This window comes from Diabrotica undecimpunctata, chromosome 3 (genome assembly GCF_040954645.1).
Source record: "Diabrotica undecimpunctata isolate CICGRU chromosome 3, icDiaUnde3, whole genome shotgun sequence".
NCBI lineage: Eukaryota > Metazoa > Arthropoda > Insecta > Coleoptera > Chrysomelidae > Diabrotica > Diabrotica undecimpunctata.
Window position 1 is genome coordinate 92499020 of NC_092805.1, and position 103106 is coordinate 92602125.

Consider the following 103106-nt stretch of genomic DNA (forward strand, 5'->3'; position numbering starts at 1 on the left):
GTATATTGTTGGAAGCTATTTTCTTGTGGCATTTTAATATTACTAACTACCTTTAATGGGAATTAATCACAATTTCAGTTGAAAATACGTTTATTCTGATGTTTCGATTTCTACTTCGGAAGATGTTCTCAAAATAAGAAGTGAAAATCTAAACGTCAAAATAAAAGTATTTTTAAATGAAATTGTGGTTGTTTTCTATTCCGGAACCGTGCTATAAAAACTTACGTTGCAGGCCGTGCGGGGTAACTATGGTACCCCACTAAAATACTTTAATAATTCATTTAAATTATACATTGTTTGGAAAGTTATATAATAAAGCGCTAGTCACTGAAATAATTTGTTTTTATTATTAAAAAGATGTAAGTACATTTTTTTTATTTTACCTGTAATTACAATAATATGATCTTATTTATCATTTTTACAGTCAGGGCAAAAAAATGTTTTAGTTTCTTCTCGATGTATGTTCCATATGGGTTTTCTGCATGTACTACATGATATTTTAGTCTTTCTGTCCCGTGTTCTGGCACAAAAGCTGCATCTTCGATTTGTATATTGTTGAATGTCTCTGGCAGGGGTTTCTGACACAGTGGCATTGCTATTAGAGAGAAATAAATCTATTGCACTTTTTACAGTTTTGTGAAAATTTTTATTATTCTGTTTCCGGTGTAGAACGTTTGGGAGTGAAAGTTCTTCCGCCAAGTTTTGTAAAAAAATTCTTCGCCTACTTCGGTCATTACTCTTCCAATCGGGAAACTTTTTAGTAAATATAATATAGGCATTGAGTGCAGCCATATCAATAATTTCCATAAAAATACTAAATGGCCATCTCCTAGTTGAACGAACACATGTATATTCTCTAGTCATTTTATCTCCGGTGTCAACTGACCCTTTGGTTTTATTGTAGTGTAAAATAATTTCAGGCTTACGTTTTTCTTTTTCATCAGAGGATATTTCGTCGCTGTGAAACTGTGTCGATAACAAAATGACAGCTTTCTTTTTTGTAGGTACATAGGATACTAATGTGAGATCATTAGAAAATCCAAAAATAGAGGAACGTTCTTCGCGCGCAGAATTTGGAGCAAATTCAGCAGGAATCTCTTTTTTGTTGGCCCTTAGAGTTCCCGTAATTGTAAGTTGACGTCTTAGCAGTTCTTCGGCTAGGGGAACAGAGGTAAAAAAATTGTCTGTGGTAACTCCACGCCCTGATCCAAAATAGGGTTTAACCATGTCTAGAACTACCCTAAAACCCTGATTTATTTCTCGTTGATTTTCTAGCTAATCTCTCATCGACTGTGATATTTTCACCAGGTGAATAATTATCAACGCAATTTTTTACAAATTGATCGTATGTATTGCGAATTGCTTGTAGTTTATCTTTTGTTTCTATTATTCTATTTGCTCTTGTTGAGGGGTCATCAAATCGCAAGTGTCTATATATCATTTTGAATCTATTTCTAGACATTACAGCAGTAAAGAATGGTTGTTTGAATAGTTCATTTTCGGCCCACATTTCCGACAAGTGGAGTTTCCTTCCGTGATTCCTCCCACTTGCTATAAGCACTGCAATGAAAGCGTATAATTCAGTAATTGTAACATTCTTCCAACGCATTTGATCATCAGGATGAGTTTCATTAAATTTTTCAGAATATACTTCTCCATGTCGATTTGTGTGAGTGCATATGTCAGCTAGCATATTGTCATTTAGATAGCATTGGAATGCTTCTTTTATTGAAGTTAGAGCCATGCTAAAACGAATTGCGAATTAATCAAAACATTTGTTTATTTTCAAAATGTATACTCACCTATTATTTTGTAAACCTTCTCGACAATTTAATATATTATGAGCCTTGCGCCTTGTAGGTACAGGGGGTTGCGTTTTCCATTCATATCCTGATTTCGATTTTAGTATTTCCGCAATTGGCTCAAAAGTAGACTTTTCACTTTCGTTTTCAGAGACTGTAATTTCATCTAGAACTGTTTGTTGTTCTTCGACATTGTCGGTACTTTCTGATTCACTATTACTGATCTCGTATTCATCATTGTCACTCTCTTCTAAAATTCTACGTAATTCCTCTTCAGTATAATATTTACGTCGCGCCATTTTCTCCGAAATACACAAATACATACCGCAAAGCAAAGAAATTACTACTAAGATCGACTAAAGTAATCTAAACCTAATTATTTTAGTCTAACAGTAATCTAAAAATAGAATATTGTTTACATTTCATTTCATTTCGTTTACATCATATTTGGCTGGCCGACGACAGGGATATACGCGTATGATTTCAATACGCAGCAGGCCGTGCGGGGTAACGGAGGTACCCCAAGGAATTAATTTCAATTTTACTATAAAATTGAAATTATATTTAATAATTTTTACAAAAAAATGATTTGGTAATATATTTTCTAAGATTACCTGGAGGGATAAAGAAAAATAAAAATATTTTGAAAAGTTATAAAAACAAAACCGCATCTGGGGTACCTAAAATACCCCGCACGGCCACGGAAAGGTTAAGATAGTATATAATTATTATCTAGACGTCGGGAGTGGCACAGCTTTCTGCATGTTCATTTAGACCCAGCTTTTTATGTTTTCTAGGAGGTTCTTCGGAATGAATCCAGTAGTAGAAAGAATAATAATAGGTATCGTCTGGAAACTTTCCATTCTCCATTGTCTCCTTATTTGCAGTTCCAGATCTTTGTAATTGGCGATCATTTCGATGTATTTAACACGCAAATTATTGTTCTTAGGTATCGCCACATTGATTAGTGTTGTCTCGTTAGTTTATTAACTTGTACGAGATCTGGTCTATTATGTGCTACAGTTTGGTCTGTGAGCACTGTGCGATCCCAGTATAGCTTTTAGTTGTCATTCTCACGCATACTCTCAGCAACGTATTTATAATATAGGAGATGACTTGTTTGAAAGCTATCTTTTGATGAAGGATCTTCCCTACTGAATCATGCCTACTATATTCAGTTGCAGCAAATGCCTTGCAGCTCCTGGTAAGATATTGGATGGTTTCTACAGTGAGTCCTTGGAATAGACTGCGGTTAATTGCGATATTGTCCGTTTCAATATTGTTTACACCAGGTATTTGGAGGTTAATTTTAGTCTTCCAATCTGTACAAATTCGAATGTAATTATAATTTCGAATTGGTTCTAATTCTCTGTGTCCGATTCTTCTCGATCGACGATGATAAAATAAAATGTTAAAGTCGTGGAGTAAAATATTGACAGCTACTGAATTATTACACTAAAGTTGTTGTTGAGGTAAAAATTTATAATAAATTTATAGATGAACTAAGATAATCTAAGACTTCTTCTCTAGTGAAGGATTCGTACAGAGTAGTATGGTAGTGTTGACAGTTGTGCGTCGTATCTTCTATATATCCAGCATTGGTGTTAAGACCAGCTGGTGCGGAAAGTTGAATTACCCAAAACTCCTGAATTTCTTCTTGGCTTGGATATGATTGATTGGCACTTTCTACAGTGGAATTAAGTTTCCGATAAAACGCCTTCTTGGCATGCTCAAAAATGGGTATTCCCTGCAAAATTTGGCATAGAGATTTGGTTGATACCCGATCGTTTCGTGACCGAGGTTTGTCACCTGGTAATAGAAGCGCAAAATATTTTCATTATGAACATAGTCCATTTTATGCGTCTCCCCGGTCGTCCCGCTTGAGTGAGCGCCGGCTGATGTTCTAGCGCAACACGTTCAGTGAGTGAAGCTTTTGGTATTGTTTGGCTCGCTTGTGGTGGTTCTTGTTGTTGGGCTATAGCTGACTATATGAGAGGGCGCCTCCTCAACACCCTGCCACCGACGTTCCGCATGCTGTCACGTCCAGAGTCAGCTCCAGACGTGCCCTGGCGAGTCCCAGACAGCTAATCTAAACACAAATTATATAACTCCATTTTCATTGGTGTGTAATTAATAGCTACTGCCAGGTTTAGCTTTTGTTCCACGGAACAAAGCGGCAGCTATCGTTACTACCCTCTGGGTATCGGTTCTAACCAAAGGAGGAGGAGGATAAAAACTCCCAAATATTATATAATATTATTATTAAGAATCCGCAGCGTCACTTACAATACTTGCGTGCAGTTCCTTATGGTTTAAAATTGTCAATATTTGAAATTTTATTCGGTAACTTCGCTATTCTTTACTAGAACTATAGTCCCCCCATGTCCAATAAGACATGCCAAAATGTGAATTCGTTTTATGGTTTAACATTTTCTAGCACACCAAGGAATACTTCTAGCCTATAGAACATCTACTAAAAAAATACACATGAATTTTAATAAAAAAAAGTTTATTGTACAACTGATTACGTATTCTAAATACATTCACTTTTAAGTCGATCAGTCAAAAAGTATTAACAAATGTACAAAAAGAGTCCTTACCTCTAAACACAGAACAATTTGTAAAAAAACAAAATATGCATCATTATGTTACGAATTGTTTAATGTGTTTTAATGTCATTTAATCATCTAGCAACGCAATATTAAGTTTTTGGATTTTGGAGAACACCTCGAATCATTATAAATTGATCGTCATCTAATTGGGAAGTAGATCAACTTGTATTTATGTACATTATCATTTTGGAAGAAAACACAAAAAAGTTTGACCCTGTACAACAATTTCGTGTTGTTTTTTCCATTTGCAGTAAATGGCTTTTCTCAATTTTATCAGAATATCATCTATATTACGATACTTTGCCAGTTACTATCATTAATCAACATATTCATTCATACATTATTGGTTCATTCATAAATTTGTATAAGTATTCATTGATCGATTTAATTATAGGGAAATAAATGACTTTTAATAAACATTTAAGAATTTTCGATTTAAAGAGACATAAATATTTCTTCTTTTTCTTTATGCTCCCCTTCCTCAATGGAGATTACATGATATTGAGTGTCATTAAAATATTGAACAAAATATATGACATAACAGTGTTTTTCAATTATAATTTAAAAACTTTCCGTTTTTTGACTACGCATATAAAAATGACTTTTCTGCTTCTATTTAGAAATCATCATCAAATAACCTCCAACGCTAAGTGCTGAATATGGGCTCGATCAATTTATTTTAATGTATACGTTAGTCATTATTAATTTCTACCATTTTCCTTGCGCTTCGGTCGTCAGTAACTTTATAATATGTCCTTTTATTATATGTTATGTAAAAGACTATGGGAGTTATTATTGGATATACGATCTCGTAAGGAGATTAAACTTACATTTCATTCGTTGATCTTTATATCTGTTGATTTTTATATCGTTTCATAACCGTTTATTAAACGTTTAAGTCATTTGCTTAAAATCTCGTCGAATTACGCAAATGCTGTACATGGTAAACTGTGCTATTTTTGGTTATGTTAAATTGAAAATGTCTGTAATTTTCAGATAAAAGGGACGATATTTGTTAATACACCAATATGTATATAAAAATATGAATACAAGGTTTGTCCCAAAAGTATTGGACCTTACAACTTCTCGCCAAAACATTTCAGCGTCCTCTGTAGTATGAGCGTAATCAGTAGTTGAAATTGCCGTATACGGAAGTTACCAAAAGTGTCTACTTCGTAGCAGCATTATTTTGTTTACAATGTTTTTTGCACACGTTACATTATGTTATAGCTGAAAATAAGGGAGATATACGAGCAACGAGTTTTGCTTCAGACCCGAGAAAAATTGTTCGGAAATTATTAAAATAGTGCAAAAGTCTTTTGGAAATGAATATATGAGCAAAACACAGATAAAATACTGGTTAAATCGACTTAAAAATGACCGCACGTTTGTTGATACTGATCCGCGTTTTCTTCGAGCTTTCAGCACAACATCGGAAAATATCGAAAGTATGAGACTTGATTGAAGAAAATCGTGTAATCGAAAATCTGGTTAATATAAAAAAAACTTTTATTTCAAGACTTCTAATCGTTTGGAATTTGGAATCGTCTTCATAATGGAAAGTTCTATCCGAACGTCTATGCTGATCGTTTTTTTTTTTTCATTATATAGATGTGCACCATGAATACGCTCTAAGAGGTCAGACAATCAGCAAAGAATAATAGTTCTTCTAGTTCTAAAAAATGGTGAAGAAGCCGACCACATTTTTGGGTTAAAGGTTTCTTCATGCCGATAATGCGCCAGCACATTCATCGAATCTTGTGCAAGACTTTTTGGCAAAACGCAAGGTTACAACTCCGCCGGTTTCCATACACTCCAGATAACAGCCCGTATGGTTTCGACTACATAGAGACGATTCAAACGCATGTGACGATGGTCTTGAAGACCATTACAAAAACTAAATTTCAGAATTGCTTCAGTGACTTGAGTACCGATGAAAGCGTGTTGTTAAGTCGAATGATAACACAAAATGGATGGCGATCAATGAAATTATGAACGAAGGTCGGATTATTTTGGAACAAACTTTGTATGTCCCCTTTAAAAATAAACTTTATCGATGTTTAAATATCAAAATATAAAATGAAATCAATATAAGTAAATATTTTGTACCATACCATTTGGATTCATTATTCCATACAAGGTGTTCACAAGAATTCAATAAATAATTGACGTTTATATAACTGGCTAGTTTAGTAGTTACGTAGAAAAGCGTAAAATATTTACTTTTATAATTTTTACACACCACTGAGAAGGCCTATATTGCATTAATTAGAACTTTAAAGTTAGAGTTCCTTTCTACAAAGTATTTCAATCTTGTATTTGAAAATAGTATATAAGATTTTTTGAGTTTCTGCATTAGATGATTAAAATATCACATAAAATGTAACAAAATAATAACTAATAAGTAAAAAACGATTAATAAAGCTATTTACAGAGTCAACATTAAATTAGAAGAAAAATAAATAATAATTTAGTAATTTATCCTTTACTAATTTCCTTCTATAGAGAGCGGATCTGTCTTGATTATATCAGGCATAACTCCCTGCAACAAAATATAATAATATATAAATGGTATTCAATATCTATGAGATTTTATGCATTAATATTAAATTCTTATATTCAATGATAAATAAGGAACTAGAATATAATATACAGGTTTTTATTATTTTTAATCTTACAAATCGCACAATCTTTTTCAAGACCAAAGATATAAAAGGTCGGAAAAGATTGAAAGGTATATATAAATTAACATTAATAAGAAATATCAGGTACAAGAAACTTATTATGCAATCTGGACACTTTTATATTAGCAATAGTGGAAAATTGAAAGTAAAAAGAAGGAAGTGGATCACAAAAAATAGTAATGAAATATAGGAACAAGCCTGAAAATCTCGATTTGTGAAGGCATAACAGCAATTCGGAGCTGTATTAGTCAAACTTGACTTTCACATAGTAAATACAGTGTTAGGTTAGGTTAGGTGTACAGTGTCTGCGTAGACAGAAAGTATATAGCGAGACTTGAATTTAAATGAAAATTCATTGGCAAAGTGTTGTGTAGTCAAATAAGGAAAGTAATAGTTATTGTGATTTTCTTCATGCATCCGGAAGCTAGAGAAGATAAACCTTTAAAGAACTTTAATTCGGTGCATACAGTACGTTTTAAAGTTTTAAATTAGATATACACACTAATAATTTGTCATTATACATTAGTTGTTTAAAGCAATAAGAGCGTAGATTTTTAATTTATTTTTGTAAACAACATGCATGTTTTACGCCAGCAGAAAAGGTTCAAATAATAGAATGGTTTTATGGTGGTAATTCTGGACAACAGTGTGTAGATTTATTTTCTGTTTTTTGATGGGAGACCAATTCCTTGCGTACAGTCATTTCATAATATTGTTAAAAATTGTGAGAGTTGTTATTGCCTCAAAAATCACAAGAAGTGCCAACAGAAAAAGTTGAGGAAAGAGGAGACCGGAATACACAAATTTATGCAACAATCGAGGTTGATTCAACGCGTTCAAGTAGAAGCGTTGCTAGAGAGTTAGATGTTAGCAATATTACTGTAACGAAAGTATGGAAAAAGCATGGTTACAAGAATATCAAATATTCGAAAACGCAGCAGCTTTATCCAGACGACTACTTTAGAAGAATGGAGTTTTGTGAGACGAAAGCTAATGATGAACCAAATTGTATTAAAAACATTTTATTCACTGATGAATCTTCTGTTTCGTTAGTAGGGAGACAGAATTCCTCCATTACGAGGTATTGGGCGCGGAAAAACCAGCACAGAAGTGTTGTTTACCGAACTCAACGTCCTCAAAAGTTAACGTCTTGACTGGCATTTTAGGAGACCTCACAATACGTTCATTTTATATTGAGAGCAACTTGAATAATAGACTATATCTCGATTTGTTACAGAATCATGCTCTTCCCGCTATTTTCAATCTTCCTGATGTAAATCTGGAGAATGTTTGGTTTCATCAAGACAGCTGTTCAGTTCACAACGCTCGAATAATTAGGGAATACTTAAATAATACTGCAATCTCCAGATCTCACACCCATGGACTCTTTTGGGGACATTTAAAAAGCATCATCTAGAGAAGTCTCCAATTCTGTTACAACAAAACCTCTTACATCTGTTGGCAGACGTTTTTATGATAGATTGGGATACTGTTCAGCCGTAGAAAGTGAAATATTTGAATCATTTCTGTAGGGCATAAAGAATAATTTCTTATTTTACTAGGAATTATTTTTTATTTTCAATAAGAGCATATTTTTTGTTTTATCTTTTTAAAGAAATGCGCTTTCATTGTTAATTCAGCCACAAAAAATTGTTCATATTATTAAAAAGTAATACAAATGCACCGCCTTATAAAGGTCAGTGTATTTTTATCAAATGAGAAATGAATAGGTATGTGTAATGAAAACAAAAATCGACGGACGGAGATGCATATTCTATACGTTGTTATGCGTTATTAAATGGTTTTCTCGTTTTCTGTTTAGGTGTTGGACGGGATCGAAGAATTATAATTACCTCGTACGACGCAATGCTGTCGTTTTTAGTGCTTTATGTAGTGTGCAATATCTAATCTAAAACTTAACGTGCTGTATATCGAAACATTGTGTATATATATGTATATGTATATGTATATATATATATATATGTATATGTATATGTATATGTATATATATATATATATATATATATATATATATATATATATATTATATGTTTGAATGGATTGGAGTGAATAAAAAGGGACTCTTAGAAAACTACTTTTTATTACTCCAGCTTTCAATTGTGGTTATAATTATTTTCAAGAGTTAAAATAAAAATACAAATAATCTGATAAAGTGGAACGAATAATTGTAGTAAAAAGTAGTATCACCAAATAAAATTAGGTTTATTAACGAATTTGCTGCAAAACGTATTTAAAAAGCATTATAATAAAAACCTTTTGATCTAATGAATGTTTCTCCTTCTTTTTGAACTTTTTTAAAAAATAATTTGAAAAAATGATTCGATCAAAAAAATGAATTTTGATAAATTATAAATAAATTAGAATAGCAACCAATAGAAAAGTACAAGTAACCCTTAATGTTAATTTATTTGGTGGGTTTCTACTTTTTAACAATTATTCGTTCTACTTTATCAGATGATTTGTATTTTTTATTTTAGCTCTTGAAAATAATTATAACCACAATTGGAAACTCGAGTAAAAAAAAATAGTTCTCTAAGAGCCCCTTTTTATTGACTCCAACCCAACCAAATGACCTCTACATACTGATGTGAACTAAATATGAAATGAGAGAAGGGCTAAAACGGAGAAATATACATTTTACGGACAGTAAGTTAAAAATGGATTATACAGTCCGATTAAAGTTCATAATCCCGATATAAGAGGTACGAGATTGTTGGAAAACCGAGAACTCTCGGGCATACCGTTTTGTCTTCCTCTCTACAATCATGATTTAAACTCTGAAGAGTTAATACACTGTTAATTTTAACTTGAAATTGATGGGAAGATATGTGATGAATCTTGAACTACGTTTCCCAAATTGGATGATAGACGTGAACATGCTAAATGCTTCGAACAACTTTTATATAAAGTATAGAAAAAGAACCACCATTAGAATTAGTGGTAGACTAACTAATAATAAATCTAGAAAGAATAATAATAAATAAGAATATAGGGAAAGTAATTCGTGATTCAGAACCGTTCAGAATCCAAAAGTGAAAGTTACTTATCAGACATTGATCTACTTCAACTAAGTTATAAAATATTTTAGTACCTTTTAAATTTTGTTAGTAACATATTACATCAGCTATTGTTATGTAAAATAAAAATATTATTATTATAAAACCATCAAGAAGAAACCCTAATTAGACTGGTCTTCGTAATAAAACTGACGTTGGGATTTTAGCCACTTCCACAAAATAATCTAAACACAATCTAAGTTGTTTAAAATGTTCTTAAGCTTTTGAACATTTTGTTAATTACCTTTTATATCGATGACATATCACAAATGTAATGTGCGAACATTTATGATTTGTGAAATGACTGAGCTTAAATGTAAATTACACGACCTACCCTAATTACGATTATTCTAGACGGCCTATTTTTCGAAATAAATGTTTAAGATTTATCGGGTACTGCAATTAAGAGTTTTGGTAAACAACTTTTTAATATTTATAGATGCAACTTTATTTTTTATCGAACTAAGTCAACATCTAATAAAACATATTTTTTATCTTTATAAATTTTTTGGATCAGAATTTACACTTAAACCGAAAATTGAGTAGCTCTGTCGTGCATATAGTGCACTTTATTCTTCCGAATGTTGTCTCATTCTATCTTTTGCGCAGATGTAATTCCTTTTCCAAAACCAAAAATCATTGCAAAAGCCCGGTTTAAATCCAAAGATTGCCAAATCAAAGATAAAAGTCAACATTTTATCAATATCGTTTTTGAATTTGCAGAGAATTCAAACGAAGTTGGAACTAGAATGTTAGTAGACGTTAGTTGAAGTAATAACCCTCAACCCTTTTATGTAGGATAAATGATGAATAATATAAAATATAACTGTATAAGAGATAAACATTAATCTAATAATAGGAACTTTGGAACTTGGACAAAATTGAGAGAACTGAGATAAAGCTCAAAAGAAAAGATTAAATTAGGAGATATTCCTGATAAAGAATAGGATACCTATTAGAAGAAACTTATATTCATTATAATATTCCTTATCACAAAATATACACATACGGATCCAACGGATGTTTAAGTAAACAATAATAGCAAGTAAATGCGAAAACAAAGAATACCCACAAGGAAAAGTTAATTTTCTGTAGTCGGCTGTATACCATATACAAAAAATTTTAATAAAAAATCCTTTATACAAGATATATTTATTTAAAAAAAACCTTTCGGGCTAAATCACAGAACGTTTTCGGAATAAATATTCCATCCGCAGTGCTGCTACATAAAAAAGTATAACGTGTAATACTTACTAAGTATACATGTTTAAAACCACTAAATACATGGGTGAAAATCCTTTAAATGTTAATAAATTGGTAATAGGTTACATTATTGTTGATAATTTTATAGGAAGTTAAAATTTTATCTAGATTCATTTCATGGCAACGTAAATTCCGAACAAGAGTAACTGGTTCGGAGACGTAATCTGTAAACGGACCTTAGGTAGCAACTAATCAAAATGATATTATCGAACTGATATATGAACAAACAGTCCATGTAACTGGAAGTATGTGCCTTAATGTCCTTTAATGTTTCTTAATTTCTAGCCAAGGTCGGGGTAAAAGTATTCTATCCTGTAGGATTTTAAATTAAAAGTAGGCAAACATCAAAACATATATCTTTCAAGTTGAGGATAAACTTAGATAATGGACTCTATGTAAAAATCAACATTATTTGATTCCTGAGACATTTAATATGTGTAAGGTCTTGAGTTACTAATTATTGAAGACTGAGGTGACTAAACTAATTTATGTATGGATTCATAAAATATAGAAAACAAACAAAATAGATGAACAAAGGGACTTTTTTTACTAAAGAACGAGATGTAATTTTATGTTGATATTAGGGAGGGAGAGTAATAACTGAGAACAGACTGGGATCTCCAGAGATCTAACACCAAATCATCAGAAAAATATGTGAAAAGGAGGAAAATTGAAGTGTGTTGTAATGGTATTGAAGGGGGAGGGGTTAATTAAAGCAATTATGGTAGGGGTGGCTAGGATGTTAGTGTAATATTGTATCAACTGAATATAAGTTCTATTGTACGATTAGACTTTGAATGAATTCTGAAATAATCTGAGTATGTGGTTAAAAAAGTTTAAATGAGAAATCAGAGTATGATTGTTTGTAGTTGTAGAAGAGCATATGGGGGATTAGAATTATAAGAAGTGAATTTATTTTTTGGAAAATTTTTTAAGGACACTGTACAGGATGATCAAAGGTGGAATTGAGAGCAGTGATAAAGAGAAAGTTAGTGCTAACAATAATTTAACATATACCTAAAGAGTAACAAGAAACTATTAATCTGGTTAACTCTCTTCTAAGAGCCAATTCAATCACCTTGTCTACTACTAACTCCTTTTTCTAATTATTTAAAACTTTTTTTAGATTAAGAGTTCTTCGTATTCAATAATAAATACTACAGACAACCTGATGGCTTAGCCATCGGCTGTCTCTCTCCTTTTATTTTTCTTCTTCTTCGTCTTTTTATGTAGATATGACTGCCTGTTTTTCAATGTGCCTCCAGTAAGTTGTCGTTCCATTGTTTTCGTGGTCTTCCTACTGATCGTCTTGGGGAACCGTCTCTTGCCGTCTTTACTACTCTATTTGTTGTCATTCAACTTATATGATCGTTCCATTCTACTCTTCTATTTCTTACTATTCTTTCTCTCCTTTTCTAGCTCATATATTTATAGATAATTTAGAATCCACTCATCATAATCAATCCTGAAATACTCCATTGGTTTCGATACGTTGATGACTGTTTAGTCTTCATATCAGGTAACTCAAACTCAGCTGATCAATTACTTTCTAAAATTAATCAAATCCATCCCAATATCAAGTTCACCATGGAACTAGAATCACCTTAATCAATTAACTTTCTTGACCTTCCCATCACCAGATTAAATGATTATTTCGACGTCAGTATCTATAGAAAACCTACAAAACCTACAAACTGATCACGTTATATCTTTTTCTTCCAATCATCCTGTTACATAAATATGCAACGTTTCACAGTTACATTAATCGTCTAGAGACCACTCCTTTATCTCTGACTAATTACAATAAAGAATTTAATACTCTACGATAGACTGCAGTCAATAATGGATACTATCCCAACATTATCTACTAACTTATTCACAAAAGACAACTTAGTATCTTATTAGAGACTGCGTTCCCCAAAGATCAGACCATCAAACCCATTTATGCTTCATTAGCATATTATCATGAGAGTCTTTCTGTATATATTAGAAATCTCATTAAAATATCAGTTGACAACATTCATATTTCTGTCAAAGTACCCAATAATTTGGGGTAGTGCCTCACCAACTCTAAAGATCCCATTCATTATATGAATCGTAGTGGTGTTTACAAGCTAAAATGTTATAACGGTTATGCTACGTATATAGGGAGAACATGCAGGTCATTGTCTTCACGCTCTCTTGAGCACACCAACAGAGAAAACACTTCCACTTTCTCTAAAAATCTGAAACAAATAACCACACTCGTAATATCCCAGATGATGTCTCTCAGATACACAATATTCCATAGAAAAAATTGGACCTAGACGAAGACCTGGAAATAATAAAAGAAAAGTAAAGAAGCCCTAATTGTGTTAATCGCCATGTCTCGTCACACCGTGATTTTCTCCCTCTTCATCGTCAACTATCCTCACAACCCACATTTTAGACAATTTCCCTTACATCCTTTCCACCAATCTTTTCTCTGTTAATTACATACCCTATCTTTTCCCTAATTCTCTATTATGTCAATATTCGAAATTGTTGAAAATATCTAACTCTCTATATGTTAAACTCTTATTCCCAAACTTCCTCGGTATTACTTCTCTCAGTTCCACCTTTGATCGTTCTGCCCAGTGTCCTTCAACCAGTCAATTTTCCAAAAAATAAATTCACTTCTTATAAACGTAAGTATAAAGTGATTATACTTATTTTAGGTAGCAGTACTGAAGATGGAATGTTTATTCCGAAAACGTAGCTCGAAAGGGTTCTTTTAAATAAATATATCTTTTATAAAGGATTTTTTACTAAAATTTTTTATCAAGGAATAAACCTAATATCATCAATGGGAGGAAAATACGGAAATATATTGAAAGAAAATAAAGCAAGCGACAAAGGGCGAAATCGGTGAAGGCCAGGCAAGTTTTACGACACTAGAACATGAGGAAACCACATATACACACTAGAATAATTCCTAGAAAAGAAAAAACTAAAACAAGGATACACATAGTATCTGTGGACTTAAGGATGGCTTACAACCGGGTCTAGAACTCTGGGACACGATGCACAAACTTCAATACAATAAAGGGTCTCTTACAAGAATGTTCTACACCTTCCTGAAAATTTGAGTTACATGATGAAGAAGCTACAAGAAATATACAGCCATTAAATTATATACTATATTAACAAAAAAAAAGAGCCAGCAGAAGAAGGGAGTAAATAATGTCTAGGAAAAACAAGGTATCAATTCGACAATTAAACTCCATCTGGTGAGATAGACACCTGACGTTGAAACAAAAACAAAGATATATGAATGAGTGATACAAATATGACATAGAATAGTTAAAAAATATTGGACAATACATAGAAGAGTAATAACGGTAACTGCAAATCATATCTATATTATAAAATTGAGTACACACAAAAATATGAACAGTGATTTGATGTAGCAAACACGAATATAAACGCAATACGTAGAAGGGGGCACGTTAGATTACTTAGAGTTGTTTGTTTATTATAAAACAAGAATAAAAAATATCCAGTTACCTCTATGATAATCGGTGTGGCCATTTCGATATTTCCGTATGACACACCAATTGTACCTTGCACTTCGTGATGGGTTTGTTGCTGCTGGTGGTGATGCTGCTGCTGTTGCTGTTGTTGTAGTCTAGCTTGTTCTTCCCTGTTACACATTTCACATTAAACATGGGTCATTGACGAGGACTGTCTCAAAAGTATCTGACTTTCGTTCATAACTTCGCACCAAAATGTTCACAGAGCGCCCTTTGTGGGATAATCAGTAACTCTTCACGAAATTGTGGTAGTACAATGAGAAGTTGTAAGAAGAGATTCGTAATAACATCCTTTGGTTAACTTTGTGGTTAAAAGTGCAAACTATTCAAATAATTTAAAAGTCCTTTGGGGATTAATGTAAAAGAATAGTTTAATCGGTTTAAAAACGTATGTTAATAATAGTTGATTGACAGCGCGCGAACTAAAAAGCAATCTTACAATTCCAAAAAGATGTTTCGCATCTTGACTATGCAAATGACTAGCATGTGTGCAAATTCGCTACATAATTGCTCTTCACCGTAGAGCAGAAAACGATTAGTTTAGAAATCAGAATTAGACAACTTCGAATTGATCGGTAATGATGAAATAATTTTAAACAGGATGGTTACTGGTGACGAGTCGTGGCTTTACGGTTACAATAAATAAAAACAGCAGTCTACATAACAGAAGAGCGTCCATATTGATTGTTTTTACGATTATGAAGGTGCACCCTAAATACGCCACACGAGGTGTTACAATTTCTGTGTCTGATTGACCTAAAGAAAGCGTTTGACAGAATAAGACTCAAAGATGCAATCCATCTTCTGTATAATAGAGAAGTTCCCCTAAATATTATAAAAACTATCAAAAACATCTACCAAAACAACAAAATGGAAATCAGAATAGATAGACTACTTACAGAACCTATAGAAATAGGCAGCAGAATAAGATAAGGGGATTCATTGAGCGCCATGCTCTTCAATTTGATCATGGATAAAATCATCAAAAGCGTTATCAAAGGAAGAGGATACAGAATGGGAAACAAAGAAATAAAAATACTCTGTTACGCAGACGACGCAATATTGATAGCTCAAGATGAAGATAGTCTGCAAAGACTGGTCCACAGATTTAACATAAGAGCAAAAGAATTTAATATGACAATCTCATCTCAGAACACTTAAACAATAGTAGTCAGCAAAGAACCAACCAGATTTAAAATAGAAATTGATGGCATCAGTATTGAACAAGTAATGGAAATAAAATACCTGGGAATTACACTGTTTAGCTATGGAGACCTGGACAAAGAAGTGAGAGATTAAGTACAAAAAGCAAATAGACTGGCAGGATGCCTTAATAACTCTATATGGCGAAACAGATACATTAACACTGAGATGAAGTGAAGAATTTATAAAGCCAGTGTAAGACCAATAATGATATATGCCTCAGAAACAAGACCCGACACAGTCACAACGCAAAGGCTACTGGAAACGGCAGAGATGAGAGTACTGAGAAGAATTACAGGAAATACGCTGAGAGAGAGACAAGTGAAGACATTAGAAGAAAATGTAACGTACAATGTAAAGATGAATGGACACAAAATAGAAAAATGAATAGAATAACCACATAAGCAAAATGGAGGAGACCCATGTCGTCCAAATAGCAAGAGATAAGTCACCAATCGGCAGAAGAAGTATCGACGACCGCACAAAAGATGTAGTGACAACCTTCCATAGAGGTATTAATCCGCCAATGAACAAGTAGAATTACTTACAAAGAGGAAGAAGAAGAGAAGAAGAGGTCGTACAATCAACAAAGAATTTTACGTTTAAGTTACGGCAAGGTTACACAACCCCTCCAGTCTTGGTACAGTTCACGACATAGCAATCTGTGACTTTTTCGAAAATGGCATTTAAAGAGCAACATGTCGAAGTCAGAGAAAAGTCAAAGAAATCCAGAGAACTGCTTCAGTGACTTAAACGACCAATAGCAGCGAGTTACTAAGTTGAATGGAGTTCCTTCGAAGGATGCTTCAAGCTACATGATGAAAAATAAAGTACTGCGTAGTTATAAACGAAGATCGTACTCGTTGACAGACCTTATATATTTAACATTCTCTGTCATTATATTAAATCATACAAATATGCCACAGTAGTAAACACTTACCTTCTTTTCTTGACCGATCCAGAATGAAATCGTCCTCCTTCCCCTCGTATCCTATTCATTGCATGTCTATGCCTTGACTCATGAAGATATTTCTGAAAATTAGAAAATATATTGTTAATAAAAGTTTGACAAACAACTGAAACCATATATATATATATATATATATATATATATATATATATATATATATATATATATATATATATATATATATATATATATATATATATATATATATATATATATATATATATATATATATATATACATCCTACTATCATTTTCGCATCGATACATTATGCTTTTCCCATCAATTTAGCATCGTCTTGCAAAGTAGCATCTGTATATCGACGCTACTTTACAAAACCTCAATAACTGTTTTCCTGTACTTGTTACAAGAATTTTAACCATCTCATTGATTAGAGTTTTGATACCGTGTTGGTATTTTAAAATATGCGCTTTCTCTTTTTATCCCTTACTGAGTTATATAAGTTTATTCCAGAAAATGTTTGAGTCTAAAATGATGGTACAGTGAAAATATTATATATATTTAGTTCAGGGTTTTACCGTTTACTCGCTGCCATTATATACATGAAAATGTATATCCCACTTTCATTATCAATCATTTTAGCATCAGAAATTTGGCATCGCTGTTGAATATAATATTGCCCACAACGAAATAGTAAATTTAAGAATATATATATATTTTTTTCATCCACAAATCATTTTGGAATCATGTTTGGTTAAAAGGAACGGGTTATGATATATTGCAACTACCTATTGTATCTTCACTCCAATTCGTCCAGTCGCGACGTACAGCCCCTCAAATGATAGGATTTAACCAATAAAATACAATAAGACAGAAAAATCAAATATAGCAGCATGTCAAAAAGGCCTTAATTATATATCTTCGTTTCTATAAGTCCAATCGTGACGTACAGTATCTCAAATGACAGGATTTAACCAATTGAAAACAATGAAATAAAAAAATGAAATACAGCAACATGTCCAAAGGGCCGTAGTCACGTATCTTCGGTCCTATTAGTCCAATCGTGACGTGTAGTACCTCTAATGATAGGATTTAACATAAATAATACAATGGGATAGAAAAATCAAATGCAGAACAATGTCAAAAGGGCCTTAGTTGTGTATCTTTAGTTCTATTAGTCCAATCATGATGTGCATTACCTCAAATGAAAGGATTTGACAAATAAAATACAATGAGGTATAAAAATTAAATGGAGTAGCATGTCAAAATGGCCTTAGTTATGTAGCTTCGGTCTTATTAGTCCAATCGTGACGTACGATACCTCAAATGATAGCACTTAACCAATAGAATACAATGACATAGAAATCAAATACAGCATCACGTCAAAAGGGCCTTAGTTACGTATCTTCGTTTTTAGTGGCCCAATCGTGACGTACAGTACCTCAAATGATAGGATTTAACCAATCGATTACAATAACATAGAAAAATAAAATACATCAGCTTGTCAAAAGGGCCTTAGTTATGTATCTGCGGTCCTATTAGTCCAATCGTGACGTTTCGTACCTCAAATGATAGAATTTAACTAATAGAATACAATGAGATATAAAAATTAAATAGAGTAGCCTGGCAAAAGGGCCTTAGTTATGTATCTTTGATCCTATTAGTCCAATCGTGACGTACAGTACCTCAAATGGTACAATTTAACCAATAGAATACTACGACGTAGAAATCAAATACATTAACACCAAAAGGACCTTAGGTATATATCTTTGCTCCTATATATGTTATGTCAAAAGAGCCTTAGTTGCGTATCTCCGGTCCTATAGGTCTAATCATGACATATGGAGCCTAAAATGATAGGATTTAACGGAGATAATACGATGGTGGAGAAAAATTAAACATGGCGGCATGTAATAACACCTTAAACTGGCAGCAATAAAACGAATTAACGCACAGAAGTGTGTGACATATTACGTGACAGGATTATTAGCGAATACCATACGATTACGTCATGCATATCTTTGCATACGTCCACTTTTAGTTAACTACTTAGTATGTATTCAGTACTTTGCTTTACGGTTGTTGAGGCATGGGCTCTTAAACAGAAGAATGTTAAAAATCTTGAAAGCTTTGAGATGTGGTGCTACCGCCGTATACTAAAAATAAGTTGGGTGGATAAAATTACAAATTAAGAGGTAATACGCAGAATAAATAACGATCCAAAAGTTATACTGAATATAAAAAAGAAAAAACTTGAATAGTTTGGCCACCTGATAAGAGGACAAAAGTACACATTCCTACAAAATATAATGCAAGGAAAAATCCAAGGACGCAGAAATCCAGGCCGTATAAGAATGTCCTGGATGAGAAATTTAAGAGAGTGGTTTGGCTGTACCACTAACGAATTATTCAAAACAGCAGTAAATAAAATTAGAATCACCCTAATGATATCCAATCTCCGATAGGAGAGGCACTTAAAGAAGAAGATATGATAAACTCGAAAAATCTCCAACGTTCACTGTTAGACATATGCCTCCCGTTCAGTGTACACATTTACTGCTCCTTGACGCTGTGATGAGAATGAGATAGGATTTAACAAATAGAATGACAGAAATCTAAACAAGACAGTGTGTCAAACGTGGAATGCGTCGCAGAACGTGAAATATTAGCGTTAAATATCCATTTAATTTTTTTCCTCAGTTGAATAATTCCGGCTGGTATTTGGTCTAAGCTTACTTCTTTTCCCCATTCAAGCTGTTTCATAGCTAATTCTACTTCCTCTTTATAGTGCTCTGTTCATCTGTTTTGGTAAAACATAAAACAGTTGTTTCAGATATCTTTATCGCGTTTCCTTTTTTTATCGATGAATATGCTGTCGTTTTCATCTTCTACTATTTCATATGGAGCTACACGATTAACAATTCCAAATCAAGAAAACACAAATAACACTCAGAATTATATTATACAACTAATAGTCGAAAAATGAAGAGCAAGAGATAGATAATCAGACAATTAAGATCAGCGCTACATGATGCACGCAATTCCACATTTGAACACTACATTAGTACATTGTCTAAAGAAAATCATTCACTATGGATAGCAACAAAAACACTTAAAGAGACCTGAACAATACAACCCACCAAATAAGAAAGATGACGTTAGTTGAGGAAGATCAGACCAGGAAAAAATGTCAACATTTTCAGAATACCAGATAATAATAATCAAGCAATAGAACACTGAAAACTTTTGTTTTTAACTGTACGCCCGTGAATGACTTATTATTTATTAAATAACACTTAATATTGCACTTTTTTATTGTATTTTTTCATCTTTCAAGATAATTCTTATAGGAATATATTTATTTATAACATACGGTCTTATGGTCTTATTACGGCTTTAAGATTATACAACCTAAATGTATCTTGTACCGCACTGCTAATTGAGAATTATGTTTGTAATGCGATAAGAGGTCCGGATATACGAGACACCAGTGACTCATGCCGCACTGATAAAAATCCAACAGGAATCTGCATTTCTATAAAAAAAATAGATTAATTTGTTTTGTGTATTAATTTAGTTTAGTTTAGTCGAACAAGAGTTGCAGTAACAGATTTTTCTAAATATAAAATGTAAACCATATTTCCAATGCTTTGTGAAAGAGAACCAGTTTATAATATTCCGGACGACGTAATTACACCTTATTTTAGAATATTGGTCGTTGAATTGAAATCATTGTTCAAGAAACGAATTATTCATGTGCAGATGTTTTACTATAAAAACATGTAAAACCAAAATCTCGATTAAAAAAGTTGCAACCAGCTACTCACGATGAAACTTAACCCCATAATTGATTTTACAAGTGATAAAATGGGTCGACAAAAGACCAGCTTTAATCCTTACAACATTTAAACATAATAGTTGTATCTTGGTTTAATCAAATGAAAAGAAAAATTATACACAAGTACTAAAACCACAAACTATTCTCGATTATAACTTGGTGAAAAAGAGTGTTGATTTTAGTGATCAAGTGGCTTCTTACCAAAGCCCAATACGCAAAATTCTGAAGTGGTACCGGAAAGTGGCAGTGGAATTAATATTTAATGCCGCATTTAATACCGTAGTAGTCAATGCTAAGTTGCTAAATAATAGAAAACGTAAAAAAAGCGACAACCTATCCTTATGTTCAGACTGGAGTTCGCGAAAGCATTTGCAATTAAACAAATGTTGTAACCCTCACGACCAGTTACACCCAAAAATACCATCTCAGGCAAAGCGATGTAGATAATACAAAGAGAAGAAAGTGTACAAGATGTTACAAACTTTTAAGAAGAAGCATGACTAGTAGAAAGTTAAAACATACTGTGAAGAATGTGATGGCAATACTGCAATATGTCTAGTGTGCTTCATTGAAGCACATTAAAAAATAATTTTTCTTATACAGGAACTATTATTGAGTAAAAACGTATTGTGCCTCAAGTGGCCTATAGTATTGGAAGTCGTAAGTTGATAGTTTCTAGTAGAACGTTTTTATTGTTAATTACCTCCGTAAAAGTGAGTTATAGTATTTATAAAAAGATGGATGTAAATAATATGCCTTCGACATCTAAAAAAGCTAGATGTGTACATAAACGTAGATTGACCACTGCTGAATTACAATCATTGTTAGAAGCATCTGTCGAGGACGATGTAGATTAAATGAATGATGGAAGTGACTCTGATTGACTCTGACGAAATATTTGAACAAAGTCGTTCAGAAAAATCGAGGATTGCGTTTTGGAAAGAGACAACACAAACAGAATTTAAGACTTTTCTCGGACTTATGTTCCATATGGGGACAATTAAGATGAACCGTCTGAATGAGTACTGGAAAAGTATGGGTAACTTCTATAATAGTGTTGACTTGACTAGATAATTGCTCATAGCCCATATTAAGAAATAAGCGAATAGACAATCCTCACTTGTCAAAGAAACTGAAAAAACGTGAAGTGGTCTAAAAACTAAAAAGTCCCCTATTCAAACTGTTTTTAATAAAAAATTTAATAATATGTTTAAGTTTTTTTAATATACCCTAAAACTGAAAGCGCAAAGAATCGATTGCAAGTTACAAAATACTTGTAGAGTCATACTGTTTGGACAAGTACGGTTGTTTAAATAATCGGTTTCTGTCATAAACAAATTGAATAAATTGTAAAATATTTTTTGATCTGCTTGATATTTAGCACACTTTAATAACTGATCAATTGCCATAATTTCAAGTAGCTATATTACCTGTCGTTAGGCAAAAAACAAAGTTATTAACATTTATAAATTACTACAAACATAATATCTTAAAGTTTACGGTTTTTTGAAATTATATCAATTATTTATGTATTTAAATTTGGTATTTCTCTACATAAAAAACTTTTTATGGTCTACAACTTTTATTTGAATTATTTTTCTTTAGAATGTATACAAAACGTTTTATAAGCAAAAAATTTTTTTTTGCCTTTTAAGATTGTTTAAAAAAACAAAGCAAAATCAAGTGTACGTCTTTACGAATTTTTCGTCAGCTACCCCTCATACTATTTAGAATTTAAATTTCTGTATAAGATTTTTTTAAACTATTTAGCGAGGTTCCGTGAACTACTTTCTTACGGCATGGTCAAATTCAAATATTATTTTTTTATGTGATTAAGCCACAATTATTGGTCGTTATTGAGATGATAATTACATTTTTAATTAACTAATATTTAACGTTTTGATTTCCACTATTATTTTACAATAACTTTGTTTATTGTACAAATTATGTAAACATGTGTATACACATTTTGTACAAAAAAACGTTTTTTGAGAACGATTTCCGGAATGGAAATCAAAATTTCAAACATTAACAGGATCACAACCAATAATTAAGGCCTCAATACCATAAAACCATAATATTTATCTCAAACTATTCATCGATAGCTTCGACTAAACAGGTTGTAAATTGAAATTTATGTAAAATATTCCCCTACACGATTCTCTGGGCAAAAATATCTAGGTTGAATAAATATAACATCTAAACGAAGAAAAAACCCGTTGAGACTGCAACTTGTGAGCAGGTAGTTTCAATGTCGTTCTTTGAACTTGAACCCAAAGCGATCGATATTTAGGTATCTAAAATATTATTTTAAGGATTAATACCGGCAACATCTATTGGCTTTAAAATGATGCCAAATACAGTGATTTTACCGCTCGATGTTAAAACGTAGGTATGACGTAAAAAATTAAATATATAAAAAAAATCGGAATATTGAAAAACCGACAACAGTGCCAAGCCTACAAAGGTGCACTAAACGAACATACACAATTTATAAATAGAAAATGATAGCAATTCTTGGTGATGCTAAATTACTGCAACGTGAAAAGAGTTTAAAAGGATAGCGGGATGTATATATATATATAAAGTTGGGTACTATTGACTTACACGTTATGTAAACTATTATTTTGAGGTAGCACACATTAATTTAAACGACAGGATAAAAGAACTTATTCGTTAATATTATATAATAAAATAAATAAAGACGAAAAAACATTGTATAAAACAAGCATAACATTTTACAAGACGAGGTTAGTCCATTAAATTTTGAATATTATCACAAAACATTAAAATTAAAATTCTTATTCAGCCAGCAATTACCATGTCATTTTATTTACACACAAATACTGAAACCAGCACGGACGTATGGCTGCCAACTTCAATGACTGTGCCAATTCAAGTAATATTCAGATTATCCAGAGATTCCAGAATAAAGTATTAAGGAACATACTTGGTATATCAGAAATGTCAACCTCCAAAGGACATTGAGATGGAAGACGTAGATAAAAATTATCAAGAAGATGGCAAGTAGTCACGAACAAAAGATCCATAGTCATGTAAACATCGAGGCCATCCAGTTCCTAGATAATCCTAGGTTAGAAAGAAGATTCAAAATGAAGAAAACCATTTGAGTTCGTGTAAAGTGTTAATTATTGTAAAAGCAGAGCATAGTGAAGTGTTGTGTGTTAACTATAGTGTATAGTTGTCTAAAGTGAAGATAGAATAAGAGGATACCATAGGGTTAAGCTCTAAGAATTTAAGTATCATTTAGTAATTTCATAAGTCAAAGGAGAATAGGTAATTTCAGTGGTATAAACATAGCTTACGTGTTTAATAAAAACACAAACACCGAGGAGAGGAAGATATCTTAGACATAATAAAATATAAAATTAAAAACAAAGCATCGTGTGGTTTTGATGAAATACCGGGTATAGTAATTAAAAAAATTGCTATTCAGATTTTTACACTACTTGCTCACATTATAAATGCTTCTTTCAATACTGGTGTTTACAATACAAGGTGATCCTGAATTAATGTCAAATTTTCGACCACTGTCTGTTCCATCTGTGGTATCTAAGAGTATTGAATATGCAATGCTAAAACAACTTTTATTATTTTTAGATATCAACCGAATTACCACAAAACATTAACATGGATTTTGAGGAAGTTTTAATCTCAATTGAAAACTGTGAAAATCCAACTGCCATTTTTTGTGACCTCAGTTCATTTGATTGTGTGCAACACGATGTACTCCTCGATAGATTGTACAGATATGGTGTTACGGTAGTTGCCCATAGTTGATTTGGATCCTATCTGAAAGACTGACACCAAATAGTTAATAAAATAACGAATTCACTGAAGACCTTCTCTGATTGTGAGATGTATTGCAGGTGTTCCGTATGGTTGGTCTTGTAAAAGCCTATTCAGGGATTAAAATATATTTACAGTGTATGGAATTTACATTTTGGAATTATGTATACCAAAACGTAAGAATCAAATAACTTTTTTATGTAACAGTGATATTCACTCACACAGCACTACAAATATGAGAAAGTTTGTAGGATCCTATCGACATTTAGAAATAAGTAGGAAGTCATCTACTGTCTGTGGTTTACTACTGTATACTAAACTTTCTCAAAATTTTAAAAACATTAATTCAACTACAGCTTTAAAAAAACAAGTTAAAGAGTATCTAGTGACCATGTGTCCTTATACACTGGGCGAATATTACGAATGTATCTGTGAATGCCCAAGCTGCAACATAACCAAATTTAATATTATTTTAATTATATTACGCTGTCTATATTATACGCTTTATATGTATTTTAACGTTTGAAATATTTTTAATGTATTGTTCCATTTTTTGTAATGTTTTATATTTACAATTTGTACTATTGACTTGCTATAAACCTTGTGTAACTTATAGTCAAATAAACTATATATCTATGATATAAATTTTCTTATTAAAAAATCTCACCGGTCTTTCTTTGGGTATTTTCCCCTCAGACTCTAATTTCGCTCTAGCTTGCCTTCTTTTGAGAATCCTTCTATACTGTTTGGCGTTTACATATAAAGGTTCTTCTTCCAAAAACTCCGTTCCGGGGATTTGTACTCTCTGAAACTGTTGGCCACTTGCACTTGGTACCATCTAAAAAAAAGTAATGTAAATTAAAAATATATACTATGACAAACAAGATTGATTAGTACTATAATCGTTCAATAAGTCGTTAGTTATTTACAAAAGCACAAAACATCAAAGTTAAGCTAGTACTAGGCAACACAGAAATTGAACAAATATCTTCATACAAATGCCTTGGAGCATGGATCACAGAAGATACTGATCAAACAAAAGAAATGATGCCGCATTGAAATTGCACTCCCAACTTTTAATAGAATAAAAAAACTTTTATGTAATGCTTCGATGTTATATTTTCTCCACCCTTTTGTATGGAGTGGAGGCCTGGTCACTGAAACTAAACAATATTAAAAAACCAGAAGCATTCGACATGTGGATACCGGCGTATTCTGAAAATAAACAGCTAGGAAAACAATGCGAAGTTTTAAATTTCATAAAAATCAAGAAGTTGGAATACTTGAGGCACATCATGAAAGGCAAAAAATACGAACTATTAAGGAATATAATGCAAGGCAAAATCAAAGGCAGAAGAAGCATACGAAGACTCTCGTGGCTACGCAATCTCCGTGAATGGTTTGGATGCTTTCATATTAGTGGGATATTTACATTGGGAAATCACACAAAAATAAAAAAAAAAACGAGAGCCTCTAAGAAGAAACCAAAAACTAACAAATTACTTCCACTAAGGATGTGGAAGACTTACATGTCTCCACAACATCCCAACAGAAATCAATCATAGAAGACAAATTGCGCACTCTTACAGAAAATATTACAAAAACTTAAGGTAACTTGATCTCCAGAAGATTGTGGTGGTGGAAGTTAAAAATCAATAACTCATGGACGGGCTATTGGGAATAAAATGTGCTAAGGAAAGATTCTTTAACGTCACAAAGACTTTCTTGTATAGAAGTGGAAAGTTGTTGCGGTTGAATAACTAAATATAAAAGTGTGGCATAAGCTTGTTTTGGAAAACAAATTAAGGGATGCAACGTAGAAAGCTGGACAAACCTGGGCTTCAAGCTAACCGCTGATGGAGGACTAAAATCTGAGTCTCCATGTCTAGATGCAGTTAGATAAAAAAAAGAATGAAGCTGGAGACACTAATGAACCAAAGCCTAGGACAAACAGTTCCACGCAGGAAACTGAAGTTGAATCAATTCAGACATAAGAAATGTTATAGGAGTAATAAGGGAGGTTAGGAGACTAAATTTCAAGGTAGTGTTAATTACAGATATACCAGATACTAAGCGTGGCTAGTGTCCATAGTATATTTCTCCCGCAATATTTTCCCTGCTACATCACGGTGGCTTCTTCATAAAGTACCGTGCACCTATAGTGCGTTGGCGAATTATCTTAAGGTCTATCCTTTGCGGCATGCAAAAGCTCGCCAATGTAATTTATGCCTGTCCAGTTCGTTGTATTTCGTAGCCACATTTGTTTGCGACCTACTCCTCTCTTGGCCTCAATTTTTCCTTGGATAATTAGTTGAGGTATTGCGTGTTTTTTTCCTCTTAGGATGTGGCCCAGATATCCAATTTTTCGTACCTTGATCAAGTTGTGTAATTCTCTCTCAGTAGTTGCACTTCTTAAGACTTCCTCGTTTCTCACTTTATCTGTCCATGGTACGCGGAACATTCTTCGCAAGGTCCACATTTCGAAAGCCTCCAACTTGTTAATTGATGATATTTTTAACGTCCATGTCGCCATGCTGTATAACAATATGGACCATACATAGCATTTCACCATCTTGTTGCGGAGATTGAAGGAAAGATTGCGGTTACACAGTAACCGTTTAAATTTAGTATAATCATTTAATATACATCAAGGTGGCATCCCACTTTAATTCAGTATGGATTGCAACCGACAGATTTGAACATTCCACATGTAGTGGTTAGCTATCAAGCTCAGACACGAAGCCAACTCCGACTCTTGCTGCATCGCATTTAATATTGTGTGCTGCAGTCTCAGACGAAACGCCAGGAAGAACTAATTTTTCATATCACGGCATATAAGACCGAAAAAAGTATGTTTTTACAAAACTCCTTCATTAGAAGTGTACCTGCACCACTGATATTTATTCTTCGTCGCCAAGAGCCTTTATGTTAAAATATACACTACTAGTTGGTCGACCTTTCTTGATAGTTCGACTATTTTACCCTTTACAGTTAAATGGAAAAAATGCATTATTTTGTTCATGCGATGACGATAAGTGCCACATTCTGCAGGTTTATAATACAAGATAAAATGAAACAGGGATCTGGGTAGACGAAGAATTTTGTGAGTGAAATCAAGAAGATATTGGACTGGCAAAACATCATTAGAACTGTTAAAAACCTCCTTAAACAAACTTCTGTGGACCAAAATAATCGCCAACTTCAAATGAGAATGTGGGACAAGAAGAAAACCAGAATAGGTTTACTGGAGGCTCTTTTATTAAACTGGTTCCTATATTTTTATGAGACTTGTTTTAAACTTGGATTATTATTCCTTGTCAGTTCGTAAGATTGGAAATAATAGTACACTAAGAAATTTTTATTCCATTTCAAAGGATCACAATGAAGATCACAATTTCAGTAATTGTGTAATTAAGTTGGCAACTAATGACAAGTGAACCAAATGTGACAAACTTAACTTTCGTAACTAAATTCTACATTTTGGTACTGTTTATTTTGGATGATACATTTATTGGAGTTATATGACATCGGAACTGGGATACTAATATAAACATTAGAATACGAAGAAGTTGAATAATATTTAAGAAATTTATGAAAATTTAAGAAGCCTTTTTTTAAGCAAAAAGATACTGTAGAACTTTTTGATATATATTTTTTTACATTACTTTCTATCTACTCCTTATTAAATATGAGCATAGGTTAACGTACGTCTGCGGCGTTTCTCACCATGACTAAGTTTCCGTTAGCCATAGCTAGCTGATTTGGAGAAGTACTAGCTGTCAGAGTCTGTGGTACTACTTGAGACGTGGGAGATGCCACCGTTGTTTGAGTAACTCCATTCGTTGTTGCTGCCTGAGCTGTCCCCGCTATTTGTACCAAGTTACCATTTATGTTTAAAACTGCAAACAAATTAACATAGTTTTAGTGACAAGTTCTTTTAAGAGAAAATAGTAAAATATTAACAAACTGAACGTGAACATAATTAAAAAATGTGAATGATCTAATGACATTCAGGAAGTACTTAAAATAAATAAATAACGTATGTCCCAAAAGTTTTGGCAGATAATTCATTGGCTTCAATATTAACAGAAACAAAATAGTAGCAAGTTGCCTTTGGAAACAAAAGTTTGTTTATTTTGTTTACTGCCAGATGAAATTTATTTATTCTAAAGTTTTCGATTTAAGATGTATAAATTTGAGATAAGAAAAAGTATCTAAAAGTTCGTTGGGCGAAGCTGAGATCTGTCGAATATTCCACAATGAAAACATTTCACGCAGAAACATTTATAGAACAATAGCGCAGGGCGGGCAGGGTATACTATCTCAATCTCCCAAAAGTGGAAGACCACGTGCATTTATTGCACAAAGGGCAGAGAGATTGGTAAGAAGAGCAAAAAAACTAGGTTGGAATGTCAACGAGAAGACTGACTCGTCAATACAGATCTTCTAATAGTACGATATCACTGGAATTGAGGAAGAATGGTCTTAAATATCGAAAGCGATGTAAGTGCTCCAAATACTCTCAAGCGCAATTCCTTCGTATACCAAGTTGCTGTCGTCAACAATCAACGATAATCCTTCAAACTTGCCGCAGGCTCGTCCAATAGAGGATTTTTAGGCTTTACTGTCTAGGAAGGTTTATCATGGATGCTGAGAAGCCCAAGATGAAGAACAATTAACACAGCGAATTGACGATAAACAGAGAAATTAATCTCAAATTCGTCCAGGACCTCATGAGAGACATTCGAAGAAATTTGCATCTGGTAGAGCAGAATGGACCACACCACATAATTCGATAGTATAGTTTAGTTAGAATATGTGATAAGACAGCTGAATATAGAAAGAGGCAATCTCCTAACAAATAAATCATTACAGATTGCCGCCTATGCCGATGACATTAGCATTATGTCTCACAAAACAGAAGAGGCGGCAGAAATATATTCACATTTAAAAACAGGAGCACAAGATACAGGACTAGAAATAAATATTCAAAAGACAAAAAGCTAATAGACAAGAGCTAGGGGAAACGGACGCACAGTTGAATTAGATGACGATATTGAAACTGTAGAAAGTTTTACATATCTGGGAGTTGGAACAGAAGAACCAGAAATTCAAAGAAGAATAGTAAAGGGAAACAAAGCTTACTTTTCACTCGCCCATGTATTTTGCTCCAAAAACATACTGGAGATCGAAAATCAGGATCTACAAAACTATTATCAGACCAATGGTATGTTATGGATGCGAGACATGGGTGATCACAGAAGACACAAAACAAAAGCTGTTTTCGAAAGAAAAGTCCTAAGGAAGATATTTAGACCTATTAACGAAAACAGAGTATGAAGATCCAGGTACAACCACGAACTCTACCAACTGTTCAAAGAGGTACTAATATCAGAATTCGTTAAAGTTCAGAGACTATGATGGGCTGGTCATATAGTGAGAATGGAGACCACCGTAAGATTGCCAAAGAGCCCTAGATAGTAAAATGCAGGACGCAAGACCAAAAGGAAGGCCAGGAAAAGGTAGGAGGATGAAGTGGCAGCATTCGCGCAAAATTTGCTAGACGTGAGAACCTGGAGAAAATCGGCGCAGGACTGTCAAAGTGCCCAATCTGATAAATATTTTGTGCCAAAACTTTTAGAACATACGTTAATAGTAAAAGTGCACATACTTCTATTTTTCTTTCGTACATACGAGGCGTACACTAAAGTTTTGCACAAATAATAAAGGGAAAACATAGTTTTGGGACAAATGAGCTTTACTGTTTTTCAAAGTTTCGCCTTTAAGATCACTACACTTTTAAGTTTGAACCAACCAATCGTCGAAGTATTTATTCTAGTCCGAAATTGGTAATAGATTTTGGACCGCCTCATCTGACGCCTTAAAACGTTTACTACATATTTTTTTTATCGGAAACTCAAAGAAATCACACTGTGTCAAGTCAGAGCTACATGCAGGATGACCCACCAAATCGATGTTCCCCGTCTTCAAATTCTCGGATGTTATACGATCCGTGTGAGAGCTGGCATAGTCCTGATACAAGAGGATGCGATAATTCTGGTTATTTTTACGGAGTTCATCAATCATTTAGCATTGATGATTTTACCATTCTCTAACAAAATTGTAACAATATGTGCCTTTGTTCAAAAACCTCGCCAACACTTAATTCGCCAACACTGCGAACACGGACTACATTTGTTAGCTTTGGCTCGTTTTGAAATACTCATACCTTTGGTTAGTTTTTCGTTTCAGCTCATAGCAATATCCCAATGTTTTATCACCAGTCACAACATTCCATATCAAAATTGATCTGCCTCCGTTGAATCTTTTGTTTGAAATTGTGTTGAAAACTTGTTGCTGCTAAACCACACTAAATGGATTTTCAATCTTTCAATGTTGTTTACGATAAGAAATGTCAAAATTTACAAAAATTATATTTACGAAGTGAAGTAACTTCCGCTATGCCAAACTTCTAGTGGACGCCTCGTATTCTTATTGTTTTCCATAATTTATAGATAGATCTCAGCAACAACACCAATAAAATAAAACGCTAAGATTATTATAGATCAAGCATACCGACACTTTTTTTAATTTTATCACTCTAATATTTTCGAAACTATTTTTTTGTGGCACGTTTTTCAGTGAATGTTTTATACATGGAAATAAAACACAGTTAATTGTAATAAAACAAGACCAAAAGCTCACCAAAGAAGAATTATTTCTTGAAGCTTTAATAAAAAAGAGGGTACATGATATGTACTTAAAATTGACATAAAACAAACATATATAAACAGATATTTAAATTAATTACAATTCAAATCATAAGAAATTTTAAAAAGGGTTCATCAAACCGTTATACGATAGAACGACTTAATGGTTTCGAGTGATAACTTTTAAGAAGTATATTATATGGAGAAGTAAAAGAGCAACGTTTGTGGTGCAGGCATTACAACTTTGAGTTGTATAGAAGTTTTGGGAACATTTTGGAGGAATGTCCTGAAGACTTGTGAAGCTTTGGCTCATAACGAGCTGTGATGCCCCTGATGATGATATACTGTTAAATATAGTACCTGTTGGAGTAGTTTGTTGTATGCCTCCTTCAATTGTCATTGGATGGTAAATAAAAGTCTGGCCGTCAGATGTTTGCACTAGTTGTGGTTGTTGTTGGGGTTGAACCAGCACTTGGCTTGTCTGTAGACTGCTTACAGGAACCACCTAGACAATAAATTATTATTTAATTACAAAGAAAATACTTTACTAGTACTTTAAAACTAACAGAATATACAAAAGTATTAACATCAAGCCATTTTTTAACCGCATATTAAATCATGATATCACGGATCTCAGTAGGGGTAAATAAAAAACAAGGCTATGTAACTATATACTGATCAAGAGGAAGATGTCAGGTAAACTCGAAAAAAAAAGGGTATTGTATCGTTCACAACGGGGCACGCCATTTGCTTGTATAATAAAAAAAAAACATGTGAAACGATATAATGGAGCTACCAGGTGGCACTTCCTTTCATATTAGCTTTATAGGCACGATCCTTATTTCTTCCATATTCGAGGGACCAGAATGGACCAAATCAATAAAAATTTAAAAAAAATTACCGACTTCCAAAATGGTGCATAGTATATGGACGCATAAAATGCATCCCTACCGCATACAGTTACATCAAGTTACAGTAAAAAAGTTTTTTTTTTGAAAATATTTTATTTTCTGAGGAATCGACATTTTATTGCAATAGGTTCGTTAACAGACATAATTATCACTAGCGGACCAACTCGACATCGAGTTTTTTAAATGAAATTTTTATTTTGCGAGAAAAATTAAGAGATCAATACAAACAATATAAGCAAGAATATACATAACATTCATCAATAATAATGCAAGTAAAAAAAAAGTGATTATGGAAGTCGACCTCAAAACCGGAATGCAATTTTTAGTTCATCAAATGTCGACATGGATATCATTTAGCAGTTAATTTTGCATGCCGATCACGAATCCGGTGTCAGATTTGCTCTATCTTGACGTTTTATGCGCGTTTCGGGTCACTTCCGGTGTCGGATCGCAACCGGAAGTACATATTTAGATTCGTCTCGACGAGACCTTTCGATCCATATATACATTGTGGGGTCTAAAATATAAAGTAAATTTTAACTTCCGGTCATCTCAAAACCGGAAGTGAATTTTTGTACCAAAAGTATATCTTGACAATCTCATACGTAATACTAATAATATTCCGAAAAAATATTTTAATTATCTAATATGGTTTTTGAGTAAAGTGGTGGACAAGAAAAGGGCTTAGCGTTTTAGTATATAAGATTATTACTTCGATAAAAATCTTCACTTATTTCGAGTTACGTCCCAGAACAGGTGGTCGTTGAATATTTGGGGAGGCATTGTTGGATCATATGTTACTGAACCTTATTTTTCCAAACGGTTACTTACAATCAGTACCATAGGTTTTTAACAGACGAGCTGCCTAGCTTGTTAGAGAATATTCACTTGGGAAGTATACGAAACATGTGGTTTCAATATGACGGAGCATCACCGCATTATACAATAAATATTAGGCGTGTGCAAAATAATAATTGCAGCGACAGTTGGATTCGGACACGGGTGGTATAGACTATTTTTGCGGTACATCAAGAATATAGCATACGACAATGAACCCATAACACAGGATAATATGAAAATATGTATACAAAACGTCTTTACCAGCGTTGGACCTGAAATGTTATGGGGCGTTCGGTATTCCTTTATCAACCGTATACGACTGTGTCTTGAACATATTGGCCAACTTTTTGAACATTTATTAACATAGTTAATATTCATTTATGAATTTACCTTATCGATTAGATCAGAGGTGCTCAGACTTATAGTGTTTGCGATCTATCACAAAATAATTTAAAGACACGCGATTGACTACCGACTTCTACAACTAGGCTGGAGCCTAGATACTAAAATATGTAGATGTCTGAAACGACTTTATAATTGTTTTGTAAAACGTTGCGTAATTACTGAGTGTCAACCGTAAGCCCGATGTGAGATATTTGTCGTACTTATCTTGTGTTTTAAATATTGCTATTTTAATTCTTCAACTTCTACTCATCATAATTTAATAAAGACTGACATACTGCTCTGTCAACGCAGCTTGCTATACAAGAAACGGACACTAGAGAACAATCGGTAACAGCAGTCGCCAAACGTCGCGCGGTCACATTGCCTCAGAAGCATGGAATATTTCGATCAGGATCTGAATCTTTTGCGATCGACTCCAGAAGCTGTGACGATCGACCGGTCGATCGCGATCTACTGTTTGGGCACCGCTGGATTAGATCAATATTATGTTGTAACATAAAGAGTCATTAAATTCAACTAATTTTTAATAGCATACGTTTTTTTTATTTTTGATTTATGTTTATACAAATAGATTATAATTTTTGTTTTGTTATATTTCAGTAGGAACACAAAATGTATTAATAAAACATCTGCAAAAACATCTATAGTTCTTCTCTAAACATCTACAAAACTAAACATGCCAGGTTTATAAAACATAGTATAAGAAAGATTGTGATGTCTTCTACAAAATACAGGGTGTTTCATTTTAAAAAAATGAGAAAATTTTAAATGTATTTGAAAATAGTGATCATACTGTATATTGATCACACAACCCTTTAAATATTACCGTTTTTCTCAATAAAAGTGTAAATATTTCAAAAATTAAGGCCTATAAAGCCTTATACAAACTCTTCATATTTTAAAAAATATATTTAAAAATGGTATAATATATAGTTCCCTTAAAATATGTTCCATTATTATATGTTCCATTAAAAAAACACAACTTTGGTTCATTCTATTGTTCTAACTGACCCTGTATAATCGAAAATAATTTTAAACTATAGACGTCTTTAATATACATCAGTTTTGTTTGAAATATTTTTTTATATACTAGATAGTTTAGCCGTAATCAAAGAAAATCACAGGTTTGGCGTACCCTGTATATCTATCACTCGTGAACGAATGTCAAGAAAACGTATTATGTGGATCAGCGGAAAGACAACAGGATATCACATTGGAATACGGAGAAATTATCAAACATTTTGACAGATATATGGGTATGACCATCACAAAAAAGGGAAGTAGATAATGCGACAGAAACAATCAAGGATGGAAAGCAGTTTCGATAGTATCCTTTGGCATTAGTCAGTCAATATCAAATAATAATAAACACAGGGACAGTATAACACAAATTTTAAAAGTATAATCACCTAAGACATTGAATTAAAAGTATAATCACCCAAGGCACCTAAAGGACAAATATATAAAAATAAATAAATAAACAAATAAATAAATGCCAAATATATGGCCAACGAACGTCTCAAGATTTTTTTTAAGGTTAAAATACGTTTATTGACGTTTCAATTTCCACTTCGGAAATCGTTCTCAAAATACAAACATTACTTAGTGAAAAATTCTTCTAATAATTTAATTTTATCTGACTCATTTATATTGACAATTCAGACATACATTATACATTTTAAAGTAGACGACTTTAAAATGATATTGCCAATATTGTTGAGTTGCGCTCCTGGGGCGACTTTACTTATAAGATAGTTCATTCGATTACATGAAATCAACTTTAACTTGAGAATATCGATCAGAAAAGATTATAGCCTGTAATTCGTCTTTAAAAAGACAAATACATGCCATGATGAGGCAAATTATGAGGGAAAAACCAGTAAAAAAAACCTTATAATACTATCCCGACATGGTAAGTATTTGGTCGTGCATTTAGTTTACCTTCAATAAACACCAAATTCTGATTTTATATGTTTGTTATTTAAAAAACATAAATGATATATGCTCTATATGTTACTGACTTACTAATAATGGTATTTTCCTTTTAATAACTATATATATAATAACGGATTTATTACGGCTGTCGCCGCTTCTCCGCCCCCAATTTCCATCTTTTTCTGTCATATGCAGTTGCCTCTTCTAAGTCGCTTGCCGCCATTGCTTCATCAATATCGTTGCGCCAACTTCTCCGTGGTCGTCCTCTCTTTCTTCTTTCAGGAGGGATCCATTCCAGTACTCTCCTAGGCCATCTGTACTCTGGCATTCTTTTAACATGTCCGAACCAGATTAATTGTTTTCTTTCTATGTCATCATTGATATTTCTCTCCATTTTCATTTCGTTTCTTATTTGTTCGTTTCTAACTCTCTCCTTTTTTTAACCTTTTAACATTTAACATTTTTTAACATTTTCCTTTTAATAACTTCCTCTTTCAATATGGGTAACCAGATCCTACTACATTCTGCCGAGGAATTTGCAACACAATTGGTCTCATTTAGCATAATTAGAGCCGCTTCTTTGATTTTTCTCTTTTTACCATCCGTTTCTTTTAGGACTATATTTGAATCATTCCATTGAATCCTATGTTCATTATCCCATGCGTGTTTACATATTTGAGATCTATCAAATTCTCTATTTTTAATATAAGATTGATGTTCACTTATTCTAACATTTAATGGCCTTGATGTTTCACCTAAATAAAACTGATCGCATTCACAAGATATTTTATAAATGCAATTCTTTGTCATTTCTTGTTCATTCTTAGGTTTGGTTTTGGACAAAATAGATCTCAACGTGTTTGTTGTTTTGAATGTTGTTGAAATTTAGAATTTATTTCCTATCCTTTTAAGTTTTTCTGATAATCCTTTTATGTATGGTATTGTTATTTTCCTCGTATTATTCCTTGTGTATGCTGTAGGATATCGTTCCAAGTTGTTCTGTTCTATTCGATCGATTGTTGAAAACTCCTTATTTATAAACGATAAAGGATAATCATTTTTTAATAAAACAGATGTTAACAAATGTTTTTCCTCCAAGAACGAATTTTCGTTAGAACAAGTAATTTTGGCTCTATCATATAAGGATTTAATGATTCCCTTTTTAATATTAATATTTTGATTTGATTTGAATTTAAATATCTGTTGGTGTGTGTTGGTTTTCTATACACCTGAGTCTCATATCCAGTATCGTTCTTAGAGATTAAAACATCCAGGAAAGGTAGTGTGTTATTATATTCCTTTTCCATGTGTCTCTTCTTTATCGTTTATATCATTTAGGAATGTGTCCAACAACTCTGATCCAAAATTTTAAAGTTGCCCAACTCGTCGTGTTTAGTGTCATTCGATAGATTTTTGAAAAAGATTGAACACGTGTTTTTCAGTTTTTCGATTCGATGTAAATTTCGTGAAATATTCGATCGTCCCGCCTCTTTTGACACACCCGTTATATAATCTTATATATTCTTTATTTGTCTCCTTTTGATATGTATGTACCAATAATTGTTCATCATCCAAATACTTTTCCACCCGGAATATTTTTGTATGTTTTTGGATCATAAAAGTGTATTAAGTGATACATGAGGGATGTTCAATTTTATGAAAAATGGTTGAATATTATTTTTTAATCCAAGTACAATACACTTAAAAATGTTATCATGTGCTTCGCTTTCAAGTACAATAAATTTTCAGCAAGGTTATATTTGTTATAATAAACAAATTATGCACTATAATTTTACTACCTCTGAAATACGTAATATTAATAGCCAATATTACAATTAATATTAATTACATGCACAACATTGCGCTTACTGGAAAACCAACAAGTTATCTCTACCCATTAGTAGAAAATCTTAATGATATATTTTTAATTTATAACTATTCGTAGAATGAATGAAAGTGTATAAAACGTGTAAAATAATGTTATATTGAACAATGGATATTCTAAAAAAATGTTAAGTAGATATTTTTAATTACCCAAGGAAAGATTGAGGGTCAGAGAGGATTAGGTCGCCAATAAATGTCGTGGTTGCGAAATATAAAGAATTGGACAGGCATAAGTAACACCTAGAGCTTTTGCATGCCGCAAAAGATAGACGTCTCGCCTTAAGGTAGTTCACCAACGCACTATAGGTGAACAGCACTATAAGAAGATATTTTTATTGCATTGGAGTAGATTGTAAATTCCAAAAGGTTAGTTTCTCCTCCGATCTTACCACAGTGTGAGCTGAAAAATTTTTGTCTACATCCTCTACTTATGTTTTAATCCAAAATACTTGGGTTTCTACGAAAACCCAATTATCCAGTTTCACCAGTTCAACCCAGTTTCAGAGCTAGGTTTATTCCCCAATGAGGTTTTAAAATGATTACATGTATCGGTTGACGAACAATCACATTGCAATTGCAGACAATATGGTAAGACGTATCCTCTGCATTTTCGCAGAATTTTCATGCTGCTCCGTCTACTCTCAGTGATCACTGTCCGGTGAAAACACGTGTGATTACTCCGAGTTCAGTCTTTTGAAGCTACATGAGGATTTTTACATAACCATCAGAAGGTTGTAAAACCTTTTGTTTGGCTTTGTTTATTTGGCAGCAGTTTATTTCATAGCAAAAATTGTTCAGATTGCAGTCTGTTGCTTTTTGCTAATATTGTCGTAAACGATTAATTATATATTTTGTTTCCTATGCGTCTATCATAACTAGTATTAATAGTACCCATCCATTTCTTACCTGTATCTGTTGTAATCCTTGTGTTCCTCCAGCTGTAGCTACTTGGAGTTGGCCATTGGATGGGACTGCATGCACCATTATTTGCTGGCCATTTGCTCCTTGAATAACTTGGCCAGTGTTCATTTGCATCACCTGCACCTGGCCCGGCCCCACACCTTGGATCGGTTGTAAGACGACTTGGCCATCAGCTGTTGTGGCTATCTGCTGTTCCATGGAGCTCTGTTCTTTTCAGTTAACTGAAATAGAAGGACAAAAATTAAATTTATATATATATATATATATATATATATATATATATATATATATATATATATATATATATATAATGTATAGAGTGTATACAAAATAATTTCATTTTGTAATAGGTTATCAAAAAAATACAACTATCCTAACAAAAAACTATATATTGCAGTCACTTGGAGATTCATACATCAACTGCAGTCAATTGGCTTATTGTACATCTTCCATTATCTATTATACAAGTTCTCTTTCAGTAGATCTACTATATATGAGCTCTCCGCCAAAACCCGATGAACCTTTATTTCACCTTTGTATACCTAAGGATCTTGTATCAAGGCAACACCGAAACCTTCCTTGGCAACAGTAAGTTCCATGAAAGCTGTCTTACTGTGCTAAAGGTCACCATTTTTAGAGTCGGAAGAGTCACTCATTTCTTAGTCCTCTTCTGGGCCATCTCTTGTGATCTCGTATCCAAGTTATTCCCATTAGTTACAATCAAATGCTGTCAGACAGCAGTGGCAGTTCGCCAGTTCTCTGGGATATTGCTTAGACCATACTTTTTCCTCGTACCATGAATCTCATGATAATGACTCGTAGCCCAAGCATGGTAAAGATTACAAAGACACGAGTACGAAATCACTTTCCCTATCATCGCTTACAATGTTTAACAGTACCATATGCAGAAAACAATCATAGAAAAAGAAAAAGAGGACGCCCAGCACAAACTTGGAGAAGATCAAATTTGTTATGGATAAGATAAGAGGTAAAGGAAAGTCTTTAAACGAGAAAAAGGCTTTGTGATACTACTCAATAGCGCATTTTCACCGAAGCTCTATGCTCTACTTAGAGTTCAAAAAACTATATAATCGAACAGAAAATAGACTTGAGTACCACCAAGGAACAAATAAGAACGAAATTGACTTCATTATAACCAACAAGATGTCAGTGTAATAAGTAAATTTCAAACAAGCAGCTACCAAAGACTAATCAGAGCAAAAATTGTTCTAGATCTGAAACTAGAAAGAATATAATGAATCACAAAACCAATAGTAACCGGTTACATGACCAAATCGACAGCTCTCAATTAATGGAAATCATCCTTGATAGTGCCAAACAAATCGGAAGCCCGCAACAACACAATGAACATAGTACACTAGCTAATAAAATCAAAATAATGCTAACACAAAGAAGGGAAATGAAAGTAACTAGCAACATACAGAGAATACAATACATAGAGCTTTGTAAGACAATAAGGAAAAGTATTAAGGAAGACATAAGAAAATACAATGAAATACTGGTAGAAAATGTAGTCGAAAACAGAAAATAAAAGAAGAACGGCTTAAATCATTGGAAAGACGCAAATCGTTGCTCTAAACACCAGAATTACAGACAAAAATGAAATACAACTCGTAATTAATTCTACAGCGAACTATGCAAAGCCTCTGAAATATTTAAAGAAGCAATCAGTAACCAAAAAGATGTACCAGAAGTCCTTCCGGTAGAAGTAGAATCGACAATTATAAAAATGAAAAAGCGGTAAACCAGCTGGAATATATGGCATAAGAGTGGAACTGCTTAAATACGCTGGCAAAAAGCCTGGAAAATTTTAGCAGGCATAATTACGAACTGTCTAAGATCAAGATGCATACCAGGCTACTGGAATACAGCAAACATAATTCTCACACATAGGAAAGGTAGCAAAGAGGATATCAAAAACTACAGATCTATAAGTCTATTATCAATCATGTACAGGATATTAACAAATATATTCACCAACAGATTAACAAATGCATTAGATGATGCACAGCCAAGAGAGCAAACTGGCTTCAGAAGTGGATTCAGTACCATGGATTATAACATACGCTTCGAGAACTAACGAGTAGAGCTAAATAATATGAAATGCCGCTAGCATGAGCTGCTGTGAATAGAATAAGATGGGTCAATGTGGTCGCCAACATCTGTAGAAAATAGGCACATTTAGAAGAAAAAGCCGCTAGCTTTAACCTTCATAGATTTCGAGAAGGCTTTCGATTCTATATATCCCAAGGCAGTAATAAAAGCTTTGAGCAACCAAGGCATTAACAAACCGTATATAAAGACTTAAGCAAATATATACAGACAAGCAAAAGTTAAGATAAAAATTTATGAAACACTCCAGAATTTCCCACTATCAGAGGCATCCGACAAGGAGATAACTCTAAAAAATATATTGAGCAAAATGAACTGACAGAACAAAGGCCTATCCATTGATGAAGAATATCTCAGCCATCTAAGATTTGCAGACATCAATCTGATTGCTAATAATCCAGCAGAACTACAAGAACTTATAAGCGACCTAAATGCAGCTAGCAATGAAGTTGGCCCAAAAATGAACTTGACAAAAACGAAAACCATGTGAAACGAACTAGTAGATGTCCACGATGTAATAATAAACAACACACACACACACACACACACACACACACATATAAGGCGGAAAACAAAAAAAAAAACGCTTTCTGGTCAATGTGGAAATAGTTCTATAGCTATTGGAAATAAGGATATGGGGAAGACTGGCCCTGAATAGGGAACACTGGAAGCATTTTTTAAGTGAAGCCAAGGCTCATCAAGAGCTGTAGACTATAAAGAAGAAGAATCAATCAGTCAATATCTTCATTTCTCAGAGTTTTTGGCTAATTCTATTGCTATTTTGGCTAATAAACTATCGGCTATATCAATATTTTCGACCCTAATTGAATCAACTTTCACACCTCTTCCCAAGGTGTTACTCTCTAAAATTATTGTTAAGGAATTTCTAAGCAGCTGGTTAGCATAAGTTCATAATTCCTCTACTATCTCGACCATAACGCAACGTTGTGAAAAAATATCAACGTAAAGAGAATAATGTATGTAAGGATATATGAAAAATATTTAGTAAAATTTTAATATGGTTCTTACCAAGGCCTTCTTTCAGTATGTCAATATTTGTGACATGATAAGTGAATAAGTGTTTCGGAAATGTCGCGATTATGTGCAATTCTAGGTTTCCAGGATTGTATTCGTGAAAATTTAAAATGTTTTATTGAAATTTTGATTAACAAAAAGAAATAGTTGCGCAGACTAAACACTATGGCGCATACAAAACAAAAGGTCTTGGTAAGAATTATATGTAAAAATATCCTTTATCGTTGAAGACGAGTACAAAGAAGAACCTAAGACTTTAAGTATGTGTATATCATATTGTAAAATATTTTAAAAGATTTGGATCTAAAAGATTTCTTAGATCAGTTGGCAGGACCGACTTTGAAATTTTTGGTCCAAACCAAGATTTCTTGGTCCAAGGAAGATTACTACTGAATCTGGGGTCAAAGATCAACAAAGTTATAGATAAGTCCAGAGAGTACTGCGTTAGACTTGAAACTTAGGTTATACATTAGAAGTGCGGCAAAGGCTTTCGTTACTTTCAATAATTCTGTCGAGGCTTTTAGTACACCAGTTTATCGGTTTATTCAGGGTATATTTATTTAAATGATCAAGCAATTAAAAACTATAAGACACCTGGAGGAAACCAGATAGCGGCGGAAATAAAAAAATGAGAAAACTAACAGCAAAGATTATATTAACTGCTCATTAACACCTGGGATAAAGCAGTAATGTCAAAGTACCTTGTTGCTTTTACCTTGTCCAGTACATCAAAATGGACTAGACATGTGCACTACTAACTAAAAAACTTCGTGAGAGTCCAATAGTTTACATATCTAAGAGGAACAGGAAGTATGGAAGCTTAAGGACACTAAGTCAATTTTGTATCACAAAAAACTAATATGAATCTATAAAACAATCTTGAGACTTATTGCTGACTATGTTAATGCAACTAAAGTTATGACAAATGCAGATCAAGAGGCATTAGACCAATGGGAAAGAAAAATGTTGAGATCAATTTATGAAGAGGTAGAAAGGCTGCTGGGAGGATAGATAGAGGAAAACAAAAGCTAGCAAACTAGCAAAACTGTACAATGAATCATCTGCAAATACATACATAAAAATACAAAGACTAATTCATCACAAATACAAACTCTTTGTATTTGTGATGAAAATATGTCTAAAATTACTGAGAGTACCATTCATCAAAAGAAGAAAGACCAAGAAACAATGTTTACACAATATGTGAGAGGACAAAAGAAGAAATATGAGTGTCATAGACTGGAAAGATAAGGTATTGGATGGAGAAGAATTTTAGGAGATTAATGATGAAAATATCACATGGAAAAAACATATGAGTAGGTGTTTAACCACCCTTCCACTCGACCTAAGAGGTCTATTGTGGCTTATCCCTAGGTTAGGTTAGGTTGGCCCTTCAGCCCAGCCTTTTTAACAAAGTTTATTAGGGCCCTAGGTGACACTTCTACTACTTCTTAGGGCTCAAGTTGATAATGTTCAAACATATTGAGCCTTATCTTTGCCTTAAATTTTATAGTGGGAAGATGTCAAAAGACTGAGACATTGGAAACTTCTAAAAAAACTACAACCATAAATGATGATTTTAGTTTCATTAATCTTAGCAAAAACTAACAAATACTAATGGAATATGAAGCATGCATATTTTGTAAACAATAGTATGAAACTAGCTTTCATACTATATCATACCTAAAAACTTTCCGTTTTTTGACTACGCATATAAAAATGACTTTTCTGCTTCCATTTAGAAATCATCATCAAATATCCTCCAACGCTAAGTGCTGAATATGTGCTCGATCAATTTATTTTAATGTATATGTTAGTCATTATTAATTTCTACCATTTTCCTTGCGCTTCGGTCGTCAGTAACTTTATAATATGTCCTTTTATTATATGTTATGTACAAGACTATGGAAGTTATTATTGGATATACAATCTCGTAAGGAGATTAAACTTACATACTTACATCCGTGAGAGACTTTTTGGCAAAAGCCAACTACAAGAATTAAAATATTTTGGACATGTCATGAGGTCAGACATAAACAATATGGAGAGATGAATTATTCAAGGGAAGGTAGAAGATTGAAGACCATAAGGAACATCTCCAACAAGATGGATTAACCAGATCTCAGAAGTTGTAAAAGACCTATGCATGATGAAATAGACATGAACAGAGCCAGAAATCTATGAAAATGTACCATACAGAATATCACAATGACTATTACACTCCCTCCGGGAGGTCAAGAATGAAGAGAGAATATGATCACAGAATCGCAATTAGATGAAGATACCAGTCAGTCGTCCCACATGAGTTTCATTAGTATTATAAACTGTTACTGACTTCAAAGAACATCAGCGATAGTATTACTGTCTGATACTGAGGACAGTGATCCTCAAAAACAACACTTAAAAAAGTTGAGTAGCTTGCTTCGTCAGTAACCTGATAATACACACTTACTGTGCTTATGTGAAAGATTTTTTTTGGCAGACCAATACACAGCAATAATTCTTTTCACATAATTAGGAATGTTTATGTCTGATTTAGTTACTAAACTAATACACTAATCAGTCATGAAAAAAAATGATGTAACCTAAAAGAAAAAAATGACCTATAAATTCTGTATAAAATGTGTATAATAACAATAAAGTAAGAATTATACTTCCCCCAAATTGTCCAAAATCTTTTTACTGGAAAAAAAAATAAATGAAGGGCCTAATGATTTGCAGTGAATTCCTACATGAATAAGAAATTATTGGATAAAATAAAAGAAAAAAATAATTGTCCTTTCCTTAGACATGAAACCAAGTACAAACAATGAAAATAAATTTTTATACATATCAGCTCTTTCTTGTACTTATTAAGTTAAACCCTCATGTACATAATTAATAACAATTAACTTATATACCATTGAATAGCTAATACAGACATAAGTTGCATTTTTAAGAAGTTGTACTAATGAAAAATTTACGAGCTAATCAAATGTACAATTATCTTAAATAAGGAATCATTATCTATTAAAAATATTTTGACATAGTAAGTGTATACAATACAAAAATTATGAAACATCACTTCAAAGTCAAATGAAATTGATTATACCTCATTTCTGGAACAATATGGACTTCTTTGGCACAATATTACAAATACAAGGTTATTTGTTACTATGGAATATAAAAATTCTTGAAGTAAATAAATACAAGTATGGGTTGAGATTTAGAAGACGGTTATTATAATGCAAGGTCTTTGTTCTGGAGCTGTCGCCATTATTATATACTCTTAATTTAAGAATCATAATCATTCCACAAATTTTTAACAACAATTAATTTGTTTGAACTGGCGGTACAACCCCCAATTGTACAGTAGAATATGTTTGATAATTTGTGAACTTACATTGGATATTTTAGTGTGCACTTTCTCAATGATTGGTCGACAAATTGTAGACCAATGGTCGCAACGCACTATATACAAACACGGTACGTATTGGTTCTACCCGCTACCACTCCCTCACGAGCAAACGGCGGTCGATGCTCCGTCAGCTTATCGACGTGTAGGAACTTTACAGGCGCGGGAAACTGGCGGCCAATTACAAAAGTAGAAAAGGAAAAGTGGCTTATTATATTTTAAGCAGCTAAAGAACACCGATCCCTCATCACCAATCAGTGCGATTCGCCGAAGTAATTATACACAACCGAAACGAGACGTCAAAATTATTTAACAACCTTGGCTAACTATCAAAAAATGAAATACAGAACTTTTATTGATAAACTATATTTTAATCATATCTGTGGGTGACTATGGTTACTTATGACTCAACGTCATAACTGAGCATTAAAAAATATAAAGTTGATTTTTTTAAATTATCTATATGTTATTTTTTTATGACTCCACGTTAAAAAATAAAAATATTTCCTTTATAAAAATAATTCTATTTCTTAGTAGCGCCATCTTTTGAGTGTAAATTAGTCAAATTGTACCCAAATAACAAATCAACAATTATTTTTAATTTATAAAACTGTGACAACCAATTAATTAGGCAAGTATAGGTAAAGAACCGTCGAATAATTAAACGTTTTTCATTGTAATCGTTAATGAAAATATTAAAGAAAACAAAATTTCCTTTAACGTTTTGCAGAGGCGCCATCCTTTAGCGATTAACCAAACTAGACCGAGCATGGTCTGTGACTTAAATAATTCATGTTTACTTTCTTGTTTCATTTTTCAGGTAGAAAATATAGAAATTAAATTTAAAAATAATGAATTTGTTAATTAATTTTAATTTCAAATAAGACAAAGCAGAGTTCAAAATTTTAATTACACGTAAATCTTTTTATTTAGGTATTTATATTGGTTTTTGTAGAGATTTATATTTCACTCAAAGATAAACTATAAAAATGAATTGACTAAAATTAATTTGTAATTATTAAGTACCTAAGAAGTCCTTATTGGCATCGTGTATATTGTCTGTATGTCCGTCTGTGCAATACCTAATTCTTTAATGAATTGTCCTAGAGTCTTGAAATAGGTACAAATTGGAGTACCTAGGGATGAACCCTATTGAATTTGGGGCCAATAGACCTCTTTTTTCTTGTCATATTCTTATGCCTTTTATTTTTCTCGGAGGCAAAGTTCTAGATAAACTTAAACATAAGTCATTAACTAAAGAAATTCTTAAACATACTTAGAATTATTGTCACATGGAACGCTAACGTCCTGCAGAACCATAAGTAGGAACTAATTAATTTCTTAAACCTAAATAAAATTGATGTACTACTTACTTCAGAAACCAACTTTATCGATTTAACTACGTTCAATATTCCGTCTATACTACATATAGCACACCTCACTCACATCTTGAATTACCGAATTATGCAACAGAAAAAATTCAGGCAACAACCGTTCAAGTGAATGCAACGCCATGGCAGTAACCTTTCATCTACAGCTCACCTCGTCATGCAATCTCTACACATAAATACAAAGCCTTCTTCCAATTACTTGGGAATAAATATGTAGCCGGGAGAGACTGGAATACGAAACGCACGCACTGGAGCTCAAGACTCACAACAACAAAAGATCGTAATCTTTTAAAAGCGATGAATGACAACAACTATGATTGCCACACCAACGAAATTCCTACGTATTGGCCAAGTGACCCCAGAAAACTTGATTACTACAGATCTACTGGACTACTACATAACCAAAGGCCTGTCCAGATACAACTGTTCTAGTAGAATCCAGCTATGATCTCTCATCGGATCATACACTGGTTATTATGAGCAGCAAGAGTACCACAGTTATAAACAACTCACCCCCTTTTCAACTCACGTCAAAAAAAACCAACTGCAACAAAAGCGACATAAAAATTAGACTACAAGCCCATGGGACATTTTTAATGGACCATTTGACCCAGCATGAATCACATATAGCTAAATCAATACTACAACATGTATTAACAAGTTTAGAAACTAGTGCCGCCAATTCTTATCGGTACACAAAGCATAGGGGTTCAAATTTAGGGTTGCGCCTTAGATTTCTTACCACTATCCCAGCCAAAATGTACGTCGTTGCAAAAAATTAATCTTTCGATAATCATAATACCGATTCGAAACTTTGTGTATGAATGCCGTACTGTGTCTTACCGAAACGGGGAAATGTTTGGCCTAAAAAAACTTACCCCCTTGAGTGGTAAGTTTATCTTACCTATGACTCACATGTACCGATAAAAAATTGACAGCATAGTTTCTAAATTTGTTATTACATATTGCAGAATTGTTTTATGTGATTCATGCTGGGTTAAATGACCCATTAAAAATCTCCCATGGGATTGTAGACTAAATCTACACCACGAACTAAACGCAAACCAACAATGTGTTAAACAATAAAGATCAAAATTTATACAATATACTTCGTAGACAACTTGGAGTAGCCATCAAAGCCGCAAACAACGAACGTTTTGAACATTACATTGCAAACCGCGAAGACTAAATGGTGAATGGACTCGTTACAACAAAGAAAAAGCGGACGTCTTTGCTGAATATATTAAAAGCGTATTTTAAATCGAGCCAGAAGACCCTGGTGAAGAAATAGAAGAACTATAATTAGTGCAGCATGTCAAATGTCCCTCCTGATCAAAAGTTTTACTCCTACAGAAGGAAAGAAAGAAATAAACAAACACAACTCACGAAAAAACTCAGAGGTTATGATTTAATCTCCGCACAAGTACTAAAACAACTTTCTCGCAAGACCATTAATATGCTAACAGTTATATTTAACCGCATTCTAAGCTTATGCAAAAATATGGAAATTCCCTAAAATCATTATGATCCTTAAGCCAGGAAAAGAGCCCAATGAATTGACATCTTAGCAACCCATCAGCCTACTCCCAACCGTAAGTAAAGTTTTTGAAAGATTGCTGCTACAAAGGATATACTCAGACCATGAATTCCTACCATTACTATCAAAACATCAGTTTGGTTTTCGAGAAAATCACTCCACTACTCAATAAGTCCATCGAATGATTAATAAGATATTAAAAAGTCTTGAAGAAAACAAATACTGCAACCGTATATTCCTAGACATCTCACAAGCGTTTGATAAAGTCTGGTACAGAGGCCTGCCTTACAAACTAAAAATAGAACTCTACTCAAATCCTACGTATCAAATGGATTTTTTTTTAGCCCTTTTTCTATCCGAATTGTCGAATAAAGGCCTCTCCCATTTCTCGCCATTCATCCCTGTTGTGTGCTAGGCGTTTCCACATTGGTCCTACGACTCTTTTGATATCGTCGCTCCAGCGCATTTGAGGTCTTCCTCTTGGTCTCTTCGCATCGTACGGTCGCCAGTTTCCGACTTCTTTGTTCCATCTACAATCTTCGAGACGTTCGTTGTGTCCAGCCCATTTCCATTTTAATTTAGCTGCTTGTTTCGCGGCGTCCTTTATTTTTGTTTTGTTCCGGATTGCTTCGTTCGTTTGCCGATCTATTAGTGAGATACCAAGCATCTGTCGTTCCATGGCTCGCTGAGTTTTTCGAATCTTGTCCATGTTCTTTTTTGTGAATGTCCAGGTTTGAGCTCCGTAAGTGAGAACAGGAAAGATACAAGAATCGAACACTTTGGTTCGAAGGTTTTGGGGTATCTTTTTGTCTTTCAGTATGTATGAGAGTTTTCCAAATGCGGCCCATCCCATTCTTACTCGTCTGCTTATTTCGGTAGTTTGGTTTTCTTTGTTTACCTTGATATTCTGACCCAGATATATGTATTCTTCTACATGTTCCACTTTTGTTCCTTGGATGGTTATCGTCGGTTGATCATCTTTATTCGACATTAGCTTAGTTTTACTCAGATTCATTTTCAGTCCTTTTTTTATGGATTCCGTATGAAGCTCATCGATCATCGTCTTCAGTTCTTTCCAGCTGTCGGCTATTAGTACTACGTCATCTGCATATCTTAGATGGTTTAAATACTTTCCGTTTATCGACAGTCCCTTCGTTTCCCAATTTAGTGATTTAAAGATGTCTTCAAGTGCGGCAGTAAATAGTTTTGGAGATATGGTGTCTCCCTGTCTTACTCCTCGGTTGATTTTTATTGGCCTCGTTTTCATTCCGTTATCCATCGTGACTACCATTTCAGCGTGTTGGTATATATTATGTATTAATATCCTATATCTAGAATCTATTCTGCTGTTGACCAGTGCTTCCTCAATAGCCCATAATTCTATGCTGTCAAAAGCTTTCTCGTAGTCTATAAATGCTAAACAGATTGGTAAATTGTATTCGTTAACTTTTTCTATTAGGACCTAGTGTGTGAAGATGGTCACATGTACTGAACCCTTTTCTAAATCCGGTTTGCTCTACTGGTTGATATACATCGAACTTTGTTGTCAATCTATTTGTAATTATTTTTGTGAATGTTTTATAAAGTTGTGATAGTAGTGATATTGGACGATAATTTTTCAGATCTGTATTGTCCCCTTTTTTGTGTATTAATATTGTGTTAGCAGTATTCCATTCCCTTGGTATGTTTCCTTCAAATAGGCCTTTATTAAAAAGTATTTTTAGGTACCTGATGACTTCTTCTCCTCCTTCTTTCAACATTTCTGCCAGAATTCCATCATTACCCGGTGCTTTATTTCTTTTCAATTCTTTAATTGCATTTTCTATTTCTACTTCGCTTATTTCGGGCATTACTTCAGAATTTACGTTTGTTATTTGTCTTTTCAGATTTTGCTTTGAAGAGTCGGGGGGATCGTTTCTTGAGCGGTATAACTCTAATAATCAAATGGATATTTCTCTGTAAAATTCAATGGATTAATAATCCAACCTCTGTCTTAGCAACTCCAGAGTCCCGCAGGTTAGTGTTATCGGGCTGCACAGCCATAGCTACAATCGCTTCCTTTGCTGAAAACGTAGCAATAGTAGCTGTAAAGATCCCATACAAGCCTCACAAGACCTGCAAAATCATCTGGACATACTTAGTGATTCGTACACAAATGGCGAACAAAAGTAAAACAAACAAAATCAACTCAAATAATATTTACCAACCGCCACAACACATGCCTACCTATAAGAATTGACAATGTAAGAATACCAACAGTAACAGACGCTATATCCACGAATCTATGGGGCTGTGTAAATCCAACGTCGCTGAATGTCATCTAAAGATTTCAGTCTAGAGTGCTAAAATCGATAGTGGAAGCACCATGGTACGCAAGTAATCAAACACTTCACTACGACTTAAAGATTCCTTTTATCAGAAAAGAAATCCATCGAGCCACGGAGTCACAAAATAAAGGTATCATCCACGACAAAAATGAGCAAGTAAGGGAATTACTCAACAATGGTCCAGCCACAAAGACACTAGATATAACCTGGCCCCAAGACCTACTTCAAAACTAAACCAAAATAGAATAAGGTGAAACACCATTGGGTGTCTCTCTTTCATGCCCAAAACCAGTAACACATTTACGTAATACTATGGAACGATGTAGATTGTAAATAAACATAGTTATAAAAAAGTTATGACTGCATAGATTGCATATATTCTCCTAACTTGTACTTTCGGTAGACGATATCTTGGTGATTATGTACAATAACGATCGATTGCGATCTTGTAAATGCAGGCAGCACTTTACCAACTATCGGCTGCCGATTTTTCGACTCATTAGTCGAATGAATGAATTCTCTCTTCTGATGCAGACCATAATGTAGCTTCGCCTATTTTAAAAAATTTTAAAGTGTTTGTCCTTGTGTAGTGTAGTGTGATGTACAATTTTATGTTTATGACATTCTATAATTGTTGGATAGGCCAATATTGACGAAATGCCCCTGAAGATGCTCTAGGAAGCGAAGGTACTTGGGCAAGATTTAATTAATAAAACTGTGCTCGATATCTGCCTTTCATTTGATCAAAGTTCATTTATTCGAGCATTCAACCTTATATCAATTTATATCTCCCTTCCGATAGATGGTCTATCCATGTAAAATCGTCTTCTGACGATTCTACATGATTTGTTTTTTATTTATGGCAAATATATCTGCCCAAATTTTCCAAGACATCATAATTAATTCTTTTTTAGTAACGTAGGTCTCACGTTTACACGAATAAAATATAAAATAAACCGCAAACGATCTACAGGCAGATCCCAGCACTTCGTCAAAACTTCCACAACAAAGTAAATCGATGGATTCCTTTAATTCCAGGGATATCGGCAGTTATTTAGAAATATTAGTGTCAGGAAATATTACTGACGATATAAAATACAAGCTTCTTACAGCTTCAAAGAAACCTAAAAAAAGTTACATCTTTCCTACTTCCGAGCACAACAAGAGGCTACGAGTTAAACTCAGACAAGTGCATGATAATCACTTTGAATAGTATCCATGGCTGGTGTTCTCACAAGTTAAAAAGGGACTTTTTTGCATTAACTGTTCAATTTTTGCGAACACTAAAATGGTTGGAAGTAAGAAATCCATTATCGCCACGAAACTTGCCACTGAACCACTAATAAAGTTTGCCAATCTTACCGGTTGAGGTCACCAAAGATGGGGACCTTAAGACCCACTCCCAGATTAAGTAGCACGTTGAAGCGTCAACAAATGTAAAATTATTTTTTGCGACACGAGACAACCGCGAACTTGAGGTTATATATCAATTTTCAAAACAAAGAATGGAAAGCATTAGAGAAAACAGACACCGTCTTGTACCTATAATCAAAACAATCATACTTCATGGAAAGCAAAATATTCCTTTGCGAGGACATAGAGATGATGGAAGTCTAATAGAAAACGAAAATGATCGTGAAAGTATAGTGAGTAACGAGGGAAACTTGCGACTGAAACATCACCTTAAGACCACTAAAGCGAACTCCACTTACATAAGTAAAACAACTTGTAACGAATTTATTTTATGCTGTAAAACAGTAATTTTATCGAGAATACTGGAGAAACTCAAGGATTCTCGTTATTGCAACATCATCTTCGATGAGACTACGGACATAGCGCACATCGCCCAACTGAGTTTAGCTGCAAGACATGGTGACGGGAAATTACACGAAAGATTTTTAGGTTTTGTTGACATCCATAAAGACAATGATTGTAGTGAAAACATTGACGATGAACCGCAAGAGATTGGAAAGCCGTTCTCTGTCGGTGGAGAATCGTGTGTATAGCATGTAATAGTTCCTCAGTTAATACGTCAGAATTGAAAGGAGCTGTGACTACAATACAAAAGAAGGCTATCAACGCGCTACTACCGTATCGAAGTCATCAGTTCAACCTAGCTGTTTCACGCAGTTGCAAAGTTATAAGTACTTGGTACTATTCAAGTAGTAGTATCGTTTTTTACAGCATCTAGCAAGCGGTTCGCAACATTAAAGAGTCAACTAAAAAGCTCCCTGCAGTCACATTGTCAAACCAGATGGGTTGAGCGGCATGGCACTGTTATTAAATTTGCAGCAGATCTAGGAACTGTTTGCAAAGTTCTTAAAGAAATACAGTGTTGAGGGATAGAACAACTGCTGACAAAGCCAATAGTCTCCTTCGAGCTCTCTATAATTGCGAGTTTATTATTACGCTGTTTACACTTCAAAGGAGCATAAACGCCCTTAATGATCGTGATCCTATTATGCAAGCGTTGTCTGTTTGTCCTAGATCTGATTATCCTACTTTGCACACGATTTGGTTGTATCCCTCAGTGGCGCACCCAGGGGGTGGGGGTTTGGGGGTTAAACCCCCCCCCCGGACCCTATTTCGACACTGTTACTCACACATTTTTAGGACTCAAAATGGAGGTAACATCATAAAAAAAATTTCGGTGACCAACCAAAACCCCCCCCCCCCCAGAGAGGTAAATTCTGGGTGCGCTACTGGTATCCCTGTATCTATTGCTACCGTAGAAAGAAGTTTTTTTAACATTAAAGACATGGCTGAGGTTGACAATGAAGGAGGAACGACTTAATGGCTTAGCTTTGTTGAACACTTACCTTGACATTGATTGTTCTATTGACGAAATGTAATTAACCAATGTGCCAGGAAGAATAGATGCATAAAATTCATCGTTTAATGAAGAGAACCACCCACAATTATAACTTTTTTTTATATCATAAGATGGTATTGTCTTGTATATGTATATAATTAGTTTAAATAAAGCTTTCTTAAACTTTGCATGCGACTTATTACGATTTTTTTAATACGATAAAAGTACAGGTAGCTCAAGATATCTTTAGCGCCCTCTTCTTTAATTTTTTCTGTATCTGCCACTGCTCTGTTTACAACTTCTACGATGTTATATTTCATTTCTCTATTAGTAATTACACCAACTCCATTTATAGTGTTACTTTTTCCTATATACCACATCTTGTATCCTTCACCTAGTTCTATTGTCCTTTGTCCTTTCCACCTCGTTAGTTGCTTCTTCTTTTAAAAGGATCTACCAATTCGATTCCCAAAATCTATTCTGACCTGTAATGGCGTTCCCCTTTAAATAGTTCACATTGGAAAATCCAAACAAACGCTTTTTGCTTCCTGAACATTTTACGTCAGAAGATGCCATCATTTAAATAGGTGTAATTTTTGTTATGGGTTACATCAACAATGAAAGTAAAAAAAATTGTGTCGTTAAGGACCCAAAGACTAATAAAAATATGTCTTCTTCTCGAATTTCTTCTAGTCTACAAAGAAGAGTTATTAGTCCCCGCAACATCTGGAAGCAATATTACATGACGGTTTTCATACTTTTATATAGAAAATATCACTGTGATCATACCACCGAACACATGCTGTTAAACGGACAGCAACGGTCAAAAGTGTTTCCGATGAGAAAATCACAAAATAGAACTGCAACTTTCTCCTTAAAATATTGTGATGGAGGAAACTACAAAACTGGGATCAAGATCCTCTAGAACTACCCATATAGTAGTAGTATAAAGTGGTGTCCAAGAATAAGATATGGCCTATAAAAGAGGCCTACTTATTGATGAAGCTGCACATGTTCCTTATATGGGAAGCTTTTCAAGGAAGCTGACTCATGGATGATACTTTGGTACTAAGCAAGAGTCCTTTAAACACCACAAACAACTTTATTGAAGAAAGAACGGAGTAGTAAGTTATTAAAGCGGAAGAATGTTCTAAATGCAAACGTTTGCGGGTGTACCTTCCAGAACCCAAAAATGGAGATCTGAAGGTGATATTAGAACGCTTTGAAAAACAAAATAACGGACTCAGAGTGAAATGTCATAAGAGCAATAAGCTGATAACCAAAAAGATTAAATTTTAGAGGATGAGAGCTAATTATGAGTATCTTCTTTCGGTGCCTGTGTTTAAGCATTGGCTATCCCCATGACAATGCCATTAAACCTTTCTTGATCGTTTACTGTATAGAAAATTTGCTCTACACCCAAACCGGTCCAACCTCTTATATTCCGCAACCATGAGAGCTTTTTACGACCAATCTATGTCTCTCTTTTTACTTTTTCCTGGATAATCAGGCAAGGATGGTATTTATCTTCATCACATATAAAAAGTAGTTAACTTTTCTCGTTTTGAAGATATTTTAGAAACTCCCGACCTTTATTCAGCAGTTTGAGGACTTCTTCATTGCTGGTGTATGTAATCCAAGATATTTTCAGCAACATCCGGTAATACTACATCTTAAACGCCTCTATTTTATTTGTGTCGGCCTTTAGCGTCTATGTTTCACAAAACATAGATTTTTTAATGAAATTTACAGCTCATTCGTAACAACACTCATGCAAAACAGTGCCTCCATTGTTTCTAAACCATCACGCACTTTTTTGTTCAGCAGTATCTTGAAATATATTTTTAAAATGCGACTCATCAAACTGATCAATCGTAAGTGGCTTACACTTACTTGCGTTAGCTTTCTTAGGTAGTTTTAGTCATTGCGCAACGTATAATCCAAGCAATAATCCAGGCCTTTAAGCTCTATCAGATTAGACGAACCTTCAAAACATTTAAGCCTGAGCCTCTAAGTTCTATTACATTAGACGAACCTCCAAAATGATACTGAATAATATGGAATGTGATCCTGATATGAATGTTATGGAATGCTGGAAGAAATTTGACTTAGCAACATGCATCGTAAACATAAAAGAATCATTGCAAGAACTGAAACCATACACATTGAAATTATGCTGGAAAAAACTGTGGCCTATTCTGACTGTGAGAAGTGGGAAAGAATCTGTGCAAGTTCAATATTTACTGCAAACATTGATGAAATTGCGTATGAAATAGGATGGGATAGAATCAAGCGACATTCATTAGTTGCTTGAATCGCAGATTGAAGATCTGACTAAATCCGACTCACAACCCATTTTCAAGAGGTAAATTGTTAATGCCAAACTAAGTATCAGTTTGAATTGAAGGAGTTTTTAAAAACTGTCAAGCAAGAGAAAATGACTAAATTCTTTAAACATTTACCAAAAGGTAAAGATAACATGTAATGAATCAATATGTATGGTCAAAACTTCAATTAAACTGATTTTTTATTAGTGATGGGCGATTCCAAATACAAAAATCGGAAACATTCCGATTTGTAAAATAATCGGATGATTCCGATTATTTTGTAATGCTCCGATTATCTGCATTCCGGTAGCAGTTGCTTTATCTCTGAATGTGGATTGGAATTGGAACATAAATTATGAGTGTATATCACTGTATATAAAACGTTCACTGTTATTTTTCATTGTATATAATTGTATATAATTTTTAAACTTCAATTAGGTTCTTTTTAATTCCTCTGTAATCCCGTTCTGAGCGGCTTTTCATTTCCAAAAGCAAATTTTTTGAACCAAGGATCAAGAAATGTTGCTTTAGAGAAAATTTTGTTAGTTTCAAAACCACCCAGTCTTCATGTAATTGTATCCATCAGGGTTTTTTGGAGGAGCAGTCCTGATACAGTTATGGTGGATACCGATTTTATGGCGAACTGTAAACCTCATATTAAAGAAATTATTAATGACATTGTCGTATATTTTTCTCCAGATACTTCAGCAGTCATCATTTCCAGTGGTTTTAATAAATGAACACAGTCGTGAGATAAGTGCCCACTCTTCCGAATCCAAAGTTTTGGGACACTTGTCAAGGTTGAGAACTGTAAGCGAAAGGGAATCCTTTATTTCTTGAAGTCTAGTTAACGTAATTAAAGTAGAATTCCACCTAGTGCTTACATCCTGCTTAACCTTAAGAATTGGCTTTCCTAATAATTCTTGATTTTTTTTTAATTCAGTTGTTGGCACTACACTATGTTTAAAATGTGCAACTGAACTTCTACATTTTAAGATTAGCTGTTTCACTTCCTCATTGTCAGAATTTAAGGCATCTTTAACAGTTAAATTGAGTGTGTGCGACACAAGGGTGATGGTACATATGTAAGTAATCATTTATGGCTTTTTAAAATATCAGCGCCGTTATCCGAGATAACTGTTACCATTTTTTTTTCAATACCCCATTTATTAAAAATTTTAAATAAGAAATCCGCGATATTTTCTCCTGAATGATGTGCATCTTCCATTTCTCTGGTTGCTAATACCGCATTGTAAATTTTTTGTACATAAAATGACAAGTCACAGTCACATATGAAGTATTGGTATCTCACTGTCATCATCAACTGTTACTGATACATAGTCTGTGGAATTTAGCATTAATTTTAATTTTAACATTACCTCTTCATATGTCTGAGGCAATACATGATCTGTTAAAACTTTTCTGGATGGTGGTGTATATAGAGAATTTAATTTTTTTGTGTATTCTAAAAATCCGCTGTTTTCTATTATCGAAACGGGTTGAAAGTCCGTAGCAATCAGTTTGATCAGGGCTCTATCAATTTTATTTTTTTGAACGTCTGATAAGTTAGACGTGCTTCCAAAAAGTCTTAACTGGCGCCGTTTTTTGGGTTTTTGGTACTGGCTGGTATATATATTTTGTAAAAGTTGGATGGTTTGATTACTGTTTTTGGTAACTAATATTTAGCCTTTTTCAGCTTGATATTGTACATAATGCTTGCGGTTTAAATGTTGAGTTAAATTTGTAGTACTTAAATCGACTTTACACTACATGATTTTATCATATGAGATTTGATATGATTCCTCGTTTCTATGTTTTGAAAAATCGTGTTTACACTGAATGATAAGTTATGTCTTATGATATGTGTCAATGAGGTTTTATTGATTTTTCTTTTTGTTTATGGCCATAGAGATATAAGACATTAGGTTGTAAAATACATCTTTGCTTGAATTGGCTTCCCGACTTTTAATAATATGTAATACGACGGCAACAACTGCGTACAGCTAATAGTAAGAACAAAAGATCAGACGCCTTTGGGCTCGCAGGTGCCTCTTACGTAGAAATAGTGGACGGGGCATATCAAATTTAGTGTTTATATTATACCAAATTAAAAATAATTAATACAGAAACTAAACTAAAATTATGACTAAGAAGACTATAAAACACTAAACTAAGAATAAAATAAACTAAATCAATAATAAAAGAAAAATACGACACAATAGCACAGATTAGACAATAGGCTCAATATCAATGCAACTAACAAAAAATAAATAAATAAAGGATGTTGTCTCTCGGTAAGGAAATGTCGCTGAATTGACATAAGAATAAGGCGCGATATTTAAACATGTTCGTAAATAGGTACCATCCTATTCTCCTGTGACAAGCTATGACAAGCCGCATGACAGTGTTTATGACAAAATCATATGACAAATCACACAGTGTAAACATGTAAATTTCACTCCATGACCAAATCATATGACAAATCACATGATAAATCATGTAGTGTAAAGTCGACTTTACAAAGTATTTTAATTGTTTTTTGCATATGTTGCAAATAACGATGTTGCAATCTGTCGTCTTGTTAAAAAAATTCCATACAATTGATTTTTTAGATCCTGGAGCCATACCTATTAAATTAAATTTTAAATAAGACAAAACAATAACTATAAAAATTAATTTCATACCTTTCTGTTCAATGGTCTTTCTATAGAAAATGTTTGAATGTTAACTGTGCTTGAACTAATAATAAATAAGAATATCTATACTTTTATAACAAATAAATCTGAACAAACATTTAATGTATCTCTGTAAAAATATATCTGTTACTAAATCAATATAAATACCTATGTTCTTAAAATCATCAAATTTCGTTTTTTCTCTAAATCCCCTTATGAACATTGACCTTTGCTAACAACGCAAGTGGTAAACTCTTAAAAATATTTTGAGAGATAATCATATTAAACTCAGCTCATAGCCTAAGCATATTATTAGTTACGTGTCGAAGCGGAAAGGATCGTGAATCAGAATAATATTCCAATTATTAAAATGTTCTGAACCACAATATTCCAATTCTTAAAATCATGCGATTTCACCCATCACTATTTTTTATGTATTTGCTTTCTTATGTCGTCACCTAGGAATGTATCCCTTATAACACGATATAAATTACCATTCCATATTAATGGTTTCTATATTCACGACATATTTTGGAACATATACCCCATGGATAAAGAGCTTCTATTGTATTATATTGGAGAAATACAAAATTGTCATCATTATTATTCTCTTTGCCTCCCTATGTGGGATTACATTTATTCAAAAGTTGCTATCTTAGGTCATGTCAATATCAATCCACTTTACTAACATGTCTTATCTAAGCGTCTCCCCCAGGTTTTCCTTGCCTACTTCTCTTCTAGACTTTGCCAAATATAGTGATTCTTATCAACAAAAATAAAAATAAAAATTCTTCTAAAATAAAAAATTATATTAAATATAATAATGATCATGTCGAACTCATAAATCCTAAAATAATACATATCTTATTGTGTTACTTAATTACATTTATTTCTTGTCTTATGTAATTAAATTACATAAGAAATTATGATTTTATGCCATGTTAATAAAAATGTATTGAATATACAGCAAATTTTAAACCAAAATTTTTAGATTTGAATCATTTAACTAGAAGAAGAAATAACCTATCAAGTACCTTTACTTGAAAACAATAAACCATACATAATTTAATAGAAATATTCAAGGAATGAAACTATCAATGGAAATATTACCTTTTTAAATTCACATTGTCTTAACAGCTTCACATCACTAATAAAAGATAAAAATCATTAAAAAATTTCTTTGTACATAAATAAATAACATCTATATGAGCAATATAATATATAAATACAACTTAGGTAATTGTGATCTGTCAAGATAAACAATAACAACTATTACATCTTATTTCAATAAGAAGTACAGCCTTATACTAGCATTATAAACATATACTAATTATCACTGTTAACAAATTTCCAAAAAATCTTTACCTGAATGTTTTAACAAATATTTAAAAATTTGCAGGATGTTTGCTCTCTGTACTCCATATAACTTATTAGTATAGACTATTATGCAGCAGTGCAATATTTTAAAATAGCCTTTTTTGAACAATATAAACAACACAACATATAAAAAATGCAAAAGCAAAACACATTAATATCTTGTCTGTAAACTCCCTTCGTCCATATTTTGCTAAAAGTTTTCCAGATTGTCCTATTATATTAGAAGTCACTTTAAGCTCCTCTTGAGTCCCTATGACATTATCTGAAGAATACACCAAAGATTCTAATGTGTTTGCACTCCTTTGGGTTGTATCAGCTAATTGTCTACTAATAGATAGCAGTTGATCAGTGACATTGGAGCTAATTGTAGCCATATTTTCTTTGTTGCGTTTTTGGCGTTGCCTTACATTTGCATCTTCAGCTGTATGCTTGATTAGCTCTTCTTTTGTACCTTGTTCTATTGCTGCCATGGATTTTAAATTTGCTTTTTTAAAAGCGTCCATACTATTTGTGAACTGTTCTCTATATAAAGCAACATCTTTAAGTAAAACCGAACTTTTAGTTTCAGTTGCTAAATCACTAAATTTGCTTATTAATTTTCGTAGAGTACTTATTTTTGAACGTCCTGCACTGTTTAAGGCTTGTAGTTCTACTAGAGGCCCCACACATTCATCAATATCTTGAATTAGGGCTTTGAGTTGTAAATTGTTTTCAGTTATTTCTTGCCGAATTGTTTCTACTACTAACTTTGTAGGATCCATTTTTAATGAAGATGCTAATTTTATTAACACTCAATCACAGGTACATTTTATTAATATTATTTACTTTAGTTTTGTTATTGATGTGTATATAACCGATAACCGATATAACCTAAATCCGCTTCTGTCACTGTCACCGCCACATCAGCATGTTCTACGAAACACATCATACACAGAGCTCTATAATTTTGGTTGTCTATTTGTCTATACGTCTATACTATGGTACGGTTGAGTTTACCGAAAGTACAAGCTGAATATAGCCGCAAATGTCAAAAATATTTCGGTTTGGCAGTGTTGGCATGTTTTTATAACGCATAATGTTGTATGCTTCAAATATAAAGAGATAAAGCTTTTAAAAAGTACATTTTTATTATACTGTTTTATGAATTCTGGAATTTTTAATTTATATGAAGCAATAACGAGTAAATATTTGTCTCAGTCGAGATTAATTGCAAACATCTATTGTAATCTGGCAACTGCTAATTTGACGATTGCCAAGTCTATCCCCTAATCTATCAAAGGGTAATTGCTAAAAAAATTTCTAATAATTAACTGCAACTAATCTCAAAAGGAACAAATAGTTACTCATTGTTGTTTTATATAAATCAAAAATTGCAAAATTCATAACATAATATAAACAAAATGTACTTTTCTAAAGCTTTATCTTTTTATATTTCAGGCATGCAGCATCTACATTATAAAAACATGCCAACACTGCTCTACCGAAATTTTTGTTCCATGTTTGACATTTGCGGCTATAATCAGCTTGTACTTTCGGTAAACTCAACCCTATGGTACAATAAGACTTTTCATCGAAAAATAGTGTCAGCCATTTTTTTCGAACAGACATTTTGTAAACAAACAAGTTATAGGTTAGTAATATAAACAGTGATATGATTTTACATATCTCTGAATATAAATATTTATAGATAATTAATATAAAAAATACAAAAGAAAGTATAGTTATTGAAAAAAAAAAAACGGGTGTGGCAGTCCAGTGAGCTGCCGGTAGAAGTTATACTTCTATACACGCGTTCGCCGCGTGTAAAGATTTATATAGGAGTCAATCTGCACAATCATTACATATGTAATGCTATAGGTAAGAGAGAGCAGAAAGAGAAAAAAAATTAGTTATATAGGTATATGGTGCATCGTTTGCTGTATATAAACATTTGACCTGTAATAGGAGTATAGTAAATGAAGGATCAATTGTATCAATATTTTAATGAAAATATACATTTTTATTTTTATATATTATGTATAAAAAGGGTTGAATGCAAAAAAAAATTTTACACATACTCTGCAGTAAAATTCATTGTTTATTTTGTTATTAATATAAATTAAAATGTAATATTCTCATAAGTATTTAAAACTGCCAATATACATAAAACTTACTTTACGAAGATAAAAATAAAAAACCAACAACTCGGATTATGTTGCAAATTTTCATTTTATTTTGAAATTTATGTTTTTTGCGTATATTACATATATTTAATAAGATTAACGTGAGGTTTTTAAATATTTCAAAAATAAAAAAGGAAATTCATAATTGGGGTTCGAACTCACAACCACCAGCGTATGAACCAAACACGTAAAGGATTTGCCAATTAGACATGACACTAACGGATTTCAAAATTGACAGTTCTCGGTAAAACAGTGATTATTTTGAAATACAAAAGCCTAAAATAATTATAAATGTTTAATTTTAAATAATACAAAACATATCACATAAATAATAATATTAATACATATTATATTATATATAATATTATATATAATATACAATATTATATTTATAATATTAAATATATTATATACAAAAGGAACATTTTTATTCTCGAGACAGGAAGAGAGAGAAAATATATCTTGTCTCTCTCTTACTCATTATCTTACATATATAATGGTTTCACAGATTCACTCTCATGCAAATTTCCAACGCCGACCGTGCGTATAGAACTATAACTTCATAAAGTGCCACAATTAGCAAATCCATTTTTTTTAATCGGTTATTATTTTAATACCTGTACGAAAAGTAACAACGAAGCGGTGTTGATATGTAATATATAATTCTTTATTAAATAAAAAATATTTATTTAATAAATATTTCTTTATAAATTTATAAACCAGTAGTAGATTCTAACTCGATGGTATAAACCATCGAGTTAGAATCTATGGAGAAGCTATGAGTATATTAACGTGTGTATTAAAAACGGCGTAGGTAGGCGTGGCTAACGATGATACCAATATGGCGGTGGGATCATGGCCGGACTCAATAATATTAAAATTACTATAAAAATATGACTAGTTATTCAGAAGATTTAATCATAATCTAAAAAAGTGCAATACATTTTTAATAAACTATGATTTATTTATCCCGCGGTAAACACTAAAAACACGATATATTATACACAAAGATAAATTAATACAGTCAAATACTATTAATTTATTCTCTGAAGTACAAGCCATTACTTTGTTTACATATTTGTATACTAATCTGTAGAACGTTATTCCTGAAGATTTTTTATTAACACTGCTTCTGCTACTGCAACTACGTTGAGAACAAGAAACCATTATTATGCACTATCACAATATATTATTACAGTTTCTATAAAAGTATAGTAAAACTAAAAATATTCGAAAAACAACAAACGTAAACAAACATATACGATCTGTCAAAAGTGTCAAAACAATCTCAACAATATGGCCGAAGTGAGGTCGTTTTTAGTCACGTGATGCCCTCTCCATAGATTCTAACTCGATGGTATGAACATTATACATTGTTTTATTTACAAGCTTCATCAGTTCAATCTAAAAGAATACAAAGGTGGTAGGTAAGAATATAAAAAACATGAAAAAATAACTTACGAATGGTGAGTGAAGAACAGGGTGAAGGTGTAAAACAAACACACCATTCTTTTAGTATCCGTGGTCAAAATATTAAAGTTGAAATATTAAAAATTAGCTTAAATGTTCATATGTAGTCGAATTCATGTATAACCATAAGAAAAAGATTACTTTAAAGGTGAAAAAAAAAAAATGGATAAAAACTACTGCGAAACACTAGAAAAACCCGTCACATTGTACGTAAAAAAACTTATTAACAGTAAAGTGTAGAGATAAAAACAAAAGATTTTACAAAACACACTGGCACAGAGCTGTTATTCTAACAAAGTTAACGTTTAAAAAACATCTTATACTTCACTTTAGGGCGCATCTCAAATTCAAAAATTCCAGCGGGAAAACAAAGTCAAGTTACCGGTATTTTCGTTGAAGTAATTGTGGGTCATTTCATAGTTGTGCGTCGGGACAACTTATTGGAAGTATGAGATGAGTAGGCGCAGTACAACAAGAGCGCAAACCAGCAACGCAGAGGACGTTGAAAAAAATAAAATTATTAGATTGGAATGTCTACAAAACCAATTTGTAGTGAAGGAAGGTTGAAATCTGAAATTTATTATGGCGATTAAGTCAAGGAATGAGGAATGAGAATATGGAATGTGAAATAGATAAAGCTTTATGTAAATTAGGAATGAGTCATTATAAATGTAAAAGGTTGGATATAAGGAAGTACTAATGGGGAATAAAAAGAAGGTTGATAAGTAACTAAGATGTGATGATAAACGGTCAAATGGAACGGAGATGATACCGTCTGGAAGCAAAAGAACTTCGAGAAATTCCTCATTTGATGTTGGAAAGAAGAGAATGGTATAATAAACTGAGGTTGTCGATGTCAGTACGTTTGTTCATGGAGGAAGGATTAAGGAAAATGTGGCACATTTCTAGGAAACTTCTCTTGAAATGGTTGCTTTCTGTACAAATAATTTTGATCTGTTCATAATCTGGTCGGTGGTCAGAAGTAAGAATGTGTTGTGCTAAGGCACAAAAATGTTTATGGCATCTAATATCACTCTTGTGAGAAGTTAGTCGACCTTTAAGGGATCTACGAGTCTGGCCAATGTAACATAGGTTGCAATCCATGCAGGGGATGTTGTAAACCACATTGATCTTTTCCAATGGGTTTAGAGGGGTTTTGGTTTTAGAAAATAGTTTACCAACTGATCTGACATTTTTAACTCCAATTTTCACTGTTGCTAATGTTAGAAGTTTTGCGAGCTTCTCAGTCAAATGAGGGAAATAAGGGAGAGAGTAGTAACGTATATGGGAAGAAGGAACGCTGTGGGAGTCGTTTTCTGGTGTGCCTATTGAAATATCAGGATGACCCTGTACTTGACTATTGTCTGTCAAACTATGTCTAGACAGTGTGTAACTGGTAGAAAAAAGAAATTTATTAATTACATATAGGGGATAAGAATTCTGTAACAAAATGGACTTTAGAAGGTTAAGAGAATCCCTTCGGTGAGAAGGATGTGTCAACCTATGAACCCTAAAACTAAGAGCTTGCACGAGGTTGTATTTGTATCTCATCGCATGGCATGAGTGGTAATTAAGAAAACGGTTACTCGCCATTTCTTTTCTATACCAAGAAGTACTTAACCTAAGGTCACAACCTCGCATGATACGCATATCTAAAAAAGCAATGCTATCATGACTCTCCAGCTCACAAGTGAACTGTAGATGAGGATCATATGCATTAAAATGTGATAAGGTGCTCTGAACCTTATCTGGTGGAAGTGCCAATATGAGGTCGTCGACATACCTTTTCACAAAAGGAACATGAAAAGTCAAACTGTGAAGCCGATTTTCGACTAAATCGTCAAGGACAAAATTAACTAAAATCGAGGAAATTGAGGACCCCATGGGAGTACCAAAGATTTGGAGATGAAATTGATTATTAAAAATTAAATAATTTGTCTCAAAAACAAGTTTCAGCAAATCAGAAAAGACTTCCCAAGAGATTGGGGATGAGGGCTGGATAATATCCCAATGTTTATGAATTGAAGTAAGGACAACTGAAAGAGGAAGGTTAGAGAATAAAGAAAGTACAACAAAACTCACCAACATGTAGCCTTCAGGCAGTTTGAAATCATTAATAAAATTAGCAAACTTAAAAGAGGCAGTGATATTAAATTGGTTATCTGCATCATAAGCTTTGGTTAAAATATTTGTAAGGAAATTGGCAATATTACCATTAGGAGCATTGATAGACGAAACAATGGGTCTCATACAAAGTTGTGGTTTATGAATTTTGGGAAGACAATAGAAACGTGGAGCATAACCATTATAGGAGTGTAGAAGCTTAGCAATGTTTTGATCTAAAAGTTTGTCTTTTTTTAATTTGGTAATAAAATTATTGATCTTAGTTGTAAAAGTTGGAGTGGGATCGCGAGAAAGGGGCTTATAATAATGATCGTCCTCTAATAAGCGCGAGCTAAGGGTGAGATATTCCTCATTATACATGATAACAGTGGAATTTCTCGAAGTTCTTTGGCTTCCAGACGGTATCATCTCCGTTCCCTTTGACCATTTATCATCACATCTTAGTTACCTATCAACCTTCTTTTTATTCCCCATTAGTACTTCCTTATATCCAACCTTTTACATTTATAATGACTCATTCCTAATTTACTTAAAGCTTTATCTATTTCACATTCCATATTCTCATTCCTCATTCCTTGACTTAATCGCCATAATAAATTTCAGATTTCAACCTTCCTTCACTACAAATTGGTTTTGTAGACATTCCAATCTAATAATTTTATTTTTTTCAACGTCCTCTGCGTTGCTGGTTTGCGCTCTTGTTGTACTGCGCCTACTCATCTCATACTTCCAATAAGTTGTCCCGACGCACAACTATGAAATGACCCACAATTACTTCAACGAAAATACCGGTAACTTGACTTTGTTTTCCTATTTGTTTTCCCCTTTGTTTATATATATATATATATATATATATATATATATATATATATATATATATATATATATATATATATATATATATATATAAATAATTTTGATTTTGATTGGCCTCCTCTGGGAGGCGTATGACGTATGACGAGCAGGCTCCTTCTGCCGAAAGGCTGGGGGTGGAACTTCTGACCCAGAAACGGCTCAACCCTACTGCTAAGAATTAAATTACCATGACGAGGGCATGTAAGATACTGGGGGTAACAGTATCATGAACGGTACCCTTGGGGAACAGAGCGAAACCCCGTTGTATATAGCCTTACTCCTGTATGAGGGGATCTGCAGGATGGACCACCCATTCTCTAGCTACTCGTGGAAGTGGCGAAGGGCATCAGAATTGCGGTGACACAAACGCCATCCCCATTAAACATTAAGGTAAGAACAGGCGGACTTAATACAAAGCCAACTGCTGGAAGTACTTTATGATGTCCCTTAGGGTAGCGGCAGCGTTCCTTAAGTTGAAAGATCCCCATTTAACGCAGGATTGCTATCATTGACCTGCGCAAATGAGGTCAAAAATAACTGGCTCAGGGAGATAATTAAAGTGCTATGCACTCTCTGAGAGGAGGTGAGTTTGACAGTGGTTTAATTCAAGGACCTCCCGGTGAGATTCATCACTGAGCCAAAATTCATAGATACAGAGATAATTAGGACGCGCCTTCAGCATCTGAATCCCATGCTGAGGACACAGAACTAGTCTCTGTTAACCAGGAAAATAGAGATGGGGTGAGGGCAGCTCCTGGCCTTTTCTATAGTTGAAGAATCCTGCGGAAATCTGAAGGAGAAAAACTATAAGCTTCATAAGCTTACAATGGACTTGATAGGGTAACCTTCAAAGATCTGCAAGCCAAGAAAGTAAGGCCTAAGGGTAGTTCAGATTAACCTTTAACACTGCAAGGCAGCTTCAGCAGTCCTGGTAGCACGTTTGGTATTGCCCTTGTACAAGAGCCTTGGGGAGATTCTTGTACAAGGGAGATCAAAGGTTTAGGGTTAAATGAAGAAATGATCTACTGAAGCCCGGACCTTTGTGTATGCCAGAAAGGAACTAGAGATACTGTCGCTAATTAATTTCTGTTCCAGAAATCTGACGACAGTAAGAGTCAAGATCGGGGAAGGAAGAGGGCCGAGAGGGATTATTCTGGACTCGGCCTATCGTCCTTCGGACAATCCAGCAGCACACCGACCAATGAAGTGGAGTAGCTGGTGAGACAATGCAGGAAAATAGGGATGCAGCTGCTCATCAGCTGCGATGCCAACGCACACCACAGGACCTGGGGGAGCACGAACACCAACAAAAGGGGCGAGTCATTAGTGCAATTTATTATGGCAAATAATTTGGAAATATTAAATGTAGTCAAAAAATCGACTTTCATAATCAAAAGTGGAAAGGAAGTAATAGCCTCAAATTTCCTGAAGGAGAGCTGCTCAGACCATAGACACATTAGATACACCTTAAAGGGAAAAGCAGAAAAAGTCACTTATCGAAATTCACGTTCTGGGAGGCTTATAAAGAAGTTCTAGACCAGCATCTTTCGAGGATAAGAAGAACGATAAATGACGCCACAGATCTAGAAATGGCAGTGAATGATCTAAATGACGCTGTCATTTCAGCATTCCAAGTAATCTGTCCTCTAACGGAGAGGAGTTCCATTAAGGATACGTCATGGTAGAATAAAGAACTGTCTGTGTTGAGGAAAAAGGCGAGGAAGCTATTTAACAAAGCCAAAGAAACCGGAGAATGGGGAGAATACAGAACCACACGGACGGAATACTATATAGCCATAAGAGAAGCCAAGAGAGCCACATGGAAAATGGCGTGACATAATATTTAGCTTCAATGAAATATCGCCTTTGTAGGAGAAATGAAATATCGACAGTAGCAGTTCAGGCGCAATGTAATATTAGGAATGAAAGTTTTTTCCTGGGTTCAGAGTTAATGACCCGGAAAGGTATGTCATTGCCAGAAACTTGTTTGCGTTTTAAATTTATTCAAATTTTGATAGGGCGTGAATTTAGACTACGGAGTCATTCCTACAATGTAAAGTTGCCACGAAGAATTTATTAAGAAACGAGCTACATATCTATGAAATTAAAATTATTACTAAAGCTTTCGCAGGTAATACGATTCTCTTCAAATGTCATCAATGCATGTTGAGAACTTGGAGAGGCAGGAACACTTGAATTAGATGGAGTAGGGGTCAATAAAAATGACCTTCCAGATAATTCATTACATATATTGTCATCATCTTCCACAATGCGAACTATCGCTTTCCTAATTTCAGTTTTCAGTCTGTTTCTGAGCAAGTCCGATCGCAAACTTTTTAACTCCATTGCAACATATTGACCAAATTTGTCATATTCATCTGTTTGTTTTGTAAGGACTTTCATTGCTTCTTTAAAAATAAGTCTTTCATTATCGTCATCATAACTCTTATGTTTTTCTTCATTTTTATACTTATCATTTTGTTTATTTGCGTTTTCGGTTGACGTCTTTTGGATTTGTACCTAGGACAAATAAAACAATATATTATTATTTATTTTGGTCGATATTATGGTCGAAGAAAATATGGTTACAATTTGTTTATTAATCAGAATAGGTGTTATTTGATAAACCAGACTGGGTTTTATGCGGAAAATATTCCGACCATCAGAGAGTAATACCTTAAAAATATTATGATGTTTTAGAAAAGAGGTTCTAATAAAATGTTTGGGGAAACAAAAAAATTCACAATTTGGTTCATTGTCTGAGAGTTTAAGTTTTATATCGATTCTATATTCAATCTATTTCTATGCTTATTTTTGAGGTAGGTGTATGTTGAAAATTCTTTCTCACACAGATACATTGTACAGAACGGTAATAAAATGTTGATGGCCTTTTCTGCTAAGATCAGGTATTTAGTTTTTACACTGAGCCAGAAGTATATTAAAGAATGATCTATAAAAAAGCTTTTAGAGAATTGGAAGAGAAAGTCAATGAGCTTTTCTTTGTCCAATAAAGATCAAAAAGTATTGAAAATTAGATCTCGTTGAAAGTATTGCGATCCAGGTTTATTAGAAAAATACCTTTTGAACGTTAATTGAAGCTATTTGAGATGTTCAGTAAACGTAAACAAATTTCAAAATCAGAATACATAAAAAAATGCATTTTCTCGGCTTCTAACGGAGCAATTTTCTTCATTATTTTATTAATCCTAAATCCGATGTAACTCGAATAAAGACGTCTAAAAAACGTATTACCAAATCTCAAAGATGCTTTAGTTTTGTTACAAATAAATTAATTTATTTATACTTCAGTCTTCAGAGACGCAAATGTCACTGAACCTTTAAAAATCATACGAACAAGCTAAATTTTTTTGGGAATGTTATTTTTGGGACCACACAAAACTATGCAAAAAAGTTTAATAGTCCTACCCCCTGATTTTCTCCTAAAACGAACCCTCCTCATAGGGGAGAAAACGGATAAAATCGATTTACTAAGAATCTGTAGGCCGTACAAAAATATTTGTTATAAAAAATGTAGCTGAGATACCTCTTAATAAAAATGTTTATTAGCACTTTTTGTGTAAAATGAACCATTCTCTCAGAAACAACGCTTGAAGCGACCGGCGATTTTGAATGTCAGCTATGAGCTATAAAATTTGATATCTTTTGATTATAGTGTTCTATCGACAAAAATCAAAAAGCGTTTAAAGGCAAAGAGTGCAGCTTTCTTATTCAATTTTTACATTTTGCCGCAATTAGAGTCAGTTCAAAACTTATGGCATGAAATTTCATGGTTTTTTGATTTTGATTTTTGGCAACAAATGTGAGGTATTTGAAAAACGCCTAAAAACGCTGAATTTAAACTTTTAAATTACAAACAATCTTAAACATTTTAAACTGTGTCTCTTCGATCACACAAGTACGTTTCTCAAAACTACACAACTTCAGTTACAAATTCAAGGAAGTATTTTCTGTGACGTTCCAGTTTGTAATGTGAAAGTTTAAATTCAGCGTTTTTAGGCATATTCCAAATGCCTGAACTTTGTTGTCAAAAATTTCATGCATAAGATTTTGAAGGTTGGGCTTTAACAATTACTCTTCCTTCTTAGAGATTATCATACATTTTGTTTTCCTAATATTTACTGAATCACAATAACTTTAACTTAGTTCTGTGATCCTATTCATTAACTTCTGGAGGGCTTCATCACTGTCAGTGAATACCACCGTGTCGTCCGCATATCTGATGTTATTGATACATTTTCCATTAATTTGAATTCCGTCTTTAACATCCTATACTGCTTCTTGAATTATTTCCTCAGAGTACATGTTGAATAGCAGGGATGACAGTATACATCCCTGTCGGACCCCACGTTTGATCTTTATATCATCGGATTCTCCTGCCTCTGTACGGATAGACGACATTTGATTCTAGTAAAGATTGCTAATAATTCTTAGATCATAGGTATTTATTCCAATATTTGTTAATATCTCCATCAAGTTGTCGTGATTTACTATATCGAAGGCCTTATGGTAATCAATGAATCATGCATAAATATCGCAATTCACGTCTCTTCATTCTTCAAATAGCACTTGTATGTTAAAGAAAGCCTCTCTTATATACCCACTGCATTCTGAAAACTAAACTGTGTAAAGCTGATTTTTTCTTCGCACAGTCTATGTATTTTTTGATGTGTGATTTCAGTGTATAGCTTCTTTCCGAATAGGTTTTGTCTTTGGAGAGGGGCCAACAGATATGATATAGAATAGAATATATAATAGAAATTGCAGTCAGCATCATAGAGGAAAAATAGTTTTCTTACCACATTTGTTGAATCTAAAGATACTTTTGTCCTTAATGTATCTTCTGATTTCTTCACACTTAAGATTGGTATCAAGAATTTTAAGGCATTGAAATATGGCCACCTACTTACAAAATCTCCATCGATTTTATTAACACTTTTTTTTGTACTACATTTTCTCAATTCTTGTGAAACCTAAAACAAAATATAGATATAAAGTTTATCCAAATGGTATTAATAAAGGAAAATAGAATTTCATACCAAAATTTTTATGGGTTAAGCTAAAAGCTACGAAAATAAACCGTCAACGAAATTTTACAGATATTAAAGTAACATAAGTTGGTGAGAAATATTGCCAATAAAACGTAATTTATGACATAAAATTACCATGATTGTTCTGAACAATTGGAAATAATTACTAAATGTCACAATCGATTGGATACTATCATTATTTTCTTTACCTTTATTACTATATGGAGTCGGCCTTACTACATTTCACAATGAGCTTCTATAGTGGACCAAAAAAATAATAACCTTCTTCACAAACATATCTTGTCTGTCTCTCACCAGATCTTTGGCATTCTTGCTCTTTCCAGGGACTTAACACTTAGAGATTCATCGTATTCATTGGTACCATTTTGGCATTGAACATGCCCTAACCATCTTAGTCAATACTATCCCATTTTGGATTTAATCTCTGCTATGCCTAGACTTCCTTTGATATAATTTTACTTTATCCACTTTTTCACTCACCCACACAAGCATTCTCATTTATGCAACATGCATTAGTTGTACTTTTTCTTTTTAATTGTTAACATTATAGATGCCGTCAATTATAGATGTTATTATGTTTATTTTCTAATTCCTTTGGAATATTTTGTGCTAACACCATATTATCGATATAACATACAAGTACTAAGCACTGTCGCCTTGGAATTACTCTGTCATATAATTCAGCAATAATCATAATAAATTCAGACTAAGTTCTAGTTCTGTGGGGACCCAGTTCTGTGGAACATATCACAGATCCCTGCCCAGGGATACAAGTGAAGACCACTATGCAGACGGAAGTGGCATTCCAGACTTTAGAGCCGGTATAAAGTCAAGCAGCACTTGATCCAAAGTGGGCGGCTTCAAACAGCGTCAGATTCAGAGTAAAATTACAGGTCCTCCAAAGTGGGAATTTTGGCTTTATACCTTAGTATCCTGGCTTATGTAAATATGTAAAAACAAAAAGGGCGAATATACGAATGCTTCTGTATGGAGTAGAAACGTGGACATTGAAGGCGGAAACTCTATCAAAACTTCAGGCTTTTGAGCTATGGTTATACAAAAGGATCCTGAAGATACCATGGACAGACAAAGTCACCAATGAAGAAGTACTGCGGAGGATGAACACAACTGCGGATTTGGTCAACATCGTGAAGAGCCGTAAGCTGCAGTACTTGGGACATATAATGAGAAATCAAGGCAGATACGAGCTACTTCAATGCATTTTGCAAGATAAAATTGAAGGAAAAAGGGCCCCAGGACGAAGAAGAATATCCTGGCTTGCTAACCTGAGAGCATGGTATAGAAATACCTCAACACAGCTATTTCGTATAGCAACCAACAAAGTCATCATAGCCAGAATGATCGCCAACGTTCGGAACGGACAGGCACCCTAAGAAGAAGAAAGGTGTTAATGAGCCGAATTGTATATGTCGATACGGGGGAGGGGGAATTCTGCTTTTATTAGTAAGACAGACCCAGTCTTAAATTTAAACCAACATCGGAAACAGAATCAGAGAGAGAGATAAAGACAGATAGAGAGAGACAGAGTTAGAGACAGAGAGAGAGAGAAATCACGTGTAGTACATGGAACATCTAAGGATGGCGAACGAAATACAGAGAGGTAATTGAAAAATTTAAAGGTAAGAACCTTGCCATTTGTAACCATTCAAACTAAGAAAAAAGAAAATAGTACACAATTTATAGATGACATCTTCTACTGTTGGAGCGGGAAAAAAAAGGAAGAAAAACAACGGCCGGCGTGGTAATTCTAGTCAAGAAAAAATAGATACAACAACACAATCATTCTTTTTCTTTAGTTCCATCTTCTAACAAAGGTTGGAAATCATCATGGCTATGCGGACCTTGTTGACTGTCACTCTAAATAGTTCTGCACTACTGCATTTAAACTATTCCCTCAAGTTCATAAGCCACGATATTCTTCGCCTTCCCACATTTCGCTTTCCTCAAATTTTTCCTTGCATAATAAGCTGCAATAATGAGTATCTTTACCCTCTCATAACATGGCCTAAGTCGTCCAGTTTTCTTCTTTTGATAGTCAATATTATTTTAGCTTCATTTCCTATTCTTCTAGTAACTTCTGCGTTTGACATTCTTTGAGTCCATGATATTCGTAGGATTCTTCTGTAACACCAAAATTCAAAGGCAGCCAATTTATTTAGATGCACTTATTTTAATGTCCATGCTTCCAAGCCATAAAGGAGAGTAGTGAATACGTAACATCGACGCATTCTTAGGCGTAGTCCTAACCTTATATCCCGACAACAAAGAAACTTTTTAAGTTTAACGAATGATGCACGTGCTATTTCACACATTTTAACACAATCATGGAACCCATTAATGAACAATTAGTAAAACTCATAAAAATATATGGTAAGCAAATAGTGATATTGGGAGCATACAGCTCTACTGATAACAGTTTGATAGTAGAAAAGAACCAGTTCATGGACATCTTACAAAAAGATATCGACAAACAGACCAACACAAGAAATAATAATAGTGGGGGACGGAAGAACAGGGAAACAACAACATGATAACACAATATTCCATTTTGGAGAAGACGTGACAAATGATAATGGAAAAAGACTAATTGAGCTGTGTGAACTGAACGACCTGAAAATTACAAACGGCTTCTTCAGGCATAAGAACATATGTAAATGCAGGTATATACAAGCAACGAGAAACACCAGATACATTATCGATTTCATAGTTGACAACAAAAGTAGTACTATTTTATTTAGTAGTAAGTTTATCTTTCGCACTGTATTTTAAAGTTTATATTATTTTCTTCATTTTATATAGTGCACTACTAATTAAATTCGATCTTTTTCGTAACAAATTTTCATATTTAAAGTTTTCTATTTCCTTACTCGGACCATGTTCCTATTTTAACATTAATAGAGACAAAATTAAAAAGGTTAAAAAACAAAAATAATTAACCGAAAAAAATGTTTAATGTGATGAGATTAACAAGAATAGAAAAGAAATAAGAAAGAAGAGACGAATAAGACGAAGATAAGAATAAGAAAGAATAGAACAGAAAATAAACGACAACCTTAAATCTATACGGATAAATAATAGAATAGTCAAAGGTGTGAATGAAAAAAGAACAGAAATTAAACAAGCTCTAAAAGATGCGACAGAACAAATAATCGGAAAACCATCAAAGAAAAATATGACTTTATATGAACATTAATGTTTATCGAAAAGTGAAGAAAATGACAAAGAAAAAACAAAATCACATATATGTAATAAACAATGACTTATAATATATAGACCCAGCCAATAGTGTACATAGTGCCACAAACATTGAAATAAATATAAAAAAATTGCGAATATCGTGGATAGCCAGAGTTACCAATACTGAAGTCCTACCCAGAGTTTATGAAAATGAGGAAGTTGTTCAAACTATTAAAAAGCAAAAACTTATACATGTCATGAGGAGATCAATATACGGACTGCTACAGTTAATTATGGAAGGAAAAAGATAGAGGAAAAAGGCTTGACTACGAAATATGAGAAAATGGTTTAACCAGCCCCATCCAACTTTCTCAAGCTGCCATAAATAAAGTGAAAGTTGCCATGTTGGCATCTAACCTTCGGAAGAAATTTTAAGAAGAAGATCCCCTGTTTGCACGCTGGAGATATAGTCATTTTAAACATATTATTTATTGGATTTATTTTTACCATTCTTAATGAAAATAATGCGTTAAAGCAAACCTAAAATTAATCATCCCAAAAATTCCCAAAAACTTTGTTAATCGTAGTTTAATTGGTTATTTTGTCGTTTTATAACAACGCTTGCAACAACTCAGCGAAAGACAGCTGGCTCAGTGATGTAACGAGACTATATATATATATATATATATATATATATATATATATATATATATATATATATATATATATATATATATATATATATATATACAGGGTGGTCCTTAAGTAATTGTACAAACGAAAACCGTAAATTCTACACTTTAAAATATTAGGATTTAAGCCAACTTGCTTTAATAAAATGTTGATATTAAGAAAGATACAGGGTGTTAAAGTGGAAATTTAAAATTCTATTTTTCGCTATAACTTTTACGTTTGTAAATATTTTTGGACAAAAATTTACAACTGCGTACTTTTAAATATGAGAAATTATAATTTGATGCACACTTTAATGTAACTGATAGAGGGCGCCACATATGCCACATGTGTAGCATAGATTTGCTCTTAACTTTTTTGCTCTTCAAGTTAGCTCTATTTGTGTTAAAAAATATTAAAGATACATTATTTTTACAAGGAAAAGGTATACTTGTTGATAACCTCAAAATTTAACCGTTTTCGAGATATTTGCATTTTATAAGTCAGCTGCATAATAATTCTTAGTTGTAATATTTGTGCGGTGAAGCATTGAATACTTGTAGATAAGCATAATTCACAGTTTATTCTTATTACAACAACTCAAAGATAATAATGTAACATTACAAAATTTTTGTTATGGCTGCTAAATGTCTTATTGAAGAAAATATTCTTCATCTACTTCTTTAGGTGCCGTGTCCGTATTCAGACGTTGGCCGTCATCATGTTTACAATTTCCCTTTTCTATCGCTTCTTAAGTTTCTATACCTACTGGAGTTGTATTACTTTTTTCCTATTGTAAAATGCTAAAAACCCAAAATATGTGGTTTATGTAAGATGGTAGACCACCACATTCTAGAGAGAAGGCAGTGAGAACATACTTAAATATAACTGTTCTGAACGTTGGATTGATCGTGGCAGTCACATATTCCTTTGCAGTGTGGTGAGATATTGATATAATTATTTAATTTATAAAAAATTCCAAAAGAACACTTATCATTCATTACGTAAATTATTTAACCATTTTTATTAGGACAATTAGAAACTAAAGCCCAGGTATTGAATAACACATATGTGTCTTGTTTCATAATACTTTTTCTACCAATCTAACCTTAAAGACTCAGCATTTTTACAAAAACATCATCGTTGGCCTAATAACCGATATTGTTATAAATATAGTAAACACACAGGTAATTTAGTTCAGCATAATATTAGTTCGTTAGTTAATCATAACAGACCATTTTTTCGAAATGTAATTATAGTTACTCGTAAGCTGTAACGTAATCATATAAATAAGTAATGACATCGATAGGTTATTCCGTGTTTATATAAGTAACCCATTAATCAAATACATCACAGTTTAACACATTTAACCTCTGCCACAAATAAGATGTAGTTCCATAATATACCATAAGGTTTGGATATGTATCCAAAAGAATATATTCATCCATTATACATTATAGCCACCACGTATTCCAGAATTTAATCCGCTTGATTTTGGTGTACGGGGCGTATTAAAACAACGTGTCTGTAAGAATCCCATAAACATTCGCAACCAACTATGGGAAGAATAAATACTGCAGCAGTTTGTTTAGAACCAATGATGCTATTTAACATGAGACGATCTTTTATGTAATATATTCACAAATGAATTAAAGAAAATGGTGGACATATCGAACACTTACTTTGACAAAAAGTTATGTTATTTAGTTTAACTATTTCTTAATTTGGTTTGTAAACAAAATGTTTTGATTATGACTTTAATTTAACATAAAACGTAAAATGTTTGATGTAAAATCCTATTATTCTGTTTTTGTCAAATCCTATTATTAATTATCCTGCTGATATATTTATTTTATTTAATATTTCGTTAACTATTAACTTTAGTTAAAGGTATTTTATACCCAAATTCAGAAGTATTAATGTTTTTGTCTATTTTTTCTTCGTTGCCTGGAGTAATTGCCTCAGATCAGAATTATGCAGCTGATTTTTAAAATGCGATTATCTCAAAAACTGTTGAGTTTTAAAGTTATTAACAAGTATACCATTTTTTTCTTAAAATAATGTATCTTTAATATTTTTTATCCCAAATACAGGTAACTTAAAGAGCAAAAAAGTTAAGTGCAAATTTATACCACATATGTGGCATAAGTGGCGCCCTCTATCAGTTACATTAAAGTGTGCATTAAATTATAATTTCTCATATTTAAAAGTACGCAGTTGTAAATTTTTATGCATAAATGTTTACAAACATGAAAGTTATAGTGAAAAATAGAATTTTAAATTTGCACTTTAACACCCTGTATCTTTCTTAATATCAACATTTTATTAAAGCAATTTGGCTTAAATCGTAATATTTTAAAGTATAGAATTTACGGTTTTCGTTTGTACAATTACTTAAGGACCACCCTGTATATATATATATATATATATATATATATATATATATATATTATATATATATATATATATTATATATATATTATATATATATATATATATATATATATATATATATATATATTGTTATGCTATTTAAATTGTATTATATTGCTTATTTAAAAAAAAATCCTGTCTATATTTATTAAATGATCTAATCTCCAATTAATCACAATCAATCAGCATTAATTAATTACAATCTCAGGCTATTTAACTTGTACTATTTACCTTTGATCGTGGATTCAAAATATTTTCCAATTGGCTTCCTAATTGGGATAGGTAATATGACCTGAATAAAATACATAGAATTTCAACTGAACTATATGTAAGATGTCCTTTATTTTAATGAAATTTTATATAACAATCAATCCTGTAATATTTGCAATATACTAACTTTAAATATATGAGAAGTTGTTTTCTATTATGGACCCAAATGTTATTTTACATTGATTTTTAATATGTGTTATAACTAAGCTCTTTTTATAATTCTTTTTTTTTTAAATGATCGCCAAATTAACTGTCTCTATTATTTATTCAATTTATTTAATTAATAAATGAAAACCACACTCCTGCTCTATAATATTCTTATACCCTTTGGTTTTTCTATCTCTCTGTACCCCGTTCCTCACACTGGTCAGCTTTTACACAGCAAATAAGCACACCCGGTAAATTACGTCTTCGGGACTTCAAATAAACACAAATCACAAAGCTCCTTCCTTCTTGGACGACGAAAACTGACTAACCAACCTTTTTCCTCTCTCCTATCTCATAGCCAAAACCACCACCTCCTTGCATTCAAAAATTGACCAATAAAAATCATCCACCTCTGTGACGTATATCGTTACCAACCAACTCTCTCTATAAAACGTCATTCGGGTAATTCCAAAAAACAACATTCTTTAATTATTCTAACTAAATCTATCTGCTTTACAAATATTTCTTACTAATAGCTACAAACGATACCTGTTTCTCAATTCAATGTCTTTTGTTAATAAACTTTTACCGATATAATCCTTCGGGGAGAAAAACCACCGCAAATCCCGGTCAATTGTTGAAACACTTTCTATATACACTTTTATTCCGGGTAAATCCATTCCACAATAACCGACTTATTTAAATTTCTTATCTATAATATTTGAAAGTCTTGTCTCTGAGGCCTAATGAACAATTCTTCGAACAACTTAAAATACATATTTTTTCTTATACAGGATGTTTGAAAATTTATATGCCCGTGTCTTTATGAAATATCAATAATTTTAATTTTTATTTAAGTAATAAAATTTGTATATCGGTTTTTTTATTGCTTATGGACATTCAAAAGTACAACAAATCCCCGCCTTTGTAATCGATAAAATTTATCAATCTATGCAACTAAATTTTCTCGAGGCAAACCAAAACGCACTTCCTGTATGCTAGCTGCACTTATGCTACGTATTATCCTATCCTACTATCTACTTTATACAAATTTAAATCTTCATTCGTGATATTTATATACATCATGGATATTATAAATACCTCTGATCTTTTCAGAATCCATATGTTTCAACTCATAGCTGTTTACTCCATCTTCGTTGTTTACTATGTATGGCCCTTCGAAAACAGGCATCAATTTTGCGCAAATACCGCTCTGAAGATTTGACACTCTTAATGCTCTTACCATTACTTTGTCACCCTTTTGGAAAGTTACTGGTCTTCGTTTCCTATTATGACCCTGTCTCTGGATGTATTTCTCATTGCTTCTTCTTAATCTCCTCTGAACCGTTTCTATAACCTGTCGATACTCTCTTTGTTCTGGATCTTCCCACGGTCTTATCGGCATGACGCCTTTCATGATGTATTCTGGTGTTTCTTTCGTTACTGTACTTGGCATGGAATTTAGGTACATCTCTATTTCTCCCAATTTTCTGTCCCATCGCCGATGTTGACCATCCGTTGCAATGCGAAGAAATTTCGTTACCTCTTGTATAAATCGCTCAGAAGGATTACTTTGGGGATGCCTGATGCTTACAAAGTTCGTCTCGATTCCCCGTTCTCTAAGCTGTCCCTTGAAACGATCATTTCGGAAGTACGTTGCATTGTCTAGTAAAATTTTTCTTGGGGTTCCTACCGTAGCGATGAAATTGTCTATTTTTCTCAATATTTCTTCCCCTTTTGTGGTGCGGCAACTATATAATTTCACGTATTTTGAGAACACATCCACCATCACCAGAATATGCTTGTTCCTTTGCGTGGTCACAATTAGATCGCTTAACATGTCGATGGCTATAATGTCCAGGTTGTTCCGGGATACAATGCTCTTTGCAATATTTTCGTTTTTAAAATTCCTGCTCTTGTATCTCTGGCATACTTCGCATTTCTGTGTGATCTCTTTTGCAATGCGGTAATCTTGTCGACTGATGTAGTTTTCCCTAAACACAAGCCATACCTTTCTACTGCCAATATGTCCATTTTCCTCGTGTAGTTTCTTTATGATTCTTTCTGCCAATGTCGGTGTCACTAAATATAATTCCTTTCCGTCTATTCTCTTAAAAAATATCTCGTTTTCTAGCTCTGCTCTTCTCTTTTCTCTTTCTTCTAGGCCTTCCTGGTCGGTCCTTATCTCATTTAACGAAAATATCCCTTCGTCTTGTGTCAACATATTCAATCCCACATGTAATGTAATTGTCTCCTTTTTTCCTGTATCTTCGTCCCGTGTTAAAGCGTCAGCTATTATGTTGTCTTTCCCTTTGATGTATCGAAATTGGAAATCATACTCTTGTAAGAGCAGAATGCCTCTGTGTATTCTGTTATTTACCAATCGATTCTTCATGATGTGTATCAATGCTGCATGATCCGTTTCGATGGTGAATTTAGCTCCCAATAAGTAAAACCTTAATTTGTTTACGCAAAATAGTACACTGGCGAATTCCAACTCGGTGACACTGTATTTTCTCTCATGTGTTTTAGTCACTCGAGATATAAAACATATCGGAACCTCTTGGCCGTTTTGTATTTGCGACAACACTCCTGCAAATTTCTGTATCGACGCATCCGTACGGAGTATAAACGGCAAATTGTAAATAGGGTGATATATTTTCGTTCCTTTAGCAAATTCTTGTTTCAATATTTTGAAAGCTTCCTCCTGTTCTTCTTTCCAATTCCATTTTGTCCCTTTCTTTAACAATTTTATTAAAGGAATTTCTTTTTGGCTTAAATCGGGAATTAATTTCTTGAAATAATTTATCGTACCGAGAAACCCTCGCAATGTTTTTAGATTTGTTGGTCTTGGGTATTCGTCGATGAGCTTTACTCTGTCCTCGGCTAGACTTACAGTTTCGGTGTCAAGTTTGAAACCCAAATAAATCACTTCCTTTTGAAAAAATTGACATTTTTCAATGTTTAGTTTTAATCCCGCTGTGTCCAATTCTTTCAAAATTATTTTGATATGTTCCACATGACTCTGCATATCTTGTGAAAAAATTAATAAATCGTCGATGTAATGGACGATGAACTCTTCATGGTGATTCAAAATGGTATGCAAAGCTCGTACAAGTGCTGCACAGGCGCTTTGTAATCCAAACGGAACTACCTTAAATCGGTATACTATACCATCAATTGAAAAGGCAGTGTAGTTTCTACACTTTTCAGCCAAAGGTATTAACCAAAAACTATGCTTTAGATCAATTTTTGAGAAAATATGTGATCCCGTGATTCTTCCAAAAATGGCCTAGATATGTAACGGTGATTCATATTGTGATACTGTGTGTTGGTTGATATTTCGGGCATCTAAACAGAGTCTTAACTCTCCACTGCTCTTCTTCACTATCACAATTGGGTTAATATAGGGTGAGTCACATCTCTCAATGATTTGATCTTCCAACATTTTTTTGATTTCTTGCTTTACTTCTTGCCGATACTTATAAGGAATTGGATAAGTCTTCGATCGAAAATTTCCCAAGTTTTTCACCTCAAATGAGTGCTCGTATTTTGTGGCCACTCGGTTTTCCTCATTTATCAGCGTTTCATAGTCTCTTAAAATTATACGCAAATCATTTTCTTTGCCTTCTCCACATATCAATTTTTTGTCTCTCCCATCAAATTTTTCGCACATATTCACCGTGTACTCCGTGTCTTCTTCAAACACCACTGTCTCCATTGTGTCCTCTTCATTTTCCTTTGTTTTTTTTTGTTGGGCTCGTCTCTTCTTTTGAGGAATCCCAAGTTTTGCTTTCATTTCTTGTCAAAATCTTTCCATCTTCTTCTCCTGAGCTCGTCTCATCTTTTGAGGAATCCCAGGTTTTTTTTTCTTTGATCTTTTTCTGACCTTTTCCCCTCTTTCTTCCTTTTCCTTTCTTCGTCACCAGGTTCATTTCCACCGTTTGTTCTTTCTCTGATTCGTCCGTAATTTGTTTCTCTTGTTCCTTATCCTGTTCTTCTTTTTTTTCCTTTGTTATTTTCATCGTATTGGTTTTGAAGTCGATCACTACATGTTTTTCCGTTAATTCGTCAACGCCTACAATCATGTCATGTGACATATTCGGCATTATTACACATTGAAGTGCATACATATTTTTTTTCAATCGTACCATTACTCGTATACCTTCATTTATTGTTGCCAATGTCCGTTTATTTGCGCCCACTAAATTCACCCTAGGTATTTTATAAATTAGACTTGTTAAATTTACTTCTTCGATTAATTTTCTGTTGACCAGTGTTATTTCAGAGCCTGTGTCTATCATAATTTTAATTGGTTTCTCATTTATAAATCCATCCACAAATTTTAAATTAACTCCATTTCTCTTTTCATTGTTTCCTGCCAGTTTAATAAATTCCTTGGGGTGACAAAAAATTCCTGTTTGTTTCTTCGTTTTTAGTGAGTGCCTTCTTGAAAACACGCCTGTTGTTCTTCTGTGTTTTCTCGCCTGTCATCTTCTCTCTCATATTCATTTTCTTCTCTTTGCATATTATTTATTTCTCTTCTGTTCTCTTTTGGTCTATCATTCCCGTATCGGTTACCGTGAGATTCCTGTTCATTCCGTGGGTTATTGTATCTGTTTCCTTGGTATGGGCGGTTATTTCTACTCTGATTTTCCCGATCCCTGTTTTCATTCCATCTCTGGGTTCTGGGTTCATAATTCTCTCTTTCGTTCGGTCTATTTTCGTATCCCCGTCTAGGTATGAATTCTCGTCTTGTATAATCTCTTCTAAAATTTTGACCTCTATCTCTATATTCTTGGTTTTCTCTTTGTCTATAATTTTCTTGCGGTCTTCTTTCTCTTCTTTCATGCCTACGTGATTCTCTCATTTGCAAAAATTGACATAAGCCGTCAATGTCCTTGTAATTTTGGAGATTTATGTGGTCTTCCAAGGTATCTTCAAAGTGTCGCGACATCAACTCTACCAATTGTTCTGATGAATAATTATATTGCAAATGTTTTGCATTATTATAGAGTTGTAATGCGTACATCTTTTCTGATACGCCCATCCTCTCATGGTATTTTCCATTTTGTAACTCTTTATTTACTTGTAGTTGCTGGATTTTTCCCCAGAAATAATTTAAGAATCTTCTCTCAAAATCTTGCCAATTGTCAAATTCTTCTTCCTTGCTGACAAACCAAAGATTTGCCTCTTCTTTGAGATGGTTTCTGATGGTTTCCTTTGCTGTTGCAAACGGTCCTATGTATTTGACTTTTTCCTTTAGGTTATTTATAAAAGGCACTGGTTGTAGTTTCCTTATATCCCCGCCAAATCGTACTTTTACGTCTTCTGTGCGATGTACGATGACTTCCTTTCTTTCTAAACCTCTTATCTCCATCTCTGCAATTTGTTTAAATCTCCTTTCCGTTTTTTTCCGGTCTTCTTGTAGCGCATTTTCAAATTTTATTTCTGTTCTAATCTGTTCTAATTCCCTTTCTTGCATACTCTGAATATCCTTCATTTTTGGTTCGATTTCTTCTCTCTGCAATTCTAGTTTCCTCTCTGTTTCTTCCCTACTTCTTTCTAAACAGACTTTTATTTCGTTTTCATATTTGTCCATACGCGTTTCCATTTTTTGTTCCATTTTTCTTTGGTTTTCTTCCAAATTGTCCAATTTTTGTTCCGTTCTTTGTTGTGATTCATCCATCTTCTGTGATTGGAGTTGCATCATCTGTATTAATTTTTCTATTCCCGATTCTTGTTTTTCTGTCTCCATTACTGTTGTGTCTAATACGTCTTCCTGGTCTGAATATTCTTCCTGTTCTGATTTATCTTCTTGTTTTTTGTTCTCTTTGCTCTTGTTTCTTGTGTTTGGCATTTATTATGTTTTTATCCCCGCCAAATATAAAATTCTACTGGTCTGTTGCAACAAACGGGACTTTTCTTGTCCAAATGTAATAACTCTTGAGTACGAGTATCAAATTTCAATATCCCACAAATAAATCAAATGGTAAAATATCAAATGTCAAAATCAATCAAATAAATCAAGTATGGTAAAATTTTCAAATGTAAATATCACACAAATAAATTAATTATGGTAACCTATAAATTATCAATATCACGAATAAATCAATTATGGTAAATTGTATCTTAAAAAAATATATATAAATCTTTATGTCCTCAAATTTTACATAATATTTCACTTTATCCACGGCATATAAACTTTCAAATATCTGCTCGTCTACTCCTATCCTTTTAAATTTGCCAACTAGAAATATTTTTCAAAGCTTTACACGTTGGGGGCCATTTTGTTATGCTATTTAAATTGTATTATATTGCTTATTTAAAAAAAAATCCTGTCTATATTTATTACATGATCTAATCTCCAATTAATCACAATAAATCAGCATTAATTAATTACAATCTCAGGCTATTTAACTTGTACTATTTACCTTTGATCGTGGATTCAAAATATTTTCCAATTGGCTTCCTAATTGGGATAGGTAATATGACCTGAATAAAATACATATAATTTCAACTGAACTATATGTGAGATGTCCTTTATTTTAATGAAATTTTATATAACAATCAATCCTGTAATATTTGCAATACACTAACTTTAAATATATGAGAAGTTCTTTTCTATCATGGACCCAAATGTTATTTTACATTGATTTTTAATATGTGTTATAACTAAGCTCTTTTTATAATTCTTTTTTTTTTTAAATGATCGCCAAATTAACTGTCTCTATTATTTATTCAATTTATTTAATTAATAAATGAAAACCACACTCCTGCTCTAATGAAAATTGACTGACCTTCCTTTCTCTGCCGTTGCAATTCTATGGCCACGCCACAAAAAAAATCCTTTCTCTGCTTCTGCTCCTATTGTGGTCCAGATGACGTACACCTTTCTCCTATCTGTCCTTGTATCTGCAACCCAACAACTCGTGTTAGTCTATGCAGCCTCCTTTTGAGCCAATCTCCGCGCCTGTTTATAACTCCAAATGTTTCCGGCTTCGTCTGATATTAATATTCTTATACCCTTTGGTTTTTCTATCTCTCTGTACCCCGTTCCCCACACTGGTCAGCTTTTACACAGCAAATAAGCACACCCGGTAAATTACGTCTTCGGGACTTCAAACAAACACAAATCACAAAGCTCCTTCCTTCTTGGACGACGAAAACTGACTAACCAACCTTTTTCCTCTCTCCTATCTCATAGCCAAAACCACCACCTCCTTGCATTCAAAAATTGACCAATAAAAATCATCCACCTCTGTGACGTATATCGTTACCAACCAACTCTCTCTATAAAACGTCATTCGGGTAATTCCAGAAAACAACATTCTTTAATTATTCTAACTAAATCTATCTGCTTTACAAATATTTCTTACTAATAGCTACAAACGATACCTGTTTCTCAATTCAATGTCTTTTGTTAATAAACTTTTACCGATATAATCTTTCGGGGAGAAAAACCACCGCAAATCCCGGTCTATTGTTTAAACACTTTCTATATACACTTTTATTCCGGGTAAATCCATTCCACAATAACCGACTTATTTAAATTTCTTATCGATAATATTTGAAAGTCTTGTCTCTGAGGCCTAATGAACAATTAAGTTGTTCGAAGAATTGTTATTGAATACATATTTTGTCTTATACAGGATGTTTGAAAATTTATATGCCCGTGTCTTTATGAAATATCAATAATTTTAATTTTTATTTAAGTAATAAAATTTGTATATCGGTTTTTTATTGCTTATGGACATTCAAAAGTACAACAATATATATATTATATATTTATCGCGAAATGTATGAGAGCACTGACAAAAGGCAAGATCAGCCCCTGCCCAAAATCACAAACCAGGGATCAGAATGAATGCCAGAAATAACTCAATACGAAATCAAACGGCACTTTTTCGAAGCTTTTCACCGAATGCATCTACCAAGGCAAAACTCCTTCTCAATGGAATAATGCAGTTATTACTTTATTACACAAGCAAGGAGACATAAAAAACTGCCGTCCTATCAGTTTTATTTCACACATATATAAACTTTTCACAAAAATTATCAAAAAAAAGACTGGACGCTAAATTAGACTTCTATCAGCCTAGAGAACAAGCTGGATTTAGATCGGGATACAGCACTAACGACCACTTACTAGTAATAAAGAACTTGATAGAGAAGTCTGCAGAATACAACAAACCATTGGCACTGATATTTGTCGACTACGAGAAAGAATTCAATACCATAAGCCATCAGAAAATGTTAAAAACATTGACAGAATGCCGAATAGACCATTGCTACACTAACATATCAAATGCTACTATTACGCTACTAATATCAAACGTGAGAGAACATGAGATATGTAGGGATAAATTAGAAAAACCGAAATTATTGTCTTAACTATAAGTTTATATATCTATTAACCAAATAAAAAAAGGAAAGCTAAGTATTTATAAAACCAATTTGACCTTTGTAAAAACGAACTCATCTGTTTAAATATGTTATTTTTGTAGTTCATCTTACCTGGTTCCGTAGATTATGCAATTTTCGTCGTATTTCATCAGCACTACAATTAAATTTTTCTGAAAACTCTTTTAATATACTATCTCTACTTTCACGATATCTGTGATCATTTCTTTTATGTCTCCATAAAATTGAGTTTTCCTTATATAATTCTATCAATTCTATCGTTTCATCGTTTGTCCATTGTTTCTTATCATATTTTATATCAGTATTCATTGAAAACAAAATACTTTAAAAAAAATTCAAAACAGTTCTCAACTTTAAAATGACTATCGAGATTAAATTATTCGTAAAATAGTTTTTGTTTATGCGAGCAAATCTTATTTTTGTATGGCCGACCCTGACTATTGATAGACATGCTCTGATAATTGAGAGTTAAGACTAGGTACTCTCGGAAGTGTTACCACATTGATAACTTATCACGATTTATTGTCGATAGCTTATCACATAGCATTTACGTAGCTTACACATCTAATATCAATTCTTATACGAGGAACATTAAAATAATAAGAACATATAAAATTTTACATTAAGATTTAAAATTTTTAGATTAATTAAGATTTCAGATAAGACACTTCATCATCATTATCATCATTGGTGCTACAGCCCTATAAAAGAGCCTCGACCTTCCCAAGTCTATTACGCCAGTCAGTTCTATCCATTGCCAACTGTTGCCAGTTTGCTGCGCCTATTTGTCTACCATCCTCATCTACACCATCCCTCCATCTGAGTTTTGGTCTACCCCTATTTCTACTTCCCACAGGTTGTGACATAAGGATTCTTCTAGGGATAAGACACTTCATAATTCTTAAAACGTTAGCATCGTTAGCAGAATTATTGTTAGCATGCATCGTTAACATGGTCAACATCGAAGGGTCAATATAAAAATAAAATAGATCATGTGCTTGTACAAAAATATTATGAAAATATTGGAAGTAATACAAGCAGGCCCAGAACTACGTGGGGGGGGGGGGGGGGGGTGGTGCACGTGCCCCGGGCTGAAAAATTATTTAAATCTCTCAAAATAATTATAATACAATCAGAATTTTTTTATATATCATTTTATTTTGTTGCACAATGCTGTTATGCATTATACGTTATGCGTTGGTATGAATTGGCGCTTTGTCCAGGAATTTCAACTTATCCTCGACAAACATCCACATTATATGATGATTGTCCAATTTGATATTTGTTTTTAAGTTTGTAATCCCGGTTTTGGGTATTTTTTAGATGTTAAAGCTGAAGAATTAGGCACACAACATGTCGAACTTTGCAGGAAACTGAAGTCCCACTGATGAAACAAATGAAGATGAAATTATAATCTCGACCAGACCCTACAGCTGGTCCTCAAGAAACGTCCTACTTCTCCATTGATTTTAGGGATCCTGGTCCATGACCAACAAGTTTTTCAGATTGGGAAATATGTTACATAATAAAGTAATGGCAGCAGAGAAGGACGTAACTTATTCAAAATTTGGTTTTAAGAAGTAAAAAAAAATGAAAAAAAAGTAAAGACATTATAACTAGGCTATAGTGAAGGCAATAAAGCTTTATTAATGTTATTCTATTCCTAGCAAAGCAGGGAAGTCCATTCCGAGAAACTAAAGATTTAAGGAAAGTTCTTGAACAAAATAGAACTCATATCGAATTACAATATCCCTCTTTAACGAAATCTTGAGCAGAATAAGAAAGGGCAAATCTCGTATTTCTCACATAAAATACAACATGAGATTCTTAAAATAATTGACAATAACAAAGGCAATAGATAATATAAGACATTTTGGATGCGAAATATATTTTCTTTGCTCCACAGTGAGAAAATTACATCGGCGGTAGAGGAATGTTTTATTGATTTTTTCCCAGTTAGTGATAAAATAGATAAAGGTCTCAGCCAAGAAATCCTAAAAAAATTTGACAAAGAGTGAAATAACTTGGAGAATTGTAGAGATCAATCCTACTACAGTGGGATAAATATGGCAAGGAAGTATAAAGGAGTTTGTCTCAGATGACTTTAGGAAAACTAGCTAGCATCTTTTCACTTGCCCCCTCCTCCAGTTTAGTTGGTGCTAATGTGGCCAGTGATACTACTGAGGCTCAGAATTTTTTCGGAGTTTTTAACAGTAAGTGTTATTTCTTTGTGGCTTAAACTTCAAACTGGGAAGTTCTCCGAAAATATGTGCCACTGAAAGCAAGGAACGGATGGTCTGCAAAATGCAGGAAGTTAAACACCTTAAACTAAGACTGAGCTCCCTTGTGTTTTTATCATGCTTTGTTGAAAAATTCATATTAACCTGACAGTAAAATTCTTAGCAAGCATGAATGATCTGCCATCTGAGATCACTGAAAAAAAGAGAAAGAAAAAATAGATGAATTCCTAATAAACTGTGTGGTGATCAAGCTCCGATAAGTACTGAGAATGTGTACTAAGTAGCTATGTTAAAGGGTTATTGACAGGATGATTAAACAACTCAGTGATAGGTCTTAAGTCTTAATTGGGAAACATAAATAGCAAGTTTGAATTTTTGAATTAAGTTTGAATCGAGATTGAAGTTCGAATTGAAGAAATGCAAATAAAAGGTCTAAAAAAGAACAAAGCAGAAAAGGTAAAAATCTACAGTTCTGATCTATAAATTAAAGAATTTAAATTTGAAATAAAAAGTTTCAAGCTCCATGCTTTATTAGTCGACGAAAATTTAAAGGAAACCATATCAAAAGAAATCTTCTTTTAAGTCTTTTGATTTTTGTTTTATTAAGAATTTTTAAAAATAAACTGATGCAGTATATCCTAGTATGTACTGAGAATATTTCTCATGCTACCACTCACGTGTCATCTGGAAAACGAAGTTTTAGCAAACTAAAATTCCTCAAAAACTACGCGAGAACTAGACTGGGACAGAAGAGACCCTCTAATTTAAGTATATTATCAATTGAACACAAACGGGCATCCCTTGGCAACTTTGAAAATATCATCAGCACATTTGCAGCTAAAATACATAATAAAGTTTTGCGTAGTTGCAATTGAGTTACAATAAAAATAAACTATCTCAATGGCATTAGAAGTGTTACACCTAGAAGGAATAAATTGTTGAACTTAATTTTTTGGCAACAGAATAACAACATTTAAAACATGCTATAACAATATTAATGTTTTATCTTTTCTACTTTTTGTAAAAATAAAGTTTTACCTTTTTGTAAAGATATAGATTTGTAAAAACCGGTTTGTATAGAAATTTTTAGTTATTATTCCTCAGTCTAATTGTATTCAGTGTAAGAAAATGCCTCGAGTTCGAAGATATCAAAATTACCACCATGTAAGCGATTTTGACAGGGGCAGAATTATTGCGTATAGAGATATGGGTTTGTCGTATCGCGAAATAGGTCGTCGCGTTAATTGTACGGCAATGACGGTTATGCGTGTCTGTCGTGTGTGGTCAAACGAAGGTAGAGGAACACGAAGAAGACCTACTGGTCAACCGAGGCGTACCACAGAGCGTCAAGATAGGCGCTTTATATTATTTCCTCTGCGAGACCGTTTTGCTACTACGCGTCAAATTGCTGACCAATGGTTTGGAGTAGTAGGTAAACCTGTTAGTATGCGTACACTATATCGTCGCATTCGAGCCTTTGGACTGGTTTCATTCGGCCCACGACTAGTGCTTCCTTTGACTGTGGATCACTGTCATCAATGTTTGAATTGGTGCAGAGAACGGCAGCATTGGGTGGCAGAATGGCGTAATGTAGCATTCAGCGATGAATCAAGATTATGTTTAGGAACGCATGATGGTCGTAGGATGGTAAGACGCCGCCGTGGAGAGCGACGAGATATCGGGTTTGCTGTTGGGAGACATGTACACAGGACAGTTGGAGTAAGGTTTGGGGGCTATTGCCTATGGTAGCCGATCACCACTTGTATTTATTCGAGGCAATATGACAGCTGCGCGTTATTTTGATGACATCTTACAAACCACTTTACTGACTTATCTCGACGGCTGTCGAGACGTCTTTTTTCAGCAAGACAACGTGCGTCCTGATATTGATCGTCAAACTACGGACTTTCTCCAAGAATCTGGCGTTAATGTTTTGCTGTGGCCACCGCGTGCTCCGGATTTAAATCCTATCGAATATGTATGGGATATGATGGGAAGGAGACCGTCCACTTTGCACCATCCTCCACAGACTCTGGCACAGTTAATACATGAAGTTTAAGTTGCTTGGAACGAGATGCCACATGCAGACATCGATCATCTCATTTTGTCAATGCCTAGACGTATACAGGAGTGTATTCAGCTACGGGGTCGCCAAACATATTATTAATTTTTTTTGATTACTTGTTAATAAAAATTCTTGACACCGTTATCGTTTCATTCTTGATGTAAATCTACCATGTTGCTAAAAAATTAAGTTCAAGAAATTATTCCTCGTGGGTGTAACACTTCTAATGTCACTGAGTATATTTTTATTACTTATGTATAATTATATTAATAAGTGTAATAAACATATTTAAATGTATGTGTAAATATCAGTGTTTTTCATAAAGAAACAGTCTAAAACAAATTTTTAATGATATGATGTGGGGGATGGTGGGGTATCAAGATAAGCGGCGTCAAACTGACGTTTGTCCCTCTGAGAAATCTCCTAGTTCCGATCCTGGATACAAGTACCTGCACGTATGCAGAGGAACAATTGCATATAGTAACTTTTTATCGGTAATTACAAAACTAAACAGATGCTTAATAAGTCTTCCTGATGTGTGCCTCTCTGGGCCTGTATAGTCTTTATCATGTTATTGTTACAGAATTTTTTCGTAGAAGTCTTCTGTAGATCTCTAGAGCAAAAGTAGACTGAGGTGTTATAGTTAAATAATTTTTCCACGACTTCCTCACGACAAAGATGACCTCGTTAGAGGATCTTCCAGATCTAAAGCCTTGTTGTTTATCGCTAACTCATTTTCGATGGTACTCTTCTATACAGCTGTAAGCACATTTTAACTAAAAATTTAATATCTCAAAAAATTAAATAAGATGTGAACTAGAAATAGATCAAAAAATAATTCAGCAAAAAGGGAATTTTAACTACTTAGGAATTTACACTACTTATTAAAAGGATAATAGAGGAGAAGTAATACCCTAACCCAAGCTTTTTACCAAGAATGTAAGAATCTATAAATTGTTAATACGTTGCCTGTATGAGTCCACTTTAAATAGGTAAAAGAAATAAAAATAAGACTTACTCATGGTCAATTTATTCTACCACCAACGACCGGTACAGGGTAAACTAAATGCTGAAATTATAATAACCCGTATTAGAGTGCGTACAAAATATATAGCAATTATGCCAATATTATATAGTGGCGCCTTATTAAATATGAATTTAAATTAATTAAATAAAAATTAAGTGAAAAAATGATTTAGTAAAAATTGAAATTAAATAGATATTACTTACATGCCGATACAATGATTATTATTAAACTTTTGAGGAAAAATAGTTTAAAAATCCGTTATGGTAAACTGGTGACAGGTGATCATCGGTGACATCGGTTTTACTGCAACTATTTAACGAATAAAGGAATAGTTCTTGAGGGGAAATTGCTATTAACATCTAGGATAGGAATATGGTATTATGTAAATTGTTTGTTAAAAAACAATTTCAACAAACAATATACATAATACTCTTTCGGATTTTCAAACTATGTTTTTTCAAACATTTAATAATAATCCTTATATCGGCATGTAAGTAACATTTATTTAATTTTAATTTTCACTAAATTATTTTTTCACTTAATTTTTATTTAATTAATTTAAATTCATATTTAATAAATCGCACATATATAATATTAGCATAATTGCTATATATTTTGTACCAGACAGCCCTAATACATGTTATTATATGTTCAGCATTTAGTTTACCATATACCGTTGACCCGAAAATACGTAGCGTATTGTGAGTAAGCTATATTCTTATTTCTTTTACCTATTTATAAATTATTTTATATTAATTTTATCTAAATTAAATTTCCCGAGTACAATTAACCGAATCATAAATAAAACGAATATGTACTTTAGTTAGACAAATAAAAAGGGAACACTGGCAGAGCTTCTCAAAACAGATGGAACACGACTTCTACGGAACACAAAAAGAAATATGAAGAATGGTCAGAAGACAAAGAATAGAGATGAACGAACTAATAAAAACGAAACACATTCAGAAGAAAACATGGGCAGACTACTTTCGATCCTTATTTGCTAAAGGTGACAATAATGACCCATCAATACCAGAGGTGACGACAAACGAAGAAATAAATATTGAGGACGAAGAGGTAAAAGAAGCATTGAGGAAATTAAAAGATAGAAAATCACCAGAAGAGGACAGAATACCGAACAAATTCCTAAAGTACGGAGGACTAGATCTGACCAAACAACTATTAAAACTAATCCAAAAAATAATAAAAACAAAACAGAATTCCTCAAGAATGGAGATCAAGCATCCTAATATCTCTCTTCAAAAGAGAGACAAATTGGACCGGGAAAATTACAGAGGAATTAATTTATAAAAAATAACACTAAAATTAACAACCAAAGTGATAGCAAATAAACTGAATGAATTTATAACTCTAGCAGAAGAACTACAAGGTTTTACGTTAAGATGATCATGCATCGACGCTATATTTATAATCAGGCAAGTGCTAGAGAAATCATTAGAATTCAACAAACCGGCATATCTATGATAAAATGCGTTAGGCTTTCACGACCATCGTCTAACTTTTTGTTCGGGCTGTTAGGCCGTTGTCTTCTGAAATTAGTTCTCGACGTAATGAAAGTTTCAGCTTAGAAGCGAAGCAGTAACATCTCCTGAAGATGCCAACCGCTAGTGTTGGCGAAACGTCGAGAACTAATTTTAGAAGATAACGGCGTAACAGCCCGAACAAAGAGTTTAACGGCATATCTATGTTTCGTGGACGTTAAGAAGGCATTTGACCAGGTCAAATTAAATAAGTGGGTTATCCACTTATTGTACACAAGAGAGATACCTCTGGAAATGATCAAAACGATCGAAAATATCTACCAAAACAACACAATAATAGTAAAAGTAGAAGAAGAAGTAACTGACCTTATTGAAGCTGGCAATGGGAGCAATAAGACAGGGAGATTCCCTGAGTCCTCTATTGTTCAACTTAATTATGGATGAAATAATAAAAAAGTAGGAACTAAAAAAGGATACCAAAAGCGAGAAAAACAACTTAAAAAAATTTTTACTTTCTCAAAGTGAAGATAATTAACAACGTATGCTGCACCAATTTAATATAATCGACTAAAAATTTAACATGTTAATGCCCCCCCCCCCAAAAAAAGAAAAAATGCATGCTTATAACAGCAAATTTACTAAGATGTAAATTGAAGCTGAAAGTTCAAATAATAGAACAAGTGATGGAGTTTAAATATCTAGGCATCAGATTATCTAGCTACGGAAAGTTCGGAATTGAAGTAGAAGATCAAGTGAATAGAGCAAACAGAGCCGCAAGGTGAATGAAATAATATGCAGAAATAAAAATATCGGGAAAGAAATGAAAGGCAGAATTTACAAAATAGTTATCAGACCAATAATGACATACGCGGCAGAAACACGACCTTGCTGGGAGGACAAAAAAGATGTTAGAAAGAGCAGATATGAAAACCCTTAGAAAAATTTATAGTAAGACACTATAGGACAGATCCAGAAGTACAGATATACGACGTAGATGAAAGGTGGAGAACATCAAGGACTGAGTAAGAAATACAATAGTAGAATGGAACGATCATATAAGCCGAATGACAACAAGAAGAGTAGTAAAGACGGCAAGAGACGGTTGCACAATAGGAACACAATCAGTAGAAAGACCACGAGAACGATGGAGTCATGTCTACATAAAAAGAAGAAGACCTAAGTTTTACTAGTATTAATGTGTAGCTCCATTCTTTTAGAATAGAAACATCAAAAACCAAAAGACTTCTGGAAACAAAAATGAACACAGAAAGATACAGACAGAAAAACAAGAGAAATCAAGATATACATTCAAGGTCAAAGACAGCAATAGCTAAACAACGATAAAAATAAAAAAAGAGTGAAATAAATACATTAGTAGCATGTAGAGTAATGTAAAGGAAGAGTGTTGAGAACCGCTCGGGATAGAGAACCAGCAGGACATCATAAGGTATGTGGTCTCCGAAAAAAGTGTATGAGAATGAAACAGACAATTTACCCAAAATCAAAAAGGAATAAAAAAATTAAATTTACTAGAAGTAAATATATGCCCATATAATTGTTCGAACTAAAGTGGGAGTTTGTGAGGTATATTGCAAGACGAGAACGTAGCAGGTGGCGTACAAAAATAAATGGAGACCATACGAGATAATGGTTTAGCGAGCGAGCGAGCGAGCGAGAGAGAGAGAGAGAGAGAGAGAGAGGGAGAGAGAGAGAGAGAGAGAGAGAGAGAGAGAGAGAGAAATAGAGGGAGAAATGGAAAAAGATATAATTTTTTGGATGATATTTTTCAGTTTTGTTATGCAGTCCGTCTTATCTGATGAACGGATACGTCAAATAATTTTATAATAAACATTTAAAATATATTCTTTTTAACTACTTTTTGTATTTTGATTATTTCATGTAAAATATATAAAAAAATATTTCTGAAATCTCTTTTATCATCAATAAAATTGAGAACTCCTTAGATAAGATATAATATAAGATGTGAACCAACTAGTAATATGCATACCTATCAGGCATTTTGATATTATTTTATAACGGTAGATGGATTATGTTATTTATAAATATAAGTACGGAATCATCGAGAAAAGAAATTTAATGCTTATTATAAACTGCTTAAATATTACAGATATACACTTTAAATTACTTCCACATAATGATATATTTATTATTTGCGATTTTCAATACAAATAAACTTCATAAGGAAATAAAATAAAAAAGAAACAATTTCGTATCATTAAAGTCGTAATTAAAATTTACACAACACTACATAATTTGCTGTCCATTTAAATTCATATATCAAGCATGTAAAGAATAATTTGTAAAGTTTTAGATACCAATTTTTACGATTATGGATTGATTTTTTGCAATATTTGCTAGTGATTTATATGTAAAAAGAATTCAAATAAAAGTTTAATATCAATGAAAAAAAATAACATTTATTTATACAATTTAGAATATTCTTCTGAAGCTATTTTCTTGCGACATCTTAATGCAATTTACTATTTTTATTGGGAATAAGCCACAATTTTACTTTAAAATATGTTTATTTTGGTGTTTCGATTTCCACTTCGGAATTAAAAATTAAAACAAAATTAAAAAAAAAATTGCTTAATTTATGAAAGGTTTTTTATTTTGAGAACGATGTCCGGGAAAACGAAACGTCAAAATAAACTTATTTTTAAGTAAAATTGTAGCCTATTCCCAATAAAAATAGTGAATTACAATTGCATAAATTCCATACTAACCAAAAACCACCTATGATGTAACAACATTCAGTACCTGTTACGACTCTCTCTACTGTTCAATACAACACTTTGACTATATTCAAAATCAGGTAATCAATCTCAGCCCACTTTATCTGTAGACAAAAGTCAGCTCTTCGCGGATTTTAAATAAAGGATTCTAACGTATAATTCTCTCTAACGCATATCTCATTATGCCCAATTGGCTATCATTATGGAGATTGTGTTATTCAAGGAATTGTTTGAGTTACATAAAAACGAGCCTTACCATGCATTAGAAGAATCCTTTGGAACATTTACTATGTAGATAGGGAACCACAAATTAAATAATATTTAGACAACATGTTAACTCTAACTCTACCATCACGTTAACTATGGACTTTATTCATTTTTTTCTAGGCGTGCAATTGGTCCAGATTCTGACCAAACCATTCAGTATTCTTGACGCTGGGAGGAGATCTAATCGGCACTCATCTGCAATCTAACTGTGTATCATTGTTTATTTGCAGGGCTCATTTACGAGCCCTTCAGATACTTAGACCTCCTAAGATGGGTTCATCTTATCACCCCTATCATAAGGAGTAGGCCCCTAAGGATCTAGTCTTTGGCGTTTCTGGAGCCCAGGCTGTTCCGGGCTCCCATATCTGCAGTAATCAGCAGGTGCTTCCTGAGCACATACGTTTCTAGCTTCTCGATTTCCCGATGATATTGGATGAACTATGTGGCTTTCGAAAATGAAGATTAGTTTTATGGGGCGATTTTAGATATATCTATCTATCAGCTAACCTCAATTCAAAAATTAACTCTTCTGGTTTGAAGAGCAAACACGTCTTGGAACGTTAGGCAAACACGTCTTGGACAGAGGTTTTGAGTATTTCTCGACCTAAATTTTTGTCACCGCACATTGTTAGTTTTATATGGTTGACAAAGGCAAATAATACATTTTTAAACTAAACCTTAGGGTATTAGATCAAGTTTATTGATTAAACATGAAACACACTCTCTCTCTCTCATCTATGCACACACACACATACACACATGTACACACACAATACAAGCAAACGAGAAAGTTTGGTTTAGCATTAATACAAGAGCCCTCGATATACCAGAGACAAAGAAAAGATCTATCGGTCATTGGCGGAGGGCTTATTATACAGCAAATATGTCGAAATCTCGAGGACTTGTGTGTTCTTGGAGGATGTACAATACGCCAATTGGCTGCAATACAATCGGTGTGACATGGACGGCTTCCAGAGAAGAAGAAAAATGGTCTTCGTACGGCTACACACAAAGAAGGCGGTGATGTTTTCGTCGATATCTTAATTTCAGCTATTCCTAACAATTGTTATTGGGCTAAATAACTTACTGTTATGGAGTTTACAATAACATTGAACATATTTATAGATATGAAACTTTTTGTAGCTTTTTGTTTTATTTTTAATTTTTATTTTATTTTATTTTAGTTTTTTAAATATCTATACTATTTACTAAATTTTTTACCATTTTTGTATTTATACACCTTATATATTAAGTTGTTTTTATGTTAAATTTAGCTGAATATATATGTACATATATAAAATTCTAACCATTTCCTAAAAAACATCAGAGTAACTCCAACTTTTGTAAATTAATCATAGAGTTTTTTGAATGTGTGTATAAATACAATACAACTCTTCTCTCAAGCCAGCAAAAACTTTTTGTAACATTGGTACTAAACTGTTGATCTCTGATCACATTTAGAACATTACAAATTGCATGTATGACAATATAACTCTTTATTCAGTACAGTAATTCTAAATGACATAACATACATTTATATATATATATATATATATATATATATATATATATATATATATATATATATATATATATATATATATATATATAAGCGGGGATCCTACAGCTTCTGCCGCTTCCCGCATTTCGATCGCCATCTTTTTCTATCTCTCCAGGTGTCTTCATCAATGGCTCTATCTTTCATGGTTTCCATAACACCTTGTATCCAAGACTTGGCTGGTCTTCCTCGTTTCCTTCTATTACTTGGATTGTATTCCATAGCTCTTTTTGGCCATCTGTTGTCGTCCATCCTCTGTACGTGTCCATACCATATTAACTGTCTGGTTTCTATTCTTTCAGAAGTTGTATGTACTCTATCTGTTTTTCTTCTAATTTCAGAATTAGGTATACGTTCTACTCTTGATATACGGCAAGCTCTTCTTAGGTAGTCCATTTCAACCGTGTCAACTTTTTTCTTTCCTTTTACTGTCATTTGCCAACATTCTGCTCCATATGTAAGAATGGGCTCTACAATTACTTTGTAGATAGTCATTTTAGTTCTCATAGTAGCTTTGTTGGACCAAAGTATCGAATTCAGAATTTGAACACTCTTCCTGCCTTGTTGCACTCTATAGTCTATATCTCGTTCCGTTGTTCCTTTACTGCAGATAATACTTCCCAAATATTTGTATTCGTAGCACCTTTTCATTTGTCTAATTTCCAAATCCGGGTCTTCGTCTTCATTGCCTATTCGCATATATTCTGTTTTAGACATATTCATACTCATCCCCCATTTTTCGTATTCATCTTTGAGCTTTCTAAGCATATAATCTGCATCTTCTTCACAGCTTGCAATTAGTACTTGATCATCTGCAAAGAACAGCGTTGTCAGATAATGGTTGTTAAGCTTCAACCCCATTCCCGCACATTTTTGTCTCCACTGGTGCAGTGCTTCTTGGATATATATTTTGAATAGGGTGGGGGAAAGACAACATCCTTGTCTCAAGCCTTTTGTTACTATAAATACCCTTGAGAAAGTATTTCCTGTTTTACAGTGCTTTGAGGACATTTATAGATGTTCAGTATTGCTTTTAGATATGTTTTACTAAGGTCCGTTTTCGTCAAGACACTAAATAAGAGTTTTAAAGGAACTGTATCATAAGCCTTCTCCAGATCTATAAATACCAGATGCGTAGGGAGGTTTCGAGCTGTTCGTTTTTCAATTACTTGTTGAAGGGTAAATGTGTTGTCCACGCACGATCTTCCTGCTCTGAAGCCGCTTTGTTCTTCAATTTCTTTATACTCCTCTTCTATTCTTCTTTTCAATATACGACCATATAACCTTCCCAGCGAGCTAGTTACGCTAATGCCTCTATAATTTCCGCATTCTTTTCTGTCTCCCTTTTTATTAATGGGGCTAATGTGGGCCAAATTCCAATCGTCTGGAATCGTTTGGCCTTCAATTAAGCATTTATTAAAAATATTCACTATGCTTTCCAAAAGAGCATCCGGTCCATTTTTCACCAACTCGATGGGAATGTCTCCAGGCCCGGGTGCTTTTCCATTTTTCATTTGTTTCAATTCTTTTTTCAGTTCTTCTTTGTTTATCTTATGCACCTCTGAGTTTTCTGTCATTGAGATATGGTCAGGTCTTTCCATAAATTCGTGCCTACTTTCTGTTAATAGCGTTTCGTAATATTTTTCCCACTTTTTATTTTGAATCAGGTTTATATTTCCCTCATCTTTTCTTTCTTTTCTAATACTTTTTATGAATTTCCAAGCTTGTGTCACTTTGGTTCCTCCTAAGCATCGGTCCATCTCTTCGCATTTCTCTTCCCACATTTCGTTTTTTCTTTTAGTGACTTCCTTCTTTGCTTCCCTGTTGAGTCTGCTGTAAATTCTGCGGTGTTCTGAGTCTTTCGTGGATAGCCATGTTTGATAAGCTTTTTTTTTGTCTTTAATTAATTTTCCTACTTCTTCGTTCCACCACTCAGGATTTTTTCTTTTGTCGGCTTCTTCGTACCCCAATGCCTCTTTGGCCGCCTGATGAATGCAATTTTTTATATCTTGATATTCTTTTTCGGCTGTTTCTCTTTGAGTTAAGTGAGTTAGTTTTGAGGCTAGTCTAAGTTTGTAGAGGAATTGTACTGATTCTTGTTTGAGGCTATTAATATTATATCTTATCTTTGTGGAAGCTGCTACCTTCTCCTGTTCAATTTTGTTCTTGTTTACTTTCCTGTAGTGTATGGTTATTTTTGCGACCACCATATAGTGGTCAGATCCGCATTCGGCACCACGATACACCCTTACGTCATTTGTTTGGAGCCTTTTGTTTTCTGGTTGGATGAGATAGTCGATTATAGATTTTATCTTTTTCTTTGGTTGTTCCCAGGTAAATTTATGTATATCTTTGTGCTGATAAAATCCATTCATTATTTTAAGCTGTAATGTTTCACAAAGATCAATGAGTCGCTCTCCGTTGTTGTTTATTTTGTTTTCACCATATCTTCCTACCACATTGTCTTGTAATTTTTTGCCTACCCGAGCATTGAAATCTCCTAATAGGCATATTTCTTTGGATCGGTTTATATGGGTCAACATGTCAAGCAATTTGTCATAGAATTCATCCTTAACTTTTGTATCAGAATCGTCACTAGGAGCATATACTCCTATTATAACTATCGTCTCCCCATGTTTCTCAAGATCCATCATAATGATCTGCTCGTCTATCTCTTCCCAACTCTTGATATTGTTTTTGAGTTTTGTATGCACGGCTATAGACACACCTCTTTTTGCTCTTAATGATTTTTCAACTCCACTGTATAAATGAATATAGTCGTTCTTGATTTCATTTCCCTTTCCTTTCTTTTTTGTTTCTGTGAGAACGCATATGTCTATTTGTTGTCGTTCTAATTCTTGAAAAACTTCAGTTTCCTTGGTTCTTAGACCTTGTACATTCCATGTGGCCAATCTCATAGTCCTTTTTCGTAGCAGTCGTCGTCTTTTGTTTCCGTCCTTATTCCGAGGCTCTTGATCGAAATTTTTAGCAAATAACTTTTTTCTAGAAGAAGGGGTGCTGGCCCATCGTTCAAACCCCCAGACTTGGAGGACCAGGATTTGTGAAGAGTATGTAGTAGTAGTAAATGTAGTGACCCGTCTGCCCTCGGAAACCTAATAGCCATTCGGGGTCGGAAAAAAAACGAGAGTTAGCCAAGAGAGGCTGATAGGAAAGATTAAAGACATTTTACTCAAGACAAGTTGAAACAGAGTAAAATGTGAAGGCCCTTATGATCCGCCAGGTGCGTTTCATAAGCGTATGAGTATTGATACAATTTGTGTTCCCGCTCACACCTCGGGGTGTTGACTACAGACTGTATGGCTCGTCCAGCATGCCATAGCATGGAGGATAGGGTACACGTCATTTATACAATGTAGATACCCCAGCTCCATGGCCTGACCATAATAAACATACATTACTTGAGTAATGTAATAACATACATTTACTTGAGTTAATACAGAAATGGCTGTTCAGATTTTCGGTTCATATTACCTGAGTAGTAGTAATTTAGCATTAAATAATAGTAAAAATAGTAAAAGGCTTCGTACACGTCATCAAAAGTTGTTCAAATTTCCATCACATTCGACATATTTAAAAATTCAGACTTTTTTTATTTACACAAATATTCCTGCATCAGTAATTAAGCGTTATTAGCGGAGGAACATGCACAGACAGTAAGATACATAATATTACATAATAATACTGTACAATTTGGTATACAGTTTGGTTGATTTGAGATAATTTAATAAAGATATTAGATTTAAAAGAAGCACAGTTTTTAAATTATCACTAAGGGAACACGCGATCTTTTGGTTTTGGTATACTGGACACTCGATCCTTATACGTTTCACTGATAATGGAGTGTTGCACTTGGTATACATTGAATTTTTAAAGACAAACCATATACTATCATTTTTCTGGCGGTTATTCTCATGTTGAAGTTAACTTCGTATAATCTAATGAACTATGCTCTAATAAAGTCGTCTCAAAAACGCACCTAAAAAATGTTGATAATATCATTTAACACTACCTATTGGAGCAGCCTCCTTGTTAAAGATATACTTGTGTGTAAGTAGAGTATATCCTATTTGGAGTCGCTTAATGATGACCTGGTCTTTTCTATTACTTAGTAAGGTGAGTATGGTTCCTACTTAGCCTAAGCATTCTTTGAGTTTGGTGACAGTGTGATCCCAAGTAGTCTGTCCCGCTCTGTAGATGTGGCCTTTGATGTTTACTCTGTGATCAGTCCAAGGTATTTGCTTCATCACAGTAATGTTTTGGTCGATTATTACATTACTTGCCAGGGAATCCATCTCATCATTGCCGCTTATTCCTATATGGGAAGTTACCCATATGAAGTAAATATATTTTTGTTTAGGATGTAAATAAGATAATTCTTCTTTGAACTTAAGAAGTATAGTGTGAGTTGTAAATAGCTGGTTTATCCCAAGTAATGTTCTTATTAAATATGTGATCATAACAAATTTGATTGCACGAATAAAACCGCATCTTTTAATGAACTGGTAAATTGCAGTAAGTTTTCCGGTATATATTATGCAGCAAGCATCAGGAAGATTTGATGGGTTGATGGATAGTTGGATATTAAATTTTTAAAAGGTTGTTGGATAAGGAAAGGATGTGTGGAATGTTTGGGGAGCTCTTTTAAAGACGTACCGTAAAATGGGATGAAATTGATCAGTATAAAATTATTCATTCAAAAATATGATAGTAAATTGTAAAATTCACTACATATTTTTTACTAATATGAATTAACAAGATCTATATCAAATATTTCTCCATAAAAAATATTTTTTTGATTAAAATTTTGACTAAAAAATGCAAAAAACTGAATGAACAATTTCATACCGTGAATGGGGCGAAATTGATCACCCCTTTTTAAGTGTTCCTGTTAACAACACATTATAAATATTTTTCAAAAAATGTGAGCAATCTGAAAAATGTATACTGGGGCAAAATTGATCATTGCAATTTAAACCACAATTTGCTGTTCTACATATTTGTTTTGTTCACACAAAAAACAAAAACAGAAATATGATAATACGCCCTAAATTAGGTTTCAAAAACAAAAGTTATCAATGATATTAAAATAAATTGAACCATTAAAAACCAACTTTATTAAAAACTAATATTTTCTAAAAATAGTAATCGTATGAAACAGGTCATGAAAAGTAAACTTTAATATGCTTAAACCAAAGAATGACAAAGTTGAGCTAGGAGCTAGTACTGCAATGTAGAACACCAAAAAACATAATTTTAAACGTCTTTGAACATATGTACATATGTTTCTGTTAAATTAAGGAATTCAGGATAGGGCAAAATGACAATAATATCACTACTTCAACCGAAAATTTATCATGTTCGACCAGTGTGAAGGCCACCTTTAATTCATCCGTAGATTTATATCCTACAACGTCTAGGTCCTTTTTATTGACTTTTCATTGAATTATAGCAACATAGTACTGC

At 33.3% G+C, this 103106-nt stretch overlaps 5 protein-coding genes across 8 annotated transcripts; 1 reads left to right on the forward strand and 4 right to left on the reverse strand.

Annotated features, from left to right (window-relative positions):
- Positions 1-4294: 4294 nt before the first annotated feature.
- On the reverse strand, positions 4295-45189 carry Nf-YA (nuclear factor Y-box A). Of its 4 annotated transcripts, none has more exons than XM_072526304.1 (8): positions 44926-45189; positions 38361-38596; positions 31840-31984; positions 28496-28668; positions 25437-25607; positions 17133-17224; positions 14964-15099; positions 4295-6956 (listed from the first exon to the last, which is right to left on the reverse strand). In XM_072526304.1, the coding sequence occupies exons 2-8, from the start codon at positions 38571-38573 to the stop codon at positions 6903-6905; spliced, it is 984 nt and encodes a 327-aa protein (XP_072382405.1). In that variant the 5' UTR covers positions 38574-38596; positions 44926-45189; the 3' UTR covers positions 4295-6902. The 4 variants fall into 4 exon arrangements, with proteins under 4 accessions (XP_072382405.1, XP_072382402.1, XP_072382403.1 ...); XM_072526301.1 differs by having other exon boundaries at positions 28478-28668; positions 44926-45180; XM_072526302.1 differs by lacking the exon at positions 44926-45189 and adding an exon at positions 44635-44878 and having other exon boundaries at positions 28478-28668.
- Positions 45190-51697: 6508 nt separating this feature from the next.
- On the forward strand, positions 51698-52198 carry LOC140435956 (52 kDa repressor of the inhibitor of the protein kinase-like). The gene has a single exon (XM_072524667.1). It carries the CDS (start codon positions 51698-51700, stop codon positions 52196-52198), a length of 501 nt encoding a protein of 166 aa, XP_072380768.1.
- Positions 52199-59169: 6971 nt separating this feature from the next.
- Positions 59170-60295, reverse strand: Sec20 (vesicle transport protein Sec20). The gene has a single exon (XM_072524510.1). It carries the CDS (start codon positions 60142-60144, stop codon positions 59470-59472), a length of 675 nt encoding a protein of 224 aa, XP_072380611.1. The 5' UTR covers positions 60145-60295; the 3' UTR covers positions 59170-59469.
- Positions 60296-63819: 3524 nt separating this feature from the next.
- On the reverse strand, positions 63820-65547 carry LOC140435957 (uncharacterized). The gene has a single exon (XM_072524668.1). It carries the CDS (start codon positions 65545-65547, stop codon positions 63820-63822), a length of 1728 nt encoding a protein of 575 aa, XP_072380769.1.
- A 443-nt stretch (positions 65548-65990) lies between these two features.
- Positions 65991-86699, reverse strand: LOC140435794 (uncharacterized). Its single transcript, XM_072524511.1, has 3 exons — positions 86301-86699; positions 70812-70985; positions 65991-68514 (listed from the first exon to the last, which is right to left on the reverse strand). The coding sequence occupies exons 1-3, from the start codon at positions 86514-86516 to the stop codon at positions 68083-68085; spliced, it is 822 nt and encodes a 273-aa protein (XP_072380612.1). The 5' UTR covers positions 86517-86699; the 3' UTR covers positions 65991-68082.
- Between the last annotated feature and the right edge of the window lie 16407 nt (positions 86700-103106).

Bases quoted from the DNA above. Each gene is read 5' to 3' on its own strand.
- LOC140435794 (XM_072524511.1), bottom strand. From the start codon at position 86,516: ATGAATACTGATATAAAATATGATAAGAAACAATGGACAAACGATGAA. The intron at 70,986-86,300 runs GTAAGATGAACT...ATTTTGTTTTAG, and splicing joins TGCATAATCTACGGAACCAG to GTTTCACAAGAATTGAGAAA. The intron at 68,515-70,811 runs GTAAGAAAACTA...TATTTGTCCTAG, and splicing joins CTTTAGATTCAACAAATGTG to GTACAAATCCAAAAGACGTC.
- LOC140435957 (XM_072524668.1), bottom strand. From the start codon at position 65,547: ATGATACCGTCTGGAAGCCAAAGAACTTCGAGAAATTCCACTGTTATC.
- LOC140435956 (XM_072524667.1), top strand. From the start codon at position 51,698: ATGGAAAGCATTAGAGAAAACAGACACCGTCTTGTACCTATAATCAAA.
- Nf-YA (XM_072526301.1), bottom strand. From the start codon at position 38,573: ATGGAACAGCAGATAGCCACAACAGCTGATGGCCAAGTCGTCTTACAA. The intron at 25,608-28,477 runs GTACGTTAACCT...ACTTTTTTTTAG, and splicing joins TGGTGAGAAACGCCGCAGAC to ATGGTACCAAGTGCAAGTGG. The intron at 6,957-14,963 runs GTAACTGGATAT...ATTTTGTTGCAG, and splicing joins CCACACCGATTATCATAGAG to GGAGTTATGCCTGATATAAT.
- Sec20 (XM_072524510.1), bottom strand. From the start codon at position 60,144: ATGGATCCTACAAAGTTAGTAGTAGAAACAATTCGGCAAGAAATAACT.